The following is a 110779-nucleotide window of genomic DNA, read 5'->3' on the forward strand; positions in this document are numbered from 1 at the left end:
TCCTTTATTCAATTCCAATCAAAATTTCCATCAAATACATCCCTAATTTAACAATTTATTCAACATGAACCATGCTTAATAATCTATAAACTTCCAAAACCTCAACTTATTTTTAACAAAACTAACTTCTAAAACATCTAAATTAAAAGAAAAGGACTTGATTGACTTACCAAATTAAATTCCAAGCTTTAAAAACCCTATTTTCCTTTTTCTTCTTTCTTTCCCTGTTTCGTTTGCTTCTCTGTTTCTTTGTTCTTTCTATTCTGTTTCTTTCCTTTTGCTTTGTTTTTATTTCCTTTTATGTTTAATTAATTATTATTTATAAAATATCTATTTTAATAACAAATATAATTAATACATTTGTACCATATCATAACCTTACAATTGTCACTACTTAATTTGTTTATCAATAAAAATCTCATTATATAATTATTTAGTTAATTAATAACTTTTACTTAAATTTGAAGTAAATAATAATTATAATACAAGTGTATATATATTATTATTACACTTGTACCATCTTCTTACCATACATTTGTCTTAATTTAAATTTATTCCATAATAAAATAATATAATTAATATAAATTATCATTTAAATAAATAATTATAATAATTATATACATATAATATTTATATATATAACTTAAACAAAATCTTGAATTTAATGCATATATGCCGCCCCATTTATGGGACTTGGCATATTTGCCTATTTAGTCCTTTTAACTTTCTTTTAATATATAATTAGACTTTCACTCTTTATTCAATTTGATCCTCTTTCCTAATTATTCTTAATTAAGCTAAATTCACCTATCTAAAACCTAATTAAACACACAACTAATCTCGTAAGTATTTCTAATAATTATTTTCGAACTCAATTTAGTAAGACGGAGGCCCGATAATACACACTTTTCTGGTGCCCACGGATTTTGGGTCGTTACAAATCCTTTCCTTCATATCACCGAATGAGACATTTCTATTACATCTCATTGCTATTTGTTACCGACATTCAAATGTACATCCAATGGTTGTTTTCAATATGATTCTATCAAAATAAACGCATACGAAAAATTGATTATTCATCTTCAATACTCACTCTGTTAAAAAATAAACAAAAATTCTCAAAACAATTTCTATTTTTTTCTGTTGTTATCACTAACTAACAATTACTTTATAATAGTTACTAACATAAAAACTTTTAAATATATTAAAAAATTTAAAACATAACATTCATAATAAACACATAATTAATCTAAACACAAAACTTACCAACAAAACACAATAAACAAAATAACTTTAAAACAAAACATAAAAATAACACTAAACAAACTATATAATACTAACAAAATAATTTTTTCTTATCATAATATATTCTATTTGAAAATAACAATAAAAATAATAATATATTTTCTTTCTTTCTTTCTTCTTTTCTTCTGCTATTTTTTTTTACTGATGCCTTAAATAGAGCCGGATGGGGTTAGGGAGGGGTAGTGGGTACCGCCTATGGGGAAGGCGTGACCGGTGTCACCTATGGGAAAGGCTTGATTGGTGCCGGCTCTTCCATAGGCGTGACCAATGTGTGTTGTCCCATCAGTTTATTTTAACAGTTTTGTTTTTTTCTTGTCAACAGTTTTTTTTTTGTCAAAACTAGGGTGGTGCCCCCTATGCACCACCCTCCATCACTTGAAATATACCATTTTGGTACATAATTTTTAAAAGATATCATTTTAGTAATTTTAATACTATTTTAATAAAAAATCTTATATTAAGCAAGTGGTTATTTTTTTTATTAAAGAAGTGTGCGGCAAGTAAATTTTTTGTGAAATTTTAAATAAAACCTTATTTTTATTTGGTTAAAATATATTGTTAGTCCCAAAATTTTGTTAAGAAATTAAGATTTAATCCTGTATTTTAAAATTTAAAATTCAATCCCTATTTTTCAATTTAAAATTCTAATCCAATTGTTATTGTTGTTAGTAGTTTCTATAAGAAATTGTCAACTTTTCATGTTTATTTTTGTTAGTCATATGCCATGTTATATTAAGACAACTTAATAAAAATTTCAAGTTGATGAATTTTGACAAAAAATTGTAGTTTTAATGATTGGACTGAGAATTTCAAATAAAAAAAGTAGGAGACTTAAATTTTAACCTTTTAAGTATAGGGATTAAATCTCAGAATTTACCCAAAGCACAGGGACTAATAGAACATTTTAACCTTTTTTAATATATATATGTATATATAAAACAGGGTTTATCGATAACTTGTACTTTAACTAGATTTGAATTTGAAAAGTAGTTAACCAACACAATTATTATAACATTAGTAGAACTTAATTTTTTACAAGCAACAGTATAACACGCCAGCGACGTCGTTTGAGGGTATCCAATAATTCAGTGATTCAAACTCCAAATTCTCAACTGTTTTAAACCACAGTTGTAGAGCAAAACGGAGATGATTGAAAAAGGATAAAATCCAAATTAGCCCCTAAGATATACTTTGTTTTGCATATAGGCACCTTTTTTATTATTATCAAAAGTGATACCTAAACTATTAATTAGGTCTTATTTTATTCAAAGCACGATAAAAATTAATAAAAACATGACTAATATGTTCTTATTGGATGGAGTTAATTTTTTAAGTAAAATAAGATGAAATTAGTTTGGGGCTAATTTCATAAAAATAACTTTAAATACCTAGGTAGAAAAAATGACATAATTCGGGGGCTAATTTTATAAAAAAGAAAACTCCGTACTATTTCGATACAAACTAAGCACAAAGCTCCTTTGGTTTTTCAGCAGCCTCCTTTTAAAGTCCTTAGCTTCCACCTTGCGCCAAATTTAGCGGCGATTTCTCCAATCTCCAATTTCCTTCATAAAAGCCAATAAAAAAAAAATCCCTCGCCATTTCGCTACCTTCCTCTTCCGTTACACGTTTCCGTTTCCTCTCTTATCCCTCTCATTTTTAGCAAATGGCTCAAGTGGTGGCCACTAGATCGATCCACGGCTCATTCTTGAGCCAGGGCACTGGATCCGTTCAAGAGCGAGCTGTCAAGCTTAAGCCTGCGAGCTTCGGTTCTAAAGTGCTGGCACTGGACGAGAAGAAGAACAAGAGAGTCGTGCTCGGGAAGAACTCTCGGATTACCGCTAAGAGAGCCGTACGCGCCGAACCTGAAATTATTCCCGTATCGCCGGAGGATGTGCCTGAGGTTTGTGCCGCTAGGAACTGTATTGATCGAACTCTTTGTTTTTGTGTTTTGTTGTTTGAAAAGAACGCGAAAAAGGAAAATAATATGAGTCGACCTTTTTTCTAAATCTTACTTTATGTTTTTGTATATAGTTAGGAGCTAAGAAAGCATTACGCTTTAATTATATTAATGTAGTGATACTATGGAGCGTGGTAAAGTTGCATGAGGTTCTTTTTAGTCTGTGGAAAATGAATTATCCTATTATTATTGAAATTTGCATCATCCGTAGCTAAAAAGGTGAAATTCGAAATCTGCTAGCCATTGTGTACCGATGTCATGGCATCATTGACAGTCTGACACTAATGCGTAGTCTGCGTTTACAAATAGAGACCAAACCATCAGAAAAAAAAAAAAAGTTAGGACTCAACTCAAAGTTTCCCGGTGAGATATTGTTACAAGCCAGTGTTTGGTTTTCTGTGGGTTATATTTGTGCAAGGATACTACGGAAAAAATGAATGACATAAAAGCAATTTGTGTATCTGTGTTGTATTCATGTAGTTTGCCATGTCACAAGCAATTCGTATTTTATGTTCTTAGAAATTTTTTATATGGTAATAAATTGTATTATCTAGATTTTGAGACATTTATGTATTTATGTCCTGTTTGTGTAATTTCTTAGTGTTGGTGACTAATATTGCGGGTCTAACATAAAGTATGTAGAATAGTGGCATGATATGCACTTGTTTCCTCACTTACAGTAAAAGAAATGGAGCCTTGAAGTTTATAACAATTTTAGTTTTGTGGTTAAATTGAGGAAGTCTGAATTATTTGTCTTAGCTCACTTGAAATTTTAAGTTTTGGGTTTCTTTTCTCTATAGTTTGAGGGCATTGCAGTTGCATGACATTGTCAGTATGATTTTAATTGCCATTATATCTATAATCAAAGAACTTTTCATGGACACCTGCAGAGAAAAATTGTTGGAAATCATTGCTTATATGCTGTAACCTTTCATTCCTTTTTTCTCCTTTTCCTCAGAGGGAGGAGCAATATGAGCAATTAAGGGGGATTCAGCAAGTAGGTGACACATCGGTGGCTATGTGGTCCAAACCTGTTGTTAGACGTAAAACGAAGATTGTTTGCACTATTGGTCCTTCAACAAACACAAGAGAAATGATATGGAAATTGGCCGAGACGGGAATGAATGTTGCTCGTCTGAATATGTCTCATGGAGACCATGCATCTCATCAGAAAGTTATTGATTTAGTGAAGGAATATAATGCACAATCCAAAGACAACACCATTGCAATCATGCTTGACACCAAGGCAAGTTTCCCTTAATTTCATTATGTTTTACTGTGTAAAGCCATTATTTCAGGTTGCTTGAGTCAATGAGTTTGGTATTTTACTGTGTAAAGTCATTATAATTGGTTGGACATAGTGATGTTGGCAACAATAAACAACTGATATTATGTAAATTTCTCTGATAATTCTAGTCCTTTTTTTGAAATATTCATTCATTCTGTTCTTATGATTATTTGGTTCTGTTTATCAGGGTCCTGAGGTTAGGAGTGGCGACTTGCCTCAACCAATTACATTAACAACTGGGCAGGAATTCACTTTTACAATTCGGAGAGGGGTTGGGACACCTGATTGTGTCAGTGTCAACTATGATGATTTTGTTAATGATGTAGAAGTGGGTGACATGCTTCTTGTTGATGGTATGCTACCATGATTTTTATATCGTTTATATGGTTGTTAATCTCAGTCCCCCTCCCCCATGAAATTGGTTGCCAGCATGCATGTTACAAAGTTATATCAATCTTTTCAAGTAAAATGCTGCTCAGTTATAAATGTATACTTTTTTATTCATCTTTTCCCTTTAATCTGAAAATATGAAGTTTTATGATTCAATTGTTAATAGTGTAAGATTACAAATATGTAGCATGGTCTTCAGATGATTTGCTGAAGAAAGAATTTAATGATCTAGAAATGAATTATTAGGTTTTCAGTTTTCACTGCATATATCATTTAGCTAGGGGTAACCTGGTGTTTTGTTAGGTCTGTCCTCTGCCAAAACAGAAACATGAGAAGTGAACAAGATATTTTAACGAAAATGCAACTATGACTATGTAGATGCAGTTCTTACTTTCTTGGGTCTTTTGCAAGTCACCAAGGAAACCTTTAGCATTAAAGAGGAAGCTTTTTGTTTTATTTACCTAAGTTGTTTGATTGAGTAAAACTATACTTAGTAGTATACAATCATCTCTATATTTTATTTCTAGGCTAATGTATACCCTTTCATTATCAAACGAGAATTTGGTGTTCTAGTTCAATCTTGACTACTATGAACACAAAGCACTAGAAATATCTCTGGAAACATTTTTTTTTTGACTTGTTGATTTATACTCCTCGGACTTTTGATTTGTGATGTAGGTGGTATGATGTCATTAGTGGTGAAGTCTAAGACAGAGGATTCAGTGAAGTGTGAAGTAGTTGATGGTGGTGAGCTCAAGTCTAGGAGGCATTTAAATGTCCGAGGAAAAAGTGCTACACTGCCTTCTATTACTGGTTGGTCCTTGAATTTTATTTGTTGTAATTTCTGTTGCTTTGTAGATTTTCCACTTTCCTCCTCTTCTTTGTCTTACTCTCCCTTTACACAGTTGAGGGATTGAGAGGAGCAATGGATTAATTATTTCCATTGGTCTACTGCAGAAAAGGACTGGGATGACATAAAATTTGGAGTAGACAACAAAGTTGACTTTTATGCTGTTTCGTTTGTTAAAGATGCTCAGGTTGTTCATGAGTTGAAGAATTATCTGCAGAGTAAGTTATCTTTAGTTTTTTTCATGAAATAATAACTGTAGACTTGGTATATGTTTTAAGTTCTCCACTAATGATTTTTTTCCCTCACTTTTGGCAGGTTGTGATGCAGACATTCATGTTATCGTTAAAATTGAAAGTGCAGACTCTATTCCAAATTTGCATTCAATTATAACAGCATCGGATGGGGTGATCCCTTAAATCTTTTCCATGAATATTTAATGCAGATAATTTTAGGGTTATTTATACATAGAAAGGGATAGGTAGTTTACTGGTTATTTAATGCTTTTTAGTTCTATCTTTGCTGAAAAAGAAAATCTTTGATTCAGGAAAATTGATGCTAATTATTATGAGGCTATTCGTTTCAAATATTAGGTAGCATCTTTGACTTTGTCGTTTAGCTGTTACTTCTAGTTACTATCTTGATCTTCTTTACTGTGATGGGGAGATCTCTGGGAGTCTGGAAGATAGTTTGATTTGAATTAAAGTCCAGTTATTACCACTTCAGTGATGTATATGCTGTTTAAGAAGTAATGCATGTTCTTTTATTTTAGGCAATGGTTGCAAGAGGAGATCTTGGTGCAGAGCTTCCTATCGAGGAGGTTCCTTTGTTGCAGGTTGGTTTAGTTTTTATTTATTTATTTATTTTTATTTAACTGTAAAGACTGGGTTTAGTTGAATCATCAAACATGTTTTCTAAACTAGTAAAGAAATGAAATTGTGTTTATTTATAAATTCAGAACTCTACTTTGTGTAAAATGTAGGAAGAGATAATTAGAACATGTCGAAGCATGGGGAAAGCTGTTATTGTGGCAACCAATATGCTTGAAAGCATGATTGTTCATCCAACACCAACTAGAGCAGAGGTATCTGACATTGCCATTGCTGTTCGAGAGGGTGCCGATGCTGTCATGCTTTCTGGAGAAACAGCTCATGGAAAGTAAGTCAGGAAGTTACTTCCATTGCATTTTAGAATTTTATTTTAACTTATTCCTCTTCATACCCCCCTTTTCTATTAAATTTTCCATTAAAATTAGGTAAGGATTTCAATTTTCTCATGCTAATATATAATGATCTATGTTATAGTTTAGTTTAGAAACTTCCCTTGAGGTAATCTGGAAGGTTTATTGAATATCCTTGGATCCTAGTTTGTGAAGGTAAAAAATACCTGAATATCAACTTAGCAAATTTCCTTCAGACATATAAATTGGTATATTGAATGTGCCAGCTTGCTTTATCTTTACTCTTGACTGTCCTGAGCAGTTACTTGTATGTACAGTATATGTAAATTACTCCACCTAAATTCAATCTAAATAGATTTCACTTTCTTGCAGGTTCCCATTGAAAGCTGTTAAAGTGATGCATACAGTTGCTCTACGAACTGAAGCAACCATATCTGGTGGTGAAATGCCACCTAATCTCGGTCAAGCTTTTAAGGTCACTTAATATACTTCATGCACTTTCTATAGGCTTTTTAAGCTTCCATTTTTTCTTTGCTTCTTGGTCAGTATTCTTAATGCTTTCTTTTTCTTTGTCAACTATCAGTTCTGACTGGATTTACTACTTCATTGTAGAACCATATGAGTGAGATGTTTGCATATCATGCAACTATGATGTCAAACACTCTTGGAATCTCCACTGTTGTCTTCACTAGAACTGGCTTCATGGCTATATTACTTAGCCATTATCGTCCTTCTGGCACTATTTTTGCCTTCACTAACGAGTGAGTTTCACCCGATCCTGAATCCAAAAATTGTTTCCATTGTTTAATCTCAGTTAAATATTTCTTCATCAAATCAAACCTCAAATGGATAGACATAACAGAAAGTTAAATATCTCTCTCTGGGTGGGTGGGGTGGGGAGTGGCAAATGAGGGGTTGGGACCATGCTTTTAGCTTTCTGTCCAGTTTGTCTTGTACTATGACATGTTATGTCTATCCATTTGAGGTTTGATTTGATAAAAGAATATTAATCCAGAAAGGTGACAATATCTAACTCACAAGTGCAATGGTTGTCTAGTAGTGTATGGCCAAAATGAATATCTACCAGACTACCATTACTGGGCTGTGATCTCGAATGTTTAACTGACAAGACTTTAACGGCCATGCAGGAAAAGGATACAACAAAGATTGGCTTTGTATCAAGGAGTATGCCCTATATACATGGAGTTCTCTGATGATGCCGAGGAAACCTTTAAGAATGCTTTAGAATTACTGCAGGTAAGATGTTACCATAAATTTTATTATGGAAATCCCCTTCCATTGGTCGTTAATTATTGGTGTAGTTGTTCATTCATCAGTTCATTCATGTTTATTTTGGACAATACATTCAAGTGGTTGTTTTGAGGTATCCAGTTTAAAATATTCAAAACCTTCACGTATTATTTTGATAATGGACCCGCATTGATGCTTGTGGGCTTTTGGATCAAAACTTAAATCAGATTGTTCTGATCAAAATTTTTCTTGCTTTCCATACCAAGGATTTTTCATGACAACCAAACCAACTTTGAAATGCTTGCATAAAGGATAGTTTATTACCTTTAACATAGGATGCATGCCATTGGATAGCAAGATTTATACGTACAATTCTAATCCTTCATTACCATATAGAGCTTGGTTAATTTGATCATACTGCACCTTGGTGCTGTTACGTGCATCGACCATCCGGTTCTTTATATACCATACTAGAACTAATATGATTGATCTGCAGAAGCAAGGAATGGTGAAGAAGGGAGAAGAGGTGGCACTTGTTCAAAGTGGCAGACAGCCCATCTGGCGATTCCAGTCCACTCACAACATTCAGGTCTGCAAAGTGTAAGAGGCTGAAGATTAATGGGAGAGAATCCATTCGACTGATTATCTTCGTGCAAATTATTAGTATTTCAAGCGATCACAGCGAAGAAGAGCATTCGAGTTAGGTTTTTTGTAGCTTTCCTTCAGGTCATATGATTGATAGGACCCTTTTGTTTTAGCCTGTATTGTCTTATTTATTCTGGGTTTTTCACTTTTCTGTTTGCTTTGAGATTTCCTGGTATGTTTTTTCACCTGCAAAGTTTGAAACTTGTTATCCAAATAAAATAACCTAGAAACAAACATGAAATGATACAAATTAATTCAATCCATTAAATTGGCTGGATATAATCGGTATTCACAGAGACGACCTAAAGCCGATTCAAATTGAAATTATAATTATCACGCATACAATTATGTTACGATCACGATATAAATGGAAAAAAAACTATATAAAATATATTTATAAGTTATTTATTTAACAATTAAATCATAGCTGAAATGAATTATATGTATAAATGTTTATAATGAACTATATGTATAAATGATTATGAATCTCAAGTTCGTTCCTTAGACTTTTGATTTTAGTAAGAAAAATATATTTTAAGGAACGAACTTGAGATTCATAATCATTTATACATATAGTTCATTATAAACATTTATACATATAATTCATTTCATTAAAATATTATTTAGTATCTAATAGCACAATTTTATTAAAGAAATATTAACCAATGGCACAAACTTTTTAAAAAATTATTAAAACAATATAAAATGATTTTAACTAATACTTGTATAAAGAGTCAATAAATTCATATCTAGAAATTTTATTATCACTATTATCATTTTAACTAATAGCCTAATATTATTATCACCATTATCATTTTATTTTAATTTTAATCTAGAAATTTAAGAATAGTACAAAAGTAACGGGCCTAATAAGCGGCTCATGACTGGAGGAGGTCAGGGCCGTTCTTATTATCCAGTTTGTTCTTGTTAAATGTTAATCCACTCCACGTCACTTGCATGCCGGAACCCCATCATATTTCCCCTAGACCACAGCATCAACTGATCCTATATCCAAAAAATAAAAAGAGGCGGGAAAATTTGCATCTCAATTGGCGCCACAAGAGCCCTAATCGATCGACCTTCCATCAGTAATATTTTTTTTTCCTTCAACGATTTTCATCTTCCAATTTCTCTAGCAGAAGTCTTGTTAGAGGTATCATTATTCTTCCCAAATTTTCTCAGATCTGATTTCTCTATCACTCAAAACACTAGTTTCTACCAGGTTCTCCCCAAATTACCATTTTAAACCTTACTTTCCTTGTAAAAATGGACATGGAGGGCTTATCAAGTATCTGTGCTAGTCTCGGCATCCTCGAAGAAGATGAAACAACGAAACAGATGGTCTACACAAAGGGGGAGCATTGTCTGGGTAGTCTCATTTGCCTTTATTGAAGTGGTTTTTTCTTTGATTTATTCCTTTTGTATTCAGGGAATATAAATTGGATTCCACTAATCTTGTTTCAAATAACTTACCGGCAGATGCTTTGAAGGACTTACTGAGATTTTTAAGACGGGACAATCCAGAAACGCGAGAAGTATTTAAGCAAGTTTGTAGATGGAATATAGTTTCAAAGGACTTGATTCCGATCATTGAACATTGCCAACATGATCGGAATTTGGTGCTAAATGCTGGTATGTAAAATTTGATGTTAAAGGTTTTTTTTTGGCCATTTAAGCCAAAAAAATGTAGTAAATGCTAAATTGGTGAATATTTACGTTCTTTTTCTTTTCGCATTTCCCAGTGAAAGTTTTAGTTTTTCTGTCAATGCCTATCGAGCCTTCCTCTAGTGATATCCCTCAACAGATAGAGTATCTTTGGAATATGAAGTTTTCTCTCACAAGCAGTGATGCTGTTGCTGTTATAGTTTCCCTTCTTGAAGGTCCACTTGAAAATTTGGAATGGTAAGCATGATTTCTTTTTCTTCTTTTACCAATAGGCCCTTTAACTGCCTGCTTAAATTAAGGTGCTGGAAAAAGAAAGAAAAGAATAATATATTGTTTGAGAAACTGCCCAATTTGTTGATCAACAAAAACAAATGAGTTTAACTGTTTATGAAACCTTAAGAATCTAAGTTCTAGTTAAGCACATTGGATGCTGTTATATAGGATGTTCATCTTTTCATTTACATTTAAATCATCCGTGCGATCAAATTTCCTTGTATTCATTATGCTGTCATCAGCCTAAATGTTTAATCTCTTCAATTTCAGTGAATTGTTCACGGAGGATGACTGGAAATTGGTCCAGCTGGTGTTAACCTTGTTTCGCAACATTCTTTCCATCCAAGATATTTCATCTCTACAAAAGGCTGGCCAATTTTTATCACTGAGAGACAGATTTCTTGAACTTCTGTTCCGTGAGAATGTGATGGATTTAATTATTGTTATAACTCAGCAGATTGGTGGTTCTCGTGGCTATCTTCGTCAGGATAACTTGCTTTTGTTGGATATTTTCCATTACATATTTATGGGTCAAGACCCAGAGTTACTTGCCAAAGCTCATTTGAAGCGTTCTGAGGTTTGTTTCTCTTTATTCTTGTCTAATCATCTGAGTAAGAAGTTGATTAATGCAATTTACTTTTCCACGTTCTTGTTTCTAATGACCTCTGTATGATAGGAGGGTGGAGATGCCAAGGCTTGCATTGATGATCTTAAGTCCATCATGGAAGAGGAAGCAAAGAAAAGAAGGGTTTCAAGACTCCAGCATACCAATCGTCATTCACAGTTCAGTGGAACTTTTACACGGTTCACTGTGGTATGTAGTATCATTGTCATTGATGTTTTGATACTAAGCAGGTGCTGCATTAATAAATTTAACTAATCATGTTTTATCTGACAGGGTGGCTCTACAGTAGTGGTCAAGGGAAATCCTAATTATGCTTCTCAAAATACTCTGCTTAAATCTCATGGTGGCCATGGGATTTCAACAGGACATGGTGATCTACCTTTAATGAGGAAAAATATTCTGGCATTGCTTCATGATTTTGTGAACCAGTTCCTTTCTGGAGGCTACAATGGTACACAGTTTGAAATTGAAATACCTGCTTGTTTTGTTGACCCACCCTACCCCCTATCCTGTTTTTTTCCCTTTCTTTCCCTTATTCTTCATGTTCTTGTGGATAATTAAATGCAAACTCAATGCATGTCAGTATTTATGAAATCTGTTCGTGAGGATATTGAGAAGGAACATCACACAGTTCAGAAGGGTGACATAATTGTTTTCTTTAAGGTTGCTGAGTTTGTTACTTCTTTTCAGTATCACAAGTGTTTGGCCTCGAAGGTGAGGAATACTCCAAGTTTTACTTGTTTTCCTGTAGACACCCTAGATCCTCAGACAAACTTGCAGTAATTGATAGATGCATGTTTTCATCTATTAATTGTCTTTTACAAGTGAATCATCATAGGTTGTTATATTATTCATTCCTGGAGTACACTCTTCATAATCTAAAGCTGTTAATTGCTTACTTTTGTTGCATGTATGTATTAAAAGTTATGTTTAAAGCTTTAAGTATTGGGAAGTGTAGCTGAATCAACTTCCTTGGAACTAATTTTCGTACTTCTTACAATGTATCAAATTGGAAGGATTTAAGAATATAACATCATAGTTAAATTCTGCAATGCTGGGCCTCTTGTTAATTCTCCACTTCAACAACAGGGTAAATATGAAATGTTTCTGCTGTCATTCTACCTGTTTTCCTGTTTCCTCTTTCATATCCAAACACACCTTAAAGTTTTAGTTTTAGAGGGGCATTGCTAGAGATTATTATTTTTGGTTAACTATTGAATGGGGAGTTTAATTGGATGCTTTCAAGTGCATTTTCTTGGTTGTTGAAGGTTTGACTGATAAATTAAAAGAGTGATGTGAATGGTTTAACAGACCTGAAGTTTCCTCTTTGTTAATGGTTGGTTAGTGGTTTGTTTCCAAAATGGGGTAATGGACACAATTAACTCTGAATAAATATTGCCAAGGGACACTATATTTCTCCTGAAGTTTATTCAGTTCTTGATGCCTATGTTTGATGTGTTTCATTTTATACCTATTGACCCCTGAAGTTTATTAAGTTTTTGGTGTTAACCTTCCTTGAATAATACATGTAGTCTCCTCTTGAAACTCTGAAATTGGTCTTGTTGCAGCCTTTTCTGCCCAAACAAGTAATGTGGTTGTAACCTTATTGAAAGTCAAGATTAGTTACTGTCTAGATGTAAAACCTTAACAGTAGTTTGATATGTTCCTTCTTTTGGTCATAGTTGCTGGCTTCATTATACTAATCACTTTTGTTGCACTGGACATGATGCCCTTTAATAGCCAAGTGACGGAAATGCTGCATCTGAAGCTTCTGCTGATAACTGTGCTGATGACTCATTTTTCCAAGGTGACGTATGTGGACCAATTGCAGCATCAATGAATGAATCAATGTTCCAACTTGTGATTTCAAGTTGGCGTAATGCACTTGAAGGCTTGAAGGAAACTAATGATTACAAGTTTCTATCTGCAGCAAGTTCTCTTTTGAAAAATATGGTATGTGTACTTTTATCAATTATCATTTCATAGGCTTTTAAGTTTGTTTATTGTTGAATTGGATATTGTTATGTCAACTAGTCCTTTTGTCTTTCTCCTCTGCACTTGCAAGCTAATGTACATCTACAAATGTATTTGCCATCTCTTATGCTTAAAAAGCTAAACATTTGCGTACATATTAATTGAGGAAAATTAATCATCTTTCAGATACGGACAATTCTTCTTTTATGGGGATTTTGAGAACAGTTCTTACCTTGTCATGGGACTTTAGTTCACCTTTTTGAAAAGCTACTAACTTGTTTGAGTTTACTGATCTGCTTATGTGCTACCCTATTTAATATTTCCCCTTCTTTGTTTTCTAAATGCAGATTCGAATGTGTAATTTAGTGCTTAAATTATTTCCAGAAGATTCTAAGGAGCCTCTGACAGCTCGCATCCTTCTTTACAAGCTATTTTATGATCAGACGGACCAAGGAATGACCCAGTTCATTCTGAATCAAATCAAAATGTTCAACTCTCGCAAGCAACCCAAAAGGTTTTCTTCTCAATCTCAGAAACTAGCGTTGAAATTGACAATTGTGTTTGTTACCATTTCATTAACCTTAGCTTTAAATTTTTGACTTCTTAAGCTATTCCTAGTTATTTAATATACTTGCTTTTGAGAAAGGCTACAATCTTCTTGGTTTGATCCTCCCCCACCCCTCATGTTTCATGTTTTATATGCATTTATGTCCTTTTTATTCATTGAGCGATGAGGTAACCACCACGTGTTCAATAGGTATATGTCGCTCTGATCTGTAAATTCTTTTGCCTTTTAATCAAGTTTATAATCTTTTGAGGACTGTTCAAAAAGGGGAAGATAGCGACTATCAGCTAAAAATTGTTGTAGATACAAAGGAACTTTTTAACTTGGGCAAATTAATTTTTGCATTGTGTATTAAAAAGAAATGTTTCATGAACAAAAAGAAAAAAAGAAATGTTTCATGGTTGCTTGAGTATTTTGCTATTGCTGATAATTATATTTATCAGTGATCTTGCAGATTTGGTAGAAATGATGCATGTAATTATGCAACTCATGGAGAATCTTCAAGCACGTGGCTTATTAAGGGTATGTTAGGCTTTAAATTTCCCTGTGGATATACACTGTTACGCCATAGCTTAGCAGATAAATGACCTTGGCTGCATGACCTGCATTGGCACATGGAAGACTCACAACTGCAAAATATGCAATCATTGTTAAACAATTTGCTAGATTTGCTGTCAGTTGTCAATCAGGAAAAGTGATTTCTTTATAGTTTTGGTCCCTTAAAGTGGTTATCTGCTATAATGACAGCATGGATTGACGGTCTTTAAGAACTTAGTAGGTAATGATTACTGAGCTATTGGGTTATGTCGTGTATCTGACTCAAGTATTCTCTAACTACTAACATGCAATTAACGAAGTTTTCTTTCTTTAGCATGAAATATTTCTCTATCCTTTTTCCTTCTATAGTTAAATTCTATGAAGAAGTCCTTTGATTTTATCATGCACCTTTATTTCCTCTCACTTCTCTCCCTGTGTGCATGCCTTTTTGTGCGTAAGATCTAGATTGATTTTAAAGCATGCTTCACTCCTATGAATTTCTAGTTTTTCTTTGCATCAATTTGAAAAATTTTCTTCTCTTATCCTTCTCTGTTATGTGCACTGAAATGTAAATTACGTGATTAAGGTTTCTAGAAAATCAAGGAAGGGAAAGAAGAAGAAAGCAGCGAGTGAAACTGTTACCAAAAGTAAACAGTTTGAAGACCATGCTGCTGCACCTGATGTGGATGGTTCCTCAGTTTGTGAACGACCAGCAGAATATGTGGGAGAACAGGAAAGCCCAATGAAGGTGGCATCTGGTCTGAAAGAAGATACTAATACTTCTCCATTGGTTGATGGGCTAGGAACATCTGAGACAAAGATGGGAAGCCCTGGAGATGTGCCACAGGTTGATGATAATGCACCTGGGCATGCTGATGATAATCTTTGTTGCTGTACTGATGATTCTTCTGACGATGAACAAGCAGCTGCTGTTAATGAAGTTGATTTTAAAGTTTCTAGTCTCATTTCAGCTTTTGCAAACTGCAGCTTTATACAAAATTTGTGCTGGTTACTTAAATTTTATAGGAGCAATTCAAGTAATACAAATCAATACATTATAGGCTTGTTGCGGAAGATAACTGATGACCTTGAGCTTGCTCCAATGCTTTATCAGGTCAAAACTTAACCCTGCATTCTTTTTATACATATACAGAGAAAGACTATGGAGAAGACCTAATATATATTTAATTTTGTACAATTTTTTGCAGTTGTCACTCCTTGTAACATTCTATGACATACTAGAAGAGCAGAAGTTGTCTCCAAGTGAGGACCATGCAGATATTGTTGTCTTTATTACTAGTTTAGTCAGAAAAATGCTAAAGAAAATGAAGCACCAGCCCCTTCTTTTTATTGAAATTCTCTTTTGGAAGACACGGAGAGAATGCCATTACATCAATGCTGAATATTTATTACACGAGCTTGGCCATTTGAAGAAAGGAAACAGAAATCAGGATAGTGTTCCAGGAAATACAGAAGTTAAGTCCTCAGAGGCGGCCAATGAATGGGTTCGCAGAAGCATAGCAGATGCACTGGGTGACGATGAAGCTGATGTTGTAATCGCTCATGACATCGGACATCAGAAGTAAGATTTTGCAATTTAGTTTATTTGGCTTACATATGCTAGCTTACTAGTGGAAGAGTCATGAATTCAACTTGCGTTTGATGTCAGCTTATTTTCAAGTCTTACGGGTTTTTTTCTTGCCTGGGTCCTAATTTTTCTTATATATTTTTAATTTAATTGTACAAGGATACTTTGGTATTTCAATTATAATAAGAATGGTGCATTAAAATGGCCTTACCTTTTTAGAAATGAAGGGTATGCCATCTGAATTAACAATATGAACTGGCCATAATTTCTAAACTCAGATGACTGATTGAGAAACCGCTTAATTGGTGTATTTGGCTGGTGCAGTGGGGAAAACTCCTTGGAAAATGAATCTGAAAAGATTTATGAAAGAAACAGAAGGTTTGTTTTCAATGATGATATGGAGGCAAAACTCAAGGATCTCTATGAGGAGTAAGTTTGTTTCGATCCTGTTGTCTCTCTGACAAGCCTTTTCACTTAGATCTTCCCTTTTCTTCAAAGATATGATGCATCTACTTGCCCCATTGAAAGTAAAAGCATGTGATCTTGGATGATCATTGGTATCTTTCATGGTGCACAAATTAAATGCTTGCTTTCCACCAAACTTATTACATCCTTTCAGGAGTTTCTGAAGTTAGTTTGCACTTTTTCTGCTTTGGAAATTTTTTGTTGCAGGTTCAAAGATCAGCCAAACTGTAGCCGTCTTATTGCGGATTCCCTAGATCCTTCTGGTGGAGTTTTGCCTGCTCAAGTTTCAAACAAGCTTAAACAGTTAGGACTTAAAGTTGCACCAAAGAAAAGGATAAGGAATGATGGTAGAAATTTCACTTCCAGTTCTGATCAACAAGGGGGTGGAAGCACTCTTAATGATTCAAATAATTTAGAAGGAAGTTCACAGAGGCAACCTCTGTAAGTATTTCTGTATCTGTTATCATTGCTCCTTGTTATAGTCAATTTACTCTAAAAGAGTTTCAGGAACAACTTTTGATGCAACAATGTGGTGTTCTATTCTTGAAGTTACAGCTTTGAACATGCAGGAATGACAGAAAGCATTTTTTCTGGCATGAATCTGTTATATTTACCTTCAAGTTATGTTCTATTGTTCTAAACAGGAACACCAGGAAAAGAGTCTCTGCCTTTAGCAAGGATCAGGAGGCAATGATTAAAGATCTATTTGAGCAGTGAGTATCAGTTTACTAGTATTCTTCCTATATTCTTGTTTCCAATTAGAGTGAATTAATTTGTTTTTGTATGTTATTCTATTTTTAATTTCCTGCCCTAGTATTGATTCTTACATCAAAAAATAAAAGAGAAACTATATATGCCCAAATAAAGATGAACATTAAGTACTATTGAATGGCTGTTTACATTCGTGATAAGGAAATGGCAATTTGGTATTCTATGCAGATTTAAAGACCATAAGAGATGTAGTTACATGATCGCAAATGCATTGGATGCTGATAATAAGTTTACTGCTGCCCAAGTTTCACGCAAACTCAAGCAACTCGGTTTATATGTTCCTAGGCAGAAAAAGTCTGAAGAAAACATGCGTTTGAGGGATGAGGAACTAAATGATTTATCTGCAAATGAAATGCATGACTCTGACAATGAGACATTGCTATCATTTAAGAACAGGTATCTACACGCTTATCTATTTATCTGTTATTTAGTGCATTAAATCATTCAATTTTCATGGCTCCATTGTTTTATGAACTTCTGTCAATTTCCTATTAGCATGTTTTCAATGCTTTCTACCTGCTAGTTGCAGTTACGTCAGAGATGAATGGTTAACCTTCAGCATTATAAACTCAGCATAACTTTAGCCATACAAAATTTGCTGGATTTAATACAGCATGTCCAGTTTAATATTGTCTGTTTCTTTGCTGCCAATGCTAGTACAAATAGTTGTTTTTATGCCAAAAATTCTCTGGAGATGAAAACCTAACCAGCCAATTCCATCAAAACTAACAATAGATTTCAGAAGTGAATCTGATTTTTGTATGCCAAGTGAGATCAATAGGAGTACAAATAGTTATTAACATTCATTTTTACCTTCGAACTTTTTGGAAGCAGAAAGAAGGATAATGGCGGATTGTTCAATCAAGAATTTCCAGGACAGAACATGGAAAGAGAAGCATCAGATGACGACGATGATGAAACTCTAAGCTCTGTTTTCAAGTAATTATCTCACTCTCAAACTATCACACGCACAAACTCGATACTCCTTCACGAATGCAGCATTCATTACACTCACACAAGCAAAAGGGAAAGTAATTTAAAATTCTGGACCTTGATATTGTAATAATTTGGACCTTCCGATGTCTAACATTGTTTGGCAATAAAACCTTCTATTTGATTAAACAGAGCTTTTAGAGTAAGCTTGCTAATGACCAGTTTCCGTATTAATGCAATAGGCATGGAATACTTCGTAATGACCAGTTTCCACAGAAAATCCAATAGATATGGAATAAAAAGCAAGCAAATATTCATGTTTTGTAATTCTGCATTTCTCTTTTAATTTCAAGCAAATATATATTGCTCATAATAAGCAACACATAAATTTCAAGAGAGTTTGCTGTATATTTCTTTTCTGTTGTATCAATAATTTTATCTGTTAATCATAGGAAAACCAGAAAGCTCCCTTCGAAGTCAAAGAATGAGAAGCTTGCTGCAGTAGCTACTGGGGAGAGGTACAAAATCTCTGGAGCTGTAGTTGCAAATGATGTAACTGAAAGGTAAGCATTCCACCTCATCAAGAGTTCATCTTTATAATATAGTGTTTGCATAATATTATCCAGCAAAGTGAATCTGTTGATTAAAAAAAAGAGAGAAAAGTGAATTTTTTCTGGCTACTAACATGTGAGCAAATACTCTTTAGGGTAAAGTGATCTCAATTAGAGCATAACTCTTGTTTTATTATTATTATTATTATTCTTTTTCTTAGGGATGAAAACAACCAGTTTACTGAGATGGATGTCACATTTCACCATGATAGCAAAGAAGGCACATCAGAAGCTGTAAATCCTTCACCTGAGAATATCGAGATGGAGTCGGCAGATCAGCAAGTAGAAGAGCAAGTAGAAGATGAGTTGGCTGATTCAGGAGATGATGCAGTGATTGTGGAAGCCTCCATCGATAGAAGGAGACGTAGAATGGTAATTGATGCTGAAGATGACGATTAGTCTCTTTTAAGTCTTGTATTGTATATAGAAAGTGGATCACCGCTCGTCTCTGTTAAATTTGATCTTCTCTTATGGTTAGCTCTTTAGTCACTCGAACCTTTTGCTTACATATGGGTGTAATTGAGTCGAGTTAAATATAAAGTTCAATATTCGGTTTGAGCTCGATTAAGTTCTTTTATCAATTTTTATATACAAATTTGAGCTTGAGCTTAGCTCGATAATTAAGTTTAGGATTAATAATATATAGTAAAAGACAATAATGTACTTTAATAATATGAAAAGCTCTATATTTTGCAAATTGTTCAAATTAAGTATTATTAAGCTCTAATTTGGCTCGATTGATAGTTTGAGCTTGAGTTCTACTTGAAAATTATTGAATTGAATTCAAAAATTTTAATAATTCTCGAATTGAACTTAAGTAGCTTGTGAGCACTCTCACAAGATATTTAATTTTAGTGTTTTAAATTCTTTCGGTAAAAGGCCTATCTAATCTTTCTTAATTTTGATATTAAGCAAATTGATCCCTTTGAAAATAATCGAACAATTTAATTCATAATATTAATTTTGTAAGTAAACAATTAAAGACTGTTAATGTTGGTATTAATGTTTTCAGTTAATTATACATAATTTTGATTAGCATCTCAAAGTTTAAATATTTTGCCAATGTGATCTCGATTTAACAAATTTAACCTACAACATTTGTGTAAATGTTTGTTGAAGTTTTAAAATAAAAATCAAATTGACAAAATATGTAAACATTAAAAACTAAATTTACTGCTATATCAATCAATATTATATAAAATTAACGAAAGATATCAACACTCGATCAATTGTCCTTAATTGTTAACTTTCAAAATGAACAAGAATTTTAAAGGGAGCAATTTGCTCAATTTCAAAATCTTGATGTCATTTCGTCAATACTTTTAAGGCTCGTAAATATTTTTTTGAAAATTTTAATTAAACTATTTCAAAATCTATCACTAGCCTAGTATAATGAAACGAGCGAATGTATGTTGCACCCGCTAAGGGCAGGAAGAGATCGTCAACTTCCTGATAATATACAAGCTATTTTACTTTATACTGATTTTTTTCATATAAGATTTAACCAGAACCTTAAAACAGTGCTGCCATGAAGTGGCCTTGTCTCTGTAAGTTTGACAATGACAAGTAAATAAAGGTACAAACAATTCAATGAATTACATCATCACTCACGATATTACCTCTTCCAAACACTGGCAACAAATAAGCATCCTCAAACATGCACGAAAATATGGAAAAATATTTATATCTTGTCAATAGGCCGATAATTAGGTTTCATTTACCTGAAATTGGGAAAAACCATTGGGAATATATAATACAAGTAGAGTGTCTTCACAATATGGAAGTTACTCGAACTGAGTTATCTGCTGATCCGGTCAAGAAAATAGGCAAGCTTGGGTGCCAATCCACGGTTGTTATGGCTGCACTATGGGGAAGAGTTTTGAACCCATTTGAATGGCCTTGTACCTGATCCATGACAAAAACGAGGAAAGAAAAGAACATATATATTGTAAGGGCTGCCAGTGTTAAGGAACTAGAGAAACATTATATCAGAATCACTGCAATGATTAGTTTGGACACTGGCCAAGATTTTTCATAAGAAAGACCAATATCGGGAAATCACAATTTTGAGCATGCACGCTTGTATTAGGAGGTGGTACACGTGTGTGTACTTGTTTAGCAACAAATATGAAGAATTTACCTGATATATGGGTGCTCTTACGGAACCAGATGTTGCTAACAGCTGCCTCCCGCTGGCATCCAATGCCATTTCGTGTCTACAATATTTTGACGTCTGGGGTTCAGAAAACCTACAAAGCATAATATCCATGTTGCTACATTTGGCTCCATTAACTCATGTAAACAGATTGATGATGCAACCACAACAAATGCACTCAATGAAGGTGACGGGCTTTTCAAGGCAATAGAGACGTGGAATGCACAACCGGAATGGAATGCTGGATACTTCAATTATTTTCTTTTTCCCTTTGCTTAGTGCCCACTATAGGGGATGCAAATGATCTTTAACGGTGGTTTCGACAATAAGAAATGAAAATTACCAGCTAGAAGTTTTTGACCAAAGGACACGACCTTGGTTTTGCAAGCTCCATTCAAATATCTGACATTGCAAAATCAATCTGTGAATCTACTAGCTCAAACATAAAACCATAGATTGAACAGAGTCTAGCTTAGATAGTAATTACCTTTCCATCTGAGCCCAAGCTAAAAATGCTCGTCTCATCTGGCCCAAAAAGAAGTGAGCTTATTGCAGAATCATGTGCTGGCCACCCGGTGATTTGTAGACCAGCAGACATGTCTTTCACCAGTCAAGGAGCATTCATGTTACATCTTAGGTTCTATAATCAGGAGACAGCAATGACACGATCAAACTAAGACAATTCTCTAACAAAGGTACTATAATCCTTGGAGGTAGGTGCCTTAAGTTAATATGAAAATTCATGACCACTTGATAGAACAATAGAACGTAACAGACATACAAATATGAGCTGATAAAGAAAAGGATACCAAACATGTGAATCATTCCATCAGTGGCAGAGGCAGCTAAAATCTTCCCGTTATGATTGAAGCATAGAGAAGTAATTGCAGGCGGATCTTCACCAAGAGGAAGGACTGTCTTCATTGAAGTTGAAGTCCATTAAGGCATAAATTATTTTTAAACAAGCCAATAATCATCGATAAGCATTCTCTATATATACAACCGCATACCATAGCTTTCCATGTTTTCATGTTCCATACAGTCAATGAAGCATACCCCAGAGAGTCAATAGAGTTTGACCCAAGCCTGAAAGAAGAAAACGTCCAACTAATCTCATAGCCAATTTTTTTTAAAAAAAATTTAATGGGAGAGCAAAAGACCTACTATGATAATCGGCAATCAATCTTCCAATGGATTCTAACTAATCGTTACCCACCATGATATATTGGTATAAGAAACTACTTAACAACCTAGCATAACTGCTCAAGAAAACCAATCTGGAGTATCCAGACCATCTTAGGGGTTCGAAAAGCCCATTAACAAAAGAAACGGTTCCCAGTCAAAATAAGATCATCATATGTTCGATAAAATTATTGACACAAATAGTAATCAGTAGCATGTAATTTTTTTTTAAAATAATAATAATAATCAGACTTGATCCATGAGAAGTAACAACATAACACTGTACCTAAATTAAACCCTAGCATCATGAATACGATCTTGACAACAACTAGAAGCTCATCATATAATATTTTGATTGTGTAGCTTCACATATTTCAGTCAAGTAAGAACGTTAAAATCTAGTAACCAGGCAGTTATAAATTAAGAAGATACCTTCGTGAAGATGCAGCAGAAACAAATATTGGTTCCACAGGGCTGCACTTTAAATCCAAGACACTGCAAGACGGCAACAAAAAAAGAAGAAAGAAAAGATGAAGTATAAACAAATTAATAAACCGGTAAACATGGGATTCCAAGAAGTACCTTGGAAATGCATCAGTTGTATTCAGATCACAGACAACTCTCTTCGCATCAACATTCCATGCTTTAATGCCTCCATCAGCAGTGCCTATGAGAAGCTTTAGGAACAACAAATTTTAAGTTGCAACAATTATAACATTACCCCCAATCAAACTACAAGTACAACCATCAAACAATAATATAGTTACATACCAAACGGTCAGATTTGCATTCCCAGTCAAGTGACATTATCTCGGCTCCACAATATATGGTCGCGTTTCTAGATGCTGGAATCGATGAGTCATATGTCCATATCCTTAATCAAAAACAAAGAGAGAAGTAAATAAAAAGTCGCAGACAATAACAGAGCACAATAGTTAGTATAAATGACATCTTATTATCTTCCCAAGTACATTTAACCAAGGCATCTGACAAACAAATTTGTTAAAAACCACAGCCTGCACACAGATGTAACCCATCTAAATGGTGTTAATCAATTGTCAGACTGTAAGGATGACTACTTTTCCTTCCATTTGGTGTTCTTTTATATTTGATATTCATCAACAATTGGGCAGGATAGACAAATTTACAAGCTCAAACGCAGCCACAGGCAGCAAAGTCCGCTATTCTAAATATTTACAAGTTCATATCAGTTTTTTTTGAAGAGCATACCTGACAGTGCCATCCACAGATGCACTAGCTATATTGTTCCCAGATGCAGAAAACCGGCACCGAGTAATTGGACTTGTGTGGCCCAAAAATGTCTCCTGGAAATAAAGTTGTTCCACCAGTTTCACGTATACGAAAAAATGAGCAAGAAATCAAAGTGTATACAATAATGTTGTTTGAATATATTTAACAGAGAACTTACCTGAAACTCTACACTCACTTCAGGAAATTCTTCTTCTCTGAGCATTTCTCTGCCATTCTCTGTCAAATCACATTCAGGATTACTTAACCCATTTTTTTTTGGGTACATACCTAACCCGTTAAAGTAGAGGAAAAAGGAACATTTAAACAAACCTACTTCATTATCCACAATTCCCAACACACTGAAAATAGAAGTGATGAATACATGTCACTTACCATCAAAATGGCTACCATATAACTTTTGAGCAGTATCGTCGACTCCACCGGATGAAGCATGAAGACTTGAAGCAGAGTATGAATCTTGCCTCGATGAGGACTCAACACGAGCTGATGCAAATTTGGTCGGTTCAGCAGCAGCACATTCCTCACTCTGTGGTATTCTACCCAAATATGAGGTTGCAGGAGCACATATGTCCTCACTACTTGAAGATGGGCGTAAATTTTCACCATCAATGCCACTTGATTGAAAAGAACTGTTAGCTGCTCCCATGCTCCTATGAAATGTTCATCCAGCAATACTGGTATCATAATGTGTTCGAATAGAATCATCTTTAACCATATAATGCAGCAAGTACTATCATGATCTAGCAAAATCAGAAGATCCTTTACCTATTTGATAGACCTAACTGTGCATCCTTCTCCTCCAGTAAGGCCTGAAGTTGCAATAACTTTTGATTAAGACGCTTGTTGTCTTTCTTAAGACAGCTAATTGTATTCTTTTCTGAACTGATCTTCAGTAGGGCAGGAAGGCGTGCTTTGGTTAAGGACATTCGTCAAAATCCCATCATTAATTGAATCACTCTAACGTCAAGGAAAAAGTTATTATATCCGAGGCTTTGCTCATACTAATATCTACTAGTAACAAAAACATCACCACAATGGATAGCTTTTGAGGCAAAACCTTTCAAGACCAATTTTATTTCAAAATGCAGAAAAATTCCCTAATAAGTAATTCCTATGGGCTCTCTGTTAATCTACACATGATTACATAATACATACACAATTTATGCAGAGCGTTTTCAGAAGGAAAGTATCAATTCTAAAGGATATGAGTACCATTGAAGATCTCGCTGAAAAAGTTCCTCACAGAAAGACGGAGAGCTTCATACCATTCCTTGGAGAAATATACACGAAACTGAGGATCGATGCTAGGGTTCTTCACATAAGGAATGGCTGCATTGCATGCTCAACAGAATCAATCAACAAGAGAACAAGAAAACACAATACACAGAAGCCAAAACAAATGAACCTACCAAACCAAGCTGTCCAATCAGAACCCTTTAGCAGCAAATCATTCCCATTCATTCCAAAAAACTCCACAACTTTATCTTTCCTCCCGGATTGCAATGCATGAACAATGTAACACCGAAGAACAGAGCCCTCCAATTTCAAGAACGTATCAAGCATCGTAGTTTCAGACCACGATGAAAAGCATTGCTTAAAGAAACTAAATAAACCAACTAATTTCTCGGCATGAAATTTAGGAATATATACGGCGAAAATCAAGTCTACTATCTTATAAACTTGAAACATTTTACCAATATCCGTACATCTCTCAGTCTCAAAAGCTTGTAATGTATTTGTAAATCCTCTGAAGACCAAAAATTCCCTCACAAGCTCCTCGGCATATTGCATATTCTCCATCCTATACTATCTACAGAAACAACGATAACCTTCAGCATTATTAACTTGTTGAATCCATGAATCAACCAAATATCAATTGAATTATGATAAAAAAAATTACGAAAACAAAAATTCAGCCGAAGCATGAATATGAAGGATACCAAATTAATTACCTAGGGTTTGGTGTAATTGTCATTCTCGATATGTAAAAATTGGGGAGATTAGATGGAAATTTGTACCTTACAGAGTTACAGGGAAGTCGAACGTCGATGGGAAGCAAAACGTACAGATTAGATTAGACCTTGAATTTTGAAACTTGGTTGAAGAAAAGAATCTTTGGATTCCTCGATGGGAATTTAATTAGGGATTCGGTGCTTCAAATAAACAATGATTTTTATGTACTACTTGTTTGGTTAAATTGCTGGAAGCATCTTATGCTATTGCGTAGCGTACCATACACACTTATCATTAGCTATTGCCTATTGCTATTTTTTTTTTACTTTTAACCAATTATCTATTATTACTATAATTACTATAAATAAAAGTTCCTTTTAAATGTGAAATATTCATTTCGGATTAATTATTTTTTTAATAATTTTATTATCGGTTTTGTCCCTCCCAACCCAAAAATAAGAGGATAATGCGTTTCAACGCACTCAAATCCACGTTCTCCTATATTAATAATAATTTTTATGTCAATCGAGTTAAGACTCAATTAACAGTTAATTAAATTAATTAGTTATGTTTTAATTTCATATTTAATATTTGAAAAACGGTTAAAAATTAATAATTTTTCTTTTATATAGGTTTGAATTAATGCAATTTCATTTAAACGTAAACTTTTATTTTATCATTTTCATTTTTAGAAAACAATTTTATTTAAAGACTTTTATTGATAGAGTGTAATTTATGTCATATTTGATAATATAAATTGTAATTACACAAATGACTTTAAATTTTAAAAAGCATAATTATTATAAAAGTATCAATAATATTTGAGAAAAAAAATTATAAACAAGTAACAATACCTGAAAAGTATTTAGCAATAGAGCTGCTCATAAGTTGGGCCACCTGCTCAAGCCTAAAGGCTTGCTCAAAAAATAGAAGGTTTGGACAAAATACGAGACTCGTAAAATGAGATTGGGTAAAATTTAAGACCCATTTTCTATATGTGCTAAGCCTTGGGCAAGATTTTTTGACCCCGAGTCTGGCTTGATCTGGCCCAACCCGAATATATTATATTATAAAAAATATTATATTAATTATATATGTTAAATAATTATTATATATATTTATATTTATATTTATATCAATTCATTAACCCAATAACAATTAAACTCATTACCTAAAACCTAAAAAATACAAATTTACCCAACTAAATAACACATCTCGAATATAAAATTTTAAAATTTATATTTAATACAATAAAATATTTATTATATTTATTTGTGTTTTTTAATATAAATATTTTTTAATGTGTTAGAAAACATTTATTTTAGTTTTTTTAGTGCATTTAGTGTATTAGATTTTTTTAAATTTTATTTTTAAATAAAAATTAATCTAAAAAATTAAATATAGGCAACTCAAACCAGGTTCACTTTACCTATTTTAAATTGAACCGAGTTTGAACAAAAATAAGTCAATTTTTCAAGTCAAACCCGAGCTTAAAAAATTGGCCAATACATTGCATGACCCGCCCTAACCCAAAAGCACTTATATTTAACAATATGATTACTCTTTTTTTTAGGAAAGCAATATGATTACTAATTACTCCGGCGTTTCTTTTTTGTTGGGCTATTCTCTCTAACATTATACATATATTCTTGTTATCATCAATTGGTAATTTAGTTATGTAATTTAGTTAAATGTAATATAAATAATTTATAATATATATGTAATTTAGTGAATTTAGTAGTTCAAAATATATAGGAAATCAAAATTCGTCATTAAAAATTTTAAATTGTGTATGAGAATGTTTAGAAAATAGTAGGGTAATCGGATTTGAATGTAATTATTTTGTAATCACCACATAATTATTTAAATTCTCATTCTCCCCTAAGAATTGAATAGTGTAATTGACGTGCTTCAATTAAACTTAATTCAATAAAATCACTAAATATATCAGTTGTCCAAACATACTACATATATATAATTACAAACAATTACACTCAAATAAATTTGCTAAGTTACTTTCAGACGTGTTATTAGTCAAAACAAACACATTTTCTAATTTTTACAAATTTTATTTTAATTTTTCCAAAAACAATTTTAAAACTATAATCATGCACATTCTTTTAAATGTTTTCCATTTTCAAGAAAACATGAACGAAAATGAAAATCGCATTTTTAAAACGAAACGCAACTTTTGATTTTCTTCTCACTCCATTCTCGTTTGTTCTTTTTAGTTTGAAGTAACTTAATTATTTTTATTAAAATATTTCATATTTTTACATTTCTATTAAACTCATTTTTTTCACCATCCAATTATCTTCTATTTCTATATACATTTTAATAAATTCTCATTCTCATTCTACCAAATGTTGGTTGTTTTATTTTATACCATTTCTAAATTATTCATAAATTTTATATCCTTAAATTTTAAGATCAAGTTTTAAAAATTTTATTAATTGAGTTTTAGTTTAATTGACATATTGGTATACGATGCTAAAAAGCATAAGCATGAATTCAACCCATAGCCTCTAAAACATAAAACATTCTTATATAAAATTAAAATCGGATATCGACTAAACATAGTTTTCAAAATTTAGCTTAGATATCATCATAATTCATAATCATACTATAAAAGAATAAATCAAAAGAATATATATAAATATAATGGGTATTATTCTTTCTTCATGAAACCCCATCATGCTTAATCATGTATGCAGGCCTTGCTCTGCAGAAACTTGAAAGAAACCTCATAATATCATAATCACAGCACTTTATTACTTATAATGCATCTCTCAGCTTCACGTATTTGCTTACTCACGATCTCCTGCTCCATTAAATTCAAGTCCAGCTGATACCCAACCCGGTAGGAACCCGCGAGTGTACTCAGCAAAGCCAAAAAATACATTAAAGACGATAACATGGAAAAAGCAAAAGGCAGCCACAAGTTATGGCAATGACCTGATGAAGAATAATAAGCTTGTTTGGTAATAGAGATGAAAGCTATGGCTTGGAAAACAAGGTAAGCAATGGTTAATTGCAGTGCTTTCTTCTGATAGACCTGCATATTCCTCTTTTGTTTCTCGGCTAAAAGGCTTAATTCTTTGAAGATTTTGGTAAGCTGTTCAAGGTGTTCAGCCATGGTAAGTATAGTAGCTGTACTGCTTGCTGTCAATGTAAAAACAGTGTAAAACACTTATATATATATATAGAGAGAGAGAGAGAGAGATATACGCTAACATAGAAAAGAAAAAGAAAAAAAGAGAACTTTTTGGATATGGAAGCGCGTTTTGTTCAATTTCCTGGTGTCCTTCAAATGCAAATTCCAGGAAGATGAGATTTAATGGGAAAAACTGACTTTTTGTTGTTGTTGTTGTTGCATTATTGTAAATTATCTGGGTATACTCGTTTTTGACTTTGCATGTATTTATTTGTTCATGCTTGTTTCTGGGAAAGAAAGGTAAAGACTAAAAACCTCGTGAAAATGAGAAAATGTTAGTGCAAGTCTCTTTAATTTGTGCTTGACGTGATGGAATTTGCATATGGGTCAACGAGGAAAAAACACATGAAACGAGGGGGCTATGTTGCAATATCAGCGTATGACGTTTTCAGTGTAAAGCGGCGATTCCAGGGGTTAAGAACAGAGTTTAATGATCCCACAGTCTTTCATTTTTTTTTGCAAATAAAAGACTAGTTGCACCTAAATTATGGTATTAATCCCTGTATCTTATAAAAATTGGCTTTAATTTGGTATTTTTATTACTTTTAAAATTTTACCCTTCGTTAAGTTATGACATTTTTAAAATTGGCTTAATTAAATTGCACCCTAAATTATATTTTTTAAAATTTGATTTTTATTTCTTTGGTTAAAAATCGAATTTAAATTATTTTTTCGTTATTTAAATCACTTTAAATCTTATCGCTGTTTAAAAAATTTTATTGACTAGTTATATCATACCACATCAGCATCCATGTGTTATTTTTATTTTATTTTATAATTTTATATCAATTAAAAACAATTCTCTTCCCCCACCCGACCCTCTCAGAAATCCCCTTATTGGAGTAGGAATTGAACCCATCGTGAAATTGGTGCATACAATGTACTGCAGGCAAGATGAGAAGAACATGCAACCACATGATATTAACGGTAAAGCAGTGTTAAGTTCAAAATCCCTATGCTGCAAGCTAGTTTTTAGTAACAAAATATGCATTTATTGACATGGGCAAACAAAATGTAGGAATAGTTTATGGTGTAATTTGTCAATTAATCCTTTAAATTTTGATGCTTCAAACATATTATCATGTTATTTCAATTTATTACTCACGAAAAATTTGATAATGGATTAACGATGACCATTTGCGTCAAGACTAATATTTTCGAAAGCATAGAAACTTAGAATGATACTGTTTAAGTTTAGACTAAAATTTTAAAAATCAAAAAGTATATGGATTAAAATTGACCAATCCAAAAAGTACAGAGACTAAAAATAATCAAATTAAAATAAATAACTTTTGCAAAGTATAGAAACTAATATCATAATTTAACTTTTTTTTTTTGTTCTATGTGTTTAGTTTGTTTAATAACTTCGTTATCCAAAGTCTACAGCTTTTGTTTCGTTGTAGGGTTCCAGGATGATATTTTGCTAAACAGACAGATGAGACTCACTTTTTTAGATTTAAAATTTTAAATCTAATTGTTCGAAATATGATATAAAAAACTCGTAATAAAAATATAATTTTGTAATAAATTTGAATTTAACATAAAGAATTTTACAATATTAACAATTGGACTTATATTTTTAATTTAAAAATAAAATAATTAAAATTTTAAAATAAAAACAAAAAATAAATTCCGAATATAGGAAAACTTTCATCATATTTTAACTTTATAAAATGTATAAAAGAACTTATAAAAAAATTAAAAATGATTAGGACAGACAAAAATGAAAAAATGATTTAAAATATGAAAATCGGACGTAGGTAGTGTCTTAAAAACAAGGGTTGGCTTACTTTTGAGAAAAAGAACCCACACAACCAATGAAATGAATTTCCTTCTATGTTTTCTTTCTTGCTTTCAAGAAACAATGAATAGGACGATGACAATCATTGATGAAATTATAATTTAATAACCAAAAAAATAAAACTAGAACATTGGGTCATTAAGCATCCAAAAGTTCAGTTCTTATTAATCTTTTTCATCATCTAGGTGACATTGTAGAGTAACTGCAGGTAGCCCGAGATGATGTACCAGTACAGGTAGTCATTGTAAACGAGCTTGATTGATTAAAATCTCTTTTCATTGCTCTGTAAACCTGTTCCAACCCTTCCTCAACCAGTTCCAAAACTGTTTGAGGCATCGGCGGTGCCCCGATATCCATCGAACCTTCGAGCATTTTCACCACTTCCCCCATTGAAGGTCTCATGGAGACCTCATCTTGTATGCACCAAAAGGCAACTTTCAGTGCTCTCGTCAACTCTTCTTCGTCGACTGCACCTCCTAGTCGCTTATCCACGGCTTTAAGTGGCGTTCCGTTTGTCATCTCCTGCGGGAATCATTGGTGATATAATAAGTATAAGATTCGAGGATGGATCATTAGGACTAAAGGGTATATACCTTATAGGCCCATCCAGGGTAAAAGAAGTCTTCGGCATCGTAAGACATGTCGAGGTTTCTTCGGCCACCGAGAATCTCCAAAAGTAGCATTCCATAACTGTAAACATCGGCCTTTACGGTTATAGGACGATTGCTAACCCATTCCGGTGCTAAATACCCTCTAGTACCTCTTACCATAGTGACAACATGTGAGTGCTCTCTTCCCATCAACTTAGCTAGTCCGAAATCCGATACTTTGGGGCAAAAGTTCTCGTCCAAAAGGATATTTTCCGGCTTGATGTCACAGTGTATTATTCGGTTCCTGCATTGCTCGTGAAAATAAGCAATCCCTTGTGCAGTCGCGACAGCAATATGGAACCGAGTTGGCCAATACAGTAACCTATCCCGGCACTGATAGGAAGGAAATATCCACTTGTCCAAGGATCCATTTTTCATGAACTCATAAACCAGAAGACTGCCAACAAAAACACAAAAATAGACACGAAACTGAACTGCCTATTTGATTAAAACGAATTGAATAGAGAACGATAAGTGATTCGGAATTTCAGATGACTTACCGGTGTGAACCCTCGGAGCAGTAACCGCACAGGCGAACCAAGTTCATATGATGCATAGATCCAATTGTATTCACTTCAGTTATGAACTCCTTTTGTCCATGCGGGAAAACACGGTCGAGTTTCTTCACGGCAATTAATGTACCATCCGAAAGGCTTCCTTTATATACACTTCCGAATCCTCCTGCAAAAGATCACAACAGTTGTAAATATTTGTATAACTAAAAGAAATCTATTTACTGTTTTTTACCTGTTCCGAGCAGCTGAGAAAAATTGCTAGTACGAAGCTGCAAATCGCGGTAGCTGAAATGCAACGGAGCCCCTTCCAAGATCAAAGAGCTTTCAATGGATCTTTTTAGATATCTTTTCCTATGAACATTGTAATACAGTAGTAGACACAATAGGCCAATGAGGACACCCATGGCTAATACAATTGGAATAACCAAAACCTTCTCGTGAACATTCGAAGCATCACCAGAGCCAGACCCTCCTGTATCACCACCTGGTTCCAATGACACATTGGACCTGACTTTCACAAACAGGGTTGAACCAGGGTCCTCAAATCCTCCATAGTCCAGGCTCTTCAGGATCCAGCAGTACGGTTTCTCGTCGTCCAACCCGTAAACCGATGCAACGCAGTCACAATCTAATAAACAAGCATCACCACACCTCGAGACCGTGGCAATGTCACTGTAATTAGCCAACACCGAAGCGTAAGAGAAGTAGTAGTTGGTTTGTTGTACCGTTGCAATCTTAAAGTCCGAAGTCCGGTTTTTGTTCCTACGATCGCAGTTTTCGGTCACTGATGAGTTCCGCGAACAATAGGATTCACCGGCTGCACCGTTTACCTTAGAAGTACCGGGGAAGCATGTACAAGAAGCATTTGTCTTGCTTCTATCCAAATTACATATTCCATTGCCACATATGCCGGGAATGTCACAAGGGTTCGAGACTGCCGCCCATTCAGGCACCCATTGACGTGAACCATTAACATCGTTATCCCATCTATACAAACGTAGATTGCCATTAGTCTCGATGATCAACCTCCTTAGGACCAATAATCGTACATTCGATTTATTCGTAGCCGAAGATAAACCGTCATAGTCTCCATCATTCTTGTACACATAAATTGCACCATTTGATGATTGTCCATACACAACTCCGAAGCTTCCCGCTTCATCTAACACCGCAACGACATCGCCGGTAACATTGGATATATCCGGCGAAGCCCAATAGGAGTAGTTTGTGTAACCTTCAGGGGAATCATCAATAGAGTGAGGCAGGTTGTATGTTAAGGCAAGGGTTAACGAAGTAGGCTGTTGAAGCATCTTGAGTCCATAATAGCCACCGTGAGACGGCGATTTCGATGATGTTAATTCAAGTGACACCGTCAAGGCTTGGTTAGGTAGAAGCGTATCGGTCGGATACGCAAAACTCTGCCATGCAAGGCGGTTGTTAGCAGTATAAAGAATGAAATTGCCGGATTCCGACATGACAGCGAACTCAACTCGGCTTCCCGACGTGTTCGACGTCCAAACGGTAATGTCCCCGTCGATGAGTACGAGGTTTCCGGTGGTGTCTAGCTCCACGAGTGCATCTTTCGTGACTAGAGAGTTCCTATAAAGATGAAAAGTTAGCTTAAACATAATCAAAGAATTATTAATGAAACTATAAAGTAAAAACATACCTATTAGCAGACCAGACCATGGTTCTGTCTCCAGGAAGGTCGGCAAACCAAATTCCGAGCAGAAACCGGTCACGAGTCTCCGACGGGGTGAAACCAAAAGCAAAGGTTCCATTATCGGAAACCCAAGGTGGTCCTTGGTCACTAGCCAGCAACCTTGAACCTAAACCAATTTGGCCAGCAATGCAGTCCCCCGACAATCCAACCAAAACCACGAAAAACAACAGCACACAAGTAATAGCCATGGAGATTCCCAGTGGCAAGTAAAAACACCATTAAAAAGAAAATCAAGAGCTTTTTCAAATTGGGAATGGCAATCTTTTATACTGCATGAGAACCATAGCAGAAGGTGAAAAGAACCCATTGTGGGGCACAGATCATTTAACCACATGTACAGAGGTGGGTGAGCTAAAACTTTGAAAAAAAACAATGGTCGGCTAGTGATGAGTGACACAGTGCCACGTGTTTAACCATTTGTGGTGTCCAGTCCTGGAGATGTGAGCAACCGAAAGGACAAAGGCCATTGACACGTAACTCAAAAGTCAAAAAGCTATGTTATTATATGAGATGATGAGCAGTATTTTATTATTTTTTCACAGCTTTGACATTGTTGCGGTTACGTGAATATGTGCGCGCACTGCACTTATCAGCTTCTATGGGGGTAAAAGTAAATTACATTTTGCTTTCTTGTTTTCATTAAAAATTATATTTAATTTATAAGTTAGATTAAAAGGTAAATTAATTTTTTTATTAAAATTTTTGTTTATTTTATTGTTAAAAATTAATTTTACGTATTAACATGAATTATACATGACATCTCGGTGTTATTATTAAGTTATTCTATTAGTTACATTAAATTTTAACAATAAAATTAAAAGAAATTTTAATAGAAAAATAAATGATTTTTATCTTACATAAAAATATTAATTTATTTGAATTTCAGTAAAAAGATAAAACCCAATCAGTAGTTTTACTGTTTGTTCGGCTGTAAAATTTATTCTTTTGACTTTCTTTTGTTATTTGGATAGATGAGAGTTAGGTCTTACAAAATCATTATTGATTGAAAGTCCTGATTTCGCTGAAATTTTGGTATAGTAGCTAATAATTTCTGAACTTCAGTTTCAAAGCCTTCAAATTTAGTTTTAGAATTTAGTTTTTTTCTATTTTTCGTATTTTAAAATTATTTTATTAAATTTAAATTCATTATAATGTCATTTTTTTTAGTTATATGGTTACCAAATAAGATTGTTTGAACTAGACCGAATTGGTCGGGGTAGCGATCTAGAGAGGAGCATTGGACCAGTTTACCCAAGAACCAATATGAATCGGTTGAATCAATTTTTAATTTTTTTAATGATTTATTTAATCGAACCGATCATACCAATGAACAGGCAGCATGATCGGTTCAACCACCGGTCCGATTCTAAAAACTTTGCTATCAAGTGAATATATTTTTTTATTTCAAAATATCATACTAACAAATTTAACAGAAAAAAATTATCTCTGTTAACCATTTTACCTAAATTTTGAAATTTGAAAAGTAGAGAGATTAAATTTCTGAAAATAAAATATATAAACTAAATTCTAAATTTGTAAAGAATACATAAACATACAACAATATTTTAACAAAATATAATATAAATATATATTTTACTACAACAAAAAATACAATATAAGAAAAATAAAGTAATACTGAAAAGTAACTCAAATATAAATCTAATATAAAATGTGTCAGAACTATATAAATTTCTTATAATAAATAATAAATAATTATTTAATTGTTCTAATTATATATGTTTTTTTTATTATATAATGCTTAGAACTATTCATATCCCCTCTCCAACTTATAAATAGGAGAATAATGTGTTTCAGCACATTCACATATCTTATTACATTGACAACAATACCCATACCAACCGAGCTAAAGCTTAATTTATATTTTATCTAAAAAAATTATGTTAACGACGAGGATGCATACTTGGCCAACAATCGAAACCATTGAAAATCAAAATTTACATTGTTGGGGAAAACTTTGATAGCTTGTATGTATTACTAATTTAACAATCAGGTGATTAAAAAATTTAATAAATTTCAAAAGCGAAAACTCCCTTAATAGTTTAGTGGCTATAATTTACCTTTGTACTTATTGATGAAGTGGTTATATAAATTAATCCACTGTACCACCATGGTTAAAATTATTGCTTTGAATTTTTGAAATAAAATTTTGCATTTCAGTCTTCGAGACAAGGGAATTGTCGGATTTTTCACATTTTAGTCCCTTTTGGAAATGTATTTTTTTTTCTTTTATCTCTTGATAGGTATAAAATTCCATTAATTTACATTTTAAAAAATATTTTCAATTATTTATTCAAAGTCATACTTTTTTCTAAATATAAATCGTTTCAATATTATATAAATTAATCCACCATAGCACTGTGGTTAAAAGCTTGCTTTTAATTTACGAGTTCAAACCTTGGCAGTGAAATATAATTTTGCATTTTGGTTTTCTGAGTGGAGGGAATTGTCAGATTTTTTGCCTTTTGGTCCTTTTTTTAAATGTATTTTTTTTATTTTATATCGTGATAGGTATAAAATTGGCTATTTTACATAAATAATATAAAAAATAATTAATTACGAAAATAGACATTTGTTACAGTGTTTCGCCGGTTCTGCCTGACCTTTTGGCGGCACCAGACTAAAATGTAATAAACTAAAATATTTAGAGACCTAATGTAACACCCCAAACCCGGTCTAAACGTTATGACCGAATCTGGCAATGTCACATTGTAACACCCCTTACCCGTATTCGACGCCAGAATAGGGTACGCGACATTACTAGAAGACATACATTTGCATACGTATTAAACCGAGTTGCAAAATTTCATCTGAATTAAAAATTTTAAATTATTAACGTGCTTTTATAATTCCTTACAGCATATCCTCGAAATATTATATTCATAACAAATAGGGCCTACGAGACCCGATATTTACTCATGTAATTCAAAGCTTCATTTCCATTTCATTCAATTCACAATTTCTCATATTCACAATTCAAATCAATTTCTCAATCCAATATATATATTTCATTCAATTTATTAATTTAAATAATAAAACAATTCATTTCATGCAATTTGGTCACTTTTTGACATCTTTACCAATTTGCCCTTAAAATATTACTTTTATTCAATTTAGTCCTTGAACCTAAAACATGTAAATTAGCTATTTTAAAATAAAATCATATTATCTGAATATTCACATATATTTTCCTCCTCCTCCACTCCATTCCACATCCTTGATATATACATGATACCACTATTTACTTATTTACTCATAACAAGTTGTTCACTTGAGTCATAGTCACTAAATAAATTAAATCTTAAGCTACAAAACTCCATATTGAGATCCAAAAATTTTATATGAAACTAGACTCATATATATTCTTACCATAAAATTTTCAGAATTTTTGGTTTAGCCAATAAGTACAGTTTATTGTTTAAACTCATCCATGTTCTGCTGTCTGACAGTTTCGACCCTTCTTCACTAAAAATTAATTATCTCCTTGTACAGGATTCGAATGATGTTTCTGTTTGTTTCTTATGAAAATAAAGTCATTAAGGATTCTAAGAATATAAATTTAAGCCTCTATTTATTTTTTATTTAAATTTTTATGATTTTCCAAAGTCAGAACAAGAGAACCCAAATTCATTCAGACCTTGTCACACAAAATTTATCATATTTCATTATTTACAATTTCATTGCTTACACCGTTTCTTCTATGAGAAACTAGACTCAATAATATTTAATTTCATGTTTTATTCATCCTCTAATTCGATTTTCACAATTTATGGTGATTTTTCAAATTTAACCTAGTGCTGCTGTCCAAAACTGTTTTAGTGCAAAATATTGATTACTAAGTTTATGACACACTTATTCCCTTTCTCTATAATATTTCCCATCACTTTCTCTTATTTTCCTTCACTAATATATCAAAAACACAATACCTTATATAAGAAAACTCTACTATAACATCATTTCCATGCTTTTTCAATAATATCACACTTAAAAATATGTTGAAATCTTGATGTTCTTACCTTGTCCTATTGGTTTCAACCTTTAACTTGATTTTCTCTCTTCTCCAGCTTCTATTTCTTGAATCTAACTTGATATTCTAGCTCCCCATAGTCTCCTTGTTATCTTTCTCTCTTGATGGATATGGAAATTCTTTTGATTTCTAGGTGAAAATGATGAATTTTGGGTGGAATGACCAAATTGTAAAGAAAAGAAAGTTTCTTTCTCTCTTTTTTCCCCATACGTTGGAATGCATGGGAGGTTGATGATGATTCTTCATCTTTCTTTTCCTATATATATACTAAATAAAATAATAATAAAATAATAAATATCATTTAAAAATCAAATTAAAATATTAATAAACTAATATTTATTTAATTAATCTAAAATATCTCCAACATCATCATTATCTTCTAGATTTCTCTCTCTTCTAATTGACCATTTTGCCCTTTATGATCTTTTAAAATTCTATTCTTGAGTCATCACTTAATTTGGTAAAATTACGATTTAGTGCCTCAAAATTCTTCACCTTTTTCAATTTGGTCCTAATCCATCCATTTTCCTTAGTTTCTAGATCATTTCATCCTTAAAATATTTACACTATTGGTCCTTAAACTTTTTGTATTTATACTTTAACCCCTAAAATTTTGAGTATTTACTCTTGGGCAACAAAACTTTTCTCACTTTTGCGATTTAATCCTTTCTTGAATTAATATGTCATAATATACTTGCCAATATTGACATAAGTCAATATTATCCTTTTATCACTTTATTTACTTATTTTACTATATCAAGGATATTATCTTACTTTCTTACTGTAGTAATTTTCGGGGTATTACACATAATATGAAATTTGCCCATTAGATTGGCTGCTAAAAAACTATGCGACTGATTATGTTGCGCCACCAAGCCTTAAATAGGGTTAATTTCTTAGTAAACCCTCATTATTTATTATTTTCTTTTTATTTCTCTTCAACACTAAAAATAGAGAGGCCTCTTACCAATTAATCTAAAAAAATTTTCTGCTAAAAAGTATTTCCGCAAAAAAGCCAATTGCAATCTGAAATAAATTTTTTATTTAAAAAAATTAATTTTCCTGTTTAAATTATGTTTGATATAGTAGTTAATGTAATTCATAGTGTTTTTTTACTCACATTATATTTGAAAACTATAAATTCAACTAATAATTATAAATTATACATAATAAGATTTTGTTAAAGCTTTTATAATTATCCTTATAATCAAATTGATTTACAGACACAACATAAAGTTATAATTATAAAAGCTTTAGAAAAATCTTATTGGTAATTGATAAGAGACCTCTTTATTTTTTGTGTTGAAGGAGAATAAAAATAAAAATAAATAATGATGGTTTATGAAGCAAGACACCCTTAAAAATGGACAATTTACATATCAGGTCCTTGAATATTTTAGTTTATCACACTTTAGTTTGATATCGTCAATATGTCAGGCAGCACCGACAGAATACTATAACAAATGTTTATTTTCGTAATTAATTTGTTTCCTATACAATTTTCGTAATTAATTATTTTTTATATTATTTATGGAAAAAAAACCTATAAAATTCCCTTAACTTGGATTTTCTTAAAAAGAAATTTATTTTCAATTATTTATTTGAAGTCTTACTCTTTTCTAAATATAAATCGTTTCGATATTATCTAAATTAATCCATTGTAGCACTATGGTTAAAATTGTCGCTTTGAATTTCCGGGTGCAAATCTCGGCAGTAGAATGTAATTTTACATTTCAGTCCTCGTGTGAAGGCAATTGTCGGATTTTCCTCATTTTAGTCCTTTTTTGAAATGTATTTCTTTTCCTTTATCTCGTGATAGGTTTAAAATTCCATTAACTTACGCTTTTTAAATTTCTCAAAAAAAAAGTACGCTTTTTAAAAGAAATTTATTGTTAATTATTTATTCAAAGTTTTACTCTTTTCTAAATATAATAGTTTGAATATTATATCAACTAATCCATTGTAGCACTGTGGTTAAAATTCTTGCTTTGAATTTTCAATTTCAAAGCCCGGCAATGGAATATAATTTTGCAGTTCAGTCTTCGAGGGAAGGGAATTGTTGTATAATTTTCCTTTATATCGTGATTGGTATAAAATTCCATCAATTTACATTTTCTTAAAAGAAATTTGTTTTGAATTATTTATTTAAAGTCTCTCTTTTTAATGTGTTTTTTTTTTGCTTATGTGTTGGTTTTATATGTGTGTGTTTATTTGAATATTTCTGGGCTTGTTTTCATTCTTTTTGAATTTGGGATTCTTTTTATAAGTTTGGGTTATTTCTCTTATATTTTAGAGTTGAATTTGCTATCAAATTTGATCTATTTCGTTTCAAATTTCCTTGGATTTTGATTTTTATTAGTATTTTATTCCTGAAATTTCAATAATGAATGGGTACTTTGAATCGTCCCCATTGTAATACGCAGAGGAATGCTACCACTTCTGTTCCTTGGTATGGTGTTTTCGTGTTTGTCTTTATATGTAAGCAAGGAACTTATTAGATATCAATGCTTTTTGTGTTCATAGATATTATGAAAATCAAAGCAATATGTTTCCACTATCTTGAATTTTCTATTAAGATATTTTCCTATATGATGGGTGCTGTAGATGACTGCAATATCAAAGAGGGAAGATTTCTTGGGATTTTCTAAGCCAAAAAACTCATGTAGACTGCAAGTGGCTTCACTGCTCATTCATACCTAAAAATAAGCAATCTTTGCTGATAGGGGCATCATCTATTTGCTAGGTCTTTTTGCCTGCAATTCAGTGTTAAAATGTCCAAGCACTTTGGATCAACCTTTTAAATAGTCCCTAAGTTCCACTGCACACTAAGTTCTTTCATGGTGTGTGGCACTTAGATGACACTGATTTAAAAATAACTGTTTCATGGTTTGAGGGTCCATAAAGACTAATCTTTTAAGAGTTGATGACTATCCTCTGTCATTGCACCTAACACTGTTCATTTTTTTACCCAGAATACTATATAATTTTCTTTATTTATATATGTTAGGATGTTAGACGAGTTGAAAAACAATGATTTTCTTGAAAGCTGTAATGGATATTTTATGAACTCAAAAAAACATTCTTTCTTTTTTCTGAACTTAAAACTGCTTTGTGAATGATTAAATTCCCTATCTTATTGCTTGTTGTTTGTCCTGGAGGAGGATGCAATGTAGGGACAAGTTGGTTTCAAGTCACTTTCTTTATTTTTGGCTTTTGGCCATGAAACCTAGGTCATTGTCTTTTCATTCTCCGACAAATCTAGGGGGAACCTTTGTCTGTTTATTTTGTTCTTTTATAGATTGTCGGTAAATGAAAACAACATCATTTTCTTTTGGCTTCCAAGTTTTGAAGGAGGATATCCAAAACTCACCCACCACTAGAAATGGTAGTGGATGCAAAACCTTCAATTTTCCTTACCAATAGAACATATCAGATTCTATTTGCTTTTTCCCTTACCATTATTGATATTTTCTTTTTTTCCCCTTGAGATTTTTAAGATATCTGTTTAACTAATTCAAGGACCAAACTGCATAAACGTGTGACAATGTGCATCATTTTTATTTCATCTATTTCTCCATGCCCTGTAATATCATATATGTTCACTGTCTTGTTGCGATATTGTCTTTTTGCAATGGTTATGCAATTATAATGAGAGTAGGCTAAAAGGTATAATCCCTCAAATATATGAAAAAACTTGAAAAGGGTATCTAGAATACCCATGCAAGATACATATTCATATCAACACTCACTTCTCGAGTTCGGGGTAACATAGCTAGGAAGACATTTGCTACTCTTTATTGTAGTTTAAGACTTTTAAGTAGCACCTTGGATAGATAATGCTTGTGCATGAACCTGCTTTTCCTTTATTTCTTGTTTCACCTTTTATAGCCTATAAATTTATGAGAAATGACAGTTGTTTTAGTTTATAAAATGCTGCTTAAGATAAAGATTGGACTATGTACAAGAACCTAATTTCTTTCTTACAAGTTTGGCCAACAAGTCATCTATTTTGTAATGTTTAAAAGGAAAGTGTGGGGTAAAGGGGTTTGATGCAACAAGACAATATGAGTGCTATTGTGGGGTTACACATTTTCTGTTCCTTTTCTCCTTTTCCCTTTTCAATTATTAAAATCCATTGTCTCTTGCCAAATAAACCATATATAAAGCTGTTAGGAAGGAGGGATATTAAGGTATATATATGTTACAAAAGAGTTGGGGCCTTTACTTGTAGTCCCCTTCTTCTCTGTTTTTCTTGCATCCCTTTCATAGAGTGGAAGCCATGGAAACTTCACAACCCCTCTCCATTGAAAGCTTTTCATACAGTTGGTTAGTGAACCTAAAACCTTCTTTAGATAGTGTAGACAGCTCCCTTAGAGCTTCACTTGATGCATATGATGAAGCTTCCTTCATTGAAATGGACCCGAGGATGCCACCTTCCAAGAGGTTCTTCAGAAATTCTCAGGATTTTAAGTTTGATTTTCCCATTTCACAAACTCCCCTCACCCTTGTTCATGCCGATGAGCTCTTTTCCAATGGCCATGTCATGCCTTTTTTCATTAACCCTTCGAAGGTGGAGGCGTACGAAGTCTCCGGTTCGACTTCATCCCTGCCTACTACCACTTCACATGCACCAGATCTCATGGTTCCGCCATGTAAAACGAGTCACCCTTCTTTGACAAGGTGTCGAAGATTGTCCAAGCGGATATTTTCCAAATACTTGAACTTTGTTAGGCCATTATATAGAAGGATATTAAGAGGAAGCAAGTCAAGTGGTAGAGCTGAGAGTGTTGATGCAAGAGTTCATTCAAGGAAGAACTGGGTGTATTCGACCACAACATCTCCTAGAATCAGCGTCGCATACTCCGCCGACGAGTACCGAAAATCATGTGATTCTGAAAGCTCGATATATGAGGCAGTTCTCCATTGCAAAAAATCAATCGGTATGATCTTTTTTTCCGATTTCCTTTTGCTTGTTTGATAATTGTTCCATTGGAAAATCAAGCTCTAGTGCTGATATTCTTTCATGTTTCATTTTCCAGGAAAATGAATGGACTAGAATCCATTTCAAATCCACATGAAGAGAAGAAATAGGTGGTCACAAGAAGATTACTTGGCCAGTTGTTATTTGTCCTTTTTCTTTTCTGTTCTGACATTGACAATGTACAATTTGTACTGTAAGGATGTTAAAAGCTGTGAAAATGTATTTGGCCATTGAATTCTGGCCCTCATGAGGAAAAAAGTGTAGGGGCTCACAACTTAAAAGGAAATCTCTCCTTTATTTCTGTAAAGTTTTAAATTTATGAAATGATAAGGAATTTCTTTTTGTTTCGAGGATACGTCTCCTTTTGCTTGCATAAATATTGAACATCCATATGTATAATAACAGCAGCATCCTTTTGAATCCAAAATATTGAATATATTTGCAGAAATTCACTTTTTCCATTACCAAAAACTTCCTCCTGGATTCTATATATCACTTGACAAGCATTTATTTGATTTTATTGAAGTAAAATAACTCTAAAAAACAAGGTATATTAATTTCATGAAACATGTTGCATGGATTTTCAAAACATAATCATGTTTAGGGCTCTTCCAATGCTGATATATTTTGCAGCAGTTTTGTAGGATACGATTTTCATGCATGCATGACATGATAGGTGGCACTGCCTAATTTGATAAACCAAATTAATCATCTAGGTACTAGGATTAGTAATTAAATTTATGTTGGAAATCATCATGATAAGGGACAATAATTCTACATGTCTGCTCAGTGCTCACCCTCACAAGTAAAGCAAGAACTACTGCAGCTAATCATTCTGCATATATAATCTCTAGCTCCTAGTGAGAAATGGGATTAAATGGGTGAAAAAAAAATTGGGGTTTCTTCAAATGATAAGATAATGTGTTCTGATTGTACTGGAAAGTTGGTAACTTGAAGAAAATTGACATAATCTGGTCCCCTTTTAAGCCATGGGGTCCAAGATACGGATCTCGCTGCCCTTTCAAAACATGCCTGTTCCTCTCTAGTTCATATCCTGTCATTTGCTTGTTTTACAACTCAAAGTTTAGCTGTTTAGGTGGACTGTTTCTCAGCCATTGAAATGAGAAAGTTCTGCACATGCAAACCAGTAAGGATAGGGAGACAGAGACAAATTGTGCTAGTAGAAATTGCCAAGCTTTGATAACATTGCTTTACTGTATCTATATGACCTTATTTTTCTTTTCTCTCCTTGCAAGTTGCTACAGGTAGCGGGGGGACCAAAACCTCATACATGCTACTTGTCGCTGCTATTGGTTTTAAGTCACTGTAGTTAGCTAACATGACATTAAAACTTGTCACAATGTCACAACAACGCTTGTCTCCAAATATTGACATAGATGATGAAATGTGCAATAATGTTTCCAATAGTGTTTTGAGATCACAAGACAAAAAATTCCTTCTAAATCAGCATAGGCACCTGTCCCCCATGTTACCTCCGTGAGAGGTCTATATTACTAGCTGCAATTCTAGTACCAATGTTAATATTACTTCATTTTTCAGCTTTGGGTCATTGCAAAAACCTCATGAACAATGAACAATGCTCTAGTATGGACGGCATTGTATATACATTGTATTAGGGCATACAGGGTCTACATCCAATAGCTTTTTTTGACCCTTTTTTACAGTGACATAAAAAGTCTAGACAGCAAAAGAATGACTTTGGATGCTGGGTTTTTTTGAGGTTTTTTGTTTGTAAAATGAATAGACCAGGAAATTGCGTGATTCAAGTTGATAAGTAGAAAGAAACCAAGACGCTTTTGTTTCCCTTTTCCGTCTTGTACTTGTCTTCTTCCATGGCCATCATTTGTCGCCATGGGAATCACATGCCATTGAGTTAATGCATGCATATAATCTTTTTGCTTGAAGTTGGATAAGGGCACCAATAGAAATTTGTGGTAGCTTGTTAATGAACTATTACAAAATTGAACTCCAAAGCTTCCTGGTTATTAAACGATTAGGTATCTTTTTCTTTTTTTTGGTGAGGTTTTGACGGTGGAATTGGTAATCGAATCGATTAGGTTATTGGTTTGTCTATTGATTCGATTCAATTAAATAAATCATTAAAGATAAAAAAACAATTCAACTCAACCATTCGGTTTAATTGATTTATACCGTTTCTCAGATTAATTAGTCTAATGATTTTCTTTAAACTAGTACCCTCGTTGATTCTTGATCCGATCGACCAATACGATCCAATTCAAAAAAGCATTGGTTTAAGTGAAAGTTTTTTTTTTTTTTTTTTAAGATTTGAACAAGCTAGTTAGGCTTATTTTTTATGCAGGGAGTTTATATTTATTGATTTTGTCCCGAAATGAAAAAAAACATAACTTAATAAATCTGAATTTAAATTTGACACAACATAATTTAATTATAAAAAAAAGGTAACAATCTAAATTTGTTCAACCCTGGAAACAATCCAAAATTAACTTGAATTCGAAATTATCCGAAATTATTAGAAAAGAAAAATCCTAAACTGACCTCAATTTGAAGTAATCAAAACCTAAAATAATATCAACTCATAATGATCCGACCTTAAAAAAAAAAACTGAACCTCGAGATCAAAACCCAAAATAACTTGAATTACCCAAACTAAAAATATTCAAAACAAAATGATTTAATAGACCTAATATTTGGGCTTGAATGTATCAAAGAGAAGAATGGGTTTATTAGCTATACAAGCCCAAAATAGATAGTATATAAAAGTATACACTTAAAAAATTTGGGCTTACCAATAGCTAATCATAGTTAGTCAAGCCTTACAAATGGAACATCCATATTGGGTTGGCCATACAATTTAGATTCTTATAGCCTAAAGGAAAATTGCTACTTCAAGTACACAAATGAGGCTAAAGAGATGTACAAGTTAGCAGTATATATTTTACTTGGAACTTTCATAAACAAAGGCAAAAGAAACTAAGGACGAGAATGGGATAAATTAGACTTGTTCAAAAGTTAACCTGTTCACTAAAATTAGAAAATTCATTTGAAATATGAAAAAAAGTAAACTCGATTAAAATATAAATCGAACTAAAACTCCAGAGCCTGAACTAATCCAACTCCATCCAACCTAATTGGGAGAAGAGCAGCACAAATGAAGAAGCAAAACCTGGCAAACCCATCCATGTCAATCAAACTTTTTATTTAGGTAAAGCAATGGTGGCCCCAATGCATAAACAATATGGCAGTGTTTTAAAGGTAAGCCTATTTTTAATTTTCTCCCAAGTCCCAATAATAGTTATAATCACCATCTTAGCACTGGTGACAATGACTTCCTTATTGGGTTCATTGCACACAAAATGTGACACTTAAATTAATTATTATAATAAATATTTTAAGAAATCCATACATTTGATTTACGGTTTGATATATCAAATTTTACTCTTTAATAATAAGACTTATTTAATTATTAGGTATAAATTTATAAGTTAGTTTGTACATGAAAGTAAAGATGAAAAAATAATTTGCTCCGAATAAAGTGATTTGTTTTAAAGAATGGAGGCAAGTTGGGGTTTTATTTGGAAAATGGGTATGAAGTACTTCCATATTCGTTACCCAATCTACAATCTACAATAAACCTTCAAATATTTAGAGTGAGATATTCTAGGATTATTCTCCATGTTTATATTTTAAGCGAGTTTAGAAAATTGTTTTAGAAGAAGTAGAGGTGAATCATAAATTTTTTAAAGGATCAAAGTGTAATTTTATAAAATTTTAAAGAATTAAATGATAAATCTATTATTTTTAAAAGAGCCAAGTCCAAAGCCTACCTCTCTACCTTCGCCTTGATTTATAGATCAAACTAACTATTAATAAATATCAAATGGGATGAGAGAGGATAGCTAGGGATGTATTTAGCGTCCATGGATCACATTTTAGCATTCACAGCAAAGACGAGAAAGAATAAAGTATATCAACAATGAAACTGTGATGAATATGTTAAAATGATTACTATGTTTACTCAATTAAAAAAGAAGCAGCCCAGCATAAGATTAAAAGAGAAAAGAAATGGAAAGAGAAATTGGGTGGTATTATTGAGTCATTTATGAGTTGGGAAAAAGCTTTTGATGAATCGAAATCAAAGGGTTTAAATTCAGAAAAAATGTGAGACCAAAAGTTGGTAATCTCATTGGAATCAAAAAGAGAAATGAAAACAGAAGACAGGTGGGTATCATGTGCCCTTTTACCAACTTTTGGGGTTTAATTAAATACAAATAATATATGAAAATTGATGAAAAGGGACACTCTTCTTTTTCTATATAAAATTGAGAGTGTGGCCACCTCCTCCTTTGTTCTTGGCCTACTTTGGAATGAACCACTAATTTCTTTTTTTATTTTATTTTTATGTAATGTAACACCACTGCCTAACAAGAACAAAGCCAGTAGGTACTTCTTGGCTGGATCAACCTGGCCGAACTGGTTCCTGTTTTAGCCAGTCAGGGTTGCCTCTCAGTTCTGCTATATCTCTCTCTACATATATATTATATTAAGACATGTCTGAGATCCCACCTAGAGATGCATGAATGAAATTATGAAGAAAGCTGCAGGAATGGGTTTCATGAACTTCATCAGATTCAATAAAAGTAAAAAAAAAAAAAAAAGTAGAAGAAGGGACAATCATTCGAAAGTTGCACGAGTTTCCATTGTTTAATCCGTCTCCTTCACACATTTTTCTTCACCTATTTATTAATTTTTTTGTTAAAAATTTTATTTATTTGTATTGTTAAAAATTGGTGTAGTTGACGAAATAATCAAATAATGATATGTGACGTGCCATTTATATCTTATGTTGATATATAAGAATCAATTTTAATAAAAAATAGATAATTTTTTAACAAAATAACTAATTTATTTTTAATTTAACATATATAAATTAATTTACTTATTTTTTAAATAAAGAAAATAAAATATAATTTAATTCTTAATACAGTGGTTCCATAATACTTTTACTTATTTTAAAGCATGCAGCCATTTGGATACTATTATGATCACTTTAGCTCGCATTAGGGTTAGTTCATTTCAATATCACAATTTGCACCACTGCCACAATGAACGACTGCAGTTTGGTGGGGTTTTCATTAATGGCACACACATAAGCTAATAGTTATTATACTTTTTTTCAGATAAAAAACGATTAATTTATTTGTTAAGTAAAACTCACAGATAACTTTTTAAAAATATGCCTTTTTCAAAGAAAGTTATAGCTAAGAAAGCTTTAAAAAAATTGACGTAGATTAATGCATATTTCAATGGTGACAAGTTGGTGCATGTAATATTATTGCAGGATATAATGCTGTGTAAAGGTTAACAGTTTGATAAAGTTCCATTTCTACATACATACATACATACATACATACATGTATGCATGCATATGATTTGAGTGTGTAGGTGAACCCCACATCTGATTCATACAGGGATTTAATAATGCAATGCAATTTGTCATTGACAAGGCAACTTGCAAATTAACAACAGAGACCATTAATGAATCAATAAGCAAGCAGTACAGAAGGCAGTGGGCAGTTGGTATAGGAATGTCGGCTTGCCTGGCATTTTCCATATGAGTGATGCCAAAATATGGCCTGAATTAAATAATAATTTATCATAGTGTTGCAAATTATACTGCTTTTTTTTTTCTTTATGTAAAGGTGGGGACTTGAGTTAATAGCATCAAGGCATGATCTTGAAACAGTGGATTTGCTCTCCATATCACACCATGCATGCATTGGAAGTCAAAAAAGTAAAGAATCATATCCATCTATATGAAAATAAATTAAAAAAAAGTTACATGTAATTCTTATGAGACTGTGGGTTTTGAAAGTTTGGCGTAAGTATGCATTTGTCTTATAGTTTGAAAAGCAAGAAAATACAACCAGACATCCCCTATGCCAAATAGAGAAGAAAAAAATAATTCAATTTCTGGTGGAGTGTCCCTCAGAAAAAAGGTGATTAACGAGAGGTTGGGATTTAAAAAGAATATGCTGATTGAGGAAGTCTGATTAAAAAGGTGAAAATGCAACCAGATCCCCTATGCCAAATAGAGAAGATGCATTTCATTTCATATAAAGGGTTTATTTTTTAATTTTTAAATATTTTAATTGAGTTATTAAAATATCATTATAGTAATTTTAGATTTTAATTTGGGAGTTAAATGTCGGTTCGAATTTGACAATGAACATATTTAAAATACATGAATTAAATGTGAATACGTGTATTTTATCGCATGAATAGTTTAGATCAAACATGTTAGATATGAGCTATTCGTACAATAGGTACACGTGTTATTTAGAATTCGATCAACATGTTTATATATTCTCAACATTAGATTCAAGCTATCATTTGATGCATAAATTGATGACTATACCGATGAAATGACCTAATTAATATAACACTAACATTTTAAGGGTTCAATTACAATATTTTAAAGTTTCAACTCTAATTTAAAATTTAGACAATAATATGGTGACATTTAGTGAAATTAGCCCTATATAATTTAACAATTAAGTTCACATTGATGCTTATATTTTGTTTAGTTTACTTTAATATTTAAACTTAACAATCAAATCTACTTTAATATTGAACCTACCTTCCATAAATATCATCTTGTAAATTATAGAACAATAATTACATCAATATCATCTTGTAAATTATTCAGAATAAAAGTATCAATTGTTGGGGGGGGGGGGGGGTCCATCATAAATTGCCTAAAATTCTGCTTGTTCAACACTATATTTTCCAATATTGCGACCGTAGCTAAATATCCATCTGCCATGGTTGTCTCTAGCAATCCCAGCTAAGCATGCAAGTTCGATACGAGGTTTCCTTGTACCGTCTATGTTCATTTTGACGCAACCAACTATTAGTGGTTGCGAGGTGTTTGGTCTGGTTCAGTTTTTAACCTTAACTATTGGTTCTCTATTAACTTTAACATCCATAGCGCAACTCCAAGCCGATCTCACAAGCATACCAAAATTATGAGGCACATTTAAAAAAATTAATCTAAATATAAGAATCAAAATAAACTTAATTGCTAAATATATTCATTGAAATGAAAAATATACATAATTATAAAAAAATATATATTAAACCTAAAAAAGTGATCATCTTGACAAGGACCACTTGCTTACTTTTTTCTTTTTTTTTTTTTATGTATTTAATATTTGTTTTTGGGCATGGGGAAGTTATAGCTTTATTAGATGGAGACTTAGTAATGAAGTAGTGAAAAGCAAAAGAGTATATAGTGTGGCATGGCGTGTATCCCACAAATCCAAATGCTGCAAAGTAATGTTGAATTTAAACTATTCCATGTGAGTCTGAGGTGGAAAGTCTTCTACAAGACAATGCCTATTGGTAGATTCCTCCTCCTCCTTCTTCTTCTTCAAGAAACCCCAAAAATATTGTACATAATGATACCCCTTTTGATAACTTGATTGATAAATGATAAGAGCTCTCACCTCCTCACTTCTTCAACAACCTTCTCTTTTCCCAACTTGTGGATCTCTTTTTTATTTTCTAAATTCGGATTAATTCTTATTTCATTCGCAACTATTTTGAAGGTTGATTTGTATGTTAAAAAAAATTAATTATAGTTGGTAAATTTTTTTGGATCATCTCGCTATAAAAGTTACAAAATGATCATTTAATTAATTATTTTTTCTTTTAATTACCAACTTTTAAACATCGACATGACACTCTTAAAATTTGTATAATATCAATTTTAATACTCAACATTTATATATTATGTCGGTTTAGACCCGAGTCTAAAAGATAAAAACAAAAACAAATCTATCAACTAAATTTGATCGGAAATATACCAAAAATTGAAACATCCAAAAATCTAAGATAATAATTTTCATATTTTCTCATTCTTTTAAAATTCTCTCAATATCACAAATAAAAGTAAACTACATATAACTCCTTCCCAACCTATAAATAGAAGGATAATGCGCTCGAACTCAAGTCCTCCTGCATTAGTAACAATAGTCATACTAATCGAATTAATACTCAATCGACAAATTATTTGTAATTAATATCAATTGACAAAAGGAATGAAAATATATAAATGTAACGTCTTGTTGGGATTCTCTGTTTGAAATTTCTAAAAGAAAGAAATTTCCAATTGTTACTACATAAAAACTTCTTTATCATTTGGAAAAAGAATCCAATGAAATGAAAGATTGATATTTCATCACTAAAAGCCAATTGTTATATATTTTCCTACTTTTGAGCAATCACTTGTCAGGAAAAGCCTTCCTTTTTCTTTTTCTTTTAATGTTTTAATCAGTAATTTCATTAAAAATAATAATAATTTGATTCTTTTAAAGATTAGTAATTATTTTAATAGGTTGAGAGTTAAATTTAATTATAAAATGACCAAATTGATAAAAATATATATATAGATGACTAAATTTATTATTATACCATAAAATTTAAAAAAAACAGTCTTTTTTAATTAAATTTAAATAAATAAATTAAGTAAGTAAATCAACCAACTACATATAATTAAAACTAATTATTCCACACATAATATTCATAACCTTTGCCAATACAAGCTTGTATTATAATTTACAACTTTGATTCGTTTACCTTCATTATGTATTTTTCTAAATATTGATTATCCACGTCATAATTCTGATATATTTATATTGAATATTACGGGTAAATAATAATTGTGTACTCAAATCTGTATTTCTAAAATTTTGATGTCTCAAATTTAGGGGTCAAAAATTATATTATTTCTTATAAAAACTATTATCGGTAAAAAATAAAGGATAAATTACATTGATAGTCACCCAACTATGCTTAGATATCTTTTTTTTTGGCCACCCAACTTTTAAAACTTTCAAAATGATCACTCAACTAATCAAGTTTTTTTCTTTTGGGTCCATTTCTGTTAATTGCCATTAAGTATTTAACGGAAGGGTGAGGTGATATTCTAAAAATTGATTTAATAATAAATTTAGCCCTCAACTTTTACATATTGTGTCAATTTAGTCACAATTTTAAATGTTAAACACCAAATTGGCTCCAAACCATACCTCATCAAAAAACTGTGGCACCTCAAGAATTTTTTATCAAATTGGTACCTTTACTATTTGACTATCCAAGAGATCACACCAAACCATTACAAAAAAGTGATGTGACACTAGTGACCAATTGATAACCAAAAGCGGATAGTTGAGGAAAAAAGGCTAAAACTTTAGATGTATATCTAAGAAAATTGAGGCTCATTTTGGCAAATCTAAGGTTGGAGTTGAAAAAAGGAGGTCAAAATAATAGAATGGTGAATTTTTGGTGTCCATCAACAATCGAAGAGTGGAAGTCGATGGTGGTTAGCGGTGGTCATTATGGCGATGTCTTTCGGAATCTAGACTTAGTAAAAACAACTAAATAGAAAGAAAAAAAAAAGCTAACGAGAATTTAATTACACTAACGAGGCATTAATGAAATGAAGAAAAAAATTAACTGTAGATTAATTGCAGTAATGAAGTTGAATTAATTTGTAATTTGGCTTTTACGAAAAGTAACTTTGTTTTGAATTTTTTTTTATTTTTAATATTTTTTTAAACGTGAAAGTCATGCCATATTTTTTTTCAATTATCTCACTTGTCGTGACTCAATTGGTCATCAATATCATGTCACTTTTGATATCGGTTTAATATGATTTCTTGAGCAGTGAAATAGTAGAGATAATAGAGGTACAAAATTTATAAAAAAAAATATTTGAGGTACCACAATTGTTTGCTAAAGTATAGTTTAGGGTTAAACTATATTTAACTCTTAAAATTATAGCTAAATTGATATAATATATATAAGTTTATTATTATATCAATTTTTGAATTGTTACCTGCCCCTTCTGCCAAATGATTAAGGGCACTTAACAGAAATGGATCAAAAGAACAAATTTCATTAGCTGAGTGACTAAAAAAGATATTTAAACATAATTGCGTGACCTACAATACAATTTACCCAAGAATAAATATAAATATAAAAAAACCAGACCAAAAAAGAAAAGACATAAAAAAGGAGAGAAGCCGGTTACCGGTAAAGTCAAAAAGGAAAAGCAAAGCAAAAAAGCAAAAGTGAAAAAAATTTTCTCGTTTGTTTTTTTCCCGGGAAAGTTAGCATCCTTCTCCTTTAGTACATTATTATAGCATGCTATAAATAGTTGAAGGGAGGCCGTCCCTCAAAAGCTAATGGTTTAGTCATTTACCTGTCAAAACCCCTTTTAGACCATCGTTTTTTTCGGCCTAATATATATATCCTAAATTCTTTCTCTTTTCTCTCATTCACTACTTTAATACCCAACAACAACAATAACCCTTATTTTTTTTTTCCTTCGTTGAATCTCCCTCTCCCATCATCCATTTTCTTCTTTCTCGAAACTTCTTTCCTGGGTTTTTCTTTTTATTTGTTTATATATATATATATATAAATGTATATTTGGATGTTGTTGTTAAAAGAATCATATTTGTATCTGTCAAGATAGAGAACAAAGGAGGAAGAGCAGGAAAGGTGATTTTTTTTTTGTTTTGTTTTGTAAGATAGGGGAATGGAGCAAAAGGGGATATTGTTGTCAGCTTTGAGTGTTGGGGTTGGAATTGGTGTTGGCCTTGGATTGGCTTCAGGGCAAACTGTAAGCAAATGGGCTGGGAACAACACCATTGCAGATGATGGTATTACAGGGGAGCAGATTGAGCAAGAACTTATGAGACAAGTTATAGATGGAAAGCTTAGCAAGGTTTCCTTTGATGATTTTCCTTATTACCTTAGGTAAGCCAATGATGGGTCTTTGTTCTTTTCTTTTTTGGTTTATGATCTTTTCATTACATGATTTGCATTAGTTTTCTGTTTTTACATCCATGTAGGTCTTAAAAGGATATTGTGAAATAAAAATTTGTTTTTTCTTATCTTTGTTTATAATGAAGATGAAAGGATAAAAGGATTTGTGCCATACTGCCTTCATTTGTTCTTGTGTGTTTGACATTGGTCCCCCCAGTGTAGAAAGAGGAGAACAAAAAGGTGTTGGTTTTAGTATGTATTAAGCACCATGTGCATGGTCTGGTATGGAGATATTCTTTGCACATGCTACTAACAACTATTAACACCCGTGATCTTTTGCTTTTTGGCTGCTGATTTTTTTTTTTTGGGGGGGGGGGTTAAAGCTTTTTCCTTGTATTTTGATTAATCTATTTATCCTTTTTTTTTCCTGGCTGGGGATAATCAAGATTCAAGATGCTTCATTTGATTTCTTTTCAAAATTCCCATTTTGAGTTGTTCTCTGGAGATGTACAATTTTGGATCATATATGGGCCATGGAATCTGTTATTGTTTTTCCATTTTTGTGCTGGTGCAGGCTGTGGAATATTATTTTATGTGACGTCGTGAATGTTAAGCAGACAGATCTGTATTGATTCTTCAACATGATAATGCCAATTGCATAGTGTTTGAACATATCAATATTTATTTAATGATTTCAGGTTAGGATATAGACTATTTTTGGGCAGTCTTAGATCTTGAACTCCATGAAAGCTGCAGGTTTTGCTCTGGCTTTGAATATTCCTTTATTTTATTTTATCTTGAGGGATTTCCACCCCTTGATGACTGCTTTCAGGCCTTTTAATTCTATTTGCACATCAATTAAGTTTATTTATCCACTAAATAACTACTCTATGCACATACACGTACTACTAGAAGTTTAAGGAATTCATTCCAATCCTTTCAAATAATTGTATGAGTTAACAGGTTTTCTTAATCCCATCAATATATTATGTATTAATTTTTAGGCAAAGTTCTATAATAGTTTCACAAATTCACTCCTCCTTTGGATGGTGTTTTAATACAGTGAAAGAACTCGGGCGTTATTGACTAGTACTGCATATGTGCAATTAAAACACAGTGATGTCTCTAGGCACACGCGGAACCTTTCTCCTGTCAGCAAAGCTATTTTGCTCTCAGGACCTGCTGGTATGTTTCTGGAATTGTTTCTCTAATTCTATATTAAGATATTCATCTTTTGGAGTTCATTTTTAACTTAAAGTGCTACCCTTTGTTCTTGTGAAGAGCTTTACCAGCAAATGCTTGCCAAGGCTTTGGCACATTACTTTGAATCAAAGCTACTGCTTTTGGACATTACTGATTTTTCTCTTAAGGTGAATAGACACAACTTTTGTTGTCATTAGGTTTCTACTGTCATAAAGTCCTACTTATTCTTTCTACAATTTCATTGTCACAGATGCAGAGCAAATACGGTTGTACCAAGAAAGAATTTGTAAGTTATTTTATTTTTTATTTTATATAAACTCCATGCAAGCATTTGACATGGTTGTGTTTGTCTATGAAATTGAGTGTTGCGGATGAAAGTTCAACAATTTAACCCTTTCAAGTGCATTTCTTGAGTTAATTCAATCTTATTAATTTGTAGTCAATACAATAACTACCATGCACATCACACCCTAATTTAGTTTCATCTTTTGCAGGCTTTGAAGAGGTCCATCTCAGAGATGACTCTAGAGCGAATGAACGGCTTGTTTGGTTCCTTTTCGCTCCTATCGCCAAGAGAAGAAACAAATGGTATTCTTTCAACATGTAAACTGTATTTATTCACTGAAGAATATTGCCTCCTTAGATTCTCATTTTTCTGCATTTTGATTCTCTGCTGAATCCTGCTTAGGCAGTCATGGTTTTATTTTTGAGTTGTCATCAAGACTATGTTAGAAAATCTGCTTGGTTTTAGTATTTAATTATCATCTTAATCTTTTACATCATGTTGGTTTTTCATTTTCTAAAACATTATTTGACCATAGTTTTAATCAAGATTTTTCTTACAGGTACATTACGTCGACCTGGTAGCGCTATTGATATTAAGTCCAGGTGATTGCTTTTATCCTTCAACTTTCCCATTTTCATGGAACAAGAATATAAAGTGGTTATTATACTTCGTGGGCTGGTTGTTACTGCTGGATCAGAGATGAGGTGTCCCCTATAACATTCTCCTTCATATATTTGCAGGGCTGTGGAAGGTTCAAACAATCATCCAAAACTCCATAGAAATTTCTCTGCAGCATCTGATATGAGTAGCATCTCTTCGGCTTCTGTCACAAATCCAGGTTACCCTTTGTATATCTTCTTTAGTTCCGTATGGAAAGCTTAAAGATTTGTATGATATCATCAAGTTATTGCAGTCAAGAGTTAAAAAGGAAAAAAGAAAAATAGTTGATTCTTCTGATCATCCTTTCATAGACCTTCTGTTCAAATAACTTACATATTCTGCGTAGTTAGCTCAGTGAACTCCTCTTACTTACCTGGTTGAATTGTTACCTGATAGTTTGGATTTATTGGAGTGTAATGAAATTGTATTTTGCCAAAGGTGAACTCAACTGATGATTGCTCTATAAGTTCCTCCTTATTATATTCTAGTGTCTGATAGAGTACTCAATCCTTTAAAGTGAAGTGAATCTTCTAGGCTTCATGCATAATCTTTTGGCTGTTGCTAAGCATATATATTAGTACTCAATTTCTTGGCACATGATAGGATGTGTAAAAAATATTGATATTCTTTGTCTTTTTTATTTGTTGAAGCAGTGCACAAGCGCACTAGCAGTTGGTGCTTCAATCAGAAACTCTTTCTGCAGTCACTTTACAAGGTATGCCACAATACTGAGTAATCAGTTTGGAGACCACTCAGGAATTGTATTTCTAGATTATTCCTTCTTTTAGGCACGCATGCCTTTATATGTTTACATAAGTTGCATGTCAACACCATACTATACATATGCTGGTACGCTTCAGCAAGTTCTTTATCTGAGCCTAAATTGCATGCCTTATGCTGTTGTCCTTTTGCAGGTTCTGGTTTCAGTATCAGAAACTGGCTCCATCATCTTATACCTGAGGGATGTTGAGAAGCTCCTCCTCCAATCAGAACGGTTATATAATCTGTTTCAAAAGTTGTTGAACAAACTTCCACATTCAGTGCTGATACTTGGTTCTAGGATGTTGGGTCCAGAAGATGATTACAGGGAGGTGGATGAGAGGCTTTCGGCATTATTCCCATACAATATCGAGATAAAACCACCCGAAGATGAAAATAATCTTGATAGCTGGAAAGCCAAACTGGAAGAGGATATGAAGGTGCTTCAAGCTCAAGATAACAGAAACCACATTGCTGAGGTACTTGCGGCGAATGACCTTGAGTGCGATGATTTGGGTTCTATTTGTTACTCAGACACCATGATCTTAGGTAATTATATTGAAGAAATTGTGGTATCAGCAATCTCTTATCACTTGATGAACAATAAGGATCCAGAATATCGAAATGGCAAGCTTGTTATATCATCCAAGAGGTAGAAATTAATTATTTTTCAGCATTTTTTTCAACCCCTTTTTTCTATAATACAGAAATAGCTTAACATTAGTTTCTACTCTGGAACAGCTTGTCCCATGGACTGAATATATTCCAAGAAGGAAAAAGCTGTGGGAAAGATACATTAAAATTAGAGACAAATGCTGAATCTTCCAAGGTTTGTCTTTAATGCTAGTTTGCCTTTAGAAGAAATCAAGCATTAAGGATTGGAGTAACTTTTTACTTATGGATTAACTATTTACCCCTCTTTGTTAACCTTTAGGAAAAAGAAGGTGAAGAGGCTGTAAGTGCGAAAACAGAACCAAAATCCGACGCAGCTGCCTCTGAAAGCAAAAGTGAGACTGAGAAGTCTCTTTCTGGTGTGAAGAAGGATGGAGAGAACCCACCAGCAGCAAAAGCACCTGTAAGTTGATGTACTTTGGATAATTAACTGAAAATTGAGATGAATATGATTTAAATAGATGTTGCTAAGCAACTTATGCATGTAAAGTATATAATTGTTAGGAGCTTATTCTTGCTTAACAAACAAGGGAAAGCTGATCATCATAGTTATTATATCGAGTTTAATATTGTTTTCCACTTCTAGCCAGATTCATGCTGTAAATGTTAGGAGTTTTGAATGGTTTATGAGCACAGAAACTATAAATACATTTGTGTTTTTGCATAAAGTCTTTGGCAGCTCCAATAGTTTATGTCTATTACCTTTCTCTGGTGTCTTTTTCCTTATGTGCTTTTGGTTTTTTCTTACTATAGATATAACATTCTTGCAGGAAGTTCCTCCTGATAATGAATTTGAGAAAAGAATAAGGCCTGAAGTTATACCTGCAAATGAGATTGGTGTGACATTTGCCGATATCGGTGCTATGGATGATATCAAAGAATCGCTTCAAGAGCTAGTCATGCTCCCCCTACGAAGGCCAGATCTCTTCAACGGGGGACTTCTCAAGCCTTGTAGAGGTATATTACTCTTTGGACCTCCCGGTACTGGAAAAACAATGCTTGCAAAGGCCATTGCAAATGAAGCTGGAGCAAGCTTCATTAATGTCTCGATGTCCACCATCACATCAAAATGGTTTGGAGAAGATGAAAAGAATGTGAGAGCTTTATTTACGCTAGCAGCAAAGGTCGCACCAACTATTATTTTTGTGGATGAGGTTGATAGCATGCTGGGGCAAAGGACTAGGGTTGGGGAGCATGAGGCTATGCGGAAAATCAAGAATGAGTTCATGACACATTGGGATGGTCTATTGACCAAAGCTGGTGAGCGAATTCTTGTCCTTGCTGCAACCAACAGGCCATTTGACCTCGATGAAGCAATAATTAGGCGTTTCGAGCGCAGGTATATTTATTGTTTGTCAGACATTCTTGACCTTATATGTTTCATATCAAGGATCTTGTGACACTTGATTGGTACTATTACAATTATCATGCATGCAAGCCATGAACTAACTTGCTTACAGCTCGATGTGAATGAGCATCTTAACTTTACTCGTGCTTTCCATTTTGATCAGAATTATGGTTGGCCTTCCATCCATTGAGAGTAGGGAAATAATTTTGAGAACTTTACTGGCGAAAGAGAAAGTTGAAGATCTCGACTTCAAGGAGCTTGCAACCATGACAGAAGGATACAGTGGAAGTGATCTCAAGGTTTGTTTTTTTTATCTCACAGCATTTACCATTAATTTATATCTTACTGTTATCAACTGATGACCAAAAAAAAAAACACTACTGGAAACAGAACTTGTGCATAACAGCGGCTTATCGACCTGTTAGGGAGTTGATAAAGCAAGAGAGGTTGAAAGATCAGGTGACTGCAAAATCTCTTCTCACTATATCATTGTTTTACTAGCATGTGTGTACAATCTATCTTATTTATTTCTGTTTTCAATAACTTTAAATAGGAGAGGAAGAGGCGTGAAGAGGCAAGCAAGAACTCAGAAGATGCTTCAGATACAAAAGACGAGAATGAGGAAGAAAGAGTAACTGCTTTGAGGCCTTTAAACATGGAAGATATGAGACAAGCAAAGAATCAGGTAAAAATTCTAGTCATAACTAGGATTGTTTGCATGGTATTTTAGGCTTATAAAGTTTTACCACATAATGTCCATCTTATTGTAAATGCTACAATGTAGGTTGCTGCCAGCTTTGCTTCGGAAGGATCAGTAATGGCGGAGCTAAAGCAATGGAACGATTTATACGGAGAAGGCGGTTCAAGGAAGAAGGAACAGTTAACTTACTTCCTTTAGATTGCAAAAACCAGGCATCTCATGTTCACATCATTCAAACAGAGTTCTCTATGAAGAGATGTAAAAATTTGGTGATGCCAAAAGCCCCCTTCAACAAAAATATAGAATTTACATTGGATGGGGTAGCATCAAGATGGAAAGCTCCGGCCGGGATCTGAAATTTCAACAATACAACCACAGAGTTCTTTTGTAGTGTGCGTGAAATGCATTTTTAGAGTACATACAATATATATGTATATGGGATTTGTACATGATGCTTAGAAAAAGGGTTTTTGGAAAAATACAGTCTTTTCCATTAACCATTTGCCACCAATCTTTTGGGTATGTTTAGTAGTGTTTTATGTGAATGTGTGGTACTTGGAAATTCCTAGGTGGGGGGTGGGGGAAGGGGGTTTAATATCGGATTGTTTGAGATTATGTAGTTAATAAAGTTTATGATTATATTATTGGATTGAATAATTTAATATTTCTGGTTATCTTCTATGCCTAACATGTAAATCTGTTATGGGTTAAATATATAGTTGATTGCGTTTTTGGTTGCTTTGATTGTATGATGGAAGAAAATTCATTTGTTTAGACGTATTATTATTGCATTATATGTGGCTTTGCTGAAAAAATAAATATATTTTATATTTGTAAAAGGTTGATATAAATAATAAAAGAAGTTTTAGTTAAATGGTAAATATAAATATGAAATATTAAAGAGGCATGGATTTATTTTATTTTTCTATATAAGAGATGAAATGTATTTACTTTGTAAAGTAAAAGTATTTTCATCTATTGAGTTAATACTCGTTAACCCGTGACACTAACTCGATTAAGGGTTTTATAATAAGTATAAGGTTAAAACTTTAAGTTGGAAATTTGAAGTTATTTAAAAGAAGAAACATTTTGTTCCTTTGGCTTTTCTTTTGAATTGATGTTGAGATTGATGAATTCGTTCAGGTTTGATATATTTAATCGGTGAAGTTTTAGTTCGATTTGTATGTTGTTGTTATAATTTAAAGGATATGAGATTGAATGTATTTAATCACGTAATATCCTCCCGTATAAATAAGGACAAATATGTAAAGTTTTATGTATTAATTTTATAAAATTAAAATTTATGGTAAACCACTTTCAATGTGGTTAAACTATTAGTAAGTTTACGTTTTAGTCACTCAATTTCAAAAAGTTATAAAATGGTCACTAAACTATTCAAAAGTTTTTATTTAAGTCACTGTGCTATTAATTTTTTTAAATAAAAAAGTCCGACTAATGAACTCCAAGCGACGATTCGATGATCAATATGGTGGATCAGTACCCATCCACGAGTAGAAGAACAAACCTTAGATCCAAGTCAATCTGACAGTCTGTGTTGGAGATCGGAGAAGAAAGTTGTTTGGATTTTGGTTCACAGATTCGTGATATCCAAAGTTGTTTCATGAAAAAAAAACTGAATTGTAGAAGAGAAGGGGAAGAAGAGCTTTTGATTGATGCAAATGGTGCAAACGAAGTAGGCCATATAGTAGTGATTTTAATAGCCTAGTGACTTAAATAAAAGCTTTCAAATAATTTAAGGACTATTTTGTAACTTTTTAAAATTAAATGACTAAAACATAAACTTATTAATAGTTTAGGGAACTTCAAATTCTTACCCTAAAACCTAACTAAAAAATATCATTAAATCATGACTTTTTTGTTAGTTAATTTTATTACTCCACTTTATAAAACTTGGCTACCAGGTTGAGCCTAACATTTCTATTAGATTTTTTAAAAATAATTTGAATTATTAAATTAAGCTAGAATAAGCAAACTAACTTATTAGTAAAATAAATTTAAAATATTACAAAATTTATACCTAATTTTGATATTTATTTATAATTATATTTCAAAAGTTGTAAATTAAATCTTAATTAAATGGAAATATTGAGTGAATTGAAATTTTGAGACGTCAAAGTTAAATTATAAATGTGTATATCATGTTTGAGTGACTTGATTTGTTGAATAAATTATTTGCTTTTGTGAGTTATACTTATATTTTATGAATCTTGTTTGCGTGATTAATCAATGTTTTGTAATGAAAGAGGATCATTTTGTGAGATAAAACACTCGAGTCCAATCCATCAAGACCTCATGCTTGACAAGAACATGACATTTGCCATTTAATTGTCATATATATAGAGAGATATATAATCATTCCTTAGACATGATAGACATTAATAGTCTAAAATCAATATGATATCGACACATGACCCATTGAAAACTATCAAAGAATTCATTTAAAAATTTTTGGAACTAGGAAAAGGGGCTAAGATCAAGGTAGTCAATACTTAATATTGCATCGGTTGGACACATTATTTTTTCACTGGAATTGGTGTATATCGATATCGATCCATTTTGGTATATGGTTTAAGATTTATTGATTTTTAAAAAAAAAACATTCATACATAAGTCAATAAACAATGTCCTGGTAAAAGTTTTTATTATTTATTACAACAATGGTAAAAAGTTAGAACATTTATATTTTTTAATGTTAGTCTTGCACCAATCGATGTGATCGTAATTGGATGAAATAGACCGATATGATTACTAATGATGAAAATTTTAATCAATGTGAAAAACAAAATTGATTACACTGATTTATTATTGAAATGATGCACACAGACCAAAACGACGGGAACCAATACGAAACCGACCATATTGGCCAAGCCACCTCTTCCCAATCAAAAATTGTGAAACTCTTCCCTAGTCTAGTCCTCTCTTTAGTTTTCTCCTTGCACTCATATTCTGATTGTCTTAGTTTATCTATAACTTTCTGTCCTTCAAATAAACGGTCACAGATCACTACAACCTAATCTTTTGTATAGATTATAATTGAATATTTTAGAAAACAGGCCAAACTTATCATACTTGTTGAAATTAAGAGAAGTCATAATATTTGTTTGGTCCTCCAACTTTATTAAAAAATTATTTTAACCTTCATTTAATTTTTATTAACTTTGCCGATGTGACATATATATGGATGTCACATCAATAATTAATTATTTTTATTTTTAAATTCAAATAAAATATAAATATTATTTTACAAAACAAAAATTATTAAATAATAATTGATTGTTAACGTGGAATACATGTGGATCAACAAAGTTAACATTAATTTTTTCATCTATTTTGAGGTGATTTGATAAATAGTGCAAGTTTAAGGATTAAAAGAAGTAAAAAATTAAGTAGAGGACTAAAATGATTTTTTTATAAAATTGGAGGGCCGAAAAAGAGATTTAAATTATAACCCGCAAAAAGTATACAACCCAAAAATAAAATTCGTATTTGGTTAAGGGAAAAGAAGGGTTTGTCTTCTGGTTCACCGAATTTTGTAATAATTAAATCAGTGGCAAATCCCTGAAAATATTGAAAATGTCAAATCGAACAGAGAGATACCAAAAGCTATGCCTTGAAGAATCACTCTCAAGAATCTATCAATACCCAATTGCATGTAAAGAGTTGAGCTTTATTCTCAGAGGCGCTTATGCTAATCTCCCCAAGCCTCTCCAATCCCTCGTCTTTCAGCATACCCTTACCGCCATTCGTCTTCTTCCCGAGTAATCCCCCCTTTTATTTTCCTGCTTGTGAATTTCAGTTTCTTTTGCACCATCTTGGGTTCAATTTGGGTTTTGGGTGTAGTTTGATTAAGTTGGGAAACTTAAATTGTATATTTATTTCTGGGAATTTGGTTTTAGGTGTTAGCTAATTAAGCAATTTTTCATGATTGTTCAATTAAATTGAGCACTTATTTATCATTGAGTATTTGAAAGGTGTTATTGGGAGGGGGAAAAGGGTTCCGAAATGGTTAAGCTTAACCTAATTAATGTGGGTATGATCACTTGGCACCGATGTTACATGGAATGTGGATTGGTCTGGTACGAAGAACGAAAACTAGAACGCAATTCGCTCGTAGTTTTCTCCTATTTATTTAAATAAATAAATGAATGAGAGAATGGCTTTAGATTGCACTATTCCCAAATGCAAAACTTGTATTCTTCGGATTTAATCTGTTTCTTAGCAATAGAAAGGGGGAGTGGGGGGGATACATTGATTGTAAATGACTGTTTCGTAACATAGCTGATTAGATCGAAAAGTAGGTCCTGCATTGTTTGTTGCATCTATGCATGCATTCATTGTGTTAAGAACTTGGTTCTGTTGGTTAAGGGTTGCACAATTAGATGATAGATGAGACTGCTTCAAAAGATCATTATCGAATCGGAACTATATGTTATGGTTGATTATTACCTTACACTATGCATATGCAATTCATCGTTTATTTATGAATGTTATTTTAAAATGTAGAATGCAGACCGGTAGCGCCGTTGCAGCAGCTCATTTTCTACTTCAGAGTGCAGAAGCTGCCTTTCCGAAACAGAAGAAGAGTTTGGTCGTTACGGAGTTTAAGCAAGCAAAGGTTGCTCATAAAAGACGCAGTAAAGCACACAGGGAAGAAAAAGGTAAAACTCTCTTTAGCCAAATTGAAATTTCACATTATAAAGTTTAGAAATTTAATGATGTAGTTGATCGAATATCGGTTTTTGGTCTAATTACTTCTCATTTCTTACCTCCTTGCGTATTCCAGGGCCATCTCAATTGCCTCAAGATGTTCTTGTTCACATATTCTGTTTACTCGATTTGCAATCGTTAATTTCTGCAGGCCTAGTCTGCAGGTAATGTTTCCTCCCTTTTCGATGCTCAAACTTGCAGTGATTATCACGTAATTACTAGATTAAAAGACGTTAGGTATCTGTTGGTATCCATCCCCGATTCTCTCGAAACCTTTTCTTTCTTTTTTTTGCTTATTTTAGTGACTTTGACTGCTTTATGAAGGTCATGGACTTTAGCAGCAAATGATAACCATCTATGGGAATTGCAATATACGATATTCTTTGGCAGATCAAACAATTCTTCTAGAACTAAGACACAGTGGAGTGGTAAATCGGTAAACAAGGATTATACATTTTGGGAGGAGAATGTGATTACTCGAACTGATATTGATTGGAAAGAGACCTTTAAAAGAGCATATGGAGGTGTGCGATATTGGGGCTTCCATTTTATAATGTTTATATCCGGGAAACTCTCTCCGGCTTTGAATATTTCACTTGCAAATGCATCATCCTTTCTCATTTTTGCCATTTGTTTAAAATGTCAGGCACTTATTCAAAGAAATTAATGTCCAGTAGGGGATATTGCGGGTATTGCGACATGATAGTTTGGCTCAAGAACTTGAAGTGCTCAAACAGACAGTGTGACCCGAAACATGAAAATGCACAGATTAAGCCTATTTCACCCCACCAGGTAATTGTAAGTTGTAACCTCCATTGCTGCTTTTTCGGTTCTCAATTTCACGTATTCTAAACGCCGCATGTGTTTCAGATCGTCGACTACTTAATGGATGGTTATACATCAGTGATATCCTCTTCAGATAGCGATAGCGAGTCGGATGAAGAGCCCGTTTCCAGATTATGGGCATATCCGAAAGACATACGTAGAATCGAGAAAAAGCCTCTTGTTTAGATGGTAGTTTTGGGGAATAGAGACCCCCATATACTTGCTGCTCTGCTTCTAGGGGACAAAATAAGGTAAACTAGTTGTGAATATCATTTTGTTTTAAGATCATATGTACATACAATGAAATTATATTTAAGAAAAGTGAATGTGATTGTGTGTTTCTATCAGTAGTGTTTTTTAATTGAATGTCTTAAGGTGAACTAATTTGTTTAGATTAGAACATACCGATACTTATTGTAAAATAAATAAATTGTGTAATCGTTATTTCCATCAAATCAAATTGAACTGATTAATTTTAGTTTGTTTAGTTCAATTTTACATTCATTTTTTGGTTGGTTCAACGACCTATGCGGAGCTTGTCTTGTAGATTATTATTTTGATATTGGAGGGAAAAGAATAATAAAATTTGAACTCGTATCGTTGGGTGTCAGATAGGAGTTTTAATCTCACTGGGATGGGCAAGATAATTATGCTGTCTAGTTTTATATTTATAATAAAAATATATTTGAAAAAATAACATTAAAATTAAATAATGTTCGGACAAGTCCAAAACCGTCCAAGGTTAAGCACGAATCGAGTCTGCCTTGTGTGTCTAATGGACCATCAAACCCATCAACAGATTAAATCTTTGCTTCATATTATTATTTTTGGCGATCAAATAAGAGGAAAAAGGATTTTAAAGTTTTGTTTTGGTTAACACAACCAAGTATATGACGATATGAATTAAGGGTCGGTGAAGTCTTTTAATTTGAAATCACCATCCATCCTTAATTGATATTTAGGAAAACAAAATAATAAATAAACGAAAGCTTACTTGCTTGTGGAATTAAACTTAAATCATGATATCTATATGTTTTGACTTTTTTTATTAGTGATTTAATAATTGACATGATTATATATTTAAAAAGTGTAAAAATATGTTCATTGAATTTATATTTATTCAACAACTTTAATCGAGAATAGAATTAAGAATATATGTTTAAATGAGCGAAATTTTTAAACTATAAGTGTTGATTCTTAAGAGAATGTACTACTTACATTGATTCTAATGTCGCTAAATTGTGTACTACATATAGTTATATCAATCTAAGTAGTACACTCTGCTAGAGATACAATCAACAAAAGAGAACAAAAGAATTTTATTTCTTTCAACATTCATTATTACAATGGTATCATGCATATTGACAACGAAAGGATGTCGAATGCTCTGTAAAATAAAATGAACTACTCTGTAGAGTTTATTAATTATAACAATATGTGCGTGTATGTATATGTACAGACATGCATACAAAAACCATATGATCTAAAAACTAAGACATAGTTGAAAAACCATATTCAACGAGGATATGTGCAATGTTAAAACAGGGGGACTCAAAGATGATGAGAGGTAAAAAATACAATCAAACAATTGATTTCAGCCAAAAGAAACAAACACTAATCTTTCTTCTTCTCTTTATTGATACTACTCAGAACCTTCTTCTCAAGCACTGCAAACTGCTTCTTAAGCTCTATTATCATTTTCTCAGAAAATGCATCCACTTTGTCCTCGTACTTCTCATAAAATACCGGCACAGTGTATAGAAGAATAAATACTGTCATAAAATCCACTTGGGAGTGTCATCAAACTCAAAAAATATTACAATATCGGATTTAACTCAGTATGACGTACTTAAACTATCAATCTAAGTACTCAGTATGGTCAAGGTTCTAAAAAATAATCCTTAAACTTCAAAACGAACTAATTGAATTCTCAAAAAATCAATATCCTATCAATCTAAGTACATCTATTAGGCTAGTTGTTGACTTGGGCATTAAGTTCTAGTTCAAACATGACATAAAACATATTTGTCAGATTCAAACTACTAACATTTAATACTGTGATAACTCAATTAGAACAATTTGAAGTTCGGAAATCAATATAAAAAATTTTGCCTATAGCTTGGGTACAAAATGATGGAATTAATGCAAAGGTATTAGAAAACAATCAAATTCCTTACCTATGTAGACCATCGTCAAGAAGTGAAAACAGCTACCCAGAATTGACAGAAACCATAGTCCAGCAATAGCCTACAGAAGCAAAGCAGTAAAGCAAAATTACCTAGTGAATTGAAAACATAGCACAAATGCTCAAAAACTAATCCCTAAATGTGAGTGCCGAATATGGGTATATATTCAATGCTTAAATTTTCGAATTCTTTTAAATATTTGAAGAATCATATCCTGTTATTTATAACTTGTTTTTTTGCTTAATAGAAGAGTAAACTAGAAGAAAGCATAGCAGAAATTTAGCATTAACATACACCAAGAAACGTCTTCAAATCTTTGCCGGTTGCAATGGTCCGTACAATATCAAGAGTTCGGTTAATTTCAAACGTAAAGCAAGATGCAGCTTTAAGGAGACACTTTTCAGGGATTACAACTTCTGGAATGGTTGGTGGAGAACTTCGTATGAACAAAGTTGATGAGTTACAATAAGAGTTAAAATTACACGATCATAAGCATCAATAGAAGAATGATTGACAAGTCTTACTTGTTGATGAAATTAGACGCATTGGACCATAGGAAAAGGACCGATAATGCGAGTATCATTAAGTGACAAATCAGAGTGATTAAATGGTAATCAAGCATTTCAAAGAGAAACCAGAGAGATGTTACACCACCAAGCACGCCTCCGGAAAGTTTCTTGTTCCTCCATAGAAGGATATCAGCAGCTGCAAAATCAACATCCAATGACAATAGTCAATGCTACAGTACATGTTCGTTCAACATTAGCTTTTTTGTTAAGAAATCTCAATTGAGGAATTTAAACAAGATTCCATCAACTCATACTATTATTCAAATTACAGATTTAAAGATGCATTCGTCAATGCAATTTCATTGAAATATCAATTGAGGAATTAAACAATATTTCATCAACTCGTAATTATTATTCAAATTACAGATTTGAAAATGCATTCGTTCATCAACGCAATTTCAAATTAGTGAGAAAAATGCATGATTCCAAGAAACTAGCATCGATCAGATTGAAGTAAAATTACATTAATAATTCTTCGATTTAGGAATCAGATACGATATCAGTTAGTAAAACAGAGCATTACGCATAATGTGAGGTCACAACTGATCCGTAAAACAATTAATAAAATGCATGTGCAGAATCTATATCTATATAAAAGCAGTAAATCAAAAGAAATGAGTTAAGATTAAGATAAAAGCGAGTACGTTTTCCGGCGCCTAAGACTTGGTGAAGAGGCTTTTCTCTGCCGAAGAGACGATAAACTTTGGCCTTGAGAGCGACAGCGCGAGCGTGAGAGCGCTTATCTTCGTCGGAATCGGAGGAGGATGACGGCGAGGAGATCTTGCTGTGGATCTTGTGGGCCAGCTCCTCCATTTTCGACTCTTTGTGGTCCGCCATTGAGGATTTCTATCTGCGTTTGGTTCAAAGGATACGAAGGGCGTAAAGCAAGTAGAATTTAAATTTGTAGTTTTCGGTGGGGGAGGAATGGTAATCCGAAGCTAAGGTTCGGGATGGGACGAGCCTTAACGAGTGGTACGGAAAACGAGGGATGCGCTAATTTATTGCTTTGGCTTCGTTTTTAAAGGCTAAAACTACATAAAATCCTAAATTTTACCGTTTATTTGAATAAAAAAGCGTAAGGACTAATGTTGAAAAATTTTATTTTATAGTCAGTAAAAAATAAATAAATTAAATCTTTAAATTAGCACTTAATTTTTTTAGAAATTGTTGACATAAAAGCTAAACCTTCCAAAATGATCATATAAAGGTTTAAAATCTACAAAAGTATTTAAACAATGGCTTTTTATGCACTTTAGTCCAGTTGGTACATTCTACTCCACCACTCACCTCGTTTCATTACGGATGTATAATCCTAAAATTCACTTTCACCTCCATGAATGTTACATGCATCCATCTCCACTCCACTTCAATTTAATTTTTGATACTTGTCTTTAATATTTTCAATGTTTTTAAAGTCAAGTAAATATTTGAACATGAAATATATAGATTTTTGTAATACTTTATTACATTTCTACCCTTTAATAGCTATATATACAAAGGATAAAATGGTAATTTCATATAGTGGGTCGCGACGGGGCAAACAATTACCATAACCACTTCATACCCATTATGCCAAAAAAAAAAATCCACTTCACCTTACATCCACTTTTTAAAAAAAAAAATTTGTCCCATTCAAAGTAGATCCGTTCAAAATCCATCAAGTAGTTTGGATTTTTGTTATCCCTATTTATGAATCTTGAGATGAATTCATTAACTTTTTATGTAACATTAATTAATTACCATTATTTAGAAGGTTTTAATGTAAAAGACGAGGTTAAAATATAAAAAACCATCTCAAAGTTAATATATATGATTAAATTAAAATTAAGTTTTAAACAAACTTACATCCAATGAGATATTGACTTAATGACAACGTTAAGTATTTATAAACTTTAAGATTTTATATTCGAGCTTCACATATTTATGTAAATCATGTGTGAGTTTTGAATTCATATTTATTTTTGTTTATGTTCCACCGTCTGTAGTTATTGTATAGATTTATTTTAGTATAAGTCTATATACATTCAACTTATCCAATTGTGCTTTATAAATGATAAATTATTGTTGTAGTTATTTAAATGTATTTTTATAATTGTGACCTTCTTGAATGTAATAAAAATATAGAATAATAAGTAATAAATGATAAAGTGATTTTATTAATTTTAATCAAATAAACTTTTTGGGTTATTGGATTTTCATCAAATCTCAAGGGATAATTGGGTTTTCTTAAACCACAATAAATAAACAATTTTCTTATCAAACTTGACAACATACTGAACTTTGGAAAAAAAACCACTTTACATTTAAAAATTCTTATTTTGATATTATAAATTTATAATTAGTGTTTAAAAAATAAATTTGTATTTCACCTTCCAAAGTTATAGTTTTCCTATAAAATTTATATCTTTTCTATGATAAAATTAGTCTCAAATTTTTATTCATATTAGTCTTGAAATTTAGTAGTTTTCCGAATTTAAAATGTGCCGTGTCATCACTAGAATTTTAGAAAATGAAAATTCAAAAATTCATTATACCTTTTAATTTTTCTTAAATTTTATAAATATTTTAAAAATTTTAAATAATAATACGGTATAATTTCAAAATGTCAGAATTCAAGTTGAATAACTAAAATATAAACAAATAATCACTTCATATTTGAACTTTTTGGCTTTTCCTTGGCTTATTTCCCATGATTTAAATTATATATAAAAAAAAGGTATTTTATATAACCAGATACCTCTCCTTTAGAAAAGGAAAACTAATGGAAAGATTTCCATTTCTTCTCCCTTTGAAAAATATGTGGCAAAGCCACGATAAAGATTAAAGAGCATAGCAAGCAACATTTTTTATTAACTTTTTTAAATGAGATTTATAAAAGAAACAAGATTATTCGGTCATGATTTTCAATGTTTCAACTCCAAATTTCTATCGAATAATGTAAATTTATATACAATTTTTTTAATAGAATACCTGAGATTAGACCTGTCCATGGGCCGGGCCGGGTTTGGACCGAGCCCAAAATTTTTTTGGCCCAACTCTTAGGCCAGGCCCGGCCCGAAATATGGGCCTGAAATTTTGCCCAGGCCCGGCCCGGACCGATTTTTAATAAACACAAAAAATATTTTTAAAATAAAAAATAAAAAAATATTTTTAAAGTATTTTAAAATTTAAAAATAAAAATAAAAAATATATATTTATTATATTCGGGCCAGGCCGGGCCCGGGCCAAAAAAGTTGAGCCCGAGCCTGAGCCCGGTCCATTTTTTAAACGGGCCTCATTTTTTTACCCAAGCCCATATTTCGGGCGGACCGTCGGGCCAGGCCGAACCGGGCCGCCCGGCCCATGGACAGGTCTACCTGAGATGGTGACAATGAAGTGTTAATTAATTAACAGCAGTTTAGTGATAATGATGAAAAAGATAAATAATAATAATAATAATATTAGTATTGAGAGTTAGATTATATTTTATCTCGTTTATTTAAAAAATGTGTAAATTAATAATTGTATATTAGATTAAAGAGTAATTTAATTCTTTATGTTAAAAAATTTATCCACTTTTATTTTAAAAATTGACGTGACTAATAGAATAATCAAATAATTTTACGTGGCGTGCTAGGTGTACCTATTCTAACGTATGAAAACTGGTTTTTAATAGCGAGAAATTAATGGAATTTTAAATAAAAGAATCACTTTACTCTTTAATCAAATGTATATAAATTAATTTACTATTTTTAATAAAGATATGATACAATCTTATTTTTAATAAAAAAAACTCAAATATATTAAAAAAGCAAAAAGAAATAATTAAAAATAATAATCCATTTTGCAGGTTACCATCATGATTTAGGGCGCAGAATCTTGGAAGTAACCCATGATAATTATTATGCCATGCTCAATGCTAAGAGATTCTTGTACATTCTTTCAACACAAAAATGTGTTTGTCTTTGAATATCTATATTATTAGGTAAAATTATTATAGAGGTTTTTATTGTAGGAGTTAATTTATATTTATTTTTATTTAAAATAATAAATTAGTGTACATATGATAGATTAAGAAGTAAATTGATTTTTTTATAAAATTTAATCTATTTATACAATTAAAATTAATGTAGTTAATAAAATAACCGAGATAGTAACACATGGCATGCCATACATACCTCGTGTTGACGTATAAAGGCCGATTTTTAATAGTAGAAGTGGATGGATTTTTTTATTGAATGACTAATTTACTTTTGATTTAACATATAGTGATTAATTTATCCATTTTTAAATGAAAAATAACAATATACAATTTAACTCTTAATAATTAATTTCATTCTACTTTTACTTATATTATTATATTTTTTTTAATCAAAACCTATATAATTATCATTACCTTTGGTGATTTTGAGTTTGATATAAAATAATGTTGAAAAAATATCATTTTTGATGAGTGAGGACCAAATTTAGATTCGAGGAATGATGGCCAAATCCAAGTCCAACCATATAATCTTAGCTTTAGCTTTTCTTATGCCGAATTCCGGCTACGAAATCGCACCAACTTGACTCTGTCTTTTGAGCCACACAGTGACATAGCCTCATGGTCACCATTGACAACAATCACATATATCGTATTCTTTATTTATTTTAAAATTTTAATTCATATTAATGTATTTATTAGGGTTTTTTACCCAAATAATATTTTAAAAAAATACCTAAATGGCATGTTAAAAGAATTATATTGCAAAATGATACATTCAAATGGGTGGAGGGTGGTGCATAGGCGGCGCCACCCTGATTCTGACACAATCTAATTAAAAAAAAGGGGTATAGGGGTGTGGTGCCTATCTGATAGGCGACACCAGTGACCCCTATCTGATTGGCGGCACACCTAGTATTTGCCCCCCCACTCCCCCATCCGGCTCATTTTTGTAAGGTATTATTTGGTTAAAAAAGAGCTATTAAGGTATGTTTGTATTTTTATTTATTCATAATTTATTTTTAATGTTTATTGAAGTAAAAAAGCCTATTTATGTTATGTACAAAGAATGTTTTATTTTTTATGTAATTTATTTGTTTTGTGCGTTTTAGGTTGATTAGATTTATTTTTTATGAAATTTATTTGGCATGTTATTTTTATTATTTTAATATTTTTTCTATTTTTATGTAGGTAAAAGATGAGACCATTGATATGGAATTTGGAATTTATGAGATAAATTAGGAATTAGTTTATATGTTCTAATTTTTAAAGATTTTATAATTGAGAATAAGAGTTTATGTTTTTAAATTTTATTTTATTTTTTATAAATATTAAAAATAAAATTTCTTTTAAAGTTCTATGCAAAAGAATTATATTTTTGACAATAATTAAGTTGGCATGTTATTATATATATTATATTTTAAACCAAAACATTTTACTTATTATCATTTTAAAATAATAATAAAAATATTTGTATTTATTATGTATTGTTTATGTTATGTTTTGTTATATTTTTATTGGCATGTTATTTTATTATTTTAATATAAATTTTTGTTTATTATGTAAGTAAAAGATTAAACCATTGAGATTGAATTTGTGAATGAGACCATTAAGTTGGAATTTATAAGATATATTTATTTTGTTAATGTAGTATAGCAAAAAATATGATGTGGACAAATCTGTTTGGTATTTTTTTGTAATTAAAAGCAATGTATAAAATTTAGTTATTTTAATAAATATTTCAAATGAGCCGGATGGGGGAATGGGGGGAATACTAGGTGTGCCGCCTATCAGATAGGCACCACACCCCTATACCCTTTTTTTTTTAATGAAATTGTGTCAAAATTAGGGTGGCGCCCCTATGCACCACCCTTCACCCATTTGAATGTACCATTTTGGTATATAATTCTTGCAACATGCCATTTATGTATTTTTTTAAATATTATTTGAGTAAAAAACCCTATTTGTCAATTAATTATATATTCAATCGTTTTAAAAAATAAATTATTTTTTCAAATATTTAGCAAGATATTTGAAGAAATGTACTGTTATGGTACTTGACTATGTACATATTAACATCAGTACACTGACGATGTACGGGACAAAATTGAAGAAATTGTACATTTTTATTTATATTTTTTTGGTTCATTGATCATTCAAAATCTATACAAAAACAAAAAGACGGTACCACCCATTGACTGACCAACCGCGACAGCCATCAAGTAAGGCGCCTGGTGCGATTACGTTAATCACCATCGAACACTATCATTGACAGATTTCCGACAACAACGCCGACGTCCCAACAGTAAGAGCAAAGGCTCTGAAAATCGAGTAGAAAATAAAAGAAAAGAAAAGAAAACAACAACAACAAGAGAACAGTAGATCTGAGGTGGTGGAATGGACTGTCTCTTGACTTGTGCCTTGGATGGTTCGGCCTCCAATGCCTCTAGTTGCCCACCTATGATGTAGTTGTGGAACCCGACTTCAAGTTTGTACTACTATTGTTTGAGGTTAGGCATGTGGTTATATTTATTATTTATAATTTTATTATTTTTGAAAGGTTTAAAATGATTTTTTTTTTGTTTTGAATTAAAGTATAAATTAGGTTAATTGTTGTCTTCCTCTTTCAACTTTGTCCACGATATAAAAGAAATCAGTGATTAAGTCCCTTGGGGTTTAAATCCTGTTATTATCATCCCTGTCATCTAATTTTTATATTTAATTTATTACATCTCCAATAGTTTATATCCTTAATCATTACATTCTAATTTAAAGCAACTCTCTAAAGGTTGAGTATTGAAGAAGAAAAAAGAAAATACCCTAATGGTCAGCTTTTAAAATAAAAAGGTCGTGCATACCATAAACATGGCCACGAATCTTTAAAAGAATAATGGAAATATTATCTTTTAAGATAATCATTCTTTCTCACCATTTAAAAATGAAGATCCAAATAGGATGGAGGTCAAATTTTGGAATATAAATAGGTATAATTGATGGTGTGATTTGAGATGCAAATAATTTGGTGTGTTTGGAATTTGCAAAGAATATAGGATTCCGTAACGCATATGAGGTAAAACTTTGAGGCATATTTGATTAGGGGTGTGCATTTGGTTAACCGACCCGAAATAGTTATAACCGAATTAACCGATCTTTCAAATTTTTTAACCGTTAACCGAACCGAATTTAAAAAAAAAACATTAACCGAACCAAAATTTTTTCGGTTAATTAGGTCAGTTAACCGAATTAACCGAAAATTGTATGGTTTTTATTTTTGGTTAAAAATTAACCGAATTAACTGAATTACCCGAATTAAATCACTACATAATTAAAAACATTACATAAGTCTTTAAATCACTACATAATTAAAAACATTACATAATTCTTGAAATTAACACACAATTGAAATGTAAGTCTTTAATATTCTCCATTTATATTAATTTCTTCTCTCCAAAAAATCTCCATTTGTATTAAACCTAAAAAAATAAAAAATAAAAACATGTATAATTGGGTAGATACTTAGAATTAGACTTTAGTTTTAGTTTTATTGGGTTGGGTAATTGGGTAGACTTTAGTTTTAGTTTTATTGGGTTGGGTTGGATACTTTTATTTATTAATTTTTTCAATTAACTGAAAAAATTCGGTTAACCGACCGGTTTCGAACCGAATTAACCGTTAACCGAAAAATCATAAAAAAAATTAACCAACCCCTGACCGAAAAAATTCGGTTAACCGACCGATTAACCGAATTCGGTCGGTTAACCGAATTTTTTCGGTTTTACCTGAATTATGCACACCCCTATACTTGATGGTTTTGAACAGGCTTTAGAAGCTTTATTGTCAAGATGTGTTGTTAGAATCAGATTATTTGGAAGCGTTGCACCATATAAAGGAGAACCTGATAATTAATCAACCGGAATCGCATGTCATAAATGCGATTCGAGATTTGTTAAGGTGTGTTTGGAGTGCCAGTTTAATTCATGTGTTTCGTGAATGTAATAGGTTGGTTGATTGTTTAGCAAATGCTACAGAAGGAATGGACATTAACTTTCACCTTTGATCTCAACCCCCTGATCTTACTCTAAATGTGCTGCATGGAAATCTAACCAGTTTATCTGTTTTTAGATTAATTATCACGTAATAGTTTAGAATGTTTTTTTTTTTTAACAAAGAAGAAGAAGAAGAAGAAGATCCACATAACACAATTAAGTAATGTACGAAGCAATATTATCTAAATTTAAATTCTAACATTGATAATAGTAAACGCCCAACTTTGTATAAAATATGTATTATAAAGTAATTATATAGGGTATATGGGTAAAAATACGAGGTATTTGTATTAAGAGTTTGATTGCATTTTGTCTATTTTACTTAAAAGATGTGAAATTAGTTTTATACATTAAATTAAAGAGTAAACTTATTATTTTTGTTAAAATTTCATTCATTTGTACTATTAAAAGCGGCATGGTTGGTGAATAACTAGACAATAACATATGATGCACAATTTTTAACAATAAAATAAATAAATTTTTAATGAAAGACTAATTTACTTATTTTTAAATAAAGAGATAAAATATAATTTAACTTTTAATACAAATAGCCTCTATAAAACTTTTACCAGGTATAAGTTGATTTGCTTTTTATTTGATTCTTGTACACATTGTTGTTTGTAGCAAACTTCTACTTTTTTGGATAATAAAATACACATTTATCCAAAATAAATAAAAATATTGATTAAAGTATATAAGTTCAGTAACCATAGATTAGCAATTGAATATTATATTTGATAACTATAATAATATAATAATCACCAATTTTCTTTTGTTTGCTTACTGGGAAAACAGATAAGAAAGAACCCTATGATATTGTCCAAAGGGAAGTAGAAAATTAAAGGCTTAATGTTCTTACTCTTTTCTTTTTCCTTTTATTTATTTTTCCTTTTTATACTTTATATTTAGCATCTAAGAAAGAAAAGAAAAGAAAAGAAAAGAAAAGAAAAAAGAACCCTTCAAAGTCGTATGCTTAAGGTTACTTTCGTTTCTTTTGAGCTTAAGTTCTTATACTTTTATTATGACTTTCATAGTAAAAAGAACATTGAAGATTTGAAAAACATTCAAACGAAATCATTATCGTATTTGTTATTATCAAAATTAGGTTTTCAGAATTGAATCGGTTGAACTGTTAGACTTTCAGTTTATCGATTTGACTATAGTTTGATTAAATAAATCATTAAAAAAATGAGTAAATTACATTAGGAATCATCTAACTAGTTTTGGTCACCTCAACTATAGAAAGTTACAAAATGATCACTCAACTATTAGTAATTTTTCTGGGGACACCCAACTTTAAAAAGTTACAAAATGGTCACTCAACTTGTCTTTTTTGGTTACCCAATTATCTTTGATTTTTGGGTGTTTCCATTTTTACATTAGTCGGTTAGTGATCAAAAAAGACAAAATTAAATAGTTAGATGACTATTTTATAACTTTTCATAATTTGATGTTTAAAAAAGAAAAAAAAAAGAAACCATGAATGACCTCTACTACAGTTTGCTTTTAAAAATGAAAGTATTAAAAAATTAATTCAATCGACTCGTAACAAATTGTAAGTTAACCAATCTGATGCCAGACCAATCCGATTTAATTCAAAGATGAATGTGAGTAAAATCACCAAATTTTATAGGTAAGAGTTGGACCTATTGACCTAAATTCAACTCCAAAAAAAGATGTAGAGGTTGGACTTGGACCTCTTCAAAGTTGAAAGGCAAAAGCTTTAGGTTTTCTATGAAAGGAAAAAGGCTCCAAAAGCATTTACATTTGTCTTTGCCATTGCCATTGCCATTGCCCTTGCCTTTACCTTAAAAGAAAAAGAACCCCACATTGGCTTTTCTTTTAAGACCATGTGCCACCATAAGTAAACTCTTTTTTTTTTTTTTTTCATTTCTCAGCTAACCCCTAACGTTTCCATTTTTTTTTTGTGTGTGTTGTTCTTTTTGGCTTTTTTCTATTCCATTTTGCTTTTGTTTTTATAAAAAAAAATGGCTCTTTTTGGATGTTTGTCGTCAGCCTCGTAAATCTCTTTTCTATAAACATATAATAATCCGTCAGTCAAACTACCTCTGCCATTTTAAAAGCCTTTTCTTTCTTTCTCCTGCTCCACGCGCTCCTCTTATTGCCTTTCTTTAATGAGATAAAATAATATTTAGTCTCTGAATTTAATAATTTTTTCAATCCTTAAAACTTTTTTAGTTCATATTAGTTTTAAATTTTTTTATGTATCTAGTTATTAAATTTGGATTCTATTAAGATATGATAACATAACATTATAAGATTGTTCCATATCGAGATTGCGTCACATAATTGCATTAATATCTTTAAAAAATTGTATAAAATCCAAAAATAAAAAAAAAATTCTTAAAAAATAATGAAATATAATTGGGTCTGATAATTTATTTATTATTCATTATTATAAATAATTTAAATAAAATAAAAGATTTTGTTATTATTTAATAATTCAAATCTAAACAAATCGATGAAAAGGACAATAGGATTAGCCAAAAGTTTGGTTTCTTCCGACATTGCCCCCAACATTTTAAAACATTTGAGTTGACTTCAAAGTCTCCCAAGAAAAATTGCACCCCCAACCCACAATTTCTTCACGCAATTTCATTATCATCTTTGAATTACACCTCTAAATAATTTCTTTTTTAGAAAAGTCAACAATGTACAAATAACTAATGCATAACCTAATGTGAAAAGAACAATTAAAAAAAGAGAGAGAAGACCAAGATGTGGCTCAATTAATTTATCATCATTGATTTTTTTTAATTGTTTGTTATTATAAATAGTGTACACGTATAAATATATATCCGAGTAATTATAGCATAGAATTGAATCAATACAAGGTACAACAGACGAAGAATCGAAAATAATTATAACAAAACCTATATATGGGATATAGATATCAGAATTGTGCATTGTGCGACTCAAACCAGAGTATGGTCCAAAGCTTCTACCTTAACCAACAATGTCAATACCTCATTGGAATTTAGTCCCTGTACAAGATCAAAACTTGAAATTCAATTATTTTACTTTTTAAATTTTAAATTTCAAAATTCAGATTTAATTGTTAACACTGTTAAATAGAAATAGGACTAAATTATAAAACTATGAATAAGGGAAGGATTGATACAAAATTTTATTTTTTTACGGAGTTATATAAATAAATATTGGCGTGTAACGTAGAAACAAAAAGTAGTGTACGAAAAACAAAACCTGATACTGGACAAACGGAAAAACTAAAAGGTAAACCCGTAATTGAAAAGATTGTTGGTACGTTTTGTTCTACGATTTAATGTTCCAACGATGAAAACATAATAATATTATTAACAAAAAGCTTTAAAAATATATCTATAAAAAAATAGTCATATAAATGGGGGGTGATTTACCTATATGCCCCCCCAAAAAGAAATTAGACCATTTATCTTATTTTTTAAAAATTGTATCGACATACAGGACGTGTTTTCACCTTTTTTTTAAATAATCGTCGCGATTCGTCTAATTTTTGCGGCGGAGGAGGTTTTTTCTCAGAGACGATAGAATCAATCCATTGGCGTTTGGAGTTGGGAGTCGAATCCTCGAGAGGAACAACAGCAACGATCACAATGGTGAATGAAGGAACGGCAGGGATTGAGACGGAGGGTACGACAACAGCAATCAGTTGAGGTAGCAAAGAGGAGGAATTAAAATCTTCTTCCTCTTCTTCTAACAACTCCCCGTCCTCTTCGTCGTTACTGTTGAGCATGTCGTCGTTGCCGCATATATCGATACATTTATAAAAAAAAATTTCTTATTTAATATCAAATAATTTGTCACCTACAGATGTCGAGAAACGTAAATTTGGTAGGGAGAAGAATTAAAATACCAAATTGAAAAGATTTAAGTATGAAATTGAATATTAAAATTAACCTTAGGTACAAAAGAGTGTATTAATCAATTATTTTTTCAAATTTTGATGAAGAAATTGTAAACAAAGGAATAGGTAAAGGGGGTAGAAAAGTACAAAAGAGATAAAGAAAGGTAGTGATGGAGACCAGTGCGCATGTAAATCCAGGATTCCATTTTTTATTTTTTTTTTACTGAGGGAAAGTTTCTGAATGGCAAAGCGAAAAAAAAGGCTGAGCCCCAATGCCTGCAATTCACTGTGTTTTTCTGAATTTATAAATAAAAACTTGTTATTTATTTATTTTCTGTTGCGTAAGCCTATGATAAATATGATCCTTTTTTATTTACGGACTAAAATTTTGCATCATTTGCAAAAAGATTTTGTCTTTCATTTCACTCGCAAGCTCCATTCACGTGCTCTACCTTTTCCATCTCTCTCTCTCTCTCTCTGTATCACGCAACCTATACTCAACCATTCCCTCTGTAAATTTGCAATTTTAGAAAAAGGGTAACTACAAACAAATTTTAGTTTATTTTGGTATCTAAATTTGATAATTAGGTTTATTTTAGTTTACGAACTGGGCAAATGTAAAAATTCGATTTCTTTTAAAAGAAAATCTCAAGATTTTGATTGTTGGAAATTAGACTGGATCGATCAATCAAATTTATTGAATTGGGGATTGAGCATTATATTAGTCCGAAAAAAGAGTTTAATTGAATCGAGCTAAAAAATATAGTTTTTCTCTATTTTTAAAATAATTTTGCTTTTATGAAAATTTTAAGAATCTATTTAATTAAAACTTGGTTTAAGGACTATGCAAATGGACTAATTATTAAGTTTAGGGAGTCAAAGTTATATTAACCAAAAAAACCTCATCAGTGTTGAAAAAGCAAAGGCTGCAAAGCTAATAAGCTAATATCCCTATCTCTCTCTTTCTAATACGAATCTCTTTGTAAAAAGTGGTATCAAAAGCTTACCTCACTCTCTCCCCTGAAACACCATTTTCAATTCCTGTCATTGAAACCCCATCAAAGGCAGTGCAATGCCCCTCTTTCTCTCTCTCCTGCTTTTTTAAATGCTTTTAATCCCTCCCCTAGCCTCCAAATGAAACCCTAAAAGAACCCACCCTCGTCTCCTCTTTGGATTCTCTGTCTTCTCTGTTTTCCCCCGTGTTCTATTTTTTGAGTTTTACAGCCATGGAAGCTCTGAATTTTCTCATGTTTTGGAAACCTAGTAACGGGGTTCATAAAGTAAATCAAACCCAACCATGTGATGGAAACGGCGCCGCCGCCACCGTCACCGTCACTGCCACCGTCGCGTCTGGGGTTGTTTCGGATCATGAGTTGGATGAAGGGGAGGACTCTTTCATCGACTTGGAGTTTCCTCTACGTGATTTTAATGGCAATGGTGGAGCTCGCCGTGAACTGACCAACAATTTTGTTGGTAACAAAGAGCTTAGTTTGTCTCCCGCTGATCACTTCTCGAAGAGAAAGATTATGCCTATCGAGCCAATCTCCAAGCCACAATCGCCCATTGCTCTGCTAAAATCAGCTCAGAGATTTCGAGTCTTTACTCCCAAGAAATCCAAATCAATGGCGAATACCGGTAACAATACACGCCTACCGGAGAAAACCAAGCTCGTAGGTGTTTCAATGGAGACCCCAAAGCATGGAAACCATAATAGCAGAGAGCATTTCACTAGAGAAAACAGTTTCCGAAGAACAAAAGGCAAAATAGAAGATGATCCTTCGAAGAGATTATCAAAAGATTTGGTACATAAGTACTTGAATGTAATCAAACCATTGTACACAAAAATCTCCAAAAAGCACAGTCAAACCCACAAGTTCGAAGTGTCCGGCGACTTATCAACGTTATCTCCGGCTACTTCTCCGGCGACGGTATATTCTGTAAAGGAGAAACAGGGAAATACTAATATTAAAGCGGGTTACAAGCATCTGGGAAAAAGCCGATCAGCCTCGGCTGCAGCGTCGCCGATTAGCCGGAGAGATGATTCACTGCTGCTTCAACATGATGGGATCCAAAGCGCCATTTTACATTGCAAGAGATCTTTCAATTCATCCAGAGGTAATCATTTTTGGGTTTTGCAGTTAATTTTAAGCTTTGGGTTTAATTCAGAAATCAGAGTTTAATGCTTAACTTTGTTTCTTCTTGGATTTTCTGCAGAATCTTCATGGTTATCGAGATGCACAAGCGATTGTTCTTCGCAAGAGAAATTAAGCAATGCATCTTCAACAGGTATACTAGTTTTCCACACTGTTTAAATTCGTTACTGCACTCTCTTTTAAGTGCTAATTAAGCTTTAAATTTATTTCTTTTTTCTCAGAGTCTTCTCTATTTTCACGAGTTACAAGCATTTCATCATACGAGAAACTAATGGATTCAGCAAGAACATCAAGCGAAGAAGGCAATGGCTTCACCACCTGAAAAAGTATTGTTAATAGACTTTAAAAAACTTCATGATCATGATGATGTAAAAATTGAAAAGGGGAAACAAAGGAAAATTAAAAAAAAAAGAAAAGAAAAAAAAGAAAGGGGTAGTAATTGTTTTTTGATTGTTTAGTTTATGATGAGCAGTGAGTAGAGAGAGTAGTTTTCACTTTGTAAAGGTGAAGTTGTTTGTCCTTATGAAGGAATTGAAAGTTAACTCTTTTATATTTGGATTCTTTTTGTTGTTGTGAGAATTTGTGTTTGGTCTTAAATTTCTGCAGTTCAAAGATGCGATCATGATTTTCTTGGATTTGAAGGACTTAAAATGACTTTCAACATTTATTTTTCAATTTCCTCCACAATTGGTAGTATTTTTAGTGGGAATTTGTTTTCTCCAATCTTCTATAATGCTTTCAACAGTAAAAACTATTCACAATTTCACACCATCCACAACAAGAGAAGGGAGTTGTTGATTGGATGTACTAAATAAATCATTAAAAATTTAGTTCAAACGGCAAAAATATATATATATATATATATTAAAATTTCAGTTCGGGTGATCTGCATCAATTCTCATTCTTCAAGCTGATATGCCAACTCTTTGTCGATAACGATCTCCTTTCTTGTCTCTCTTCGGTTATCTCCTCTTCTTTCCACGCCATTTTCTTGTTCCACTCAACACCTCTTCTGTATCCATACGAGGCTGAGCGAGAGGCTTTTTGAGTCAACAAGGACGTGTTCTTCCAAGTTCACGATGACTTGTTTTTCTCGAGTTTGTAATGACCCAAGTTCTCGAATCCGAACCAACTTGTTTTGTTTGCGACTAATCAGATGGATTCAATGCATTTTAAAACTTTGAAGGACTTCTTGGAATACAATAAATACTAGTTCATGTATAATTCAAAACTAGGGGGAAAAAAAGAGAGAAAAAAGCAGTGTGAATTGAAACAAATGCTCTGGCAACCCATCCCTGCTATATGGGCAGAAGGTAAGTTGAATGTTCCATTCAACATGCCACAGCCATAAATATATATTCTCTGCACCATTTAATTTGAAGGATTTATGCCTATATCCACTGTATCCCCCTTCATATTCCATGCTCACATACACTTGTTGGTATGGTTCCTCTCCGAAATATGCCATGGTACTCCTACACAATGTTTACCCACAACTTGTTTGTCTATATATTCCAATCTAGTCTTTATTGTATTTGGTATGTTTTATGTATATGTGTTATTATTTTATGTTCGATTAATTGTATTGAATGTTTTTAAATATATTTCAAATTTTTGTAAAAGTGTCGTAGAGGTTTTTGTAGTAAGAGTCAGATTGCATTTTGTTCACTCTGCTTAAAAAATGAGTAAATTAGTCTCTGTATGTTAGATTAAAGAACAAATTGTTCATTCTATTAAAAATTTCATCCATTTTTATTATTAAAAACTGGGGTTGCTGACCTGTTGCATCGAGATTGGAATATTGGTATTAGGCATGTGCATCGAGAATGCAATAGGACGGTTGATTGCTTAGCAAATGCTGTAGAAGGAATGGTTATTGGCTTTTACTCTTGGTCTCAACCTCCTGATTTTGCTTTGAATGTGTCACATGAAGATGTTACTGGTTTTTCTTTTCCCAGATTGATTGCTATGTAATAACTTTTATCCTCCTTAATAAATAAATAAAAATTAGGATTGTTGATAAAATAACCAAACAATTCTACGTGGCATGCCACGTGTCTCATTCTGACATGCAAGGACCAGTTTGTTCTTTGACCTAATGTGTTTATTTTTTTAGTAAAGGAGACAAAATATAATCCGGCTCTTAATACAAAGATCTCAATGATACTTTTACTTTCAAATTTTAAATTTCTCCCTAAGTTTACAAACTTTCTAATTGTATTAATTATGTCCTTTTTTTTCAATTTATATTTGACATGAAATATATTTAAAACATATTTTATTTTTTTAAAACATATTAAATTTAAGTTAGCAATACAATAAGTCTACACATGTTTATAATTTTATCACACATCTCTTTTCGGAAGACGGTTGAATCCCCCCGTCTTTTGTTATGTTCTCAAGTCTCTGAACTTATGAAGCCTCGTTTCTGTAGTGGGTCAATTTGTTAACATACCACCGAGCCCTTATTGTAGCCCGCACCACCGAATCAACGGCTTTATTTTTGGTATCTTAAAATATGTTCAATGTCTTAATACCTAAATTAATAACTAAACTAAAGTAAAAACTTACTTGACACGATCAAAACATTTTAAAATGTGAGGATGGATGTAGAATCTAAATCATAATTTAGCGAGTCCGAATGCTATTAACCCTTGGTATTATATATTGCATTACAACTTAACTTAGCTTCTCATTATACGTAATATCATAAGAATCAGACCGACGACGGAATTGATAAACTGAAATTCATTCTTCGCCACCTAATGAGCTTTGAAATTTGAATAAAGGGAGGGGGCGCCCATCTATAATGATGAAATGGGATTTGATAGCATTTGTCAACTTCATTCATACCCACAGGTCACCAACATAAGAAGAGGACCGGACGATATCGGTTCACTTCTCCAACACATTTTTTGTAATCTATTGTTACACACACATCATGTTTTTTTGTTTTTTTATCCGACCAACATTTAAAAGGATAAAAATAATAACATCAAATGAAAAAGAAAAGAAAGGTGAACAGTAAGAGGCACTTGATTTTCTAAAAAAGGGTTTCTACTTTTTTTTACTCCCCACTTCAACTTTTCAGGTTTTCATCATGTAATGGATCTTTCTTCTGGATTTTATTTTTTAAAAATAAAATATGTCAGTTTTTTCAAAGGATTTCAAAAAAAAAATTGAAAATTTATATGACGTCATGTTTTAAATCTTTTAATGTTTTTATTATATGGGTGTGGATGTCATCCAGCTATAAACAGGTGATCAACGATTTAAGTTGAGTAGTTAATGTCACAGTTGATAAAATCTGAAAATGAGGACCGCACCAAGCCGGACAATTCATGGAATATTGGTAAAGGTTGGTTTGAATCATCGGGTTTTATCCGGAAAAAACTCGATACTTAATATTATCATTAATGTAGGGAAAATAAAAAATTGAACTGTTGGTACAAATGGACAGTTTACGGGCTATTGAAGTAATCCAAGTTTCGAAATTAATACCTTTAAAGTTAACGATAATCAGACGCATTTACCATCCCTTAAAGAATATAAAAAATGGAAATTTGAATACATTTCTAGAAAAGAAAATGATGAAGCGGATCGAATAATTAAAACAACCTTTAATAGGGAAGAATGTTTGCATGTGTTTACAGATAATCCCTTTGATATAGTTTAACTAGTTGTATCTTTTCTTTTCTGTCACCAAATAAAAAAAATTAGAATGTAGAGTGTAATCTTAATATCGTCCATTTTTAGATTGTTTTAAATTACAGGTATATTTTTAAATTTTGAATCGATTTATCTTTAAACTACACGCATAATATAAGTTTAACATGATAGAAAATTATGTATTTTCCATAATAGAAAACAGTGTCGCCTATTCGACATGCGACACCAACTCCAAAATTACTCGATTATTACAAAAATAATGGTGAATTTTTTAAAAAAGAATAATAATAAAAAGTGTGTCGCGTGATTTGAAAAAAAAATGAGAAATTCTTTTTGAAAAGAGTAAAAAATGAAGAAAAAAAATGATTGAATGGGATGTCGCATTCAAGTAGATGACACTAAACCTGTCCATGGGCCGGGCGGCCCAGCCCGGCCCGACGGCTCACCCGAAATATATGAGGGTTTGGGTAAAAATATAGGTCCAAAATATGGGCTTGGGTAAAAAAACGAGGCCCGTTTAAAAAATGGGTCGGGCCTCGGGTACCACTTTTTTGGCCTCGGCCCGGCCCGGCCCAAATATAATAAATATATTTTTTAATTTTTAATTTTAAAATACTTTTAAAATATTTTTTTATTTTTTTATTTTTAAAATAATTTTTTAATGTTTATTTTAAAAATAGGCCGGGCCGGGCTCGAGCTTATGATATTTTTCCCGAGCCGAACCTGGGCAAAATTTTAGGCCCATAGGCGGGCCGAAAAAATTTTTTGGGCCCGGCCCAGCCCGGCCCATGGACAGGTCTAGATGACACCCTTCTAAAATATATTTCTTTATTTTTTTGAATGTTATTTTTAATAGTTGGATGACACAGTTGGATAATGTAGAAACATATTATTTTGAAAAATAATTTTAATTTTTATATTATTTTAATAAAAATCTTGATATATCTATTTTTATTTTAATTAATTTCGTCTTTATTTCAAAATAAGATTTAAGTCTAAAACTATTTCATTTATAAATTTATTTTAACATCATATATTTCCTTATTAATATTTAAATTGTAATTAAGCCAAGAATTATCATAATTTTATAAAAACTTAAACTAAAAAAATATTAAAAGAATTAAACTTGTTAAAAAAATTACAATAAGAACCATTTAGTAAAATGTATTTTAAATAATCTTATGATTCCATTAACTAAATACCAAAATTTTACATTGCAATTAAATGAACCAAATAAGGTAATGTGTGGTACCCGACATTATACCGGTAATATTACATATTCAATAAATTGTAAAATATTATAATTATAATTTTGATTAATTTTGGTTTTTCATGTTTTATTGGGCCGAAGCATTGTTGTGGAGAAGGTAAGAAAATTACCATTGTAGACATGGGTTAGGCCCATGTAGTTTACCCACGGGTCAATCATCTCTTTTTTATTTGGTTTCTACTTCTCTAATTGTATTAATCTTTTGAAACTTCAAAAAAAATTTTGGGAAATAAGAAAAAAAAAGAAAAAAGAAAAGAGCATAATGATAATTTTAGCTAAATGTTTACAATTTTTCCAATTTAGCCCTTATTCTTTTAGCTAAATTTGGCCATTAATTATTAAAAAAGAGTCAAAACATTTTTGATCATAAATGTTAACTAATATATTTATTTTTTTAACGATGTTGGAATGGCAATCGTATGATAGTCTACATATATTTCATTTTGATATGACAATATTTTTCTTATATGTAACGCCAATAAATAATTTAAAATACATAAAATATAAAAAAATCAAGAAAAATAGCATAAAATACATGTGGATTGCCCATGCAGGCGGCCATGTTTAAAAATTTAACATTTTCGTCAATATTTCCGTTAAAAAAAATCAATTCGACTCATTTTAAGATGTTGATGGTCAAATTTGATTTTTTTTAAATATTAAGGGCCAAATTTAGCTAAAAAAATAATCAATTAACGTTTCAAAAGTAGCTAAATCTTAGTGCTGCTAGCAAAGGTCGAGGTTTGAGGATTTTGAGCACTCATATTTGATTCTCAATATTTAAAAATTATGTGCCAATTGTTTTAAACTTAAAATATTAAATTTAATGTTTGTAATATTTGGTTTTAATTGTAACTGCCAATTAAAAAATAAAAAATAAAAAATAAAAATATGAAAGTTTAATTTGTATCTATTTGGTTTTAATTGATTAATACGATTTGACTTTAACTACTTTTATTTATAGAACTATTAAGGAACACAGTTCGAACATATACCAAACTTTAATAATCATTACTATATTTAAATTAAAAATAATTTAATAATTAAATAGGCTTATAATTATACACAATATAAATCGTTAATAAATTACGATTTTCAGGTTAATTACTCACCACACTTTGAAAATCCACACCACATTTATTAAGCTTTTACAACTTGAGAATTTCTGAATTTCCTCTTTCCAGTCCACTCCACTTAACCTTATCAATAATATTTAATCTTATTGATTAAGCATATCTTCAAAAGTAAATAATTAATATTCTTTTAATATAGTAAAATTGATATATTAAATGTTACAAAATGTTCGTTGAATCATTCGAAAGTTTTCATTTAAGTTACTAAACTATTTGAAAGTTTTTATTTAAGTCACTAGGTTGTTAAGTGTTTTTTTTAAGGGCTAGCTAGTGAGCTCCAAGCGACGATTTGATGATCAATATCCATCAATGAGTAGAAGAACATATCTTAGATCGAAGTTTGATTTTGTGGCCAATGTCGAAGATTGGAGAATAAAACTGTTTGGATTTTGGTTTACAGTTTCATGATATTCAAAGCTATTTCATGAAAAAAAAAACTAAACTATATATAAAAGAGAAGGGGAATGAGAGCTTTCGATTACCGTAGGTAGGTCATGCAAACAAAAAAGGCCATATAGAAGTGATTTTAATAGCGTAATGACTTAAATGTAGTTTAGTGACCATTTTGTAACTTTTTAAAGTTAAGTGACTAAAATGTAAACTTACTAATAATTAGTGATATTAAGTGTAATTTACCCAAAATGATTCAATATTCATTAATAAAATATACTTGCCTCATATTTATTTCAAAAAAAATTAAAACATATATTTTCATTAATATATATTCGATACTTAAATTTAATTTCAATATTCAATTTACTAGTCATTGGACCACATGATGCGATTTGATTTATATACCAAATCGTGCGTTAGAATTAAATTCAAGTACCAAATAATATATTAATCCTATAAAAACACACTCAAGTACACTCATATAATCATAAGTCCCCAATACAAAAATCACAAGGCAAAATCCATAACAAATGCAACTAAAAATGAAATAAAAATTCCAAAAAAAAAATCAAAGTTCATATACAACTTTGATCACTTACATATAATATTTCCCAAGGTTCTAGAGTTGATATCAATTTCCATACTACAATTCATTTGGGCATGTTTCTTCATCTTTATCACCTCCATCAAATGTATCTTCCCTTTCAACTTTACTGAACTGGTCAATGGCAGAACACCTGAACTAATATCACTTCCCAATTCGTTATCTCTTGTATTCAATGACAAACCATTTGATCTCAACTTGACTACAACATCAACCTTTTTGGTTGACCTAGCCCCGACTCGACCCTTCTCGATCATGGCATTACCAACCGGTATGCCCTTATATGCAAAGGTGACGGTACCATCTTTGTACTTGAAGCGACCGAAATTCGTGTTCTTTACCATGAATTGGGTATTCATTCGCAAGTCGAATGAAGGGGAAGCTTCAGTTCCAACATTAAAAGTGTCGATAAACGACCCCGATCGAACCCGGAACTTTGGGTTTGTCATACGCATGAAGATTAACACGAAAAGCAATATAATCCCTGTTTGGAACACGGCAAATAATATGATATACAACAGGCACTTCATTTGCTTCTTTCTATTTTGGTCTTTCGAGTGAGCCGTGATAGACTCTTCGTCATTACTTGGTGCCAATGGATTTGGGGATTCATCATTGATCTTCTCTGGATTTGGGGTTTCATCACTGATCTTCTCTGCCATTTTTTTTTAAAAGCTGTGGAAAGGAATTTCTAAAGGGGTAAGAAGGTGAAGAATGAGTTATGAGAAGAAAAATGGAGCTTATTAATAAGTTTTTATGGATAAAAGAAGATACGTATATTTGATAGATTTTGAAAGGGTTAATATACCATTTAGTATCTATATTTGGCTTTAATGTTCAATTTGGTACTCAAACTAAACAACATCATGTAGTTCAATAAATACTTGACATTTGTTCTCCAGTAAAAAAATATACGTACTTAATTCGGACAAAGAAAAACTCACGTCCCAATTTGAACATTGAAAGTCAAACTCAAGTACAAAATTGAATATTGAAATCAAATATAAGTACCAAATAGTATATTAACCCATTTTGAAATGTGTAATCAGTATTTTCCTCCTTTACTAAAAAAAGAGAGCAAATTAGTCTCTATATGTCAGAACAAAGAGTAAATTGGTTATTTTTGTTAAAAAATTCATTCATTTCTACTGTTAAAAACTAGTGTAGCTGACAGAATAATCAGACAATTATACGTGGAGTGTCATGTGTACCTCATGTTTACGTATAGAGACCAATTTTTAACATTATAAATATATAAAAATTTTAATTTTTTGATCTAATATACAATGGCAAATTTACTTATTTTTAAGTAGAGGAAACAAAATACAATATGACTATTACTACAAGGGCTTTCATGGCAAATACTTGGACTTTGAAAAAGCAAAAGGAACAACAAGTCAAGTTCTTCTAGTGGTATTATCAATCATGTTTTGTTGACAATGAAACGCGTTAGGCAAGTTGGAGGATTTGATGCCTTTTTAACTTCATTGGTTAATGTGGTTATTGGATGAGTACCTTACAAAAAATTACCCATTTTTCCTTACTGTTCGACTTTGAATTGTAGCTGAAATTTCTCTCAAATTTGACTCATGATTTCATGGAATAAAGGTCAACATCTCTACCAAATCACCTCTACATCTAGAAGATTTAAAATGCTAAGTACCGATTTCTTTTCTTTTTTTGGTTTTTTCAAATGAAAATTAAATTTATGTAAGACGAGAAATGTATCGATTATAAGGATTAATGTTTAGTTTAATATTGCTTTTTAAAAAGTGTTTTTGGGTAAAAAAAAACACTTTTGAGCAAAAGTTAAAATTTTCTACTTCTGCTTTTATCTAACAAGTGTTTTTTTTTAATCTAAAAGCACTTTTATTAGGGGCAAAGCCAGAACAAATTTTAAGGGTGTCAAATAAAATTTTAATTTTTTATAATCTATATCTTTATAATTTGTGAAGGATTAAATCGAATTTTTATAATTTTAGGGGAGGCCGAAATGTAATTTTACATTTATTAATTTAAAATGTTTCAAAAAAATTAAGAGCTTAAATAGTAATTTTACATTTTAAGAGGGGTTAGGTCCCTTGCCAGCCCCCCTAAATCCGCCTCTGACTTTTTAAAAGCTCAAAAGTATCTTATTTAACAATATTTTTATCTCAAAAGTACTTTTTGTTCCAAAAGTGCTTCTTAGAAGCAATGCTAAATTTGCCCCAAGTGAAAGAAAATTGATTGAATGATAGTGAAACATAGGAGAATTGAAATATTATACCTTACGCTACCATAGATAAACTTGTTTTATAAAAGAAATAACTTTTAGTAGTTTTTCAATTGAGTTGAGACCCGATTAATAGGTGATATTATCTCAGATGAAGGCATTATTATAGTAAAGATGTGATAGTATATAGAAGGTTCATGTTTTGGTTTACTCTTTTAGGTAAAAGAGATTTCAACTTTCTGAAAAAGATGAGAGAGCAAAAGTCGGTTCAAATTAATTAGATCAATCAAACGTTAATTGAAGAGATTAAGTAATAAACATATGTCAAATTGGTTCATTTAAAATTTAAAATTGAAATTGAATTAACTAATTATAAATATATCTATTAAATTTATATATTTTAATATATTTAAACTCAAATATATTGTCAAAGGCCAAATCCAAAACAAACTCAATGTTAATCCATACCCAAAATCAAATAAAAATTAAACCCAAATAGTATTATGCAAATAAAAATATAAATAGAAAATAAAATAAAATTTTAAACAAAATAGTAAATACTAATGTTATAGTATAGGCTGATTTGGTTTGGATTGTAAATTTTTTAAAAATTTACTTATCAATACGGTCGGTTCAATTTCGAGTAAATATAATATAGAGTCGATTAAATCAATTATTAGTATTTTTAATCGGATCAAACGATTACTCATTTCCTAAGCGAGGAAAGAGATACATGCTTTAAGAATTTAGATTTTAACTTATTACTAGTATTTTCTTTTTAAGAACTGAGTTTTAAATCCTATAACTAAAGTTCTAAAAGTGGCACATCTTATTTAGGAAATAGTAAAAAATTTAAAATTATGTAACGGTATTAATAAGTGTTCGATGTAATGGTAAGACACGTTGTATTTCGAAGAAAAGAATGCATATTCAAACATTGAAGTAACAATGTTGGGAGAAATAACTACAAACTTCGAATATAAACTATAAAACGAACATGAAGAATAAGAAAAATACATAACAATATTTAAACGTTATAAAATTAAAATATTCCACCAATTCTTTTATGTTGCTTTTGTATTTGGGGCCCATTGTTAAAAAAGTCTGGTTAGAGATCATGGGCTTGGTGAGATGCTTCAACCCCTTCCTACACAGGCTTTACTTATGGTGGTCTAATATATCCTCACTTCATATTGGTCTTCCAATAGTACTGTCATCCATGTATAATTTTGGATCGTGGGGACTAATGCCGATTCATTATTGACAATTTAGGAATAAAACACTAATAAAAAATCAAAATTCAAGGCAATTTGAAACGAAATATATCAAATTTGATAGCAAATTCAACCATAACAGTATCATTAAGAGTTAAATTATATTTTGTTTTTTTTTAAAATATTTTTAAGTTAATTTTTGACTAGAGAAAATATCTTTTTCTTAAAATAATATTTTTTGTTTAAAAATATTTTTGAGAAATATTTGTAAACTAACCCTTAAAGAGTGATCGACTGTCATGCGAGGAATTGTCGAACATTTGTACTTGTCCATGTGTCCATCACATGAAGACGATTGGGTGGAATGTTAGACTTGGCAACTAACACTACTTTCCCATTGTTCTTCTTCATTGGGGAACATAGTAACAATGACAACATGTCTTTTATGGTATATTGATTTGGGACCATGCCCTTTATTGATGGAATCATTTGACCCACTGCGCGAAATAAAATAAAAAATCTAAAGTTAATTTCATCATTTTAGTTAGGGGTGAGCCTTCGATCGAATCGAATCGAAAATTTTCGAGTTAATCGAGTTTTCGAATCTCATTTTATCATCCTAACTTTATTTGAAGTTTTCTCGAATCGAGTCGAGTGAGATGGAATTCGAATCGAATCGAATCAAATATATTTATTCGAGTTAAATTTTAAAAAATAATTTTGGGTCCTTATAACCACGGTCACCCATCGTAAGAAAATTTGTCCACCTTAATCAAATTTTTTATTAACTTTCATCACCTCATAATTTATTTATTAATTTTTTATATACTGGTTAGCTTCTTTGCTCGCTTAGTTGTTTCAATTATCTTTAGATTCTTGTCACTATGTATTTTGGAATTAAGAAATATATTAAATGTAAAAATATGATTTTTTAATAAAAAATTATTTTAAAATAAAATATGAAATTGATACCAATATAAAATTTTAACACGAATATTTTATGGCATAATTAATAATTCAATTTTAATATAAATATTCAATATGACTAAACAATTCAATAATATAAATAATATAATATGTAAAATTTAATTTAATAATATAAATAGTAGATATAAATAAAATTATTACTATTTATGTTTAGTGATTTTTTTTGGATAATTTTGATTTTTTATTTGAGAGTGAAAGGTGAGAAGTAGAAGTTTAGGGAGAAAATAAAAATTGTTGGGGAATAAAAGTTTGAGGGAAAGTAAATAGGGGGAGTAAAATTTTGGAGGGAAAATATTAAAAAAAATTGGAGGGGGGGTTTGGGGTAGATGAGAGGTGGGATGGGAAGGGAATAAAAGTTTTAGGGAAAAAGTGGGAGGGAGTAAAAATTTTGGGGAAAAATAAAAGGTTTTGAGGGTTTTGGGGAGTAAAATTTTGAGAAAAAGTAAATGGGAGAGTAAAATTTTGGTGGGAAATGAATTTTGGGTAAATTGAAGGGTTGGGAGGGGAGGGGAGTAAAAGTTTTGGGGGAAAGTAGGAAGGAGTAAAAGTTTTGAGGTAAAAGTAAAAAGGTTTGGGAGTTTGGGGTAAAAATGTAAAATACTATAGTTTGATATTCGAGTTATTCGAATTCAAAAACCCAACTCGATTCGAACTCGAAATTTGAAAAAAAATTCGAGTTGATTCGAATAACTCGACTAACTCGCTTCGTTCAACTCGAAATTTGAATTTTTTTCAATTTTTTCGAGTCGAATCGAAATTTGCTCACCCCTAATTTTAGTAATTTAAATTTAAATTTTATCCTTTTTTAAGATAAACGTGTAGATTTGTGTATATTTTCAGTGATTAAATAAGGATTATTTTATTGAATTTAAAATCGGATATAATTTTTCAATTTTAATTATCATAAAATAAAAAATTAATCCAAATAAATGGTTAAATATTTAAGTTAAGAAATAAAAAATTCATATCAATATTTGAACTAAGGATATTAATTAATTAATTAATTAAAAATACAAGCATAATATAATCAATACCACAACAACAAAGATAATAAAAATAATAATTCGAACAACGTTTTCAGTTTGTCGAATCAGCACAATAGGGATTATAACGACCGAGTCGAACGCTCGTGTTTCACTTATTGACCATGGGTTTTACCTCACAACCTACGTGGTGGTTTGGCGATTCAGTCCGAGTCATTTTTGCTTCCATGACTCGACAAGTTTGGCCAGCGCAATGCGAGTGGAACCTCCCTCACTCGTCGCCACCTTCGCTGCATGTTTCATGGCTAAGGCTCGCTCCCTAACTGAGTCACCTTCTTTCGACCCCATTAATTCTTTGACTCGTTTCTCCACCTCAGTTGAACTCACGAACCCGGTTTCCGACTCCACCATCGGCAACGCAATCTTCATTTCTTCTACCATCAACACCCTGTTGAACCTTTGTTCAGCATAAAGCGGCCACGCTAACATTGGAACCCCTGCACACACCGATTCTAGCACTGAGTTCCAGCCGCAGTGAGTCACGAACCCACCAACCGAGTCGTGATTCAACACGGCTAATTGGGGTGCCCATGATTTGACTACCAGTCCCTTCTCTTTGGTCCTCTCCAAGAACCCTGGAGGAAGCAATGATTTCAAATCCGGGTCGATTTTTGTGTCAATGTTCAAGCTTTGGTTCTCTAATGGTGGGTTCCTCACAATCCATAAAAATCTCTCCCCACTCCTCTCTAATCCAACAGCTATGTCCTTTAATTGTTGCACTGAAAACGATCCCAAGCTACCAAAACAAAGAAACACTACGCTTTTACTAGGTTGAGAGTCTAACCATTTTATGCACTGAGGAACACCATCACCGTCCACGGTGGTGTTAACAATGAGAGGTCCGATGCAGTAAAGGGGAGGCGTGGGGTAGTCCGGCAAGCAGAGTCCATCATTAATCTCTTTGAAGCTCTTTGGCTCGAGATATTCAAAAGTGTCCACAATAATCCCAGTTGAACGGGGCAAGTTGGTGGCGATGTCTAAGAAAACGTCATACAGCTTGTTGCCTTTGAACGTTGTCGGCGGCATATCTGCAGATGGAATCGGTGGAGCACCAGGGATATCAAGGAGAACGTTGAGATGTTGGAAGCTTTGAGTGAATTTGTTACAGAGGGTGGGCAAATAAAGTAAGCAAGCAGCAGCACCGAGGGCGGTAGGGAGGAAAGAGTAAGCTGGAAGGTTGAGATCGGAGGCCACTTCGAATGCTGCGCTGGTGCAGAAGAAGTCGACGATAATGGCGTTGAGTGTGTAGTTATTGGAGATGGTGAGAAGGGTGCGACGGACATCGGGGTTTCTGAGGCGGATGACGTCGAAGAAAAGCGGATCTAAGTCGGTTGAGGTTGGAAGGAGGTCGACGGTGGGGAGGTAGTGGAAGATGATGGAAGGAGGAACGGGGGAGGGGACGGTGGAGGAAGGTTGTGAAGGAAGGGTGGCGATGAGGAGCTTGGCGAACTCTACCAAGGGTGCCAGGTGAGTAAGCATAGGTGCTGGGTAAATAACTATGGCTTCCTCCATTGGTGATAATGAAAAATGGAGAAGACACAATGTATACATGAATCATAAAGAAAACATTGGGATACGGGGTTTTTATTTTTTAAATGTGCTATTACTCCTTGTAAGTTCATAAAATTTTAGATTTAGTACCTCCGTTAAAAAAAATTATTTAAAAATATTAATCTAGTCATTATAATCGTATTTAATTTTGTCAAATTTATTATTAAACTGTCCTTATATGACATGACATATAATTGACAGAAAATAAACATGTTAAATTTACAAATTTTAATAAATAACGGTAATGATTGGACTAGATTTTAAATTAGAAAAAAATAAGAGGATTAAAGTTTTATCTTTTAAAATATAAGGGCCAAATCTCAAATTATATACAAGCAAAGAGACTAGCAACACATTTTAACCTTTTTTTCTGAAGTTACAACCGTATTAACCCTTCCATTTTGAATAAACCAGTTTCTAATTACACGTTTAACTTTTTAATTAATTTTTAAATAATGTATATTTAATTCATTCTTCATAATTAAAATATATAATAATTTAAATATAATTATTATTTTAAATATCGTATTAATAGATCAGTAAAGTTTTTAATAATATTAAAAAATTCAAATCATAATTAAAATATTTATACTATTTTTAATATACAATATAAATTTTTACTTCATGTAATCATTATTTAAACTAATAACTAATAATTTTATTAAAATATATTAATTATTTCGATAATTTAAATATATTACTAATAAAAATTCTTATTATTAAAGTATTTGTACAAGCACTAAAAATTGATATATTGTAAAATAAACTCTTCACCATTCAATTTTTCTTTTATTTTCTTAATGGTCAAAAATTAATTATAATAATTTTAAATAACATATAATTAATATGTAGCAAAAATTTAAGTAAAAAATAAACAAAAAACTTTTTAAAAATGATTGTAATTGTAAAAAAATTATGTCAAATTTTACTTCAATTATAATTATTTTAACTAAACATTTTAAATAATAAATGTAAATTATTTTTATACGTTAATTAAAAAATAACTTTTCAAATTAATTCTTTTACAAGTACTAACTCAAGCATTAAGTAAACTCAATCTAACTATTTATAACCAGAATAAATTTAATTAAAACTTATATATCATAGAACGAGACTCAATTTAAAATCTCAATTTTTCAATACTGAAACATAATTTAAAATCTTCATTAAAATTAAATTTTTTATATTTATTTTATTTGATTATTCATTGGTTGTTGACTTGTTGGTATTGATTTGAAGGTTGGTTGCAACTGTAACGATCTTACTGAACTGACATTGAGTGTACTTGAAGATCGACTATAGCACTTCACCCAACCCTTGGTTCAACATGAGATTAGTTGCTGAAATGACAGTCAAGAACCCGAATTTCAGCTACTTCAGATACGGAACCACCAGTGTTGGGGTGGCTTTAGGCCCAAGAACAAGAGTTACAACAAAAATTAATCTCATTATAGGTTCTTATCATATTTATTTTTTATTTTAATGTCTAAACTCACCCATAGTTCCTGTTTAACTCTTAAATAGGGGATAAAGTACTTCAATGCATTCGAACCCAAGTTCTCTTTGAATGGCAATAATACTGAAACCAATCAAATTAAAACTCAATCGATAAATTAAAGCTGAACTTAAACTCCAACAACGTAAGAAATAATATGAATTTAAGAAATTATATCGGGTCAAATTTTTTAACATTGACAGCCCGGTCCAAGATGAAAGGTGAATGGTAGGAGACGATCTACAGGAATGGATTGCTCCATTTCGATTAATTTGCCACAAAAATTGGTACAAAATATAACTCGCTCTTAGAGATGGGTGCTTTTAAATCATGGATTTCTTGCTTTTTTTTTTCTTTTTTTTCCTTTTATCATTTGTTGTGATGTAAACTATTCATCATTTTTGTTGAATAATTGTATGGAATTAAAAAAAAAATTTAAGTGTGAAATTGAATATTAATGTTAAATTCAAGTAGCAAACGGTATATTAACTTTAATAATAAAAGTTAATTTTGATGATTTAAACTAATTAATAAAATAGACAATGATAGCACATATACAAAACTTTTAACATCGCTTCTAGATTCTTCTTTTATGTAAAACATGCTGTAATTATGATTTCATATATAGAAAATTCATTAATATCTTGTTCATTTTTTTTTTGTGCATTGAGAGATATTATTTCACTTTCATCAATTGAGTCCAAAAGTTATGTACAGTTAAATTATAAAAATCAAATCGTAAAGGGAGTAAAACTTGGAATTTTACCTAAAACTCGAAGCCGTCAAGATTTGGACATCGTTTCTGTGTATCGGACCAACACAACAAAAATAACAACCGGTTCGGTCCGAGTCATTTCAGCTTCCATGACTCGAAAAGTTTGACTAGCGCAACACGAGAGGAACCTCCCTCACTCGTCGCTACCTCGGCTGCACGTTTCATATCTAACGTTCGCTGCCTAACTGAGTCACTTTCTTTCGACTCAATCAACTCTTTGACTCGCTTCTCCACCTCAGTTGAACAAACGAACCCAGTTTCCGACTCCACCATCGGCAATGCGATCTTCATTTCTTCTACCATCAACACCCTATTGAGCCTTTGTTCTGCATAAAGTGGCCAGGCCAACATTGGAACCCCTGCACACACCGATTCCAGCACCGAGTTCCAGCCGCAGTGAGTTATGAATCCACCAACCGAGTCGTGATTCAACACGGCTGCTTGAGGTGCCCATGATTTGACTACCAGTCCCCTCTCTTTGGTCCTCTCCAAGAACCCTTGAGGAAGCAATGAATTCAAATCTGGGTCCAAGCTTTGGTCCTCTAATGGTGGGTTCTTCACCACCCACAAGAATCTCTGCCCACTGCTCTCTAATCCAACAGCTATTTCTTTTATTTGTTGCATTGAAAACGAACCCGAGCTACCAAAACAAAGAAACACTACGCTTTTACTAGGTTGTGAGTCTAGCCACTTTAAGCAATGAGGAACATAGCCGCCGTGTGCGGTGGAGTAGGAATTGGAAGGTCCAATGCAGTAAACGGGAGGTGTGGGATACTCCGGTACGCAGAGTCCATCGCGAATAGCCTTGATGGCCTTTGACTCGAGGCATTCGAATGTGTTGACGATGATCCCAGCTAAATGGGGCAAACAAGTGGAGTTGTTTAAGAAAATTTCATACCACTCGTTGCGTTTGAGTACCGGCGATGGCATATCTGAGGATGGAATCGGTGGGACTCCGGGGATGTCGACAAGAACGTTGAGATCTTTAAAGTTTTGAGTAAATTTGTTGTGAAGGGTGGGCAGATAAAGTAAGGAAGCAAGGGAACCGGCGGCGACGGTGCAGAAACAGTAAGCAGGAATGTTGAGATCGGAGACGACTTCGAAAGCGTATCTGGTGCAGAAGAAGTCGAAGATAACAGCGTTAAGTGTATAGTTGTTGGAGATGGTAAGGAGGGCGAGGCGGAAGTCGGGGTTGTTGAGGCGGATGACATTGAAGAGAAGGGAGAGTGGGTGGGTTGAGGGAGGAGGGAGGTCGACGGCGGGGAGGTAGTGGCAGGTGATGTTTGGAGGAACGGCGGAGAAGGGAGGTTGGAAAGGGATGGTAGTGGCGATGAGGATGTGGATAGAAAGGGAAGGGTGGTGAGTGAGGAGGAGCTTGGCGAACTCTACCATGGGTGTTTGGTGGGTAAGCAAAGGTGCTGGGTAAATAACTATGGCTTCTGCCATCGCTGATTATGAAAAAATGGAGGGGAAAAAACACAAAGAACAGGAGTTTAAAGATGATGTAGATGAAATAAAAGAGCGAGTTACTGAACCAAAAAGATGGTCAACGATGATCCTTAACCATGTTTTTGGAATAGGATACACCACCTACTCTCCTCATTCCATTTATTAAAATTTTTATAAATCTGAAAATCTAAAAACATTATTTAAAATTTAAACATAAAAAATTTATAGAAAATCATAATTTTCTAATTATTAAGTGATAATATAATACAACCTCAAAATATTACATCTTCGCACTTTAATAAATTCCAAAATTGGAAAAATTATTAATATCATCTTGTGAATGTTGCTTTATTTTTTTTCCTAATAATGGAAAACAAGGTCACATGGAGTAATTGAACTTTATTTGGTATTTTGAAATTGAAAGCTCTTTAAATTGTATGATTTAAGGGGTTTTTTTTATTATCTAAATTAGGTTATCCATAGGGAGCAATAGACAATAACTAATCCCCTCCCTTGTTACGAATGCTCTCCAATGTCCAATATAATCGAAGGTCATTAAAGCTACAAACCCAACAACATCAAGTGGAGAATGCAATCGAAAACCTAAGCCTCCCCGAAAGACTAGAAGGACTAGAAAACCTATATTCAGGGTATATAGCTATGCATATGACAAGTTTATAAAGATAGAAAAACAAAATACGGTCACATTCATCATTGCAAAGCTTAAAAGTGTTGGAAGCTTTTTACCAAAGTGTAACTACACAAACTCCAAACGAAAGCTTTAAAACGACAGGTACAAAACAAAGTAAAAGGAAAAAGAAAATCCGTCTACCTCTACTTAGGAGCAATTTTGGACAATCAAGCACAGCCAAGTGACGCATTGTAATTAGATTGAAGAGAAAGTATCCAACATTTGGATAATGGAGTCCAAAACAGCATACCATTGAGAACAAAGAGCTCAGTACTCCCACTTCTTCAGTTCCATACCATCCGGAGGACTTCCTTCCACCTTCTTTACACCAACTTCTTTCCAGTTCGTCGAAAGAACAGTCCCGTTTGATTCCACCTATAATGCATACAGCAGATAAGATTGTTCAAACCCCCATTATTTTATCCCAAAGACCATAGTTATGCAAAACAAGCTTTTTGAGTTAGATATCTTACAAAGGATTTCTGCATGGCCCTTCTTGCATCCTCATCAGCATCCTGATAAATGTCACGGAAAAATTTATTCAAAGCTGCATCACCATCTAGCTTTTCATCTTTCTCCTGAAAAACCAGCCAGAAAGGGTCGTGTTAAATCATGATTGCATCCCACAAACTTACACAGGGCAAGTTGTCCCACGCACACAATGGAAAACATATAAAAATTAAGATATTTGATGTACCTCCTTCTTTACTTGAGCTTCGATTTTATCCCAATCAACCCTTTTTGGTTTGGAGGATGGGTACGATGGCCTTTGATTTGCAGCAACTACAAGACAAGAATTAGTTATGGCCACAAGTCGATAAAAGGATACTTTAGTAGCCAAATTATTAGAGGGGATATTCTAGCTTTCATAGAACACTTAACTAGCATGTGTGCTCAAAGAACAAGTTCAACCAATCAAATGATACTGGAAAAGATTTTCAATTGCAAAAGCATCAACAAAGAAAACCATGAAATTTATGGGCATGGAGTGTGGTCAAACATTACTGAAGCAGATATCAATGTGTTCTAATTTTACAATATAAGAACCCCATATTGCAGAATAACAAATAGCTGTGCAGATTTGTTTGAACTTTGAAAACAAATTAAGATGAAATTCTTTTAATGTGAACAAGATAGAAAAATTCAAGGGCATGGAGAGATCAACATACCAGAAGATACATTAATCCTTTGGGGCACAGCAACTTCCATGCTAAATTCAAGGGATGTCCAATGAATTGGTTCAGCTTTTGCTAACCTAATTTCAATTTTGGTTGACAAAACATCATATCTGCACTTGTCAGGTATTATCTGTTCAAACATTGGCAATCCCGAAAAAGACAACTTAGCATCTCAACTAGAGATACAATCACATAGCAAAAGATTGAACACTAAGCCTATTTGTCGCTACTTTAAAAAAAAAAAGAATTCCACTTCAATGAAGTATTTTCAATAATTTCCAGAATTAACTAAAGAGTTCTATATTTGGACCTTTGCCCAAAAGGAAAATGCCAACCTTATGTACCATATTACTCTTACAACCAGAAAATAATCAACACAAATTTCATGTAATACCTTTCCAAATAAGCGAGGTTGGAAATGATAAGCATCTTTGCCGGGTGCATTGACAGCGACACTTAGCTGCACAGCAACAAAGAAAGATGGTGTATCTTTAGCCTACTAATAAAAAACTCAATGCTACTCATGGAACACTTAAGGAAAGAAACACACAAAATTGCAAAACAAAGATGAACCACAATGCAACTTACTATTTGTTCACCATAATCAACTTTAACACACTCGGGTGGTATTCCCTTAGCAAATATTGTGACAACCACTTCCTCTGGTTTCTGATAAAATTCATGCCTGCACAATATATTTTTTACCAAATCAACTGCAAATCACCAAATGCAAAATAGCACTGACATTACAAAGAGAATACATAGGAACAAACCTGTAAGTTGATTTAGTTGGTGCTGCAACAGTCATGGGATCAGGTACATCCTTGACAGAAGAGACGTCTTTCACTGGTACAACATTTGTTGGCACCACATCCAACGTCTCCTTCGGTAACTCACCATTTTCCTCTAAACAAATACACAAAGGTATTATATAGCAAGGCAAGAGAGGTTACTGAGACAATAACAGAATACTTTTAATTATATAGCAATTCTTTCGGATAAATTCACCCCTTACCAAAACCCGTTCTTTAAGACAATATACCTGCAATGCGCTCTTCACATTCTTTAATCAACTTGGAAAATCTAGACTCTTCTGGTGCCAAAGCAGCCCCAGTCTCCAACGCAGCCTTAGCAGTTTGATACTCCTCAAGCTTCATACACGCAGTACTGCAAACATACGTTTACATATTATTACAAAGGCTTGTTCTGGGAAAAGGGTGAATACAAATTTAGCTATTCTATCAACTACTAAAAATTTTCTCCCATAATAATCTTTTACAAAAACAACCCTACAAATTCCTTTAGTAATTATACATTAAATACGATGCGGAAACAATTAATTTCAGTGCAGAAAGTACTATATTACGCAAGGGAATAAAGAGTATATAATTTTTTTTTTAAAGGACTAAAGCATTGGGCGAGCCCAAATAATCAAATTAAAGAGGAAAAAGAAAAGCCGGTAAGGGGAAATGAACTAACGCTTTACGCAAGTAGGCTTTAGACATGGACGGATCCAACTCAATTGCTTTGTTAGCATCTGCCACAGCATCTGCGCGAACAAAATTGCAAAGCAACAAGTAGAATGAACAATTAGTTTCTTTTTGAAACTTATAGAAAGTGAGATAAATAGGGAAAAATTAAGGGAGAAACCAGGGAGATTGTTCAGTTTGATGTTGGCTTGAGCACGGTCAGCGTAGAGCTCGGCCTTTTTAGGGTTGATTCCGATGGCTTGCGAGTACAGATCGAGGGCGAGTTCAAAGTGGTCATCGAAGTATGCTTCTTTGGCTTTGGTTTCTAAAGCAGACGCCATTACCAGGGCAAACCCAGAGACTCACAACGAGGAAGAGAAGTGTCTAGAAGATCAAAAGATCAATGGAAGAGGGGATTTTGATTTTCTGAATAGGATTGACCCTCAAAGAAAACTAATATAAACAGATTGAATAGTTTCCGACCTTTTAAACGATTTGATTTATTTATTCCGAAATTACAATTATACCCCCCACGGTTTTGTAAATTACAATTTTATACCGACCGGTTCAACTTTTGGGCCATTGGTTTTTCATTCAATTTTTTAAAAAATTACAATTAAATCATATTAATAAATTCCTATAATTATAATCAATATATACATAAAATTACAATCAAAATCATTTATTAGAATGTATACTAATTGATAGTCGAAAACTTTAACTAGTGATTAAGGATTCAATCCTCGTCCTAGGTATGGAGCAACTTTAAAACCCGTAATCAGTATCTACTCTTTAATGAGCTCATAGAACACGGAAGATTAATTACTAGGCTTACTCTAGTAAATACTTGAATAACAAAGAAAAATTACAATCAAAATAAATTATTAAAATAATATTAATTTAATAATTAATATATATCCAAATTAGATCAAAATAAATATAAAATGCTACATAATGAAACTTAAATAAAAAATCACGTAATCATATATAATAAAACTCAAATCTAAAAACACATTAATTATTTATTTAATAGCAAGCAAAATATATGTGTATATTCTTGCTTCGGTTCTGTTCTCTATTATATTCCATGCTTCTACGTAGGGCAAAGTTTATTAAGCAATTTAAAGGCTAATATATGCAACATATAATTTTTAATTTTTTTAAATTTAAATTTAATTATTAATATTATTAAATGTATTGTTGTGACATTTTGAAATAAATAAAATACTCATTCAATAATAATATAATTATTAAATTAAAAAAATGAATATAACAAAATAATTTTAACCATATTAAAATTAAAGAATAAACTAAATTGAACGCAAGGTACAAAATAATATATTAACCCTTCCTTTTTTTTCCTTTCACGTAGAGCGAGTTTTGTAGTACCAGATATTGATGCTTCCAAGCAATTAAGCTTCTTGCTTTCTAAATCGATATCGAATCCATTATTATCTCACAAACACGCAAGGTCCCGCGATTCTGATTAAGCAGTAGATTCACTTTTTCAAAGCATCACTTTCCATATCACTGATCTTCATGCTTTGCAAAGCGGCAAACCGGGTCCTTAACCGAAACGAACCAACATTTTTGGAAGAAACATGTTCGAGGATCCTGTCATTTTGCAACTCCAACTCTTTGAAACAAGGTATATCTGTTCACAGCCCTGTAATAAAACTGGGTCTTCACCATCATTTGTATTTGAACAACAACCTCTTGTCTCTCTACGCCAAATGCTTTGGAGTGAACAAAGCACGCCACTTCTTCGACAAAATGCCACATAAAGATGTGGTCTCTTGGACTGGGATTCTATCAGCTTATGTCAAGAATGGAAACCATGATACAGCCCTTCGTGTTTTTGATTCCATGTTAATATCTGGGGAATCCCCGAATGAGTTCACGCTTTCGAGTGTGCTACGTTCGTGTTCTTCTATGGGGGAGTTTGATTATGGGACTTGCATTCAAGGTTATGTAATAAAAGAAGGGTTTGATCAAAACCCGGTTTTAATCAGCGGTTTGATTGACTTTTACTCAAAATTTGGTTTAGTAACTGAAGCTTCTAACTTGTTTATCACTAAAGGGAATCATGATACTGTTACTTGGACTATGATGATCTCTTCATGTGTTCTAGCGCAGAGATGGGTTCAAGCTTTACAGCTTTATGTCGATATGGTTAAGGTTGGGGTTGCTCCTAATGAGTTTACTTTTGTGAAGCTTTTGGGAGCATGTAGTGTCCATGGTTTAAACTATGGAAAATTGGTTCATGCTCATATATTGTTAAGGGGAGTCAAGTTGAATGTGGTATTGAAAACGGCCTTAGTCAATATGTACTCGAGATTTCGAAGGATGGAAGATGCGATAAAGGTCTCGAATTCGACACCTGAATATGATACCATGTTGTGGACAGCTCTTATTTCCGGGTTTGCACAAAACTCTATGTTTCGAAAGGCTGTATCTACATTTCATGCAATGGGGGTCTCTGGAATTATACCGAATAACTATATCTTTTCCAGCATCTTGAATGTCTCCTCGTTGATGTTGTCTCTGGCACTCGGTCAACAAGTTCACTCGAGGGTGGTAGTGACCGGTTTGGAGGGTGATGTTTCAGTTGGAAATGCTCTTATCAACATGTATGTCAAATGCTCTGATAATGTTGAAGATGCTTTGAGAGTGTTTAGAGGAATAAGCTTACCGAATGTCGTTTCGTGGACCTCTTTGATTGCAGGTTTTGCTGAACATGGTCTTCAACTCGATTCTTTTCACTTGTTTACGGAGATGAGAGAAGCAGGAATAGAACCGAATTCTTTTACCATCTCTAGCATCATCAGGTCCTTTGGTGCTGCAAAATTGCTTCCTCAGATACTAATGCTGCATGGACATGTTGTGAAAACAAATTTATATGAAGATATAGCTGTTCAGAATGCTCTTGTAGATTTTTATGCTGAATTCGGAATGCTAAATGATGCATGGCAAATAGTTGATACGATGAATCGTAGAGATGCAATCACATATACTACTTTGGCCTCGAGAATGAATCAAATGGGTCATCATGAGTCAGCATTGCACATTATCACTGATATGAAAAATGATGATATCAAGATTGATGAATTCAGTACAGCCAGTTTCCTATCTGCATCAGCCGATTTGGGCACAATAATGACCGGAAAGCAACTTCACTGTCATTCCGTAAAATCAGGTTTGTGCAAGTGGTTTTCAGTATTAAACGGGCTAGTCAACTTGTACGGAAAATGCGGATGCATACACGATGCACAAAGAGCTTTCGGGGAGATTGGAATGCCAGATATTTTTTCATGGAACGGGTTGATATCTGGATTGACATCAAACGGGTACATTCCCTCCGCTCTCTCTACCTTCGATGACATGAAACTATCCGGAGTTAAACCGGACGCTATAACATTCTTGTCCATACTGTCTGCTTGTAGTAACGGTAAATTAACCGATCTCGGCCTTGAGCATTTTCAATCCATGAGAGAAATATACAACATAGAGCCACAATTAGACCATTATGTTCACTTGGTCGATATACTTGGTCAAGGTGGCCGCCTAGAGGAAGCTATGGAAGTCATACAAACAATGCCATTTACAGCCAACACTTCGATCTACAAAACATTACTCCGAGCCTGCAAAGCACATAGAAACATACCGTTAGCCGAACATACGGCTAAACAAGGCCTTGAACTCGACCCATTGGATCCAGCCTTCTATATACTGCTAACGAACTTATACCAAGACGCCGGTCGACACTACTTAGCCGAGAGGACACTTACGGTTATGAAAGAAAAACAATTGAGGAAGAACCCTAGCCATTGCTGGGTGGAGATTAGGGACAAAGTTCATGTCTTTGTTGCAGGGGAAAGATCACATCCACGAACAAATGAAATTTATGAGCAAATAGAATCTTTTGAAGCTGAGTTTAAGAAGCATGGATATTTATTTCAAGGCATTGGGCATTCATATTATCACAGTGAGAAGCTAGCAGTTGTATTTGGTCTTTTAAATACACCTTCTAAAGCTACTATATATGTGATTAAGAATAGTAGCATTTGCAGAGATTGCCATAACTTTATGACATTTGTGACTCAGTTGATTGATAGGGAAATAATTGTAAGAGAGGGTAACCGTTTGCATTCCTTTAGAAAGGGAGAGTGTTCATGTAGAGGCTAATGATTTTTGAAATGATAAATTCAACATGAAATTTCGCAATAAGTTTTATTTTCATTGGTAAAAAGAACTCTCTAATCTCTCGAGCAAATTGGTTCCCTAAACAAAATAGAGCAATGCAATTAAGAACAATTAATCACTGATTAATATTTTTGCAAAATGTAAATATTTTTATTGGCACAAGAATAAATTTATCTCTCAAATTTTACACATTTTATGAATATTTACACATTTTATCAATTTGATCTTTATTTAACACATTTAGCTTGCAATATTTACATATTCTTGCAATTTGATCCTTATTTAACAAATTTAACCCGCAATTTTCAACATCATGATACCATATTTGTAATCCTGCAAACACCAATTTCAAGCTGGAGAATATATATACACATATACATATGTATATGTATGGAGAAAAAAACCGAGAGGGCAACAAAATTTTTGGGACCCATATTAACATTATTAGCAATTGAATGGTTCCATTGTATTAGGGTTTAAACTCTGTTCCATCAAAGAAACAGCACCAATTCAGGGTTGAAAAACATAAACAAAAAAAAATGCAAACCTCGAGTCTTAAAACCTAATTGTCTCCAGCCAAATGCTTTTCAGCATGCTATTACTCCTTTATCTGTGGCTCCCCAGAGGTGATTTTAGGCTCATCCTTCTTGGAAACAGCTTCGAGCGTCTTGTAGAACTCCTCTGGTAGAGGACCGGGACGGTGTTGAGGTACGTGTTTGGGAATTGGAGCATCATTTTCAATAATCTCGCATCCGTAGTCATCGGGAACACCCCAAGGAACCCACTCTGCAAAACCAACATGATATAGAATGTCATGTCGCTACTCGAAAATGAAAAAATATAACAAGTTTTCTGGCATTTTAGTTTGTATCTTAACCGGACAGTCAAGAGCAGATTAAAGCACAACAAACAGCAACAAAAGTGCGAACAAACATGATAACAAAACCAAAAACACCCTGACATGGAGTAAATAAGAATCATCGATGGCTGTGACTAAAAATAGATGCATTGATAAATTATGAACATGAGTTACCGGAAACAGAATATATGCCAAGGATAAGAAAAACAACTACCAGACCATTAAAGTTCGAAGCAGAAGGGCAAGCGATGAGAAACCAGAAGAACACCACATAATAAAATCAATCTAATGCTTGAAAAGTAAAGATTCAAATTTAAATAAAGCAAGTTTTGAAGATTGAGGTGATAGATGAACACACAATTCACTGCAGGGACAAAAATGATAGTATAAACTAATTTACAAAAAGATGAACATCGGTCTTAATTTTTATTATTTTTATCAAAGCCTACTTCTACCCAACACTTAGACACGCTCAAACTCATGTTCTTCACTGAGCTAAGACTCAATCAGCTGATACCAAGTCGATTTCTATAATACTTTCACCATCAAATTCATTCAAATTCCCATTTCCATTGTTGAATTATATAATTAAGCAATTCTAAAGTCTTCTTATTAACAAATTATCTGATTTCCCATAAGCAGCCTTAGTTAAGCAATGCAATAAGCAGCTCTAATTTAACCCAGATTCGCTTAAAGAAACCCTAAACCAATCATATGCTTGATTGAACATTGAAGTTTCGCATTCTAAAAACCCTAAATGACGTATAAAAAATTGAACAATTTTTTTTTAAAATAGAAGGTTGAATGGAACGAACCGATCATTTTCCCGACAAGAGTGAGCTCGTCACGCGCTTCCTCGATAAGCTCCTCGACTTGGCCGCATCCGAGGCGCTTCTCGATCATTTCCCAGTCTTCTTCCTCTTGGCATACCTTCAGACGGTGGCGTGTGAAGCTCTCCACGGCCTTACGGTATCCTTCGTCTTCCGGTACGGCCTGGATCTCCTTCAAGGTCTTGTTGTAGAGCCCGATAAGGACTTCCCTGGCGTTTGGTACCACGTCTAACCCGACGATCCCCGTCGTCTCTTTGAACTTCGCCAACAATGGCCGCGAGACCAATCGCAGGAACATTTTCCTTTTTTAAAGCTTGTGCTATTAATCGTCGGAGTCTGGAGGCGCCGCCGTATCGCTTCCCTTCCCTCAGGTGGTTTTCTTCTGTTGCGATGAATTAAAGGACGACAAAGCTCGGAAAGCGAGAGAATGGAATTGAGTTTGAGCTTTAGATGGTGGTTGAATGTTGTCTGGCGAATTCATAGGTGAAGAAATCTCAACCGTCGACTTTTTCCGTGTGGGTCAACGTCTCAACGATCGGAAGGTTTCCGTTTCTTTCTGGGCTCCTAATTTGAAGACGTCTTGGGCCAAGACGTGCCTTAACCCATAATGGCGAAAGGGAAAATAAATTCGTGACAAAACTAGAGCTCCACACTTTCTTTTATGCTCTTTAATCTTGGCTTAAAATTAAAACTCAAATTAAGATTTAACAGATTAAACCTTATTTCACTTGCAAAGAAGGTCTTAAGTTGGAATATGTTTGACTACATGTTATCTTTCAATTTTATTTATAAATAATTTAAATTCCGTATAAAAAATACAATTATTTTCGTCAATTGAGTCATAATTCGATTGGAATGAACATTATTGTCAATGCAGAAGGATGTGGTTTTGAGTACGCTGAAGCGCATTATCCTCCTATTTAAGGGGTTATAGGTAGTTCTAAGCATTGTATCAAAAAGAGCATAACCTATAATGAGATTATTCAAATAAATAACTCCATAACTAAATAAATAAGATACATTACATTTTCATAGGATTCACTTACACCCTTTTATAATTTCTTATACGATCAGTATTTTAACAATTTATCCGTCACATTTCATTCTCCATTCGCGTAGATCATATATGACAAGTTTGGATAATTTGAAATTTTCTAACTATTAGTTTCATGTAAAAAAATTCAAGCTGTTAAATGTACATTAATATAGACAATATTTTAGATCGATAATATAGAAATGTTGGATCAATTCAAAATTTTACATGCATTACAAGTACAAATGCCGTGATAAATACAACGGTTAAAGTATTAAAATATCAATCGTAAATATAAAATCACTTAAATTTTACGCCAATATAAACAGATATCTCTCCCTGTCCCATATATAATAATATTTTTAACTCACTCATATATGAAACCATCCTAACACTGAATAATAATCCTAAACATGCTAAAAATAAAGTTGCACTTTTAGAGGAAAAATAATTAGATTTCCCCTTCTTTATTATCCCTTAAGGGGGTATCGAAGGAGAAAGGGATGCCTTAGGTCACACGTTGTTCCATTAAGTAGCTTTATTAAGATTGGCCTAACAACTTGCATTCTCCCTATTTTACATCATTAGATTCTTGTACCCTTCACTATGATTATTCATCATTCACATTATTTTTTATTATTTCCTAAGAATATTTCATTATTTATTGCACCCCACCCCTCAATATTCTTTGAAGCTTAAAGCTCAAAATAGAATTAGATTTCACTTTGTCAATGCATCATGACGTCAAAAAAACCCAATGTAAAGTCAACCTAGTTTCCATTTAATTTAAATCTGTTCTCCACTTTATTTTATATTCTCTAGTTTTAAAAATTATGAATCCAAAAATAATTTAATATAAATTTTAAATTCTATGATTATCTCGAAATATAGAGAAATTGTTTTATGAGTCCTATCTCGAACCCTAAAATCTTAAACCTTAAATCCCAAACTTCAAACTCTAAATCTAAATCTTGAACCCGAAATTCGGAATCATAAACTTTGAACACGAGGTTCGAGGTTTAAGATTATGGATTCGAAGTTATATGTAAATAACACAAAAAATTTACTAAAACATCATTAAATATATATATATATATATATATATATATATCTGTGTTAGAAACGTTTTAAACCTTAAAACACTTTAACAAAATGTAATAAATAAATTAAAAGGAAAAATATTGGCTCTACCTATCTATTTGTTGTTTTTACACATGAAAATATAATGGTTAAATTTTAGTTTTAATATCTCTACGTTTTTCGAGAGTATAAAGTAATGGTTAAATTTTAGCTTTGATCCTATATTTTATTTAAATTTGAGATTTAATTTATATATTTTAATTTTATGTGATTTGGTACCCAATTTTCATGTCATATACTTTATTATGATTTTTTTGTGAATTTTAATAATTGGCAACACCTTTAAAATTCTCTATTGAATTCAGTTGATTAGAATGTCATTTCTTTTTTGTTACATGAATATCGAGTGAGTATTTTTTTAATTTCAAAATATCACACCAACTTTAACAAAAGAATTTTAACAATGTTAATAAATGAACTTAAATT

The 110779-nt window shown here is 32.3% G+C and overlaps 15 protein-coding genes across 21 annotated transcripts; 7 read left to right on the plus strand and 8 right to left on the minus strand.

Moving 5' to 3' along the window:
* The first annotated feature begins 2796 nt into the window (after positions 1–2796).
* Positions 2797–9008, plus strand: LOC105765485 (plastidial pyruvate kinase 2). Its single transcript, XM_012584608.2, has 12 exons — positions 2797–3205; positions 4221–4508; positions 4738–4903; positions 5619–5753; positions 5898–6008; positions 6106–6194; positions 6560–6622; positions 6770–6945; positions 7340–7442; positions 7580–7728; positions 8116–8224; positions 8715–9008. The coding sequence occupies exons 1-12, from the start codon at positions 2969–2971 to the stop codon at positions 8820–8822; spliced, it is 1734 nt and encodes a 577-aa protein (XP_012440062.1). The 5' UTR covers positions 2797–2968; the 3' UTR covers positions 8823–9008.
* Positions 9009–9836: 828 nt separating this feature from the next.
* Positions 9837–19438, plus strand: LOC105765487 (uncharacterized). 2 transcript variants are annotated; one of them, XM_012584610.2, is made up of 19 exons: positions 9837–10232; positions 10343–10495; positions 10606–10765; positions 11072–11378; positions 11478–11615; positions 11700–11877; positions 12010–12140; positions 13167–13379; positions 13748–13914; positions 14409–14487; positions 15089–15616; positions 15711–16084; positions 16415–16519; positions 16763–16996; positions 17200–17268; positions 17495–17722; positions 18161–18265; positions 18712–18822; positions 19083–19438. In XM_012584610.2, the coding sequence occupies exons 1-19, from the start codon at positions 10130–10132 to the stop codon at positions 19267–19269; spliced, it is 3570 nt and encodes a 1189-aa protein (XP_012440064.1). In that variant the 5' UTR covers positions 9837–10129; the 3' UTR covers positions 19270–19438. The 2 variants fall into 2 exon arrangements, with proteins under 2 accessions (XP_012440064.1, XP_052480616.1); XM_052624656.1 differs by having other exon boundaries at positions 9845–10232; positions 19032–19438.
* An 899-nt stretch (positions 19439–20337) lies between these two features.
* LOC105765488 (uncharacterized) lies at positions 20338–25684 on the minus strand. 2 transcript variants are annotated; one of them, XM_012584615.2, is made up of 16 exons: positions 25498–25682; positions 24889–25289; positions 24686–24808; positions 24245–24386; positions 23852–24129; positions 23637–23695; positions 23438–23532; positions 22979–23081; positions 22790–22884; positions 22640–22702; positions 22036–22111; positions 21835–21943; positions 21513–21625; positions 21369–21427; positions 21011–21119; positions 20338–20775 (listed from the first exon to the last, which is right to left on the minus strand). In XM_012584615.2, the coding sequence occupies exons 2-16, from the start codon at positions 25277–25279 to the stop codon at positions 20641–20643; spliced, it is 1950 nt and encodes a 649-aa protein (XP_012440069.1). In that variant the 5' UTR covers positions 25280–25289; positions 25498–25682; the 3' UTR covers positions 20338–20640. The 2 variants fall into 2 exon arrangements, 1 of the variants encoding a protein (XP_012440069.1); XR_008191970.1 differs by having other exon boundaries at positions 20705–20775; positions 21011–21086; positions 25498–25684.
* A 4848-nt stretch (positions 25685–30532) lies between these two features.
* On the minus strand, positions 30533–33595 carry LOC105765489 (G-type lectin S-receptor-like serine/threonine-protein kinase At5g24080). 2 transcript variants are annotated; one of them, XM_012584619.2, is made up of 6 exons: positions 33282–33595; positions 31845–33211; positions 31598–31778; positions 31215–31494; positions 31041–31137; positions 30831–30969 (listed from the first exon to the last, which is right to left on the minus strand). In XM_012584619.2, the coding sequence occupies exons 1-5, from the start codon at positions 33521–33523 to the stop codon at positions 31042–31044; spliced, it is 2166 nt and encodes a 721-aa protein (XP_012440073.1). In that variant the 5' UTR covers positions 33524–33595; the 3' UTR covers positions 30831–30969; position 31041. The 2 variants fall into 2 exon arrangements, with proteins under 2 accessions (XP_012440072.1, XP_012440073.1); XM_012584618.2 differs by having other exon boundaries at positions 30533–30969; positions 31041–31494; positions 33282–33593.
* Positions 33596–41550: 7955 nt separating this feature from the next.
* On the plus strand, positions 41551–42711 carry LOC105765490 (probable membrane-associated kinase regulator 6). The gene is made up of 2 exons (XM_012584620.2): positions 41551–42320; positions 42420–42711. Exons 1-2 carry the CDS (start codon positions 41660–41662, stop codon positions 42425–42427), a joined length of 669 nt encoding a protein of 222 aa, XP_012440074.1. The 5' UTR covers positions 41551–41659; the 3' UTR covers positions 42428–42711.
* Positions 42712–52627: 9916 nt separating this feature from the next.
* On the plus strand, positions 52628–59499 carry LOC105765491 (uncharacterized). 2 transcript variants are annotated; one of them, XM_012584622.2, is made up of 17 exons: positions 53039–53188; positions 53896–53953; positions 54261–54382; positions 54479–54567; positions 54651–54686; positions 54895–54988; positions 55246–55288; positions 55427–55524; positions 56000–56061; positions 56261–56757; positions 56847–56934; positions 57040–57180; positions 57548–58116; positions 58289–58424; positions 58516–58584; positions 58679–58810; positions 58910–59499. In XM_012584622.2, the coding sequence occupies exons 4-17, from the start codon at positions 54493–54495 to the stop codon at positions 59021–59023; spliced, it is 2154 nt and encodes a 717-aa protein (XP_012440076.1). In that variant the 5' UTR covers positions 53039–53188; positions 53896–53953; positions 54261–54382; positions 54479–54492; the 3' UTR covers positions 59024–59499. The 2 variants fall into 2 exon arrangements, with proteins under 2 accessions (XP_012440075.1, XP_012440076.1); XM_012584621.2 differs by lacking the exon at positions 53896–53953 and having other exon boundaries at positions 52628–53188.
* Positions 59500–62332: 2833 nt separating this feature from the next.
* On the plus strand, positions 62333–64856 carry LOC105765495 (F-box protein At5g52880). 2 transcript variants are annotated; one of them, XM_012584628.2, is made up of 6 exons: positions 62333–62604; positions 63350–63504; positions 63630–63717; positions 63878–64077; positions 64200–64345; positions 64424–64856. In XM_012584628.2, the coding sequence occupies exons 1-6, from the start codon at positions 62420–62422 to the stop codon at positions 64562–64564; spliced, it is 915 nt and encodes a 304-aa protein (XP_012440082.1). In that variant the 5' UTR covers positions 62333–62419; the 3' UTR covers positions 64565–64856. The 2 variants fall into 2 exon arrangements, with proteins under 2 accessions (XP_012440082.1, XP_012440083.1); XM_012584629.2 differs by having other exon boundaries at positions 63944–64077.
* A 917-nt stretch (positions 64857–65773) lies between these two features.
* On the minus strand, positions 65774–67988 carry LOC105765496 (reticulon-like protein B2). Its single transcript, XM_012584630.2, has 5 exons — positions 67778–67988; positions 67089–67269; positions 66859–67000; positions 66556–66625; positions 65774–66150 (listed from the first exon to the last, which is right to left on the minus strand). Exons 1-5 carry the CDS (start codon positions 67968–67970, stop codon positions 65993–65995), a joined length of 744 nt encoding a protein of 247 aa, XP_012440084.1. The 5' UTR covers positions 67971–67988; the 3' UTR covers positions 65774–65992.
* An 11967-nt stretch (positions 67989–79955) lies between these two features.
* LOC105765494 (membrane-associated kinase regulator 5) lies at positions 79956–81716 on the plus strand. Its single transcript, XM_012584627.2, has 3 exons — positions 79956–81117; positions 81217–81288; positions 81377–81716. Exons 1-3 carry the CDS (start codon positions 80229–80231, stop codon positions 81475–81477), a joined length of 1062 nt encoding a protein of 353 aa, XP_012440081.1. The 5' UTR covers positions 79956–80228; the 3' UTR covers positions 81478–81716.
* Positions 81717–87879: 6163 nt separating this feature from the next.
* LOC105765497 (late embryogenesis abundant protein At1g64065) lies at positions 87880–89073 on the minus strand. Its single transcript, XM_012584631.2, has one exon. It carries the CDS (start codon positions 88884–88886, stop codon positions 88212–88214), a length of 675 nt encoding a protein of 224 aa, XP_012440085.1. The 5' UTR covers positions 88887–89073; the 3' UTR covers positions 87880–88211.
* A 4535-nt stretch (positions 89074–93608) lies between these two features.
* LOC105765492 (UDP-glycosyltransferase 88A1) lies at positions 93609–95243 on the minus strand. The gene has a single exon (XM_012584623.2). The coding sequence runs from the start codon at positions 95229–95231 to the stop codon at positions 93834–93836; it is 1398 nt and encodes a 465-aa protein (XP_012440077.2). The 5' UTR covers positions 95232–95243; the 3' UTR covers positions 93609–93833.
* Positions 95244–97368: 2125 nt separating this feature from the next.
* Positions 97369–99121, minus strand: LOC105765493 (UDP-glycosyltransferase 88A1). The gene has a single exon (XM_012584625.2). It carries the CDS (start codon positions 98945–98947, stop codon positions 97577–97579), a length of 1371 nt encoding a protein of 456 aa, XP_012440079.1. The 5' UTR covers positions 98948–99121; the 3' UTR covers positions 97369–97576.
* Positions 99122–99634: 513 nt separating this feature from the next.
* Positions 99635–102752, minus strand: LOC105765500 (protein SGT1 homolog B). Its single transcript, XM_012584633.2, has 10 exons — positions 102470–102752; positions 102299–102368; positions 101862–101986; positions 101593–101725; positions 101408–101504; positions 101214–101279; positions 100811–100949; positions 100339–100424; positions 100115–100219; positions 99635–100016 (listed from the first exon to the last, which is right to left on the minus strand). Exons 1-10 carry the CDS (start codon positions 102627–102629, stop codon positions 99909–99911), a joined length of 1089 nt encoding a protein of 362 aa, XP_012440087.1. The 5' UTR covers positions 102630–102752; the 3' UTR covers positions 99635–99908.
* A 900-nt stretch (positions 102753–103652) lies between these two features.
* LOC105765501 (pentatricopeptide repeat-containing protein At5g52850, chloroplastic) lies at positions 103653–106515 on the plus strand. Its single transcript, XM_012584635.2, has one exon. It carries the CDS (start codon positions 103828–103830, stop codon positions 106471–106473), a length of 2646 nt encoding a protein of 881 aa, XP_012440089.1. The 5' UTR covers positions 103653–103827; the 3' UTR covers positions 106474–106515.
* On the minus strand, positions 105363–108711 carry LOC105765502 (probable NADH dehydrogenase [ubiquinone] 1 alpha subcomplex subunit 5, mitochondrial). 2 transcript variants are annotated; one of them, XR_008192070.1, is made up of 3 exons: positions 108166–108711; positions 107039–107277; positions 105363–105929 (listed from the first exon to the last, which is right to left on the minus strand). XR_008192070.1 is itself a non-coding variant. In XM_012584636.2 (2 exons), the coding sequence occupies exons 1-2, from the start codon at positions 108476–108478 to the stop codon at positions 107090–107092; spliced, it is 501 nt and encodes a 166-aa protein (XP_012440090.1). In that variant the 5' UTR covers positions 108479–108709; the 3' UTR covers positions 106902–107089. The 2 variants fall into 2 exon arrangements, 1 of the variants encoding a protein (XP_012440090.1); XM_012584636.2 differs by lacking the exon at positions 105363–105929 and having other exon boundaries at positions 106902–107277; positions 108166–108709.
* Between the last annotated feature and the right edge of the window lie 2068 nt (positions 108712–110779).

The sequence above is a fragment of the Gossypium raimondii genome, chromosome 12 (genome assembly GCF_025698545.1).
Source record: "Gossypium raimondii isolate GPD5lz chromosome 12, ASM2569854v1, whole genome shotgun sequence".
NCBI classification, from domain to species: Eukaryota; Viridiplantae; Streptophyta; class Magnoliopsida; order Malvales; family Malvaceae; genus Gossypium; species Gossypium raimondii.

Coding starts and splice junctions, on each gene's coding strand:
- LOC105765485 (XM_012584608.2), top strand. CDS start 2,969: ATGGCTCAAGTGGTGGCCACTAGATCGATCCACGGCTCATTCTTGAGC. Junction 4,509..4,737: donor CAATCATGCTTGACACCAAG/GCAAGTTTCCCT, acceptor TCTGTTTATCAG/GGTCCTGAGGTTAGGAGTGG. Junction 6,946..7,339: donor GGAGAAACAGCTCATGGAAA/GTAAGTCAGGAA, acceptor ACTTTCTTGCAG/GTTCCCATTGAAAGCTGTTA.
- LOC105765487 (XM_052624656.1), top strand. CDS start 10,130: ATGGACATGGAGGGCTTATCAAGTATCTGTGCTAGTCTCGGCATCCTC. Junction 16,085..16,414: donor CATGACATCGGACATCAGAA/GTAAGATTTTGC, acceptor TGGCTGGTGCAG/TGGGGAAAACTCCTTGGAAA. Junction 17,723..18,160: donor TTGCTATCATTTAAGAACAG/GTATCTACACGC, acceptor TTTTGGAAGCAG/AAAGAAGGATAATGGCGGAT.
- LOC105765488 (XM_012584615.2), bottom strand. CDS start 25,279: ATGGAGAATATGCAATATGCCGAGGAGCTTGTGAGGGAATTTTTGGTC. Junction 21,626..21,834: donor TGGAATGATTCACATGTTTG/GTATCCTTTTCT, acceptor GACTGGTGAAAG/ACATGTCTGCTGGTCTACAA. Junction 21,428..21,512: donor GCTTGGGCTCAGATGGAAAG/GTAATTACTATC, acceptor TTGCAATGTCAG/ATATTTGAATGGAGCTTGCA.
- LOC105765489 (XM_012584618.2), bottom strand. CDS start 33,523: ATGGCTATTACTTGTGTGCTGTTGTTTTTCGTGGTTTTGGTTGGATTG. Junction 33,212..33,281: donor ATGGTCTGGTCTGCTAATAG/GTATGTTTTTAC, acceptor TCATCTTTATAG/GAACTCTCTAGTCACGAAAG. Junction 31,779..31,844: donor TTCTCAGCTGCTCGGAACAG/GTAAAAAACAGT, acceptor GATCTTTTGCAG/GAGGATTCGGAAGTGTATAT.
- LOC105765490 (XM_012584620.2), top strand. CDS start 41,660: ATGGAAACTTCACAACCCCTCTCCATTGAAAGCTTTTCATACAGTTGG.
- LOC105765491 (XM_012584621.2), top strand. CDS start 52,968: ATGGAGCAAAAGGGGATATTGTTGTCAGCTTTGAGTGTTGGGGTTGGA. Junction 55,525..55,999: donor GGCTTCTGTCACAAATCCAG/GTTACCCTTTGT, acceptor TTGTTGAAGCAG/TGCACAAGCGCACTAGCAGT. Junction 57,181..57,547: donor CACCAGCAGCAAAAGCACCT/GTAAGTTGATGT, acceptor ACATTCTTGCAG/GAAGTTCCTCCTGATAATGA.
- LOC105765495 (XM_012584628.2), top strand. CDS start 62,420: ATGTCAAATCGAACAGAGAGATACCAAAAGCTATGCCTTGAAGAATCA. Junction 62,605..63,349: donor GCCATTCGTCTTCTTCCCGA/GTAATCCCCCCT, acceptor TTTAAAATGTAG/AATGCAGACCGGTAGCGCCG. Junction 63,505..63,629: donor AGCACACAGGGAAGAAAAAG/GTAAAACTCTCT, acceptor TGCGTATTCCAG/GGCCATCTCAATTGCCTCAA.
- LOC105765496 (XM_012584630.2), bottom strand. CDS start 67,970: ATGGCGGACCACAAAGAGTCGAAAATGGAGGAGCTGGCCCACAAGATC. Junction 67,270..67,777: donor AGTCTTAGGCGCCGGAAAAC/GTACTCGCTTTT, acceptor TTGATTTTGCAG/CTGCTGATATCCTTCTATGG. Junction 66,626..66,858: donor ATTTGAAGACGTTTCTTGGT/GTATGTTAATGC, acceptor TTGCTTCTGTAG/GCTATTGCTGGACTATGGTT.
- LOC105765494 (XM_012584627.2), top strand. CDS start 80,229: ATGGAAGCTCTGAATTTTCTCATGTTTTGGAAACCTAGTAACGGGGTT. Junction 81,118..81,216: donor ATCTTTCAATTCATCCAGAG/GTAATCATTTTT, acceptor GATTTTCTGCAG/AATCTTCATGGTTATCGAGA. Junction 81,289..81,376: donor AAGCAATGCATCTTCAACAG/GTATACTAGTTT, acceptor CTTTTTTCTCAG/AGTCTTCTCTATTTTCACGA.
- LOC105765497 (XM_012584631.2), bottom strand. CDS start 88,886: ATGGCAGAGAAGATCAGTGATGAAACCCCAAATCCAGAGAAGATCAAT.
- LOC105765492 (XM_012584623.2), bottom strand. CDS start 95,231: ATGTATACATTGTGTCTTCTCCATTTTTCATTATCACCAATGGAGGAA.
- LOC105765493 (XM_012584625.2), bottom strand. CDS start 98,947: ATGGCAGAAGCCATAGTTATTTACCCAGCACCTTTGCTTACCCACCAA.
- LOC105765500 (XM_012584633.2), bottom strand. CDS start 102,629: ATGGCGTCTGCTTTAGAAACCAAAGCCAAAGAAGCATACTTCGATGAC. Junction 101,987..102,298: donor AAAGCCTACTTGCGTAAAGC/GTTAGTTCATTT, acceptor GTATGTTTGCAG/TACTGCGTGTATGAAGCTTG. Junction 100,220..100,338: donor AAGCTCAAGTAAAGAAGGAG/GTACATCAAATA, acceptor CTGGTTTTTCAG/GAGAAAGATGAAAAGCTAGA.
- LOC105765501 (XM_012584635.2), top strand. CDS start 103,828: ATGCTTTGCAAAGCGGCAAACCGGGTCCTTAACCGAAACGAACCAACA.
- LOC105765502 (XM_012584636.2), bottom strand. CDS start 108,478: ATGTTCCTGCGATTGGTCTCGCGGCCATTGTTGGCGAAGTTCAAAGAG. Junction 107,278..108,165: donor TCTTGTCGGGAAAATGATCG/GTTCGTTCCATT, acceptor TTGGTTTTGCAG/AGTGGGTTCCTTGGGGTGTT.